The sequence below is a fragment of the Dromaius novaehollandiae genome, chromosome 2 (assembly GCF_036370855.1).
Source record: "Dromaius novaehollandiae isolate bDroNov1 chromosome 2, bDroNov1.hap1, whole genome shotgun sequence".
NCBI classification, from domain to species: Eukaryota; Metazoa; Chordata; class Aves; order Casuariiformes; family Dromaiidae; genus Dromaius; species Dromaius novaehollandiae.
In genome coordinates, this window is record NC_088099.1 from 101,333,679 (window position 1) to 101,477,857 (window position 144,179).

The 144,179-nt window shown below is 39.0% G+C and overlaps 1 protein-coding gene and 2 long non-coding RNA genes across 3 annotated transcripts; all 3 read left to right on the forward strand.

The window, feature by feature from the left end:
• Positions 1-9,413: 9,413 nt before the first annotated feature.
• On the forward strand, positions 9,414-56,181 carry LOC112992023 (orofacial cleft 1 candidate gene 1 protein homolog). The gene is made up of 9 exons (XM_064505496.1): positions 9,414-9,425; positions 15,546-15,612; positions 15,910-16,086; positions 29,575-29,661; positions 33,311-33,394; positions 39,477-39,646; positions 52,866-52,942; positions 55,888-56,008; positions 56,104-56,181. Exons 1-9 carry the CDS (start codon positions 9,414-9,416, stop codon positions 56,179-56,181), a joined length of 873 nt encoding a protein of 290 aa, XP_064361566.1.
• Positions 56,182-58,188: 2,007 nt separating this feature from the next.
• Positions 58,189-73,162, forward strand: LOC135327335 (uncharacterized). The gene is made up of 3 exons (XR_010387447.1): positions 58,189-58,388; positions 71,396-71,659; positions 72,998-73,162. It is a non-coding gene; the product is annotated as an uncharacterized LOC135327335 (long non-coding RNA).
• Positions 73,163-86,295: 13,133 nt separating this feature from the next.
• On the forward strand, positions 86,296-123,079 carry LOC135327336 (uncharacterized). The gene is made up of 3 exons (XR_010387448.1): positions 86,296-86,378; positions 90,370-90,509; positions 122,869-123,079. It is a non-coding gene; the product is annotated as an uncharacterized LOC135327336 (long non-coding RNA).
• The last annotated feature ends 21,100 nt before the right edge of the window (positions 123,080-144,179 follow it).

A 144,179-nucleotide genomic window follows, 5' to 3' on the forward strand; every position in this document is an offset into this window, starting at 1 on the left:
GCCTGTGGCTAGGAAGGGGAGCAACAAGGAGGTTAATTCTGTCTCGCTGCTGATGTGCATATGCTTCCTGTGTATTACGTGGTAGGGTAGCACTGTGCAGACTCATACCATCGCTTGCATGTGGATCAAGGCTATGATTACCTCTTCAGCAACTTCCTAGAGTCTGAGAATGAGATTGAATTTACAAGATTTCAACGTGGCCTTATGCAAATTCTTGTTGGTAGTTTTTGGTGTTAGCTGTTTTGAAGGTGAACTGGCTTTACAGAGAAGGAAGTAAACCGGAAATGACTGTGTTTAGTATTTTCAACTATCCTGAGATAAACCCACAAGAAAATGCATATTTATTTTAGTTCACAATATAAATGATGGTTGTCAATTGTCTATTCACCTAAGACACAACCCTGTGTGAGTTTTAGCACTTTACAAAGGGTTGCTTCTTCTATTTCTCTTGGCTTCTCTGGATTTCCTGAGATTTCTGATCTTCCTTAAGTTTTGGACAAGAATTCTATATTATTGACAGCACGCCCTAAAATTTTTCAAAACTAATGCTAGTCTTCTCATAGATGCCTTATTTATGTTCTGCGTAGCATCACGCACAGGCTGTGGTGGGGGGGGGGGGAGGTCTGGAATGACAAAGTTCCTCTATTCTGGGAAGTGGCCTCTCATCCCTAGTTGTAAGTTATAACTGCTCAGCTGAGTTGCAGTAACTAACAGGGTCCAATCTCTTACTCCTTGGCAGATGGGTAATAAGCCACTTGATAAGTGAGACAATATCGAAAGACCACTGGTAAGAGTTTTTAATCTGTCAATTATAATTTTTGGATATAGTTAAATAGCTAAGCCCTGTGTCAGTAACACAAATGAGGCAGAGTAATAAGAAAGTGTATGTTATCTTGTGTTATAGCAGCACCCTGTTTAAGTCTGTGTTGCTCTTAACATTTGTATGAGGAAGGTTTCTGCTTTGTAGAGTAAGAACGAACTCGGGTTGAAATTTCAGATGCGGAAGAACTCACCGTGTGAAATCTCTTAAAATCACTTCAGTGCTTTTAGTTTTTCAAAGAATGACTGGTCATCTGTTTCTGAAACTGCTCTTACCTTCACCAAAGTAAATGAGAAATAACACTTGCAAGTCAGTGAAATTATACCAATGTGAAACTGCTGAAAATAATGTTAGAATGAGAACCTTCAGTCCTTAATTTGGTATGTGGGGGGAGGGAGGAGGAAGGATGAGGAATAGAAATAATGCAAGTGTAAACATGCCCGTCTAGTTCTGTAGAAGTTCTTATACATTCTCTTCCTAATGAGCATACTCTGCAAAAACTCTTAGTTGGGAGTAAGTTTATATATTAGTCCACTATATTCAATTAAGTAAATCGTGCAAGTAAAGAGAAGTGTGTGCATAAGCGTTTTTCAGGACTGGGACCTATATAGTTGCACAGTACACTGAATACCTTTTCAGTTATTTTGTTCCACTTATTACGTAATATGTTTTTCAAAATAGAGAATAATTATATAGTCATCCAAATTAGTCACTCTGGAGATGGAATGTAAGAATATCCTTTATACTTTAAGAAGCAAAACCAAATCCTAAATAGACAATGAGCCTGTAGACTGCAGTATCTTACATGAGTAAATGATGGGCTTTGTAGAGCTCTTTTTAAAAACTCTTTTGTAATAGTGAATGATGCAGTATTAAAAGCTATTTTTAGATTGAACTATGGGTGTGTGACCCAAACTAGCGAAAGCTAAGAAAGCCAAAACACACTTATTCTCCAACAAAATGATGCTGGGGAAGCAGCATCTGGCTCAGCTTGTCTGCTTCCGAAGTGATACTAGCCCATCCTGGGAAGCTACCGCAATTCCAAAACATCCTTAAAGCCTTGAAAGACTTCCCTGATACCTAAGCCTTTTTCTTACTCTTTACAAAAAGGGAAACTTACTGCCTGTTTAGTTCGAGGCCGCCCCAGTCTGAACCTGAGCAAGCAGCTCTGGGGCAGGCTGTCCCCCCTCCCTGCTGCCTGGGCATCCAGCAGGACTGCAGCTGGTGACTGCTTTGTGGGGATCAAGGAAATGCTTTGCTCAGGGAGCAAACGGCATCCAAGTGTGTGAGAAGGGAGCGAGGCTGCCCCACTCCTCCTTGGACAGTGGAAAGGTGAGAAGAGGACATGCTATCCATGGGCATCCTTACCTGAGGCTGGTGGGTCTGTGGGCCATGCCGCTGGGCATGGTAGCATCTGCATTGTCAAGCTGCTTTACACGCTCTCTTGTCTATATCCTCAAGTCACTGTTACATACTACCTTGGTGATTTTTTTTCCTTTTTTTTTAAAGTAATGTTAGCTATTACAGTAAGGAAGAGCTAGTAGATTTTATTCTAGCTGTCACATCATCAGTCAGTATAATTTTCTACTTTGTTCTGATGATGGAGGAACAGGACCATTTTCAGATCCTTAGTTAGCAGGGCTAGCAGTAAACACTGATGTCATTACAGGGTCTAGTTTCTTCAGGCTATGTTTTCTCTGATGGAAGAGCTCACTTAAGGATCTCCTTTTTTTCCTTGCTGGAGTTCCTCGTGCCCTTGTGGTGGTGGTGCAGTCATCTGCAGGACCACTGAAGTGGTTCAAGGCAAATAATAACAAGGCAAAGTTTTGGGGGGATGGTTATTTTTAACCTAGTTGAGCTCTACAGCTATATCAGCACAGTAAGCCTGTAGTGAACAGCAGCCTGGGGGCAGGATAACGGCTTGAGAGAGGAAGGGGGCAGGGAGCAGCAACTTATTGAGCTACTTCATCACTGAGGAAAGCATTTCACAGGATTGCTTGCTACGTCTTCCACTTGATCAGATGATATGTATGCCACGTGGAGGGCATCTCATTTTTACAGCTACTGTGTTGGTTAGAAGCCAGCTTCAGGCTTATTATACGTGCAGTGTACCCTAAAATGCATGAATTTCACCGAGGTTGTGTTTGATTGTTCTTCACCTATTGAAGGTCTCATGATGACTGTTTTTCACTTGTAATAAGTGAAACATTATTACCATTTATTTCACAGGGAGATTTGGTTCAAGAGTTCAAATCCCAGAGTCAAAATTCCCATTGCTAACTTTCAGGCTGGAGCAAAGAAACTTAGAAAATAGCCAGGCTGACCAGAGGGTACTCAGTTTAAAATATGCCAGGCATAACTTGGGTGTTCCTGTTTCTATTGGTTGAAGACTAATGGAAAGAGTTGTAAACTGTTTAGATTGTGTGTTCCTAGGTTTTATCAGCTAACTGGATCTTAAAAAAACAAGCTGCAGCGTGGTTTAGTTGCTAATCAAAATATGTCTTTACACAATACCATTTCTAATTTGTAGTATGCAAACATTGCTTTTAAGTCCCTCTCTACATTGTGTGTTTTTCTCAGTCATAGATGTTACTACTTCAGTTTCCCTTCATTTGTACTCGATGCTTATGTCTTGTTAACAGACACCTGACAGAAGAATGCACTCGCTGGGTTGAATATATTGATATGTATGTATAGTCAATGTCAGCTGGAATACAGAACAAAATAAGAGGGAGTATTGTGAATGTATAAACAAATAGCCTATGTTGTTTCATGTTGACACGTATATGACACTAATCCAAAAACTCATGCCAGAGGCAAGGGAAATACATTTCGAACCACTAGGGGTATTCCTTCTGGGATAACTCATATGGTATGATTTCTGTCTCTTTGCTTTCAGTCAAACTCTACTAATCTATTAACAACAATATTGATATCTAAGGTGGTATATGTGTGGGAGTCCGTACAAGATGCATTTTCTTGTATTTTTCAGTGTATCCTTGCTTGTAATTTACTTAATTCAGAGAGAAGATCTAGATCAAAAAACCCTTTAATGTTATATTTTTATACATCTATTTAAAATTTTAGCCGATAGCAGGAAAATCAGCTTCTTCGTAGTACAGATTGTATGCGCAGTCTGCACTGAAACTTTTCTGGAAAATGATGCTCCAGTAATCACAGGTTCATTCCCTAAAGTGAAAGAGTACGTAAAATTAATTTCTGTGAATTTGGCTTTTCTTTGTAGTCATAGTAGCTAAAAACAGAGAAGGAGCAGTAGAAGTTCATGAGGAAGTCCTAAAATCTATGGCTAATGCAGACAGTAAAATAATGAACTAATTACTCCTTGAAAATAAGTTACACGCACCTTTTGAAAAAGGCCAGAACTGTTGCCACTAAAACATTTGTGGGCATGTTTCACAGATAGTAAATGTTCTCTCTGTCCAGCCTTTTATATACCTTTTCATCTGGCAGCCCCTTAGATTTTATAGTATTTTTTTCATGCACAATCAAAACCATTCATTGATTCAGCAGTCTCTAATGCATATATATATTTTAGGATTTGATGTACAGCTCAATACTTCTACTGGTGTGCTGCTTTAGTTTGGAGGCCATGTTATTTAAGAATTACAAGGTACGAAAACCTTTTGTACAGAAAATAACTTTTTTCACTGGATATGGTCTGGGATGTGAGTGAGAAGGAAGAAGCAAGAACAGTGGTGATTCTGAGGTTCCTGATACCATGAAGTTGCATCCAGTGGGGTCAGTGAAAATCTACTGCAGCTGGCAGTGTCAAGGAGAAAATGTGGAATATTGCTGAAGTCTGTAAGTGCCAGTGTGCATCTTAGGAGTATAGTGCCATTAGCAACAGAATGAGAACATGGTATCTTAATGGCAGCTGGGGAGAGTGTAGAGTGGTGGTGTTTGCAAGAATTACTATATACACCACACAGGCACCGCCCAGCCTGTCCTTGCAGAAGCTAGCAGTGGAGAAGCTGGGACATGAGGTGGGACACTGGGATGCATCCCCCACTACAGGGATGCAGAGAGCTCTGAGACACAGACCATGGAGAGGGAGGGCATGGGACCACTTGGGTGGGATCATCTTGAGCTGATGCATGGCCATGCAATGCTTGTGCAGCAGGCAGACACCGCGAGGAAAGCAGCCTTGCTATGCAACCTGAGTCAAGGTATTGTTTTCTTTGCCTTTTGTTATTTTTGATCTATCTTCAGGAGGTAAAAAGTGATGGAGAGAGAGGGTCTGGGGCTAAGAGCAGGGTAAATGCTAAGCAATGGTGTGGGAGAAGCAAGAATGCTGTAATTCTAAAAATCCCGCAACAGGAAGTAGCAGTAGCAAAACATTGATGGCTGGGTGTGCTCACAGAAAAGGCTAGAAAACAGCAGAATGCAACATGCTCTATAAACCAACCTAACTGATTAATTTGAGTTACCATTTAATTGTTTCAGTGCTCTCTGCCAGGTGAATATTATTGTCTCTATTTTGCAAGTGGAAAATTGAAGGGAAAAGAGGCTTATGTTTGACCACAACCACAGTAGTTTTCTTCCTGTTTCTTACTGTTGGCCCTTTGCTCAGTCCCCTTGATGGTGCTGCCTGCTACCATGATGCTCGGAGCTGCCTCTAAGCCATATGGTGGGCAGCTGTGCTAAAGAGGAGGGAGGCTGGGAGGTTGTGGTGACATCTGGAAAGCTTTCCGTCAGGGCTGGGGTTGAGTTTGGGCTGTGCACCGTGCTGAATGTCCAGTGATGTTGGCTAAGAATTTCATTGCCCTCATAGACTAATTCTGGAAGTCCATAAGGAAATGACAGCACATAAGCCAAGGTCTAAAACACTGTGACGAGTGACCATGTATGTGTGGCTCTTTCCATTTGGTGGGAAACGGGAATATAGGAACAAAGACACAGAAACCAAAGTTTGGTATTTTCCATTTCTATGGGAAGTGCAGTTAAGATGTAGCAGCATGGGCCAGCTTATTTCATCCATTGTCTCACACCTTTGTAGACAGAAAAATCATTGCATCTGTCTATTTTTTCAAGCACATAGAAAAGGGCTACAAGCATTACAACCTATCAAGCAAAGTGATTAAAAATGAGCTTAACTTTAAGCATGTTAATGATGTCTAATAAAAACATTTGCAGTAAACTCTTTACTTTTTTTTTCTTTTAATCAAAAGAAGAGAGAAGGGAAAGAAAGCATCTGTGATTACTTTGGAGGACCTGCTTCCAAAATTGGTGATTAAAGAAGGATAAGCACTTAGCTTAAGGCTCCAGAGGTCAACTCTGCTGAACTTAAGTGACTGATGGATTCCGTTCATCAGAAGTGCAATTTTCCCTCAAGAAACACTTTTTAAAGACCAGTACTGGCTGGCTGGTATTTACGGGAGTCCAACAGGAATTGCAAGTAGGTAGTTAGGGTTATCATTTACTCACCCGTTTCTGCCAATATTGTAGCACAGGGATCCCACAACGCTGCTGCTTAAAGTGAGATAAATTATGCACCAGGTTAAGGTGGGAGAGAAGTGAGGGCAGCTGCTGTCAGGGCAGTCTGCTGCTTTGCTGCTCCCGCTGAGCACCTGCGAGCTCTCCGCCAGCTCTGACCAGCACCCATGCCGTGGCCAGCGCTGCTTCTACCACCACCTGCACGTGCCCACATGGTCGGGAGCCCTTCAAGGGGATGCTGCTCATGTGGCTACAAATAAGACAGTTTTTCTTCTGCAGGCCAGCAGGAACAGTAAGTTTTGTGGCTCCATTTGCAAACTCGTATTGTATACCGGCTCTCCCTGCAGTGATTTCCAGTAGATCACTATAGTATAAAGCATCAGCTAGCGTGAGTAAGAGGTACCTTGGCCTGCTTTGGTAGAAAGATCTGTTGTTCTGATCCTCCCAGATTTGACTGTTGAGGAGCCAGTTGATGAAGTTTTGGCACTGTAAGACGTATTTTTGCTGCTTCTCCCTCTATTTAGTGCCTCTCTTTTTTGATTAAAAAATCAATTATATTTATTTTAAAAAAGCTCAGGTGTTTCACATATCCTGTTGTGGGAAAGAATAGCATAATTGGGGGATTAAAGAAAAAGATTTGAGTAAGTAGATGCTTTCAGCTTCATATTTTCTAAGTGTTTTTTTTTTTTGATTTGTCATTTTACTACAAATGTGCTTAAACAGAAGTAACTAAAGCCCACCCCTGCATCATGCAAAAAATTATATCAGATTGAGTAAAATACCATCAGGACTTAAAATAAGTTTTGTTTTGTTTTTTGATTGACTGAAAAATGTTTTGAAAATCGAGTTGTAATTTTTTTGTTCTTTGAGAACTGCAAGCCAAATTAATGCTAATGATTTAGCTGTTATCCAGCTAAAGAAAATAGTTTGCTGGGGTTAAGTTAGGCCTCTGTTAATATCAGTTAATGCTGTGTTGGATGTGCTGCCTGACTGGTTAAAAAAAAAAAAAAAGTAATCTTTGTATCATGTTCATTTTAAAAAAGCAGCAAAGAACTCCCCCACCCAAACAAACAGCAAATATTCCCCAGAAGACCCAAATAAAGGAAGTTCCTGAACTCTAAAAAAAGAAAAAATGTTAAGGCACTAATGATATTAATGCCCTCACTGAACTCACTATTTATATATCCTTGCCTTTGCTTGCCTAGTTTGGTCAATCGCATCCTTTGAATTAAGATGAGACTCCAAATCTTCCCATCCAGGCTTTGGATTTCCAGCACTACTGTGGCTTTGAGAGAGTCCTTATGGGTGCATTTCTGGCTCCTCTGCAAATAGCAGATATTGGCCATGGATGAAAATGTTTAATTTACAGTTTACATTTTTATCAGTTCTTCATTCCAATAATCACCCCCTTTCTGCTGGCACCTTCTTAGGATTCTATCTTTAGAAGGAGAAAAAATACTTCAAGCTTTTATTGTCTTTGGTTCGCTTAGGTTCCCTCTTTTTCTGTTCCTATTTGAACCATAATAAGTACTTCTCTAAAAGAGAAAATTATATAAATGGATCCTGATGTCATGCCATTGGACTCAAAACTAGTTATCCACTGCCTTCAGTGGAAGCGCAATCAGGTTAGAGTGACAGCTGAAAAAGTGATGGAGATACTTCCTAGGCCTTGAAACCCATCCTGGATTTTGGAACGGGGACTCCTGGGTTCTGTTTTCAGAGACATAAAATGAGTAGATACATGACCTTAGGCTACCTGTGGGACTTTGTTTTAAATGTTACAGAGTGCCATGGAGCCGAGGAATTTTGTCCTGTTTCTACAATAGCCATGAGACACTGCGCAGGGGTCGCTCGGGCAGAAGTGGCTGCAGGAATATCAGAATTCCCTGGAACGGCAATGCTCTTAGGAACAGCAATGACTTTGGCACTCAGAGGAGGGCACCCAAACTGAGGAGAGATGGCAAAGCAGACTCTCACCATCGACAAGGCCTGGGCAGAGCTCAGCCCTTCATTCATTACTGAGCAATGAAAGCGACAATGCGGCCTTTTTCTGCGTTTGTGGCATTTGTGGCCCTCTTCACTGTCCATTGTATTGATTTCAATGAAACTTAAGCACATACTTGGAATTAAGCACTTCTTTATGCCTTGCCCTCAGGAGAGAGAGTTTCCTCAAGTAGGGCCAAACATGTACTTTGTACAGGGCATCTTCTGACCCAGAAGGTCAATTAAAGCTTTTGAGGGGCCCTGAAAGGATATTTTTAATTGTTCAAAGTCTTGTTTTGTTTTCAGGCTCTGCAAAATAATCTGAATGTGTGTTTGTATAAATGCATAAAGGAAAAGCTGGCAAAGAAAAAAGCTTGCTGTTCATTGTGGTTCAGATCTTGCAACTGTGGAGTCAGACTGAGTTATGCCATTGATTTCGGCGACAGGAGGGGCAAGCTGTCTAGTCATTTTGTGTGAATATATATGTTTTTCCCACATAGGGATAAAAGTAGCTGGTATAAAATCCAGTCATTTTTGATGATATGATACATAACTTGTAAAATTATTGTATGCTTGCATGATGGTTTTAATCTCAGAGTAGAGAATAATTTCCATTCTTCTAATGGAAATCCCAGCACAGGTAAGGCCCACCTAGATGCAGGTTTAGAGAAACCCTCATGAGTCCAGAGGGCTAGGCGTTATAATCTTCAGGTTAGGTGTATTCCACAGCAAACTCCGCATCACTTCAGTAGTTACTGTCTGCTGGTAGGAATTATGCATTTCTGGGATAATTCCTTGTCCCATCCTTGTTGGTGTTATTTCACCTGAGCCTAAACTACGCTTTTGTTAGGGTTGGTTGGTTGGTTGCTTGCTTTTTTCTTCTCTTTAGCCTGATCTGATGCAAAGTTGTTTTTGTGAAGATGAAGTGAAAAAACAGCACCGTATCCTCACTATGCTCCTGGGCTAGGCAGAAGCAGGGACTGCAGCAGGCAAAGACCCTGCCTGGCAGGTCTTCTAGATGGGTGCTCTGCAAATCTGTGTGTTAAACCTAAAGGTCTTAATGAACGTATGCAGGTTGAAAACTCAGATGTGCTCCCTCTCTTTTGTTGCAGGAGGAAGTGTTTTCTGCTGCGGGTCTGAGAAAAGGCAAGCTGGCATGGAGAAAGAGGTAAGTGAAGAAAAGCTATGCTTAAAAAAGAATTAAGAGGGCTATTCCTAGCATTGCTATTTGATAATATTTTTTTGTAGTGTGATGGGAGGGAAGTTAGCAGACGCGTAGGCTCCTCTATACCATTGACAAGCTGAGGGGATAATTAACGAGAGTACCAGACAATATAATGGTAGGAGAAGGCCCACGGAAGTTAAACAAAAGTGCCTTCAGAATTTAGAGAATTCCCATGATCCATAGTAGGACCTCATTGTGCTTGTCTACTGTTTCTATTTTTGATTAGATTTATAAACAGAGCACCACATATTTTCATGTGGCTCGTAGCCTGGGGGCAGAGTGAGATTGACTGCACTGAAACTGTGAGGCTTGTGAATTTCGGGCAAAGGATAGAGTGAAATAAGTAGTGTAATTGTTTTTGTGGAGTGACCGTGGGACCTCCTCTGTTCTGAATTACACATGGTTCAACCCTTTGACCTAACCAACCTCGGCAATGCCTGGTAGATCTCCTAAAGCTCTGCTGAAAGGTCCTATCAGTGACATGTTGGAACATTATCTGTCATGTGAGATGTGTGCCAACAACCATATTAAACTACATTAATTACTAGTGAGGCCATGTTTGTGACAGTCTCAACTTCATTTAACCCATCATCGTGTTAGTTATCGTTTAAACAGGAAGTACAAATGGGGACAATTTATGAAATCAAAATGCAGCACCAGTGTTTTCTTTAATAAATTGTATGCTTTACTTTGTTTTATTTCCCTTCTGTTTTGTTCTGTGGCATTTTTGTTCTCGTCATCAGCTCTGTAGCTTGAGTTTTTGAGGAGTTTTCTGTTTTAAGAGCAAGCCAGAAAAAGACTACTTCTTAACAGCTAAACTAGTATGTTCTTTCTTTCAGTGTAATTGTAAATGATACCACAGTTGACTGAAAACACAGTGCTTATTTTCTAGCAAGAAGCAAATGCGCTTAGGTAGTTTGTGTATGGTTGAGAGATCACACGTGGGTTATTTGTCTGGTGCACACCTTTACTACTTTATATTCCAGATAATGTGTCTCTGCATGACAATGCTTGCACGTCTCTGAAATAGGTGGGAGCCACAGATTTTTTTAGTTCTCGGAGAACAGTTTTGGCATAGGCCTGATCCTGTAGGTAGCTAAAGCATACTGCGATTGTTCAAAAGGCTGCCCAGTGTGTAGAAACTCAGAATACTACTTTCTTTATACATGGCCATTTTCTGAAAGACATCTAAACTTTTATGCTGGGAAAAGGCAAATGCTGTACTGCATGCCATTGCATGGGCAAGGTACAGGATCAGTCGTGCCTGGCTATGCCCAGTGTTATATTAGACTAGACACGTAAGGTTACATGTTCTACCTACACAAGGAATTTCATTTGTTTCAACAAGGCTTTTCCCTTTAGTCTCGTTTTCTAGATAGAATGGGCTTAAAAGAAGCCGCTCTTTATTTATTTACTTTGAATTGCTGCGGAGTCAGCTAAAAATATGTTTGACCCTACCAAGTGTCATTCTCATTAGCAATGAAGAGTTTGCTCTCTGCAAAATCTAACATGGACTGCTTAAAGCAGACAGGTGCAAATTACAAGCTGTTTCTCTTTGGCTGCTGTGCCTTAAACAGAGAAAGTAATAGACTAGGAGAAGGGGAAAGGTTCCAGCTCCAGCTGCATCAAGGAAAGCCTTAACAGGGACTTACCAGCTGGTTACAAGAATTAAATGCTGTAAATACAAACTAGCACATTTGTGTGTGCGCTCGCAGAGGAATATGCTTTTAGTAAGGCTCCATCCCTTTTTGTGCGAGAGGATCAGTCTTTGAAAACTGTGCTCTGCTTTATGTTTAAAGGCTAATGCTCTCACTGAAGTGAATGAGAACAGAAGCCAACATACCTGTTCCTGTTTACCATCATTACACTCCTTAGAGCATTTCAGGCATTATTAGGTTCTTGGAGTCCTACCAGATTGACAGTATTTCCAGCTACTTCTCTTTTGGCTGTATTCAAACAAGGCCCCAAAGGAAAAAAAAAATAAACAAAACCATGGATGAATCTGCTGAGCTAGTTTGCTGATGTTAGAAACAGTTGTTCATATTAGGAACACCTAATTTAATTTCATGAAAGAGACATAACATGCCAGTATGTGTATGAATCTAAGGTATGCATTTCCTAAAAGGAACTAAAACTCTGTCATTCCAAAGTTGCTCTTCTTTTTGACTTCCAGCTTGCATGGGGACTGCTGTCTCGAAGCAGTAACTTTAACTTTAACTCTAAGGCTGCTGATGAGGTCTGTCTGTGTGATCTTCGTAAGCAGATAAGGGTAGGGAGACAGCTCAGAGCAGAGCTTGTTTACAGCAGGACAGAAGAAAACAGCTAGACATAAATGAGGGCTGACGGTTTCATGAAGCACAATTGCTTGATCACAGATTCAATATGACTGCCCTGAACTGAGCGATGATCCGTACAGTATGCAAAATTCACTTTCTTGCTGGTCTGTGCCCACCAGCCTTCCAGCAGCTTTCCCAGAGCCCCTCAGCCATGGCTTTGAGTGGAACCAGAACTGAACGCAGCATTGTTGTGCCCAATTCCTTCTGACAACAATCACATTCTTTTAAAAACTTCATAGGTTTTAGTTGTCACTGGTTATAAATGAGGGTTTTTTCCCTGGTTGCGGCTGCTGCTGCTATTGTAGAGCTTGCCGTTCTCACACAGATCGGAGATCCACGAGTTCAGTTACTCGCGTTTTTCCTTTGTTTAAATTAGTATCGGGAAGCAGTCTGTGCATTTTAATGACGGCAGCATGCACAATAGCAGCAAAAAGGCATTTAAAGGTTTAGGTCACTTTTGGAATTACATGCTGATTAGTCTGCATGGTACTCAACCACTTCTAACTCCCCTTATCTTTTCCATAATGCAGTGCATTCAAGTTAAAAGATATTTTTTTAAAAGTTAAAAGGCAAGATTTTATGTTTGTCTCTAACAGTGGTGGAGCTCTAAAATAGGACGAATTGCTATCAGCAGAAGCCTCGTCCTTTAAACTTGATTTTGAAAATACAAAATATCCCCTTTCTATATGCCAGTTGTGGGTAGATAGGCCTTAGGTATATCGTTTGGGATATAGGTTGGGCCAGCTCCACAGCAGGGCTAAACTAGCGTAGCCTTTATATCAGTTGAGACTCTAGATTCAAGTTGTGTAACTTTGCTTTCTTTAAAAATACTTTTTTAATATTTACTTTTAGCTAACGCTCTGTACTTAGAACAGCTTATCTCTGTACAGGTGTGTGTTCATGTGCGTTCCTCTAGGTACAGCCACAAAACTGGACATTGGCTGTAAATATGGCAAGTGGTCAGTGAAAGAGTTTTCTTTAATTTGCTTTTAAGAATCTAAGTTTTGTAGCTATATGTGAATTGATTAAAGAACAATTACTTCAGACATAAATTTGCATAAATACATAAATTAACTAGTAGTGACTAATGATAAAAGGAATATGAAATGCCACTGGGTAATTTCCTGCCTGTTCTCTGATGAGAAGACAAAGTATTTTAATGGCAGAGTGGTTGGGGAAAAGAACCTAAAATGAGGGAAGGGGGAAAAAAAAAAAAAAAAGAAAGGATGTAATTTACACTGCTTAAAGGTGCCCAGGTATAAAAGAGAGAAGGATGGGGAAACTGACTGGCAGTAGATATGACAGGAAAATGTCTCCTCATTTCCTCTGAAGCACAAAGTGACAAGAACATGAGTTGGTTATTCAAAGGGCACCAAAATGCTCCATTGTTCAGTTACATGGAGAAGTAACCCTGGAAGAATTTCTCTCTGCTGTAGGACATCAGGTATTGCTTTCATTCTAAAAATATAAACTCATGAAAAGCACCTTTTCAAAACCTAATTGCATTAAGGAACAAGGGCATTATTTCTTTTGAAGTTCTTTAAAGTAAATAGGAGTCATGAGCATGTTGCATCAAGTATTTAAAAATAAGACTTAGCGTTAAAGTGAGTTATGTGCCAAAGAATGTAGCCTATTGTGTCCTTGGAAAAATAATATTGGGTACTAACTATACTGAATCGTAAAAAAATAAAAAATAAAAAAAGCATCTTTATTAGATTTGGAGGGAAGATTACTTTTTTTTAAACTGTGAAATGAGCTCATACATTTTGCAGACTATGACAATTAAAAGTTGGCTATGGCAAATATAGCCTGCAATTGGTTTTGTTGGGGAAATCTGACATGCAGAAGGAATATGTGTGTGCATAGAAAGTAAAATCTTTAGGTAATGCCGGTAACTTAATTCTGTCAGAGTTACAGTTGGATCCAATTTACACCAGCTGAAAATTTGTCCCCAAATTTTCCCCTAGATCTTGTTTTCTCTAGTCGTTAGCAGAACGTTTCAAGTTTTGTGTGGCGACTATGTGGAGTATGAGAAAAATGGTTATCGTATAGCAATGTTACAAATACTGCTTGAATCTTTATAACTAATTAAATTAAAATTTTACTTTATGCAGGATTGTGGCAATACTTTAGTATTGCAAAAGTGATATAATTCTAAAGATAAAACTGAGCTAGTATATATTTTTGAAAGATTTTTCAGTTGGGGAAAAAAATCAAAAGCAGTAGGGTGAATTTCTGAACCTACTGAACTCCTGTCAAAATTATCATTAACTTCAATTGTGCTGCATGGGGCTTGTAAGAATTAATTCTGCTGCTTTAGTATTTATTTAATCTAGCTTCCACAACAACGTGTCTATCTAGTCATTTTTAAATGCATTTGCTTTTTAGTAGGATAGTAGTCTTAATTTAGAGGAAGTCAACTGTTTTCAGACTACATATATGTGCAAGTACATATACGCACACACACACATATATATAAAGACATTAATATCCATATTAATTGTCAGTAATATGGTTCAGTTATTTTTGACAGATTTATTGATTGTCTGCTGCAAGCACTGTTTTGTACTGGAAATTAACACCCACAATCAAACAGGAAAGATGGATGCTGTAAAAATTGCAGTTTTTCAATGCTTCTTGTAATTAATCCTTTTGTATTGGCAGTTTCCAGGAGCTGTGTTGCCAGGAGTGGTCTTTATCTCTGGACAATTAAGCAAGTGGCTTAAAAAAAATAATGCAGTTTTCAGAAAATGCCATGTGTCATTTTAAAATAAATGGATCTGAATTGTTTTCTTACTTTGATTTTTTTTGCTTTGATTAATACTCCCAGATATACTTTGTTTTAGATAATCTTTGCCGGCTTTGACTGCTAGTGTCCATTATAGGGGACTGTAGCCATGCACCCGTATGTGAATCTCTTGCTAGCATCCTTGAAGGTATCATACAAAAATGGTGTTTAGAAGTTGGGCCTTCCTCATGGTAATAGCATGACTGCATTTTTTCTGAGCCTTGCTCCCCTATGGGAATTAACTTGGAACTTGTCAGAGTTTACTTGCTCTAAGATTTCTTGCTATTTGTTTTCACTGTAAAGATTGTTGGCATGTCTCTAATACTAAATGAACTTTTCATCACTGTAATGAGTCCTGCTTCCTTTCTCCCCTGGACCGTGAGGTCTCTTTTGTGACATCTCATTGTAAATTATTTGGGGTTATTTTTATTTTATTGTCTCAGTTGAAAGGGTAGAGCACATTCATTTTTAGCTGCCCTGTTATGAACAAGCATGCTGGTTATGTAAGTGGACCTAGAAAATAAAGAACAAGGGATGTCAGAGAAGTCTGTCTATAAATATGCTGCATAACCAAACTTTGCTAAATGAAGCACTTGCAATTCTGCAAGTGAAATAAAGCAGTTGCTACTGAATGCATACTGTAAAGACAAGTCTTATAATGTTCTTCATTTGTTGAGGTTTCTTTGCATTAATTAAAAATGGTAAAAACCAAAGTATTTTAATGTGACCTTCATTTGGCATTTGTTTTAACTTTTCTTCTCCTATTTTATTTAATTCTTCCACTTCTGTTGTTCAATTAGTGTTTGACCCCTTTAGCAGAGATGTAAATTAAATGACATTTCAGTGCCATCCCATATTTAAAATACTGTGTTAGTTGTGGATCATAAAGGATGATCTTCGTTCTTTAGCTAATTTATTCATTTAACAATTTCCCTCCAGAAGTTCCAGCAGAAGGCTCTGAAGCAAACTAAGCAGAAGAAATCCAAGTCGGCTGAATTTCTGATGGGTGAGCCTTGCTTGATGAGTTATTGCTCATAATTTGTGTAAGGATTAATTAACTAATTACAGACAAATGGCTGTGGGCGAAATTTTGCTCTTGCTTGTCAGGGTGCAATTTGTAATTATTTTAATCATTTATTCTTTTTTTTTTTTAGAGTTAATTTTAACCTAATTCTGTTTTGGCGACATTTGAGGACGATACACATGAGTCTTTTAGCAAAGGAATTACTAGAAGGAATTTTCTGCTTGTCATTGAAATACACTTTGCTATAATGTGCTCTTCTGACCTCCCTGTTTTCTATAGTAAAAGAAGAGAGAGCAGCAACAGAAGGCATTGAAAATCCAGCTTTTAACATCAGCAGCACAGATCTTTCAGCATATCAGACTTCAGAAGAGAAAGTTATTAGACATGACAAGCTAGATAGCACCCTTGCAGCTCACCAACAAAAACCCAGGCTGCAAGCCCATGCTGAACCAAGAGGTGAGACATCAAACTTGATTAGCCTCAAACGGAGTGACAGCGGTGGCATTCGGGATCTAACCTGTGTGTGCCACAGCCCGCGCCGGGCATTGCACCTTTGTGCATCCAAACAGGCTCCCCTGGAAACCCGAGGTGGAAAATGCAAAAATAGCGCTGAAAACGGGCCATCTCTAAATACTTAGGGAGCCATTCTCGCCCTCCTGCTCAAGTGGCTTCCCTGAACAGGGGTGCAGGTTGCGTGGCGCTCCCTGCCAGTGGAAAAGAGCGCACGGAGTGGGCTGTTATTGCCAGGCTTCCTGCTAATTTGTCTGAGGCTGAATTTGGGAGGCACTGCCACCGCTCCGGGGCTGCAGATGCTGCTCCGTCATTGGCTCCCAAGCGCCGAGTGGTTTTTAAGCGGCGTTCAAACCCATGATTGATTGTTGTCCTTAAACCTCCCATATGCCCTCAATCAACCAGCATCTTGCCTCCGCTTCACGTTTCATTATTTTTGCACCCAGTTGTGCTCGGATACTTACAGGTGCTGTCTAGGGGAGCTGCCCTGGCACCCTGCACAGCCTGGCTTTTAAGCTCAGAGCCGGTGCTGTGCCCAAAAGAGACACTACCTCAGGAAGCAGCATTTAGGTTAATGCAAATGAACTGTGAGGGTCTTCACTGAGGTCAGTTTTCCTACTGTAGAGATTTGTGGGTTTTTTAACCTATTGTTTAGTTATTACACTTTGAGTTATTATTAATGGTGAATGTTACGATAAATGGTTATGTTTACTTAGTAATCAGGTGAGAAAAAGTGAGGAAAACTATTTCAAGGCATCTCATGAGAAATATGGGGAAAATCATGGGCCAAGGTTTAAAATAAAAGTAAAAACGCTTGAAGTCGCACACAAAACCTTCTCCAAATAATACCTATCAAAAATACTGCTTCACTGGACTGTGAGGTCTCACTAGCTTCAAACGGACTGTGTGTATCCATGTGTCCCGAACCAATATCGGGGGGTGTTTCGTTACGATCCCAAGGACGAGATTAAGACGCTAAAACCGGTCAAATATCGTACAACCTTTTAATTTTTTTTTTACGGAGTGGGGAGAAAAGGTGGGGAAAGGCGAAGGGGAGGAGAGAGAGAAAAAAAGAGAGAGAGAGAGAGAGAGAAAGGGATATCACCACCCGTGGATCCAGCGGCGTCCTGTTGGTCCTCTTCACCCTGGGTGTAAATTTTAGCGAAGCGGGTGCAGTAATTACAACTCGAGCAGGGCCCGACCCTAGGTTCCCGCTGAAAAGTTCGGAGCCAAATCAAGGCAAATTAAATAAATAAATTGTAATGACACGCGTGCAGTAGTTGCAGCTCAAGTTGGGTGCCTCCGAAGAGGGACCCCGAACAAAGAAATCCCTGGACAATTATACTTTCCAATCTAAGCTCTCCACCCTTCATGCAGTAGTTTGGACCAATAGTAATATTTAGGTCTGGAGTCTCCTGCTCCTTATTGGGTCCCTAGGTAGGTTGTTTACTGTTGTGGTTTCTGCTGACAGATGCGTTTTCATTCTTCGGGTCTTGCCCTTATCTCTCAAAGCCCTGACAATTTATTACTTCCCCAGCAGTGACGGTAGGTGTTATTTCCCAAGGTCCAGACAAAGGGAATATGATCTGGACCCCGAGATAGCCCAGACCCCCCAATCAGCATTGTTTCCGCAGCGAGAGGAGGCCCTGCTCCCCAGGGTCCCGGTGCCCAAGCAGGCCTCACTTCAATGCCTTGACATCCTTCCTCCCGGAGCGTGAAGCATGGGAATGCAAACTGTTGGTAACCCCCTTGTCTTTCCAGCCTGCACCAGCTCTGGGGCCCTTTCTCACTGAACTAGGGAGTGCGGCCTAAGGCTTCAGCAAATTTAGCTACTCATGCTAAGCAAGTTTTATAGAAGTTGTGCTAAGCAGCAGTAATTTACAGTCCAGGTCCCAAAGTCTTTGCCCGATCGTGGTCTGGTTCAGCACAGGCTTGGTGTGTCCTGAATGGTTGCAGGGAGACCATTTCGGGGGTCGCAGCAGCTCAGTCCTGTTTCTGCTGGGGACAGATGGCTTGTTTGGGGTTATAGTTTGCTTGCACCTTATATACCAAGAAATGTTTAAGGCAAAAGTTCACTCATCTGTCCACCACACCATGAATGTGTAGATGTGCACCAGGGCCCAAGACCTCCCAAGGCTCCAAAGTAAATGGTTTGACTTTTAAAAGTCCTAATCATCCAGCAGTTTCCATTAAACTCCCAAGCAGAGACGCTGCTCCCTAAACATCCTCGTGTGCCAGGCCAGGTGCTTAAATGCAGAAATACAGACTGGCGAGCAGAACTTCAGGCATTCACTTTTACAGCTGTGAACCCTGTTGTGTTAAGATTTCATCCTTGCGGGATCAGGGTCTCTGACTCCTAATGGCCTCTTGCAAAATTAGGTTTATCATTCCATTTAGCCTTCATGTGACTCAGTGTAGTGGTACACGGAGCCTGAATTCTGTCTTTCCTTTGTAGCCTGTCAGAACAGTGATTAAGCAGACAAAGGGATTGATTGTTTTTTAATGAAATAGTCTATCTGGCAAAAAATGAAGTTAGGCTCGCTGGAGACTATCTATGCTTTCAGTCGCCTCTTCAGAAATTCATGAATAGTTCCCTCAAGAAAACAACACATTTTTTTTTGAAAGACTGAAATGTGTTTTTAAACATTTTGATTTTTCATTCTAAGTAGCAGTTTGTTTAAAAAAATTAACTGAATATTATCTTTGTGAAAGGACTAAAGATTGTTTCCATTTCATCTGGAGTGCGATACTTTGATACACAACTAATTGTTTTGTGGTGGGAGAAGACGGCTTGCTGAGAACTGAAAATTTTGTTTCTCATCGCTGTGCCTCCCTCTTCGACTTTCTGTTCATCCAGTGACCCAAAGGATCAGTCATTCACACAGCTTTGCCTCTAAGTCAAGCAGCCTTTAAAAACAAAATAAAAAAGTGTCATGCATTTATATCAGTAGAATCATAGGAAAGTCTAGTTTGGAAGACACCTCTGGAGATCATCTGGTCCAGCCTTGCACTAAATTATTCTTAGTCTAACTCCTATGTCAGGACTTGTTTGGCAGTCATGGGGGCCAGTTCAAATTTATAAACGGCTGCTAATAAAAGAACAGCTTCAAGCCTGTCCAGAAACCTGAGAAAAATTGAACTAAACCTTATGGTACCCAATGAGCTAGTTTTCCCCACTCCCAAGTGTAGTAATACTTCATTAAAGAGAGAAGAGGAAAAGCCAGCCACATAGATAAGCACAGCAGCACATGATTGCAGTAATGTATAACTGATGCTGTTTTAGTCTTCAGTGCAGACGAGGCCCTTCTTGCTGCAACCTCTCTCTCGTGGTCTGGCACAGTTGGCCAGAGCACAGGGGATGGGTTCCTGGGTCTGTCGCACCTTCACTTCGATCTGTCCTTGCAGCTGCTCTAACCCACCTCTGCAGGTTTGCGTAGTGGCTGCTCTATCAGCTCTCAGCAAAAATACACGTGGCCTTGGAAACTACCAGCACGTGGGACACGGCCACACAGCTTCTGCTCTTCGGCCGGCGGCTCTCAGGAGCTGCCGTGCAGTTAACAAGGGACATTTTAGCGCAGAAGTTTCCTCCTTTTTTTTCTTTTTTTTTCCCTCTTTTTTCTCTGGGAGGCAAGATTTGCACCCTACACTGGAAACTATTGCTCCAGGAGCGGGGGACCACACACGCAGGCACCACTTGTTGCCCCAAACTTTGATGCACTAGTAAAATGACAGTCTTTTTTCTGCTTCTTGCCTCTTTGCCTGAAGGGAAACGCCTGTCAAGCACAACGGCATAGGCTGTGTAAAATAAACATCTTTCAGGCCCCTCCACTGCTCCCTTTCACTTTTCTCTCCTTTTCTTCCCCAGATGCCAACAGAATACTCCTCCTTTTGGGGTTCCCCCCCTCCAAAACCTTTGGGCTCTCTCCTAGCTCTCGGCCCCCAGGCTTGCTTTAGGTTACTTACTCCGTGAAGAACTGCGCTTATCAGTTCTAGCGCTGGGTGCTAAACTGTATAATTTAAAACCAGTTATAACCTTAAGCACAATTATTTAATCACAGCATTTAGCAGATTACAGGTTCAAAGTGTTATGTAAACACCAGGATGGATTTTCAGGCTATGCACTTGAAAGCAGGGCATAGAGATGGCTTTGCCTTTCTGTTATCTTTCCACCTATTGCCTGTGTCTTTAATGGCAGCAAATAATAGTTACAGGGATGCTATCATTTTCTCCACCTTGCAAGAGTGTCATGGCCTGCTGCTCTGTCAGCGATTGCTGGAGAAAAGTGCGCTCTAGCCAGACTTCCTCCTACTTTTGAGATGCCTTCACACACACCTCCATGCTAAGGATACCAGAAAGGAGTGGAAATAGGCAGTCACATGTTTGGGTCCACCTTAAACCCTGTTCCTGAAATTTGGCTATGGTTACACAGGAGAGCACTGTGTAGAATAGAGATTATTTAGGGATGAAATAGCCAGTGCTGAGATTCATGATGTTGAAAGTAGCCTGCATCTGGGGCTTAAACAACTAAATTCGCAGCTACATTGAACTATATTGACTTTTCATGCTGTCTGTTCCTTTTCCTTGGAAAAAGAGAGACTATTTAACTGATTCGTGTCTTCAGTAACAAATGAAATCTTTCCAGTATATTTTCTGTAGAGGCTTTTTCATCTTTCTGATTGGATCAGCGGGCACTTTCTTGTGACTCAAAGTGAAAGGCTCCTGCACCCTTTGCTGGTGGGGAAACTGAGGCAGAGCATGAAGCCATGTCTGCAGTTACCCTGCAGGCCTGTGATGGAAGTAGGAATAAAACCTCTGACCACTAGTGCATTGCTCTATTTGTTAGGCCATAGATCTCACGCAGTGTTATTCCGTGTTATTATGGACAGTATTCCAAATTTTATCATCATCAGTAGACCTAATGGTCTATTCCTGATGGTTTGGGAACAGATTACCAAGTAACATTTTCTGCTTTATACTCTCCATCATTGCCCTTATATGATGAAGTTCGGATACTGCTGCTAGATCTCATAGTGACCCAAGGGAACTGGCTGACTATTTACTCAGATTAATCTCCTGATTATCAGCCAGCTAATTGGTTGCAGCAAATCCTACCCTATTTTCTTTTTGTGATTCTATGCTGACTCTTTGCTGATCACTCCTGATCTCAGATCAGTTTCTTCTGTGGAGCATCAGCTCTAAGGCTAAGGGGCTCTAAGCCCTAAAAAGCTCTAAGGGCTTTTTAATCTGTTGCTAATTTACACATGTTTTTCACCCAGCTGTTACCTCTGCTTTTAGAAATGCTATCTTTCAGATAAGGCATTTCTTTTCATTACAACAGGACTATCACCTTCATTTCCATCTTATATGCTTTGTGAAATTTAGGTCCTCTCTCAATGATCTTCTTATCTTTGCCAAATTATGCAATTTATTTGTTTCTGAAAATACCCAGAGGTTAGGGTTTCTTGTGACTAAATCCAATCAACTCTTACCCCTTCCTTCCCCTCAGCAAATATTGAACTTGCTAGAAAATTTCCTGTTGGCCATCCTAAGGGGAGGTGAAATTTGCCAACAAATTTCACTGGGAAAAATGTTTGGGGCTTGATCACCCAAACCTGCTGTGACAGGGACAGGGACCTATATCCACCTGTTTCACAATTGCCGAGGGCTTAGTGCTCTCACCTGATCTAAAGGTGGGCCAGTAGCAGCTTTTCTCTTATTTTATGAGGGGTTTAAACCCACAGCTCTTTGAAGACTGCCCTGATATTCAGACTGGTTCAGTAAAGTCTTTGCCCAGGAAAGGGTTTCCAGCAAACTGTCCTTACTCAAACAGCAGATCTCCAGGAGTGTGCTGTCATTGGCAGAAAGCAGAATATGGGGCCAATTGCTCAAACTCAGGTGGATGATGCATGTCATAAACAGTGCCTTAACGAAGGCCTGCTGCGCTTGTTTTCTTACAGGCCTGCAATGCAAATGTTGATCAGCGTTAGAGATTATATACATTTTGTCCTCAGTTATTGTGAGTAGGTAATGTGCAAGCTGGTTTATACCAGCTACTTAGCGTATACCCCACTCACAGAACTATATAAATTTGGTCCACCTAATCCTGCAGAGAGTCCTGTGGGATGGTACTGTTCACATTTTTACAAGACAGGTAAATTACCAGCCCAAGCATGCAGAGGGAATATGTGTCAGAACAAATTAGGATGTGATCTTTCCGGGGTACAGACGGCACATGCAAGCCGCAGAATCCAAGGACGGGGCTATCGAAGTGTCCTTTCATTATGCAGTTCACCTTGTGCCTGGCCTCCTTAGAGGTGGTTTTGTAGAGACCTCCAGAGACTGTAATACTCTGCAGCTTTTGCATGGAAGATGAAAGAAAGGCTAATTGTGTTTCCCTGTATCCTGCATTCTTGTACAAAGGCTAGAGGCAGTCTGACCCTAAATGTTGATAATTCAAGTTAAAATTGTCTCCAGATGACAAGGAACTTTCATTTTTTACTATCATCCCCAATACACAAATCTTTTCTCAAAACTAGATTATCTCCTAAAATCAAAAGCACTAATTAATTCTACCATTTCATCTGCAACAGGCACTGTTAACATCTCATATCATGCTCCAATAAATTTGCCCACAGAGATTAACAATGTTTAAAAAAAAAAATGAGGCAGAGAAAGCTCTTTTGACTGAAAACTTAAAACTATTCTTCTAATTAGCCCGGGTACAGCATGGCATTAAAATGGCTATACTGCTTCTGGGAGCAAATTAGTGTCTCTACATGGCGTTCTGCTGCGCCACCTCCTAGCTGCAGAGCCCAGCTGATGTTCCTGCCGCAGAGCTGCATGCATCCTACAGGGAAAATCCCTCAGTAAAATAGAACGGTTCTGCTCCTCAGCAAAAGCCAAAGTAAGGATAAACCTTTTGTTAAGGAACAGTTGCTGCCAAAGGTAGTTCAACTATGGCAGGGCAAAATAGGCCCTTTTCTGCTCACTCGCAGAACTGGGCGAGAACCTAGATCTAGGAATGCACAGACAAAAAGGACTGTGTGAAGCTGCCATGTGGGATATCAAACTGGTAATCAAAATATCAGCAAATGCATCAAAATCAGTCTGTTTACAGAGAACTGGAGGCTGAAGCTTTTTCAACAGAATCTAATTTCATTCTAAAGATACATTAGATACCGCTGGAGAGATAGTAAGTGCAGATGAAAAAGAGGCAGCTGCTGGAAACTCACATTTATGCTGCATGTGAAGTAAATGGGAGCTTGCTACACTGGCTATTTGTGTTGGACAAAATGATTTGCATAAAGGATGGAACCAGAAATATGAATCAAAACTGTACCCTTTTTTTCTTAAATAGTGACAAAGTTTATATCTAATAATTCAAGTTCTATGTATGTGGTTCCATGCTTTCTGATTCCAACAGGGACTTGAAATGGAAGTGCCAAACCCAGTATGCAGGCAATGATGGATCACCGTGTATGCATAGGAATAAAAAGGGCTGTCATTGGAAGTAATTTTGCGTTGAATTACACAATGTGTAATCCAATTGAAAGCAGCAGAACGGCACAAGGTGTAATGTAGTGTGCAAAACGTGATCCACTGCATGCAATTTCAACAATAGGGATACTTTGCCACTCATCTAAGTAATGTGCTAAAATTGAGTTTGTGAAAGGTATGGGAAGAAGAATTGTGAAGAACAGATGCATTTTTATAATTGGGAAATACTCTTTCATAAGGTGACCGAATATATATTTTAAGGCTAATTTATTACTCTTAAGAATACTTTGCTGCTCAGTAGCGTTGTCTGAGCCTTAAAATTTGCACCGTTTTTTCCTGCAGGTTCTTTCAGTAGACTTATGTGGGACCAAGTAAGCTGGCTAGCCTGTTAGTACTCAGTATCCATTTTCCCCATTGACATATGTCACATTATCTAATAATGTTCCTAAATGAACTCCATCATCATCAGTAAATCTTTTCTCACGTCCTCAACCAACAGCATTTCCCCAGGAAAAGCAGCAGGTCTCATGCTGGTGTTCCTTGGCACAGTGTCCTGTGTTGCCTGCAGGAAAAAAAAAGAAAAAGAAAAAAGCAACATGGGAAAGTGCCATACCTCTGCATAAAGAGCAGCAAATTCAGTCAGTCTTCCAGCAACTGAGTGGGGAGAGAAACGGTGGCTGCTGTGGGCGTAGCGTGGCATTTTGCAAGCGCTGCAGAAGGTGCGGAGCAGGGCGCGCTGCTTGGGCTCGCGACCCTTCTCTTTGCCAATGTTCTGTCAAAGTTGACGAGTGAGTTTACTCAAGGCTTACAATGTAAACATAAGACACAGTTATGTGGTTTACTCATTACTTACGGTCTCCGCTGGCGATAAGGAAAATGGCATACGATATCTTTAAAACTTTTTAAAAATTGAGAAGTCTCCCGGTGATGATAGTATTTAACTAGCTGTGTTTTCAAGATATAATCTACTGTCCAGTCACTTGCTTAATGTTCTTCAGTTTGAGGATGCCATTAAAGCATAATTTTTCATTGAATTCTTCCTGGAACTCATTAAAATTTGAAGTTCTATGTAAAACATTGCATCCCCTGATATATTTGGTGATAATCTGGAATAATTTCATGGTTCCCAGGAATCTTATTTTAGATCTACATCTTAAATAATATAGATAATACACTATATTTAAAATACAGATAATAATGTTAGATTTAAATTTAAAATAATAATAATACATCTTATTTCAGCTTCCAGGTGAAACATAGATCAGCCTCTATAAATTTAAGTAATAGCATTTGTAATGGCTACTAGCTCTGAGGTAAGCATAACTGATATACTGGTTCAGTGGCTAAAATTAAAAATCCAAACCAAAAAATCAGTTCAGGTTAACTCATAATAATTCCCTAAATTTTTCTGGCAAAATGAGAATTGAGAATTACTGTTGCTTTGGGGATTATATCTCAATTCGTAGTGTTCTTCCAAACTAAGGTTTCATTTTTAGCCTCCTCTTAACGTTTAGATGTGAGTAAGTTTAGCAACACAAAATATTGGAATGAAAACTCGGAATGTTTTCGTGACAAAATCTCAAACTTTCTCAAATTATTTCCCAGTTTTTAATTGTTGTTTCAGCCAAGTATCCATAAATTCATTTTAAATCTAGTCAGTTTTTCAGTCTCCCTGAACTCACTGTTTATGCAATTTTGGTTGATGATTTTTATTTTTTCTTCACTTCTGAACTCTGTGAGGACTTTTTTAAAGGGGCTTGACTTCTTTCTTCTCACTCTTATATTGTAATTGTTTTGACTTTTTTTTAAATTCTTTATAATTTTTTTCCAAAACTACAGATTAGAAGTGAAGGCTCATATCCGCAAAGTAGTAACTTGTAGATATGAAACTTCATCAGTGTAGATACTGAATTGTGGAAATGGGTGAATGGGAGTGCTATTCACAAGACACACTGTATCTTGAGGAAGGATGAGTAAATTAAACAATTGGAAATGCGGGAGGTGGAATCCCTCTTTCCACTTTCTCCTGATCCCAAACTTCAGTTGCTGCTGGCCAAAATAAATAAACACCTTTCTTAGAGGGGATTCAGGTCTGACCCCAGGGTTGCTTTGGCTCAAGCAGAAGAGTTTGCATACTCTTCTCATGCAGAAACCAAGAAATCTGCAGACATGGGCCCTTACATTTAGGCTGGCCGAAGCACCATATCTCCAAAGTAAAATGAAAAGTATCCTTAGGGAAATAAGTTAAATTCTGTTGAATGGAAAGAGTGAGGATTTACCATGATGTCCACAAACAAGAAATGCTCCTGAAATCAATACTGTAAGACACCTGCATGGAAAGGTGGACTACTTTTCCATTCCCAGCTGCTTCGTTATGTTTCAAAAGCACTTTGGATCAAAACTCTGCTGCCTCAGACTGAGATCTCATCTTTTCCAAGATCCCTCTGCCTTATTCTGTCTTATGCAAAAGGCCTTTATGAATTGCCCTATAAAGAAGTACAGTAATGTCCTTCTGAGTCACTGATAGAGACGTCTGTTGCTACTTGGAACAGGAGAGCTATTGGTCAATGAGGCAAGTCTGCTCAGACCACAGTTGCATCCCGTCTTATAACGAAAGTTTGCTTATGCCAGAATTTTTGATGTTTTCCCCAAGACCCAACATCACTCTGAAAACTAGCACCAGGGAATATTATTCTAAGCTTTTAGTCACTAGTCACCTGGTGATTAATAATTCCTGACTTTTTACATCAGTCAGGAGATGCTGGACAAATCCATCAGAGTTTTGTCCACACAGGTGTTTGAGGGTTTTGTTTTTCTCTTGTGCAGCTGGGGTTTTGGTGATTCTTTCATTAAACTCAAAACCTAGATCAATGGTACTGTGTGAAGGACAATGGAATAACTGCCTCAATGTCACTGAAATTCCTTGCTGTACCTATGATATGATACTGATACAAACTATCCGATTTCTTTATGGAGTAGAAGACCTTGTCGAAAAGCAGCTTAGTTGTGCCATTTCTGTGCTACTCTCAGGACATAGATTGTATAATTGACTGCAGACATCTTAGCTTAAAAGCCATCTTAGAGTTTTATCCAGTCTCAGTAATACGTGTGTAGTCCCATGGGCTGCATCCAAGGATTATGCTAATTTTATTAGCAACTCCTCTTGCTTTAATTAAAACTGCATAAATTCCCACCTGATCACTGTTGTGCCAACACCCTTCTTTCCATTTTTATTTGAAGTCGCAGTTATTTTATGTTTTTGTGCCTGAATTCTGATGGTATTGAACTATCCATTGTGTTTTCCACATGAAATAATATGATACTGAGAGGTGAATAGGGTTTCAGATTGAATTATTGGGTTTGGTCGAACCTACAGATCAAAGCAAAGACCTGTGTGTCCAAACCGGCCTGCTCTTCACCAGAGAAAGTATTCCAAGTAACTTGGTGTCTGAAAGTACCAAGTTATGCACTGATGTTCAAAATACCTGCAAGCAAGCACTGTATTAACATTTACTTTACTGTGTTTTTACCATGAAGCAGAGCGATGTGAATTCCTTAGTGGACTGTTAATTTACATGTTCTACACTTTCAAGTATTTCCAAAAGCAAATGTGAAATGATTAGTAATCCATTCACATGCTTACAAAATGTTATTAGCAAAATGCCTTTGGCAGAATGTTATGTTGACGAAAATTGATAATTCTGTATTTTAAAACTAAAGTAACCCCCACCCCCCACTCCCCAATAAACCTCAGGGCCCGCCCAGAGCCCAGACCTGGTCACAACTGGAGCCCATGGTTCAGTCTGCAAAGTATGCTGAATTGAGGAAAAAAAAGTAAAATAAGGGACAAAACCAATGATCTAAGGTTGGCAATGATATCTACTCTTTAGAAAGACTCTCTGCAAGTCTTCTGTGGAACCCCATAGTTTAAAATGGCTTGTTCACTTTAAAAATCACCATAAGGAAATAACTCTGGTGTTACCGCTTATTGTACCTAGGTAGTCTTTAAAGTGTGTATGTTGCTATGTTGCTCTAGAGAAATCAAACCTGGTCATTCTTTATACTTCATTGTAACTTTGTGTTTCTAATTGTGTGTGGTTTTGACAGGGCCAGAGTCCTGAACAGTGTTTCATACCCACTTCTGAAAGATGCATTTGAGTGGTTTTTGTTGTGTTTTTTTTTATTTTTTAAAAAAGAGAATCAAAGAGCAAGTAGTTTAACAGCATTTATCGGTGTATCTCTTTTTTAAATAATAGTTTCCATGCCTCATAAACTCAAATCTAACATGACACTTCCTCCTAAATGCCAATTTTTTTGTCCAGAAGAGTTCTCTAAAAGTCTGCTCCTCAGAGTTTAATGCCAAACCCATAGGATAAAGAATACATGGTATTAAAATTCAGTAAAAGCTACTGTGATATTAAGACCTAGCAAAAAGTCTGTATGCTAGCCAAGTTTTGCTTCTATAGTTGCAACATGTACTTCCCAGAAATTTACATTCATAGCTAGGAAGTAATTGGATAAAGAGATGCATCATCATTTTCTTTTTTAGCACATGGGTGAATTATTCTACCAACATGTGAAGGGGTGTTCATATAACATCACAGTGCTTTGTGCTAGAGAAAAACAATTACAGTGAATAAGGTAGAATGGCTCTGTTATTGCAGTACATAAGACTTTGATTACATACTGCCAAGATTCATACCAGCCTAGCAGTTGTTGACAGATAAAGTAACAAAAATGAAACTCATTTATTTTTTCTTTATTGAGACCTCAAGGTAAAGCAAATTTTCAGTTCTTGTACTTACTACATTGAAGGAACAGAGACTGACAGTCAAAATGTGCCAGTCCAGAAATATAAATTAAACCTAGTTTCATATCAAAGTTTCATTTAGTCTCTGAAAAGGAGCTGCTGCTTGGATTATTTTTGATCCTAAAACAAATATACTGTAGACTACTGTAGCGTATCTTGGATGAGTTAACCCTCTCCTATATTTAGCTCTCTGTATTTTCCAGAATATAGATCTGTATCTATTTATGCAATTAAAAAATTCATTTTGGACTTAATTATTTTACTTTTTCTAAGTTTAATAATAATTGACTATGTTTGCAAACCCAATATATGTAATGATGAATTAAATGGAGAGTAGCACTTTTGCTGGAGGATGGACACATTTTGAGTAAAAGGCCTCCCCTCCCCCGGGGAAGACAGAATACTTCTTGCTGATGGTACTGGAAGATCCTCTAGGCAGTTAGATACTGCATTATTCCCTGATAAGTCTAACAAATGACTTTTTTATTTTTGGTAAACTTGATTAGTTTCTGAAGAGCAGATAAACCTAGCTATTGAAATGGAAAGTGCTAAAATGAGTGTTTTTCTCCCATCAAAATCTTGCATTAGTTACCTAGCCCAACTGAATATAATTGCTGTTCAGATTAATGAGGCAGTGTTCTAGTATCTCCTCTGTAATTAAACAGTTCTCTGGTTGAATACAGTATTAAAGATGCACCAGACGTTGAAACCTCAGTGGTGAAATTTAAAACTGTTGAAATTGAAAGGGTCAGCTGTGAAACACAAATTTCCCTGCAGCATGGGTAAATTCGCTTGTAAAATGTGTTTCAAGAATAATTTGGCTTAAGTTTGGGATGCTGGATTTTTTTAAATATTTCTTATCATTCCATCATCTAAATTTGAGAATTTTTCTCATTAGTTTCTGAGCACAAGTAACATAAAGTGCACTTGTTTCCAGAATTACCTTTTCTGACCTTTCACAAGATGATAATTGCAGTACTAGTAGGCTTAGAGGACTTGTTTAAAAAAATTAAGCTTATAAAGTAGCAAAAAATGCCCCTTTGCTTGTTGGTATCGATTTCAAAATTAACATTTTGGTTCATGTGCTTCCAATAATCACTGACCCTTACTTCATGTGCTTTCCACAGGAAATGAATACAGCAGAAATTACTTTGACCCATTGATGGATGAGGAAATAAACCCAAGGCAGTGTGGGATGGAGGTCAGTGAAGAAGGTGAGGCAGAATTAAGTATGTAATTTTGGTGTCAGAATATTCTTTTCCATTCATGAAAATGAGGTGACAAAGATCACATATGCAGTTCCATTTAAATATTGAGGTTTACAATTTAAATTATAAGACTTACCCACTATGAACGTGATAGGCAGTATACATAGTCTTTGATCAAGGACAGAGAGTTAAGGCACAAGTAAAAGTGTGACTGTGCTGTATTCACTTAGCTATTATAGCACTAGAATGAAGCATGCTCCAAGAAAATTGTCTACACCCTGTTCTCTTTAATTAACGTAGTCAGTCCAGAACTGAGTGCCATGCCGTATTTCTTTTGCAACTCCACTCCCAAAGTCCTCATTCAAGAGGAGGTCTATTTTTGAACTTAACTGTGTTTGCCTAGCAGAAGAAAAACCCTTGGAGTACGTAAATGTTCCCAGCACATCAGGTTGCTTTTTTGGTTTTATTTTTGCCATTTTGTCCAAAATGTTTAACTTTATTGTCTGTGGGTGATTCGTGCTCTGAATAGCAAGGAGTGGGAGGGTGTGACTCCGCAGTACTGGGAGAACAGAGGTTATGCATAGGTATGAGAGAGATTAACTGGAAGGTATTGCCTTTCCCTGTGAGCAGAAGAAATTCTCCTTTGCTCTCCTGGCTTTTAGATAAAAAGGGTGCGAATGGGCTTGCCTGAATTCGCATGCACTTAAGTAAGGACATCATCATGGTAATGAAGCGCTGAGCTATGCATTGAGTGCTTTGGCCCAGCTCCTGCTGTTAAGTGCTAACAACCTGATAGCACGCAAGACTGAGTTCCCTTGTGTTACCTTCCTAGCCCTCCACTTTTTTTTTTTTAAACCTTGAGCTTATTTGTACTGCAGTACCTATCTAGACATACGGTTGTAGTCAAATATGAAGTTTAGGTAGATGGGAAAATTTGTCTATTGTAATAGGTCTCAAAACAGGCCACTTCTGAAGTTCATGAGAAGATTTTACTTCGTGTGGCTACCATAAAGATTTGAATTTTTGAGGAAAAAGCACATGCAACTGAGAGAAAAGCAGGCTCTAACACACACCAATAACTTGACTCTCTGTGTACTGGAGAAAAAAAGACAAGATCATTTTAGGTTTACTAGGCAAATTACCTCTAGCCCCCATATATGTCCCTTGTGATTTCTTGGAAGCAGAATTCAACTTTTGCCTCAAAGTTTTAAAGTGAAAGATTTTCTTTCTGTTGGTGATGCTTTGGTTCATCTTATAATAAATAGGCTTCATGAGTCATGATCTGCCTCATATACAGAGAATGAAAAGTGAATTAGGTTTCTGCATCTGTGTGTGCACTTAAAAACATGCGGAGGTACAGTGGTGACATGGGAGATGCATGGCAGTAAAGTTTTTGTCAAGAGAAAATGTTCTCTCATATTGGGCCAGACTGTGTCCAGGAGAGCCATGGCTATATGGCTGTCCTTTGACATTTCTCCTCTGGCAGAACTGTTGCTCAGAGGCTGGTGTATGCCTGGTTTATTAATGGCCTGTTAGCAGCGGTGGCAACCTCAGGCTGGTCATGTTGGCATCTGCAGAGCGGTTATAATGCTGTATTTACCAGCACCTGTGCCAAGAGCAGTGCTAGGCTGCGAGTTGGATGGAATTGTTTCTTTTAGATTAGTGACGTGTCATGATTGTAAATATTACGGAAGTTACTGATTTTATGATCCTCTTCTTCCTTTCTTGGATTACTTTGTTGCCTTTCTCTTACTACTTGTCTGAATCTCTAGCATTTTCTGAAGCAGGGAACTCTGTTCCTTCCACTTATTTTATGTACATTTTGTCATTTTCATTTATTCACCTTTGTCCTAGAGCCTTTTGGCTTGTCTGCTGAAGGCAAGACTAAAGAAAGACATGGTGATTTTAGGTGAATTTTGCTTTGCTTTCTCTTCTACTGTACACTATGGAATCAAATAGGCAGAAAAACATTGTGGTTCTTCAGCAATGTAACAGAACTCCACTAAAATTTATCTAAAGCCTTAAAATATTTAAATATTTAAGGGGGAGCAATGTCTTTTGCCTGGGATGCTTTTTACAGATGTACAGAATTCTCCATGGTCTCTTCCTAAATTCCTTAGCATAAGCAACTCAAAATGGAAACAGTGAAGTGTAGTATGTGAGCATCATGTCAGCCGTATTTTTGCTCTTGAGCCTCTGTGGTTCTTTCTCTTGCTTATTTTGATACCACACATCTCAACAACCAGTTATCACACGTACTCACAAACAAGCTCAATGACTGATTTTCCTTTCCTTGGGGAAGTGTTAATAAGTGGAACTATGTTCATATGTAACAGACATAATGAAAAGGAAAGTCAGAACTAATGGTCATCCTCTGATTGGACACCATACAGACTTACCTCCTCTTTTCCATCTTGCGATCAGTCACTAATAAGAGACAAAAACAGAACAAGATAATTCAGTGCATGCTTTAAAGTTATACTCCTCTTAGGACTTAACCAAGTCAAGCCCAAAGAGAATAGCTGATGAAAAGCAAATCTTCAGTCACTAACTGTATTATACAATTTTAAATATTATTTAGAAGTGTTCATCATATGAGATTCTTTAATGTGTTATTCTGTGAAAATGAATATATTAGCAATTATCCTTTCTATATTTGATAAACTAAATTTGTTCTGGAAATTCATCTGAGTTGATAATACCCTGAGAACAAACAACACCCCAAAATACCCCAATATGGATTTGCTTTTTTTTTTTTTTCCCCCCCCAAGGCAATGTTTCAATGCTACATGCTAAAAGAGAGGAGTAGAGTTTTGCAGAGCCCTCCATTTTTGAATGCCGAATTTAACTGAAAATTTGTCACTTTAATTTTGTGGTAAAGAAGATTTATCCTTTGAAAAATCTTTCAAACACTTAAAAAGGGACATTCAAGGTCACTGGTAACTATACTTCAATTGACCTACCTTGTATACACTTCATCTTTTTAACTTGCCTGTCTTCACTGACAAATTTAGAGAAGCCAGGTCTGGGAGACCTGGAGAGAGGACAAATCTCTATTGGTGATCTCTTTCTTGAATATAGACTCTTGAGGTGATTTTAGGTCTCATGGAAAAGATATGTGTGTGAGTCTTGCTCTCTTTTAAAAATCTGCAGATGTTATTGGCAATATGAATGACTGACCAGTCACAGAACAAAAATCCATGGGGTACTGTAGTGGTTACTCATGCTATATAACGTGTTTTTATCATGGACAGTTAGGTGAAATTTCTAATAAAGATCCAAAATCGTATTAGAGAAAAAAATTAAATAATTTGATTTTTATTAAGGAGTCAAATAGAATTCAGCTGCCAATTTGAATATAAATAATAATTTAAACCAGATTGTTAGCAGAATTACAGAACCGTTTTTAGTCCAAGTCAGCATATAATATTGCACATCCTTCAAAAGTGTTCATTCATACATTTTTTATTTTAAACTATTTTTCATAACTGAGAAGAAAATTACACTCAGTTCTACAATGATCAATTCTCTTAAGAAACCCTTTGACCCTTAAAACTAGTTTAATTTCTGTATTTGTGTACCTTTATTTATAGTATAAAATAATATTTCCTGAAATATTACTAGGGGAAAAATAGATTTTCTACTGTTTTTTAAGATCCTGTGGAATTTGCTGAGCAAATCCTGTTTGGGGAAGTGATGAAGTTTCTGGATGAAGAAAGCAAGATGGAGAACTCCCAAGGTAAATAATAAAATAATGCAGCATAAAGAAAAAAATACCTCTATTGAGTCTGGATGCAGAGGGCGAAGGCTTGTCTATACCCTTGAACTCAAAAGCAAAAGGGACATTGGTTTTAATGTGAGCCTGCAAGGTCTTTCCCCAAATGTTTTCATTTTGATTCCTGTTTATGTGGTTTGAAGTGGAACTTAAGTGGCATGCTTTATTTGGGCTGCTTCACTGCTTGTTAAATTCCACCTAAATGAATGAAGAATGGAAAAGTCCTTGCTTACGTGCTCAAAGCTAGAAATTTAAATCCTTGTTTAAGCTCATAAATGGGCGGGCCATTTGTCATATGCATTGGTCACCTGATATGCTGCTTGAGGTTATCTGTATGAAGATTTTTGCTGTAACAGGCAAGCAAGAAAATATTTCTGTGGCTTTGTTAGAAATACCAAGCTGATGTTCCATCTGTGGTGAAAACAGCAAAGTGCAGGAGAAGAGGTTACTTCACCTCAAGCTCACAGCCTTACTTTGGCTTTACTTTATTTTACAGTCTTTATTTAATATACACTTGGTACACAAGAACATTACTGTCACAGCCGGTACGTGGTGTGCATGCCTGCCCCTTTCCTCTACTTCATTTCAGATAAAGTGACATATGAATAAGCCACAAACTCAGGGCTGTCTTTGTGTTTTTGAGTATTTCTCCACCATGCATGCACATACTTTTCAGCAGAAGTCTTTTGTGCAAATATATTTTCTGTTCTTTTGTATCTGTATGGGGTTTGTTGTTGTGTGGTAGTTACACCCAGGGACTACTCTGTCAAGAGAGACAGACCAGGCGGTTGCCTATGGCACTGGAACGCCAGGATTTGCAACATGTTTTATGATTGTTGAGCTTGTGAGCAACTTTTTCCTAGAAGAGGCAAACATTTTCATTTGCCAAGGGTTGCCAAATCCCTTCAGCTGGCGCTGGTCATATCAACAATAGCTTTGAAACCCATTTTGTCTTACTTTAAATGCAAGGTAAAGAAAGTGCAACCACCATAGCTAAATTCATGCAGAATTAAGTTTTTTGCAGTTTAAGCAAAAAACTTCAACAAATTGTTGGCAAGCCATCTCTTCTTGCATGTTAATGCGGAGCTCCGCATTACTGAAAAAGATCAAAGCAGTCCTACAGGTTGATTGTTGCTTTTAGCCTATAACAACATAGATTAAAGTAAAAACATGCTTGGCTGTGGTGAAGTCAGCATTGTTTCTATGGGAAATATTGGCAGGTGGTCTCTGTCTGTGGTATTTATGTTGTCCCCCTCTACCAACATTTGTAGCATTTCATGGTCTTCAATAGCTTTAGCCTCAAAATACTGCTGTGCCATTAAGGAAAATGTCATGCTGTTGTTTTGCAGGGGGGCCCAGGGAGGGATCCTGTACACTTTACATTAGCTTTCTGGAAGTTAGTTAGCTGCTAGAGCTTGCTCTGAAGTCTCAGGGAAGAGGAGGAGAAGCACCTCTGGACAGGAGTTCAGCCCACATCACCTAGGCACTTCTTAAATTGGTAAGACAAATTATACCCTGGAAGCAGTTCTTCTTTCCTTTGGCTGTAGAAGGATCTCAGATGACTGACTTGGACTTAACCATTGTTTTTTGCATGGTCAAAGGTAGGTGAGCTGAAGGGCACTGTGGGTATCTGCCCACCAACAAACAGAGTTTGCAGAGAAGCGGGGAGTAAAAGGGAAGTCTCCCCCATCCAGTTGTGGTTGATCTCTATCTCAGCTGGTTACCATAATGCTCTGTATGTTTACAAATAACATTAATGAATATTACTAAGATGAGCAAATACTTTAAAGAGGATTAAATCCTGTTAGCAAATAGCTAATTTGGAGAAAAATGAGATTTCAGTGATCTCTTCGAATATTTATAAATGAAACTGGTCAGATACTTTTGAACTGAAAATGATTTCTTTTTTTAACTTCTTTTATCAAACCATCACAAAGAGGCTACTTGGGGTATGGGACAGGGAGGGTCAAATCTGTCTTCTGACTGAAGGCATTTGAACTTTCGGAGCTGCCTACATTGCAGCTGCTGAGCCTGTTGAGCAGGTGGGTACTGTGCACAGACTCAGCTGAAAAGCCTAGAACATGCTGCTGGCTCACTGACTTAATTCAAGTCCAGAATTCAAGGGCAAGAAATTGTGTGAACGAGTTTCTTGTACTCCAGGTGAGCGCCACAGCCCCTGTGTATAATGAAGAGGGCAATGAGTGCGGGAACTGCAGCAGCCTACTATTGTCTTGTGTTTTGAGCAGTGCCTTGGTGCTTTTTTTCCTTAGAAGTGCCACAGTGGGCATCAGATTACAGCTGAGGATGAATGTTGCGTCCTGTCCTAGGTGAATTTGTTACTGAAGTTATTTTTGCTTTGGGTGAATGAAGACTTGAATAGATTGTTAAACAGGGGTTGATCAGAGCAAGATTTTCTTAAGGAAGTGAGGCTTGTGCAGTCTCCAACTCTGTGTGTGTATATCTGGCTTTATTTATTTCTGGCAGTCTGTGAATTCTGCCTCTAAAATTTTTAACCTGTTGTACACATCCAACCCCCTTTTTTTAACAGCGAGCAAAAAATCTCACCGGTATAACTTCCCTACCAGTTTTATGGAACTGGGCAGCTGAACAGAGCAGACAAGCATTATTAATATCTCCACCGAGGGAAAAGCTGATATGGGAGCTTGACCCTTATTAGACATCAAAAAATCCATAGAAAACTGGGATTCATTTGATTCCATTCCTTACAGAACTACTGTTTTTTTTGACCACTGAACTGAAAAATCACATAGTCATACAGTCCTAATTAATAGATCATCCCCACAAGAAAAGAAAGAACGTAGCTCAGAATTTATATCATTGCATGTTTTAAAGCATATTGTCGCTGAATAACCTGTTGGTCACTCTTGTAGTACATGTTAGATCATATTATAAACAACCTAAAAGCCAACACTGGCTGTCTGTTTCTAGAGAAAGATGTAGTCTGTACCTCTTCTACCCAGGGACAAAACCTATCAGACAATTTTAGATTGTGATCCGCACATGTCTAAAACAATGTGATGCTGCAGAAAAACATTTTCTATTATATTAACAACAACCAAACAATTAAAGCAAAATGTTTTGCAGTATTTTAGTTGTTTGCAACCGATGCATGAACCTTTAGTGACATACACTGTTAGCTACAATGTGTACACAGAGCCTTCGAGAACCAAGCAGAGAAATGGCATTTTCTGCTTATATAAGAGCTGCTTTACATATTGAGAGCTGTGCTGAAGTCTAGTCTGGTGGTGGACCTAGCCCTTAAATTCTCCTCATCCTTGTACACAAACCATTGCTATTTGACAAACACATGTGGGAGTAAAACAGGTCCATTTAAAATGTTTTTTTACTATGCTCCTGCTTGCCATGCTTGGGCTGTGTTGTGCTGGTGCATAGTGAGCCCAGGCAGCGGTGCCAGGCCCGCTCATCCACGTGCTGGTGCTCCAGGCACCCAGGGACTTGGGAAACCCTTCGCCAGTGGGAACAGCTGGGCCAAAACTCTGACCGGGAAGAATGCTTCCTTCTGGCAGGGCTTTGTTACTCACCGAATCACGGCTGTGACTCAGTGGGTATGATTGCCCAAGCGCGTCACGAGTTAAGGGAGGTCGTTGTCTCTGATGTCTCAATAGCCCGCTTGCGAACAAGCTGAATTTCTGTCCTGACCCATATATTGCCTGCTGCACTTACAACAATTAGCTAAACGAGTACTGGATAACATATTTCAATTACAGCACAACATCTGCAAATAAAACCTGTGCTAAGGAGGACAAATGATTTAAACGACATGGAAAATACAATTTACACCATTAAGCATAGCCAAGGCAATGAAAAGTTTGCACATGCTAACATGTTGCAGAAGCCAGTTTTTAATTGATTGATCAGTCTATCCATGAATTTCCTTGTAAATTCTCAGCCAATTCCTTTAGCGTTTACAAAGCAGTAGCATTTCTACCATTGTGGCTATTTTTGGACAGCAAGGAGGGTGAGGCTTTACGCTGGTCAAGCTTAACTATGAGATGACCAGTCAAGCCTCTAACCCATGGGTTGGTTCAGCCAAAGAGCAACCTATAGGTGACTGAGAGTCAAAGTTTTTTTTAAAGCCAGCACGGAGGGAATTGACTAGCTGAAAAACCCAGTTCTCCTTCTGTCTCTAACCTCATCAAATGAGCAGTTTTTCCAACTCTGCTTTCCAAGAATGTATGTATGTTTTCATCAAATACTTTCCAAATCTGAATCATAGTTTATCTGGGTATTTTCAACAGTTACTTCCCTTGAAAAGGCTTTTGAAAATGTTCTCCCTCTTCTCTTGCTCTTTTTCCACAGAACACATTCTAATGCGTCCAGTGTCTTCCACCAAAATTGAATTCATTAAGTATAATTCCTCACAAAAGTGATAAACACAAAAAGAAAAAGGATATTTTGATGAACTACTACTGCAAGGTTGCCTTTGCAGACTGAAGGCTTTTATTCCTCTTTTGATATATAACGCTTATCTATCTATAACCAGAGTATTTGAGGTAGGAATGTACTGTACTCCCAGGATGTAAACTTGCATTGCCCCTTTGAAAGCAATAAAGCAACTGATTTATACAGTTAAGCATATGGCCTGTTGTGTACAACACAGTACAGAAAGGAACAAGCAATGCAGCATCCTCTGCTGTTGGCAATGTTTTCTTTTCCAGCACTTCCTGGATTTTCTCTCTCCTAGCCAACCCCTTAATGTTACAGTAAATTTAAATGTAAATATCATTTTGTTTCTGCAGTTAATAGTTGTAGGTCAAATCACTTTTCATTAGGCTTGTAAGATGCTACATGAAGAGGTTCTGCGTACCCTAAGGTAATGGTTTGGGTTGTTTATATCTACTGTACGCTTCCCCCAACGTGATTTTGAATTTGTATCCTGTTGTAATTAAATAAAAAATTACTTCCTGTGTGTTGGTGGCACAGAGGTGATTTAAGTACTCAGGAGGCTCAACAATTAAAGTCATTAAACAATGAGTAGTGAGCAAAACTGAAGATTTTAATAGCCTTAGTTTTATCTTTCCTTTTCTGGTCTTCATTAGAGAATGAAAGACTTCAAAGGGGAGTGAGAAAAAAAAATGTTTTAACCACTTTCATGTCTTAGGATGGAAAAAGAGAAAGACAAATAACTAGATATGGCATTTTCTTGCAGAGAAAAAGGCACAGAGACCTATAAAGACATGCACTTATACATAGAAAAATGAGGCAAGCAAAATGAGGTGATGTGTGGACAACCTGGTATCTGTCATTTCTTAGTGATCCTAACATGGAGAAATGAGCAAAAGAGTTGGCTTTATTATATTTTTGACCCAAACTAATATTAGTACTGTAGCACAGTGAGAAGATATATGTTGAAGCAGCATGTTAAATTAGACTGAAAAAAGAAAACAGGTCATCTTTAAGGCAGACTTTATGAATGAGATTTAGTTTTATTTATATACAGCACGTATCCTTTAGTTCTGCATACGTCATCACAGTGAAATCAGTGGAATGAGGTGGGTGAGAGCAGAACTGGACCCAATTAATTAGGCGGGAGCTGAGCGCACACACCTGGGGGTGGAATTCAATCCTCCAGGACGAGTGGGAGGAAGATGAAGTGATTGGTGTGGCTCTGCCTAAAAAGTCCTTTGCATTCCTGTTTTTCCTAATCTTCCATAAAACTATAAGGCAAAGTAATTCTGATTAAAATTCCTTTAACATCAGTAGATTTACGTGGGAGTAAAGTGACTGTGAGTATACACAGCACCACTTGTGAACTTATTATACAACAAACTGTACATCTTAACTCTTTTTCCCATACACAGATGTTGCTGTTGAGAATGGTTTTCCTGGCAATGATGCTTGGAATTTGCTGCTTGTTTTACTGCTATTACTTATTTGTATTCGTTTTATGGCATCAGCAGTTGTCTTAAAATTTTGGTGGGCCAGACATAGTAACTGAGAGTTACTAATCAATGAATAAAATCTCATTTGCTAAAAGATAATCTGCCACTTTCATTTCAAGCAGCCTATGTCTTCAGTGAAGATTTTTCAGACTCCGTGATGCCTGTCAGCTTCAGTAAGACACGTGACCTTCACGGAGAGGTTGAAGATGAAGTGATTCCTTCATATATTGAACAGTTTGAGAGAGATGTTCAGGATGACATAATTCTGCTTGGCAGCTTTTTGCTGGAACAGGTCAGAGTTAAGAACTATAAGACAATTTTATCGCTTGCTTCATAACATGATGCTGCCTTGTTAACCTTATACACCCCAATTCTATTTCAGTGCCCAGTGATACATCTATTGAAAGGAGAAAAGATAACCCATTTCATTGGCTTGCTTTATGCCACTTGAATTTTGTGAAGCCAACAGAACTGTTATCTTTGTCTCCATTCAATGTGAATAAAAGCAAATTGCCTTCACTGCTTCTTTCCTAAGTAGTGGGGTCTCTGACTGCTCCACAGCAAGTATTGCAATTGAGTTTCAATCAAGAGCCTAAGCTTAGGACATCTCTCTGCCAAATTTAACAGAGGTGTATTCATCTTTCAATGAGGAAGTTAAGTTTGGAGCCCAGGAATGATTATGTAACAATATTTATTGCACAGAGGATATAATTATTCCCAAAGCTTCTTATGGTTTCCTTTTTGTCATTTCATAGTCTAAAAAGACAAGACTGAGTTCATGTTGACAGAGGTACAACTTTCCAGGGCTGAAATGATAGCTGTGGACACCTAACTACCATTTGTCCCTTTGAAAAATCTCATACCAAGACTAGGGGACAGGAAGAGAGATTAATTGATGAATCTATCATTTCTAATTAGCAACATGAGAACAGCATGCTGGCTCTGATGAGCTTAAAATAGGTTACCCAGTGACTGATGGTGATCTAAGCTTTTCTTTTATTTTCAAAGTAAGTGTTTAGATCTTTTTTGTTGCTGGACTAATTCTTAAATTTGCCTTGCTCACACTGGTGGGGGAAAAAATTCCCTTCCTTGCTGATTCCCCGTAAGTCCCCATGTAGCTGTATTTTCTTCCTACTGTTTTTTTTGTAGCTGTATGCACATTGGCAGTGGTCTGGGGAATGTTGCTCAGAGAACATGAAGTGGGAGGGAAACATGTGGGAAAAGGGCTCAAAATAGTACCAAGGAAGTCAGGGACTGAGGGAGTAGGGATGGTAGATGAGGAGTCTGGGAACAGCTGAACAGAGGGTACTGCTCCTTTCCAGGGGACTTTATAATGCACTGAGAATTTATACACTCACTAAGCTTGAATAGGGCCATTTGGATCCCCCACAAAACTTCATGAGTCTCTGCAGCACCTGAAGGAGCACAAGAGATTTGCCAATCCTCTCTTTAACCTCTTTCTAAATAGGGTCACTGGGAGGCTAACCATTTAGACTCTTTTTTGTAGTATTCAGCAAAGTTTATTTCCTAGACTTGAACAAGGCACCCAGCCATCCTAAACCAACACTCTGCTTTTTAACTGACAAGGGCGTATGTGAATCCCCATGAAATACAATATGTTTATTGCATTTCTTCCTTATTTTCTTTGAAAAGAAAGAAAATCCTTATTTAACATGTGGTTGACTGACCTGCTCTATCATCAGCTTTCAGAGAGGGATTCAGTACTTTATATTGCATAGAAAGGGTCCTGAATGCCTGAGTCTTCAATCTCATGCATCTTTTTAACTCCAGCTCTCCATGTCCCATTTAAGAACTACACTACACTGATGTGGTCTCAGCTGTCGCTTCTACACTCTGCAATGTGGGATATTTCAGGAGGATCACTATAAAATCTATATTGACTTCTAAGTCAGGGATATATATGTCCATCATTTCCTTGGAAGTACACATAAATGGTGCATTCAGCCACTTTCAATGGAAAATGGAAGATGTCTTTGGAAATATGGGCTGCTGACGTGTACCCCTTATGCTGGTATTCAAATATATCTAACAATAGCATGAGCACCCCCTGTTTTCTTTCATGGACCTTCTGTCTTTATTCTTTGCCCTCAGCACCCTGCAGCACTGCAATGTTGAGGCCTTTCCACAATACTTAGATGTCCAGTTTTAGACTGCTGTCACGTTCTTCAGAATCTGTCACTGCCATCTTTGGGATGCTTCCAGAGTTTGTTGTTTGAATGTATGTTCATTGGTTTGAAAAAGTCTTTAATTCTCTGTTTGGTATTTACTTCATATTCAGAAAAAATCTTCCCTTCCTTCAGCAGGTTTAGTGAGTAACAGATGTACTTTAGCCAGCATAATTTATGATTAGTTGATTTAATCTGCCATAATGACATAAAGCGAGCCTGAAACAAGCTTCTATCAATTTTGCCGTTAGAGGTAACATAATATTTTCAAACGTCTACCAAACTGAGTAATTAACCCTCAGGCTGAGTGAAGGAGTCTAATAGACATCTCTTTCACATTCCTTTGCATTGACAAAATGAAAACAAATATGGCAGCCCAAGGGTTAAAAATAGCAAGTGAGAGTTTACAGTCTGTGAGACTGGTTTTATAAGTGAGTTTCAGAAACACACTTGAGTTGCTGCTGCTTCTTTTTACGCTGCCAAAAATTCTTTCCAGTGAAGCATTTGAATTGCACTGGAGCTTTGCTGGCAACATTGGCACAAAGAGAACAACTACATATTAACTGTCTGTCTCTTATTCCATTGCTTTTCTTTGCTGCTTTGTAGCTTCACTGTGGATGGGTGGCTTTTGTTTAAACAGCAGCTGAATGCACAAGATCACCATGATTAAAGGTTTTTGAAATAGCAGATGTGCTTCAACAAATGGTTTATGCAAGGTTTTAGCTCTGGAACTTTAAGTTATGTAGTTACTTCATGATCTCTTTGTAAATGTAAAAACTGATAGTTGAGATCAGCAAGAAATACATAAGGGGAGATCTGGTAGGCTCTTGTAAAGAAAGCATTAAGCAGATGTCAATGTTCTGTTAACAAACACATTAAAGAATATTAAATTTGGAATGCAGTACTGTTTCCTGTGGCCTAGCATGCAGCCCTAGTGATTTCAAAAGCCCTAATGACATTTGCTTTTAATAAAGAAAAACAAACTGTACCGAGAGACAATCATAGCTATGGGACTGTGTTGTGGTAAAAGCTGGGCAGGTACAACCAAAGCTGAGTATGCAGAATGACACAGAAAAAACATCTGTAATCAGAGAATGAAGAGACACATGCTTATAGGCAGAACTTGATCTTACAGTGCAAGGAAATGTGCAGAGGAGAGACCTGACATAATACTGGCTTAACATACTTGATTAAAGGCAAGATGCTTTCAAAACATGAGAGACTATGCTGAGGATGAAGCAAACTCTGGTGATTGGGATGAGACTGCACTTGATGGGCTTTTGGCAGGATAATCTTGCCAATCATTAATTCAAATGCCATAGAACAATACCGGCTCTAGAATTTTCATCTGTTTCTAAATTGAGACAATAAAAGTGACTCAGGTTTATGTTGGTTTTCTTAGAAGAAATTAATAGTGTGGCAATTATAAGGATCAGCACTGCCAGAGAAGTCGAGCAAATTTCTCCTGCTTTGCCATCCTCTTCCTGCACCTTTGTTGGTATTCTTAACTAAGCATAATTTGCTCACAGCCTGCATCTCTTCCTCAGTAGGATTCAGCCACTACATATAGTCCTCTGTGTTTGATACATGACCTCAATGTGAATTACTCAAGAGTCGCTGAAAGTAAAGTGCAGGTTTTGCTCTTCAGTACCAGCAGTGGAGTTACAGTAGTAAGAAATAAGCTATTTGCTACAGGTGGAAAGTAATAAAATGTTACCTTTCCTGAAAAGATTTACTTAATTTTTCATGACTTTGGTTAAACTAAGGTTAATGCCTCTTGGCATTAGACCCAATATTCTTGCACTGTCAATATGATCATTGCTCTGACTCCGTACCATTTTGCAGAGAGATCAATTTCTACGATGATGCAGTGATCAGTTTTCCTTTGGTTAATGGCAGGTAATGTGGGTAAAATTTTGTCCTATGTGAGACGATGACAGATCTCCCTTTGCCGATTAAATCCAACTACCAGTAGGGTCAGGCCTCAATTGTACAGAACACAATCACATACATGTTCTATCCCACTGGATAATACTGGCACTTATATCCTGATGGTAACTACAGATCTCACCTGTCAACATGGTCAGCTACAGCTGTCAAAGCTGTAGCCTGCTAAGCATTGTGCAATTGTGTGTGAGCATTCTTTGTGAATGTGGCACTTGTGTGAATATGTGTGCACCTAAAAGCAATGCAGAATTGAAGATGACTTTTCCTTAGCCAAGATTTGGCTATTCCTTTCTGATGTTTGCCAAGATTTTAAATGGCTGTGACATTCCAATGAGTAATTTTTTGTTTTTCTAAGAATTGCAGGTCAAGAATATAAAAGCTGATTCTTTTACTCTAAGATCACAGAGAGGCCAAAGCCTACATCCACCAGAAGTGTTCAAGCACCCTATTTCCTGTTGAAATATATCATTAGACCAGGGTCACCAAGTTCATTATTATAGACTTGCCAGGGGTACTGATCCTGGGCTGGGGACAAAGCGCTTTGCTGAAATCCATGGTTGGGGGAGGAATCACAAGGCAGACTTCCCAAAGCCTAAGATATTGGGCTTCTGGTCTTGGACTTCTCATGTCCTACCTAGTAACAGTCCTTGGTCCACAGCTGCAGGTCAGCACCCATCTGGCAGACTCAAAGCCAGACCAAGATCCCAGCATGTAGCTAGGGGATTTCTAAGCTTTTTTGACTGGAAATGTGTCATTTCTAGATATGTATTTTCTAATCAGGCTTGATCTTGCTTCCTCAGCGGCAGCCTGGGAACCCTTAGAACTTCTAAGATTCTTCATCATTTCTTCTGGAAACTCATATATATGTGTATGCACATATTTTTTAAAGGCAGAAGAGATGGAAGTGGGAGGATGGAAAGGAATGTGAACATAAGCAAACCTATGAAAAACATGTTTTATGTGCTTGTAAAGTGCCCATCACTGTGGTGTCAGGATACCCATAACTGTGATGTAACTCCTCTTTTTAATTGTAGTTCTCTTTGGATTGCTTTGTTCAGGAGGCATGTGGATTTAAGTAAATATTTAGATGGAAGTAATGAAAATCAAGTGAAAAATATTCTTCTGTTTTTCACCAAAGAAGGACTTTGTTTAGTTTTTACTGAGTTCATTCATTCTTTAAGATCAGAAGGGCAATTAAACAACTAATGGAATTCTTGATATTCTATTGAACTGGAACGATGATTCCTGCAGCTACTGTAAATGATGATACTGCATTTGCTGCTTCTTAGGTAATCTGACTGGTCAGCTCTCTGGCTCATTATCCTAATACAAACTTAAGTAAGGAAGTCTATTTCTACGGTTCAATAAACAGAAGCAATTGGAAAGATTCATCAAAGAGAATCGGTGATTGCCAAGTACTGTTAAGTTTAAGTAACTTCATAAAATACTGACCATCTGTTAAAAGAAGCAGAACTGGTATGAGGATTGTAAAGGAAAGAAAGAGCATAGTGGTATATAGCAGCACGAACTTGCAAATATAAACACAGTGAAAACAAATGTTTAGTTGCTCACATATGCTTCAGAATTCCTTTTTTTTGCCCCTCAGAGAGGCTTTATTTTTATTTTTAATACATTTGAGGCCAAATTGTAGTTCTTGGTGTAGATAAGTATACTACTGGTTAGCTTTTATGACAGGAGACTCCTTAACAGGGTGAATAGACTAGACAGATTTGCTGAGCTACAAATAAATGAATTGCTTGAAATGTTGTAACTTTTTTACTTCTGTAGTCTCACAGTAGAGCAGAATTTGCTGTCAAGAAGAATCTGTGCTGAATGGTACTTTTGAGTGCTACTGCAGAGTATCTTAGAATAATTCAGGTTAGGCAGGACCTCTGGAGGCCCTCTAGTCTAATCTCCTGCTCAGAGCAGAGCTGACTTTGAGGTATATCAACGTTTCCATATGTAATTTAAGTTTAAGGGCTTTGGTCTTGTTCACACCCCGTGGTTAGTGTGAAACATAATCAAGTCATCTAGAGGTTGAGGGGTGTAGAAACATTGGGAAAGACAGTTTAGTTGCACTACATGCATGCTTATTTGCTAACTCATACAAAGGTGGGAAATCATCTGTTGCTTAACCTGCTGGCAATCTGTAAATGCACTAGGTTTCTCCCACTACTGTACTAGACCCTTAGACAAGATGCAGATTTCAGGACTAGACAGTTACAATAGAAGCACATACCAAAGTGCAAACACTCAATGATGTGTCATCCTAGTATGATGTTACGATCTGGTTGCTCATATCAGCATTTGGGGAGTAAATCAGACAAGGAGGGCTTACATTTCAGCTGAAAATGTGAAACAATTTCCACTTTCAGCCTTCAGTAGAAGAGATATGGTACAGGATGTGGGCTGGAAGGAGGAGATCTGTTCTGTACAGAGAAAAAGTCATTCGGCATAGCAACTTGTCATTTTTGCTGTTGTATTTAAGATATCCATATAGTAAACTGTACTTAAATTGTTGTTTGCCTCTCTAATTTTCATATAGTAATTCTAACTGAATGCTTTTAATTATGAAGTGTTCAAGTGCATGTCTGCATACTTGAAATAGAAGATGATGTGAAAGCCAATACAAATGGAAGTTACTGGATAAAGCCAAACCCTAATACAATATTAGATTACAATTCTGGAGACAAATTTGCGAGGCGATATTGTACTGTCAGTTGGGAAAAAAGAGTGGGAGCTCAGAAAGATGAGATGGACTGTAACCTCAGATCTAAACACTAGTTTTTATGGGGCTGTAACAGGCAAATTAATTATTATGACTCAGTTTTCCCTATCTGCAAAACAGACCTAAAATTAGATACCGGCTTCAGGGAAAAGTAAGAGGATTAAAGGAGTAAAGTTTCATGAGGGGCTTTGAAAAGGCTATAGAAATAATAAAAACATTCTGTGTTGAGAATAACAAACATTTTTAAATTGAGGAATAACGGGGAAAGACACACAAAAACAGTCTCTGTATCTCTTATCAGTATTTCCTTTCAGTTTCTCTTCATGCCATGATTTGCTGTCAGTATCCAGAAAGTAGAGAAGACTGTAAAGCCCTGCAGTTTTTAACATAGCTTATGAACATTTTTTTAACATGAACTAATCATTATAGATCCAAAGATCCACCTTGTTCCGTCAGTTTCCACTGGCATTTCTGGTGATACACCAGTGTGTAGTGGTGAAAATATGTCCCTTAATAAACTGTAGTCAGACTCTTCCATTATATATTATTATTTGGGCTAAAATTACCTGGAGCTTTTTGGTAGCTGGTGATTTCTGGACTCAGCTGAAGACAGCTGAACTTGTAGAGCTTTGACAGGCTAGCACATTTACGCTTAAAGTCTCTTCATCAATGGCAAATGCCATTTCAGCATTGTATATTTTCAGTGCTCTGCTATGGTTGTCAGACACTCTGATAAATGGCCTTGCATGCACTTACAATCCACTGCAGATTTTGATGAGGACATCAAAGCTTTATGACCTTGAAGCTGCATCTTCTCAACTGTGAAATAAGAAACATTTGAAGGAGTACCTAGTGGTCCTGAAGAAACTGCAGGTACTCTCTCTACTTGCAGCCTGATAGAACTGAGCAGGTAAAGTCCTCTGCTGTGAGGCTGGAGAGGCAAAATCTTTACTCTTCAGAAGCTGAGTAACTGTACTGTAGAGATCTCTCCATGCTTTTCTCAGTGTGTCTTAAGAAAGATGACTCAGACTCTTTAGTTTGTTCATACTGTTGTCTTGGACCAAAACCCTGAAAGAAGAGACCTTTGAGTCTGGAGGAGAGTTCAGGTCCTTGTTTTGCGTATGCACTTTACAGCCAGATCCAATTTCTGTAATTGTTCAAAATAGCATTTTGACTTTCATGTATATGTTTTACTATATAGTCCATCTCTATAGCAGGGTAGTGCCTTCCCATATTTAATTAGTAGCTCATTCTTCACTGCAAAAAGGTCATTAGAGATAATGCAGTGCTTCACAAATCTATGAAAATGATCAGCCTATTGCCACTTAATGTATCTGTATTACTCAGTATAATAAGACTGTAGCATGACTAAAGTAGATCTCACTTTGTGTTCTGCAGTATCGATTTTAAAAGAGAGTATTTAAAGAGTTCTTTTTTTTTTCTTAGCTGTTGCAAGTGGCTAAATTGTCCAAGCTTGTAATTTTATGCTCAAGTACAGTCAGTTGATTTGATTTTTTCTTTGGAAGGAAAATCATGGAGGGCGTAGTTGCTTTTTTTTCTTTCCCCTTCAAAAACATGTCTGAGAGTTTGTAGCACATTTTTGGCAAAGTGCATTGACAATAATACTACCATGTGTCCAGGATTTTGACACAGATTTACCCCCTGGTTGGTAGCTACTGCCAAGACAAGGTCACCCAAATTTCAACATGCAAAGAGAAGCAGGAACGGTTCAATTTTCAGAACAGGCATTAGTTAGCTACCAGACCATTTACCTTCAGTGAGGGCCAGATTCATCTCTCTTACCTCTCAAAGACTAATTTCCCTATGCTCGCTCTAGTTACCATGGAGAGAATATGCCTTTCAACATCTCACTTTATTTGAGATGTGGGGCAACCATGCTTTTAACAAATACATCTCTGAGAGATACAGATAGATTCAAGGGATAAATGGGATAAATCCAGGTTCTTGTGCACTGCTAGAGAAAGAAAACAGCAGCAATAAAGTGGCAGAAGGCCACTTCATCTTTAATGTTTTCAGACACCATTTCCAACTTTTTCCTAATGACCTTTGTCAAATTAAACCAAGGACCGTCTTTTGTGATACTGCCACAAGGGTTTTTATTTACAGCTGAAACATTTTAGATTAAATGTTTTAATGTTCTCTGCTGCTTGTTGGAGTAGGAATGAGTGCAGGGTCAGGTTTCTATGGCTGCTATGTAGCTTTACTTCTGCAAAATTTTTCAGGTTGTTTTCTGGTATCTCACAAACCAACAAGAAAGAAACTCTTGTTTACATTACCAGTAGTAAGGTCTCAAACTCGTAACGTAAACTGCTCTGACTTTACTGTGACAGTACCATAAGGGAAGGAAAAAGATGTATTAGGGAAATGAAAGAATAGATTAAAAAAGGGAGGAGAGGCAGTGGTTACTCTCTTTTTTCTTTTTCCTCTTCACTGCTTTTTTGCTTCATCTCAAATTGTTCGGGGGTTTTTTGCATGTTTTGTGCTGGGCACAAAACAGTGCACTGGGCCTTGAAAGGCAGTGGAAGGCATTCTCTGTGGAGCAGAGTGTGAAGAAAGGGAGCTGGGTGGCGTCAGACTGGAGATGTGGGCTCTGTGTCTAGTCCTGCCAATGCTTGGTTATGTGAGCTCAGGCAAGGCGCTTCTCACTGGCACCTCAGTTCTCCCACCTGTAAAATTGGGCTGGGCAGGACCCTCCTCACTCTAAAATGTTTTGGGATGAGCAGATGGAAATCCGAGGTAAAAGCTTTTCTTTGTGTGCTTGTTTATGGCTGGAAAGACACCACTTGGCATTTGTATCTATCCGCTCCATCATGTACTTATGTAGGTGATTTCTCAAGGAGTGGAACGAGCAGGAGGCAGCAGGATCCTCTCCCTAGGGGATCCCCACCAGCGGTGAGACGTTGCTGGGGACCCTGCCAGGGGGTCCTGGCTGGAGATGCCTCCGCACTGCCAGGGCTGCACCCTGACCAGATGAGGAGGGCGCATGGGAAGGTGGGCCTATAGAGCGCTCCTCACAAGACCACGTGGCGCATGCATTTTGCATGCAATTTTGTGATGACCAGGGCTCAGCTGACTGTTTCAAATCACAACAGGGTGAACACCTTAGCAGAAGGTTGTAGTACCAGTAGTAGGACTGCCCAGAAAGTGGAGGGTAGATATTTTCCCTTAGGACATTCTTAAGTGACAGAAAACAAATTCCATTTTGCTTAAAAGCTTTGCTGAATTTTGTGGACTTTCTCCTAAACAGAAAAGATATGTCTGGACAGGGTTTTGTTTAATTTTTTTCAAACTGAAAATTATTACAGGAATCAAAATCTACCATTTGTGAGGTAATTTTGTGGTGAAAATACCCAGTCAGCACTGATGAATAGTACTGAGTCAGGTTCTTGTTTTTGCCTGCAGTAGAAACAATACTTACCATTGTATGTCTGTAGGCTGAGCCCAGACTGAAAGATCTTTTCAAATACTGGTCTTGATCATGTTCTCTGAGATCAGTAGACAGGCCACTTGTATAATTAGACCTCAAGATAGCCATTTTACAGATGAAGAAACTGAGAAAGAAGCACGAAGAAGCTGGCTTGCAGCTAAAGCAAGTGCCTAGTATTGGAAGGGGAAGCGGAACAGAGCAGTGCTGTGAGTGAAAAATTCTGTCTTCAAACAGCTATCTGCTCACTCAAGGACATCCTGTACAAGCTTTGAGGGATACCCACTGGTTCCCAGATTATAGTCACTTTTTCTGAGGGAGCCCTCAATGCCTATATCGACTTGAAGCTAAACCACATTTCATGCCTTCTTGTTGGGAGCGCCCATTGTCGACAATGGGTCATTCCTACAGTCTAGACAAGGCTGGTGTTGTAATGAGAAATGAGTGCTCAGTTGTGTGCATGATGGTATATGCCATTGAGAAAAAGTACTTGGGTATATTCCAGTAAATCTCTAGGGATATTGCAGCAATGATTACTCCACATTAAAAAAAAAAAAAATTATATGGGTTGCTCTGTTTTTGAAAACTTACACATTTTTCCCCCTATTAAATTGCTTCCTGGTGATGGAAGTGTCTGGGATTTTTTTCTACTGCATCTACTTTCCTTTAGCTTGCACACCCCTGAGGTAATTAGTGTAGGTTAAAATTTACATAACTGACTTTGGGGTTTTGCAAATAGGAAAGATGGAAATTTATTCAAGGTGGTGAATAATTCATTTTAAAGCAAGTTTCCTGGTTTTTTTAATCATGTAGAAGATGTATTACAGACTCATAGAGGTTTGCTGAATAGGACCCTAAGCATTGAATTTTTGATATGTTTTATTTCTTAGTGTAGGTAAAGAAATATTAACCATGACTCATTGCACTTTTCCTTTTCAGTGAGATTTGAATAAATTTAACAAATTTATTAGGTAGATGATAGAGCTTTTTAAAAATTATCATGACACATTGTAAGAAATATTTTACTAAGATTCAGAAAAAATAGTTTTAACTCATATTCCCCTTGCCACTTCAGAGACAGAGAGGTGGAAAACACAGTGCAGTTCACATAGGGAACCCCGATTCATGTTTTCTTCTGAATATTCATTATTTAATTAAGATTAGGAAGATAAACAAGGGGATTGGATAGCTATGGGAGTCTGGTAATGTAATTTCTCTCTGTCTCTCTGTCTCTGTCTGTCTCTTTTAACTTCCCTGCTTCTGGCTCAATGTAAGCCTGCACTGGTAATGTCTGAAAGTTGTTGTAATCTTACAGCTACTTGATATTTTACATGAAATTCGTTTTTGATTTCCTCTTATTTCTTAGCTTAAGTGCTCACCTCACAAAAATTGCTATCATGGGCATCACTGAGAACTGGGTTCAAATGTCTATCAAGGACGCTCCTGGCCTGTGCTGCCTGCTGGGGCGGCCCTGTTGTGTGTGCTGCAAGCACGCCCCTGCAGCCCAGCTGGGAGAGGAGCCACCAGCCCTTTCTCATCACACATTGCTCCATACTTACAGACTTGGGAAATGGCACAGGGGCCTTCAAGAGAGAGAAAACCAGTGCTGGCATTTGTGTGGGAGAGAGAAAAATGGGTCCCAGTCCCTGCTCCAGGGTTTCTGAGGGAGCTTCAGGCAGTTGTTATTTAATGTAAGATCCAAGAGCGGTCTGGGGAGCGAAGCATGAGGGCTAAGTTAATGTAGGAGTGGTGGTGGAGGGAGCATCTTTTGTGACAGCACTGTCATGCCAAGAGCAGCAAGGTCTTGGTTTGAGCTGGTTTGGCCGTATTACTTTTGTAATAGCGTATGTGCAATGCTAGAGTGGGACCTATAGCATTTATTTTGTCCATCTGAGGCTCTCTGCTAGGACAAAAAGCAAGTCATACTATATTTTAAGGTAACCATGTGGTTCCTGCTTTAATTTTATAGTGTTTAAATTAAAAGCTAGTATCACTAACAAAAGCTTTTGTAATATGCTTTTGTAGTCCGCTTTTATACTCTAAGAATTTTCATCTTCTAAATAGGCAGGATTCTTTGCAAATAATTAATTTGATGTGTTAGTCTTCATCAGAGATTCCTAATCTCCCTTGGAACCAGACAGACATTTGCCTAAAAGTTGAGAGATTTAGAAGAAGGGAAAGACTTCAACAGCAGATTTAGAGCTGCCAACAGGAAGTTTTTCTCCACTGGCTATTACATCATTTCCCTACCAGGACATTTTTCAGTTTTGAGACTTGATGAGGGCAGAAAATGAACATCATTTTACACCATTTACAATACAGTATGGGATATACAGTAGGGAGCCTCCATGTATATTGGCAGTGGTGTATGCACATTTTATGCTAGTATCAGAGACACTAGCCGAAGATCTGGTCATGAGAAATACTCTTGAATATTCAATGAGCTCTCTTAAGAGAGATCAGGGAGAAGAATGTTGTTTTCCTAATTCTGCAACCTTCAGCAGGGTTAATATTTTCAGGTTTTGCACTGGAAGCACAGTCCAAAAAGCTGTGAACACTGGCTTCTTGGTGGAGTGACTTTTCTAGCTTGCTGTACAAGAAAAAAATAACTTCAGGCCCTCCAGCTTTGTGCTGGAAAGCTGTAGAACTGCCAGAGGAGAGGACTGCTGATGTAAGTTAGCCTCCTACATGTTGCAGCATCCCAAAATGTCCTTCTCTCTTACCAAGCATTTGAAGATGACTGTGGTGATATAAGGCCTCAAGACTTGGAGCAGATTTAAAGCAGGGCAAGTTGTGGGCTCTCCAGTGGCCTCTGACTAACTTATATGTTTTATATGTCCCAGCTTGGTGTAGGTGCAAACATGCACATATGCATACATATATACCTATATATGTGTGTGTGTGTATATATATATATATATATGTATGTGTATATATATACACACATATATATAACTATGCTAGATGTTGTAAAAATAAGGACTATGGGGTACTACTATACACAAATACACATTGTACAGATCAAGCTTTTTAACCAGGTTAGGGAAGTTTCCCTTGAAAATAAGGAAGGCTGGGTGGCTGTAATTCCTAATTGCTTCTGAAAACATTCAACCAGAAGGCCTAAGGCAAACCTTTGGAAAATTGCCTGTTTATTACTTTATTACTGTACCTTTGAAAACAAACTTTTTTTTTTTTTGGCATGTAGGACTCTAAGCAGCATAAGGAAGTCTCTTGCCACAACAGACAGAAGTTGCAAGCCAGGATTCATAAGCTCTTTCAAAGGTATGTGAGATAAGGGCTACTTTGTACTTCTATCTAATGGGCTTTCCTTCCCAAGATCTTTCAGTGCTTTACAGATATTAATGAATGGAGCTTCTCCCAAATGAAGGACCTCAGGCCTAGAAAAATTAAGCCTGTGCTTTTGAAAGAGGCCTTTGTTTTGATTCTTCCATTTTTAGATACCCAGCTTGGGCTGCCATTTTTAAGTGCTACACACAGTACATTTCAAAAGGTGACCAAATGGCTTCTCTCAGCACCCTTCATGCCTGGCCCTGAATTACTCTTAGACAGTGAAGGAAATATGAATTAGAGCAATGTTTTTGTGGTCAGGCTGTACATGACCTTCAGATAAATACGTTCATCAAATTATCTGTAAAGAAATTAATGGAGGAAACAGGTTCCCCAGCTGTGTCCATGAGAGATGTGTTCTGCTCTGACAGTTGATGAGCATGCTGGTGAGCATATAAGAGACCTAACTTCACTGAATAAAGTACTCACTTCAGTCTGATATCCAACAAAAGAAGAAAAAAGAGAAAAATGGTGAAACCCGAAAAGAGATCAAATGTGGTTATTTAAATGTTTGATGTTCAGTAATGAAAACTGTTTACCTTCATAATTGTGTATTAGCAGCTAATAAAAGCAATAGATACAGTAGTTTAAAAGTAATAAAATCAACAACAAAGTGTATTTAATTTTAAATTGAATTGCAAGCAAATGGGTGTCCTAATGAACCCCTGTGTCAATGTAGCTCTAACCAAATTAAGTGAAATAATTTCCATCAAGAGAAACTAAATAAGTACAAGGTTCCAAACAGACCATTCTTCTTGAGTAGAAAAGTTAACTTCTCAGATGTTTCAGCTCTAAGAATTAGCTAGTGACATTCAAGAAGTATCTTCTTTTCCTTCTAGTTAGGGAGGCTGGACCAAAGTTGAACTTGACTGCAGCTCAAGGATAAAACTTTACAGGTAGACGCTGCAGTCCTTGTATTGAGTCCATAGCATTGCTGAATCTTGTCCTAAGTTCTGATCAGTCCTGACCTGGGCAAAATTCCCATTTGCGTCATTGGGACTAATGCCTACACAGAACTTCTAATTGATTTAATTATTGCCTGTGCATTTACATGATTAAATTCTACTGGTATGGGAATCTAGAAAGTGGTTTAGCTATGCACCAGTGGTAATCTTACTGAAATAAATATATTTATATTTCTAAAATTAAAAAAAAGGGGGGAGATAGACAAGATCTGAGTAGAAGCTCATTTGTAGCAATATGCCAGAAACTTGGAGACAGAAGTACCTGTTGGAGAGAGAGAAATTTGGACTATTTGCTAGCTAGGTAGCATGTGTGCACATGGCTGGGGTATTAAGTGTGGTTGCACAGCCTCTGTAAATAGGTGTCTTGATAAAGGACCGTGTTAATTTTACAAGCTGTGGAGGTTATTCACATTATTATCTAGCATACAGAGGAAGAAACATGAATGAAGTAACTGTAATTGAATTTTTCAAAAGCAAATCAGAAAATACGGAAGAAACAACACTTTAAGAGCAGTCCAGGGAACTTTTGGTTTTTTTTTTTTTTTTTAAGAATACACAGCACATTTTAGTTTTTTTCTTCTGGTGATGGCTAAAATCCTAGCTGAATATAAGATCTGCCAGGATCTGCTGTTGTGCATGCCCAAGCTAATCCTGAATTGTAATTGAATCCCAGGCAGTGATTTCTTCTTGGCTCTTCAAGACTTCTCACAGCACTTTGCAGGCAACTCTCTTGACCTCCAAGGTGGCATCTGGCTGGCCCTGGGCTGCAAAGAGCCTGCTTGACCTCCAGGTCCCAGGAGCTGTCATGCAACCAGCACTAAATCTTTCCCTGTGCTCTGCTGCCTCCCCCAGCTCCACCTCCAAGTCTGGCTGGATCCTCACCAGCAGCAGTGCAGCTGGTCAAGTCTTGCCAACCTTTTAAAATGGACATAGTAGGAACAGCTAAAGGGTTTTTAACCCAGCAGAGCACATACAGAGGTTTCTATTTAGGGCCATTCCTGCTTAGATGTAGGTGCAGAGTAGAGACTAAGAAATTACTATTGGTTCTGTGACCCATGTAAGGGCAGGACAGGATTGCCAAAGCATACCTTTCATATAGTGCTAATCGTAAAAGACTTAGTTTTGTATTTGCTCCTGCTGTGCATTAGGAAGTTTTTTAGCATTAGATGCAATGCCTCTGGTGCATCCTCCCAGTAGGGCAGTGCTGGGTGTCCTCTGCAGGTTTGTTCTTACACCATTTACTAGAGTTTGGTTTTGGTACAGGAACTTCTGTTTAAAAAAAACCAAAACAGCAAGCTGATATAATTACCAGAAGTATTCTTTAAACTGTACAAAAAGTTAATGTGTGAATGCCAAGGAAGGTTTAGTGGTTCACATATAGCTGAAAAAATGTGTGTGTGCGAGTATGTGTGTATATATGTAAGTATATACACATATCAGATTTTTTCAGTGGTTTAAAGTAGCTCAACCATAGGAACCAATGATTTCCAAGAATCTGTTCCAGTTTGTCGTAGCTGTCAGTCAGTCCTGAAAGTGTCGATAGAGGCAATGGCTTCCTACTTTTTTATTGTTATTCTAGAACCTGAGTCCTGATACCTGTCCTGTAAAGACAGAGTTGCTTATACTCAGGCAGTGAAACTTTAGGTTATTTTATGTCAACCTGTGCCACAGACTGACAAATAACAGTCATGTCCCTGAGACTGTGACTGCATTTTTCCTATGCCACTTTTTGAAGCCTACCCATTTCTCTGCTTAGAACATTGTTGTTTCTCCTGGGTCCCCTACAAGGTTTATGATATATTCAAGGAAAACATCAAACTGTGATGTAGTTCCAATGGCAAGTGCTTTTCATGTCTGCATTGTAGTCCATTTCTTTTCAATTCTTCTTCCCTGTTTCCTTTGTAACTACTGCAGAGCAGAACGTCAGCCACTGAAAGCAGATGTGAGTGGCTGCAAAGAAGAAATTATAGCCAAGTTTGGTAACCTTGCAGATGTGAATAATGAATTAAATGGAGCAACAGGATGTTGTGGGAAGGTGAGGTTCTCCATGAGTACTCTTTTCCTTGACGCAATCTGCTAAATGACCAGATCAATTCCATTGCGCTACTATTTCTTTTTTTCTTTTCATAGTTTAAGAGGATACAATTTAGAGGGTTTGAAAATATCCTTTCCAGTAGCAGTAACCATATGTTTAAAGAGAATGTCTAGAGCTATTAATGATGAATCATCTGGGCATGGCTAGAGTTCTTCAAAACAGTTTGTCAGTGCTGGCCAAGCAAAGTCTTTCAGTAAGAGATGAGACAGCTATGCCACCATGCAAATGAGACAGGCTTGAAATATGATGAATCTTCTATCTCCTTTTCCTACTCGACTGCCACTCGCTTTGAGGAAGGTTGTAAATGCAAGAGAGATTGTGGTATAATTCCTCAGACTGGCGTTTCTGCCCCCCAGTCACTATTCGATTATCTTCCAAATTGCTGTGTTTCAGAGAGATAAAGATTTTTTATGGCTTGCTGACTTGAAACAACCAGAAGAGCCAGAAAAGAGATGGCTAACCGGCCATGCATAGTAATTCCATTGGTAAATGACAAAATCTTTGTTTGTATGACATTTCCAAAATTACTACAGAAGATGAATCTAAAATACAAAATGTCACATTTGGCATGCAAAACTATCACAATATATTTCAGTATAAAATTCATAGAGGCGTTTAATTTAGAATGTGTTTAATAACGAAGTCTGCCTGCATCAGTAATCCTGCCTTGAGGTTTAAAAAGATTGTCTTATTTATTCACATAATGTTAATTTTTTAAATATATGATTCAGAAACCAAAAATATTAAGGTTAAATCTTCATTGTTAATTAAGATTTTCTAATTAAGCTGAAAATAATTGTCATTCAGATTAGTTGTTAAGTATGGTTTGTCTTGAAAAACAAAAGAAGTTTCACAAATTCAACTGTTATTTTAACTGCTTAATTTAATTCGAGAAGCTTTCTATCTATATGGAAATATGCTATCTCTTCCAAAATAAATCCAAGACAGGATTAAAGAGATTATTAGCTACCGTAGGCTTAAACTGTGAGACTACTAAACCTGGTAGTCAAGGTAGCCATTTGATTCAGAAGTGTGGCATGCATTCTTGTATCACATTAAATTAAAAGAAAAAGACTCTTGCAATAGTGTTTCCTGAAAAAAATGAAAGAAATGGAATCCTTGGGGGGAAAAAAAAATCATGGCTGATTTGAAGCCCTCAATATTTAATTATTGCAGAAGCAGTTTTATCCATTTAAGTCAACACTGGAGCCAAACTGGGACTCTCTGTTAGGTGCCTGACCCTGCAGAATGTATTTGGGCAGCACTGAAGTATTTGCAGGCATATTCAAATGGATCCTAATTCTTTACTCAGGCAAGACTTCCAAGGATCATACTGCTGTGTCTGTTCCCCTCTGCCAACCTCTACATTATAAGCTGAGCATACAAGAAAAGCATGGAAAAGGCATTTCAGATACACAGCACAACATTTATTCCATACTAAACATTCTATAACTCAGACAACATCTTGTCAACAGCAAGCAGCAGATGTTTCCTTTTGTCTGGACTTGGAATAAAGGTGCCTGTAGGGAGTTGTTATTAAACTCTACACATGTTGCACTTTGATTACTATATTTAAGAGAATCTGATTATATGATAATCAGAAGGTGAAAGGATAGTCTGCATATTACACAGCGCTAATAGCCTTGGCAAGACTAATAATTAGTATAAAAACAGGGTCTGCCCAGTCTCTCATTCTGTGCCTGCAGCCTGCTCATCATATCACCTCTTGTGCCTGTGTTGCAAAGTGTGTTATATTTTCGAAGGTGGTGTTTTCCTGTGAATTCTGCTCTATTATTGCAGAATGGTTTCTGCAATGGTTTCTAGTGTCACATTTCAACAACTCCACCCTCCCCCCAAGAATGCTAAACATTTATTATTATTGTTGTTATTATGATCTGTCATCTCTATGACTTTCGACCTCCCTGATTGCAGATCCTCAGGTAACAAAAGGTAATTGCAGGTTGAACAAGAAGCATGTTTTCCACTTATTGGTGGTAGTTTTCTTAAGAAATTTGTTCTGACTAATTGTACAGTTAAAGTCAACTCAACGCAAATCAGTAACTCTGAGCCTTCTCCCTAGGTTGATGGGTCCAAGACACCACAGCCTGTAGAAATTCACATCAAATGCCTGAGGGGAGTCAAAGATAAAGTGCCCCAGGGCCACTATTCCCTCAGAGTTTCTGTTCTCAGCCGCTTAGGTGGTGGCTTACTGCAGTGGCCCAGACTGAAGGAACAGCCCTGGGCCAGAACAACGCTGCCTGTTAGGCACGATGGAAACTTCTACAACACTGAAATCTACTTTGGACAGAGTATCCAAACAGTAAGCAACACTTCTTAAATATGCTGTCTTTGCTTTGAAAGTTAAAAGACATCCACTCTTTCTCCTTCAGGCGTATATATTTAATGCATTCCATCATGTTCGTAATTTATTTAATAATTTAAGGTGCAATTTAGGAAGGTGCATTTTTTTTCCCCTAGGTTAACCCTCATCACTCACTCTAAAAGTGCCAAATATACACTACATCATGTAGTGTTGTCAGCTGATTTTAAATTTTACCTTTATTCTCTCTTATCTACGCAGCTTGTCAGCTATGTAATTTGATTTCAGTAAAGTAGCTTTAGAATGATAAATGAACGAGTGGGTGTGTATAAACACATGAATGCCCAAATCATTCTGTGAGTTTTTATCTCCATTGACCCCCCATTTGCCAAAAAAGCAGCATTTGGATTATTTTGGAAGGAGCCCAAACACTCGAGGCTCTATTCTGTCTTTTGCAACTGAGGCACACATATTTTCCTGCCTAAGCATGCTGTGCGTGGCAGGATTGTTGTGTGTCAGTTGCTCGCTGTTGTAGCTAATGCCTAGTGCTGGTTGAAGCATTGGTATGAGATAAACTCCCTGGCACATGTAGTCTTCTTTATGATTTGAAAAATGACTATGATTTCTCTAATGATGCTTTTTTGTTATGAGGTATTGGTAGAATGGGGAGGGCATTTTGTCTGTTTTCAGTTATTGCTTATTTTGCAGTATGACCTTGAGTGGTGGATTTGCTCCTCCACCTTTCCCATTGTGGTGGCTGTTGCATAGATGCAGAACAAAAAGACAGTCCTGATCCCAAAGTGTTTCCATATAAAGCAATTTGTACTTATGGTGGTGATGCTTTGAGTTATATCTGAGCAGGTCATTTCAGCTATTGGGTTTGTGATATACAAGCTGCTGCTAAATCACATTTTCTATTTCTTAATTGTTTATTATCGGTAATAGATAATGAACAGTGTTCTTGTAAAAGCAGCTGTTGATATGTAAAGAATCACACATACAAAGAGGAAAATTGTGAATGTGACTCTCATATGATGTTAAAACAAAGACATATGTCTGTCACAGAAAATCTTTGGCAGATGCAGTTCTGAGCTGGGAGGTGGTAGCTGCTGGGTGCTGAAGGAGTAAGTGTTTGGGGTGTGGGTTAAGCTTGTATGTTTTGTGTCCTGCCCCTTGTAGATCCCTATATACCTATGCTCAATCTGAAGATACATCTGTTAAAAACTTTTTTTTTTTTTTTTTAAGAAATCTCCGTTGTCTTGTGTTGGACCATGAGGTGCTAGAAGAGGGATTTCATATACTGATGTGGAAGCTTCTCTATGAGAGAAACTGTCTTACTTAAGAGATGAAATGGCTTAAAAGATAGACTCTGTCACTGCTTTGAAAGCATAGGGACTGTTAAATAACATAGCTTCTAGTCTACCACAGCACAGGCCAGCTCTAGTGTTCCTGTCACTGGAGAAGATACTGCCTTTTTAATGCTGTGGGAAAAGGCACAGATCTCTGAACACCATCAAATTCCTGCTTCTGCCCGGGTGCAGAACCTGACAGTGTGTCTCAGGCAGCCTTCTCTGTCCTCTGCGCGGGCGAAAAGAGATATTGTCCCTTTTTCCAGGCACCTCTGTCTGGGTCGGACTAACCTTTGGCAGTCCCTTGGGTTGGGTTGGGTTGGATTGGATTGAAGAGGCCACCTTTCTCACTGGAGGAGAAGACACTGATGATGAGTTGAGATTCCTTCCTAATCGAGGTGTGTATGTCCTGCTTATTGCCTTGAGGGCAAAAAAGTACTTTCTTCTTAGGCTTTAATGAAAGGAGAAAACTGGCTGGTGTGGCTGAATGGCTCTGGGATGCTCTGACTCTTGTTTTCAGCACTGTTTCTCCTTTGTCTTGCCTATTACTGGTGCTTCCACCTGGGGAGTGTCCCGCATTCAAAACTACATGGCCCTGTTCTCACCATTAAGCAAGGGCTAGTACAAATGAACATTGACCTGTCTTTTGTCCAGCTGCTCCTCAACGCATAGGAGCTCTGCATGTAGATTTGGTAAAGTGCAAAGTCCATGAACTTTTCTTTCTGGGAGTCTCTAGCGAGTTGTACAGACACCTCAATAACTGCTTAGAGGTAGTTGCTATGCTTCGTCCAAGGGACTGAGAGAAGTGTTTGGGAGTTTTAGCACTTTTCTAGAGTTTGCTATTAAGTTCTGTCTGAGTCTCACAGAAGACATTTAATTAGTGTCTTTACCACACTTCAGTTTTAATCCAGTTAATGAGGCTGCAGGTCTCATGGAAGTCCAATTAAAATGCAGGATCAGGAGAAGCTGGATAAAATGATTCCTTTATTGGTCTTCATTCCTGTATAATGGACAAGAAAAGCTTAATGCCATAATTTTAGCTCCTCCATTAGCTCATTCTAAAGACATAGATGATGTAGTCCGAACACTTCTGCCTTTCTGTTCTTCCTCCTTGGTATTGCTGCATATGCCTAAGGTATAGTGCAGAAGAAACCCTCAGGATCCGTGCTGAGAAGAGGCCGATTTCGGGCTTTAGACAATAAGCCTCTACTACAAAACTCAGCATAAGTTTTGAGGTCTTAGTGCTGAGCTTCAGATGTGTATCTGGTTTAGAACACAATTGTATATACAGCACTGCTGCCCTGGGTTATATTACAGAGGGGAAATACAAGTGCTCACACACGAAGAATAAGCTTTTGTTTTCATTGGCTGCAATAATGATAGGAATTCAATGTAAACATGGTGAAAAGGAAGATATGCATGCTTGATATTGAAGGAAAGCTTAGTTTTAACTAATATATTAGAGAAATTGTTCCAGAACACTACATCCTTCCAAAAATAATAACCCTGTCATGTTGGCAAAGTTGGTGTCAGCATGGGTTACCTGCTGCGTACAGAAAGTGCTGGTCATGTAAGTTAGATCTGCCTCGGGGCTAGTCTGACTTGCACACCCAACCTTTCAAAAATGTTTTTTGTTCATTAATCAATGTTCTTCGCTTCAGCTTGCCAGCTTCAATTCTTTCCCCTCCTTCACTGTCCTCCTTTTTAGTTTGTCAACCTACCTCCCCCCAAAACCTCTGACTACATGTTAGACAGTGGTTCCTAATAGCTCCAGTTGAATTTTATTTGGCTTTCAGTAAGGTCAGAAAGTCATGCAAATCTCTTTCTTTCCCTTGAAATTATGCTGGACAAAAGATGCGTGAATGCTTTGGATAGGACTAAAATGCAATTTCTGTTTTGAATGACTCTTTACCTTCTTAGGTATAACACTTAAAAGTGTGGTCTAAAGGGGACTTGTTTTAGACCCAGAATTTTAGGGACATTTTCATATGTTTAATTTATGTAAAGGGGTTTTAGATTTTTAATAGGTTAATGCCACTGTCAAGCTGTCTGACCTAGATGAAGCAAGAGCTATTTTGAAGCTTTACTTACAGTCTAACAGAAAATGAACTTGAACTCAACCTGAGATTCAAAAATGCAGTAGATTAACCCTGGGCTTAAGAAAACCTTGTTCTTAAAATTTCAATATGCTTTTGTACTGTGTGATTTTTGCCAGGTCTGCAATGAAAGTGAAGTGAGGAGAGGACAGGAGTCATGCTTACTGTGCTCCTAGTAGGGTAGTTGTTGCAATTAGACTGTCCTTGACAATGTCTACATAGAGGTAACTGCATCATCTTTACACAAGGCCAACGATTTTACTAGTACAATTTTCTTATTGTTGTTTCCTGATAGCTGAAGTCATAGTGTGGATAAGACCCAAGTAGCTGGGTGAATATTTTCATTCACAGTATATTTAGACCAGTGACTTATTGCCCCTTAGGATCTGTGCCCCAGCATGACTGCAGTGTAAGCAAATCCAGATTACACAACTCCAAATTACATTTTGCAGTGCAGTGATGACTTGGAGAGCACAAAAGAAAAGTTGCAGTATGAAAATGTCTAATTTTACTCAAAACCAAAAGAGTTTATTTTTATTTTTCCTCTAGTTAGCTTTTCTTAGGTTAATTTAATAAATACATTAGAATAGTTGTATGAAGCAACTATAACAGTAAGAACAAATCATGCACTTTTCAGAGCCAAAAGATTAATTGGCTTCAATGGAATAAAAATTGGCATGTAGCTAGAATGCTTCTCTTTTTGAAAAAAACTATTTGTAGCAATAATTTCAATTAGCAGGACAAAGTTCATTTCAAGTGTATGTTTCTATTGTCTCCTACTAAAAGAAGTGATTTTTTAAGGAAAATATTCCTATTTGGAGTATTTGCAACTTTTTAAATAGAATGTTAATTTCTGGAAAGGTTTCCAGAAAAATATTGCCTGGTAGGAAAATAGTTTTTGTTCAAAAGGGAAAATTCAGGTAGGAAATTTTCAGCTATCCCGAATAGTGCTATAAAGCAATGCTACTGCTTCCAAGTGACATTGAAAAAAAATTCATTAACCATCTACTCACCGGGGATGTCACTCCTGCACTGCTGAAGAGAAGTGTGTGCACAGAGTAGGAGAAACAAGTGTGCCAGTATCAGGCTCCCTAAGCTCAGTTTTCCCTCCACTCATGCGGCGCCCGCTCGGCAGTGGTCCTTGCTCTGTGCCAGCCTTCCAAAGTTGGTACTTCAGCAAAGACATATGAGCTCTAGAAGTCGGCACTGGAGTTACAGATTTTCCCTAATGTACCTAGCACATTAGATTGCACTAAATCAGTTCATATGCATATAAAACTGCAGTTGCTGACAGAACATTTCACCGATCTGTAGATTTTAAAGAGTATATCAACCCGTTAATATTTATGTATCAGTGTGGCAAGGTACTAGCAATATTATAACAGTAGTTGGGTACCATTTTGTTTTACTTGAGGGAAATTCAGTATGAATAAAACAGCAACTTTTCAAACATGACATTTAATCCACACATGTAAATCATACCAGGAGATCTATTATTCATTATTAAAAGGGCACTGTATTTTTATTACACTGAAAATGAAACACAAATGCTGTGAAAAATTTAGTGCCTTTTCCTGAAGTTTCAGGACACTTATCATGCAGTCATCTAGTAGGAACTGACACTCATTTTAAAATATAGCTACAAAATTAATAAATTTGAACTCTTTTGCTTGGAAAAAGAGGATGCTCTGTTTCACTGAATGATGTGGATTTATTTTTTATTTAAGGCTTCCTAAATAGTTAAGGTGGCAAAGTACTTCAGTAATGCTGAGATTCAGATTTAGATATATAATGAATAAAGTTCATATCTTTGTTGTTATTAGTCATTTCCAGCATTTTCTTCCCTGAAGTGCATCTTGAAAACTACATATATCAGAAACTGATTAACATGACCTTAGGTATTAATTCTTAAAATATGATGAAACCAACACTTTCAAGGACCATATTTTCCATATGTCAGCATCTGTCTAAGGACTGTGATGCTTTTAATAATTACAAAACAAGGTATCATTAGGAAAGCAGAGCACAAACTTTTTTTTCTCATTTTATTCCTGAGCTAAACTCTGGCACAGATGAAGAACATTTAGCTGTAGGATACTTTATAGGACGTAGCGTAAGAGTTTGACACACTAAGAAAAAAGATAGGAGGTAATAATGTATGGCAGTGCCAGAGGACTTTCAAAATGAGAGTCACTTAAATTTTCCCTGGATACAATTATTTGTAGTTGGGGTGATAAGGTGCTACGTGAACCTTTTGGTAAATGAAAATAGTGAGCTTAGACAGACACTTGTGTTTATTTGAAGACTTCAGTTTTGATTTTGGACTTTCTTTTTGTATGCTACTGAGTCACTGTGCTCTTGGAGCTCTTGGAAATGCAGGATGGATTGTATAGTGCATGCTGTTCTGCTTTAGGCCAACAGGTACAGCCCCAGTGCCTCAGAAACGTGGGCCTACATCATATCTAAATTCATTAGTCTAAGATTAGATGTGTGGTCTGCCTTGGAAATAGTTAGCAGGCAGATGTCAAAAGTTGGGATTGTCTAGGGACAGGCTTTTGCTTTAGACCACTCCATGGCCTATTCCCTAATGGGAAATTTTTCCTGTAAGAGAGTTTGACAGGAACCATTGGCTGCAATAGGCGACTTGTACAGAAGTCTCATATTATTTGGGGCTGATCAGCTAGGACTCAGAATGCAGCACTCCTCTGTCTGTATCCTTAGCTACAAGTAATCGCTGAATGACAGAGGATAGCAATAGCAAAATAAATAACCACCACAACAAAAATTATCATGAGTGGAAAGTGGATCAGTTCCATGACCATAGCTGACACTGGAATTGTGAAAAAAGTTTACAGTGTTTTAGTCAATACTTTCAAGCACCGGGAGCCAGTAAAACACCCTCAGAAGATACTTTATTTCCAAAATTACCCGATTTTGAAGCATTTTGAATTTTGAATAATTTTCTCTGAAAAGAGTACTTCATACCACAAAAGAAATGAGACCCTGTTTAAATATGCCATTTTAAAGCAGAGTGCACAAGGAAAAGGGGATTTTTTTCTGAGGAGCCAGTCTTCCAGTTTCTTCATTGGACGAGGTGTTAGCTGAGTTCCTGGAAAGAGACCAGAACCTGATTAGGATCTGGCCCATCCAGGGAATGCTGGAGGAGCATGAATTAAGCACTGACAGAGCTTACCCAGTGAAGGAAGTATTGTCTTCTCCCAGGCTGGACTGAAACTTCAGAAGGAAGAGAGTCCTTTGATGCAGAAGGCAGGACAGAGAACCCAGAATAGTATCAGGAAACAGACCTGAAACAGAAAAACTTCTGGAACAAAATGGCAAGGAAAATTGCCTATTTTGGGACTAAAAACATGCAAAGCCTTTGGTGTCATGATGAGCACACTGCCCAGCGAGTGACACTGCCTGCTATGTAACTCAGCACTGAATGATCCAGGTCTGCGTGAGACTTCTTGGCTCCGAGTGGTTTCTAAGCAAGTACGTGTCCTCCTGACACAAAAGAAATAAACTCTGCTATTTCATGTCAGTGGCCTGCATATCAGGGGAAGCTCTTGCTCTGATGGCTCAGGAATAAATAAAAGGCGCAGGAGTGGTGAGAGAGTGAACCTGAATTCCCGCGTTAAGTTTACAAAGACAATTACTCCTATTGCATGACGAGGTCAGAATCTACGTGGTCCAGCGGTATATCACGAGAAGCTCTCGGGGAGGTTAACGCTGACTGTACCATACATTACTACTCCCTGCTGGTCACAGAACAGAAAAGAATTAGCAGCAGATGTGCCAGGACAATTAGCAACAGATGCAGAGGCTAAAGCTCAGAGAATGCAAACATTATTTTCCTGTATTTGGAAAGATAAAAGGCCAGATCCTGGTCCTCTGGTGTAAGGTAGTCACGCCGTGTATGATGCCACCAGAGCTAACTATGCCCCAAATTCTCTGTCCTGGAGGAGACAGGGACAAGGGGGAATTGCAGCTGTTCTGACAGCAAGGGAGGTGTTTTCAACAGGGCAGTTGGCGCAGGTCTGGGAAGGCATTGGGGTGCTTTGGCGCAGTGTGAGGGGACATATCCTGCATGTAGCCATCACTGTCGTGGGATTAAGAGCGGGGAATAGATTGCCTTTTTACAGATACCACGCAGCTCATCCCTGGCCTCGGGCCCAGGCTTTGCAGCCACAGAAGATTTCTGCCTCCATGGGGTGTATGCTTCTACGTCAGATTTTCTGAGCGTTTTCCTTCATGAGCAAAGCGGTACCGGAGGGGGCCCTCGTGAACAGGACGGGGATGCACCCCTGTGCCGCAGCAAGGGAACACGTTCCCGCCAGGAGCGCTGGCCTCAGTGGGTGACTGTGAGCTCTTGCCCAGTGCTGCAGCCGCCGCTCACCCATGCTCCCACCTCATCAGGGAAGTTTGGGTACCGGCTCACAGAAAGTTGGTGGTACTGCACGAACATTTAAGAAGATCCTGAAGCTGGAGGGAGAGGAGTCCTTTGTTTGACCTATGTCAGGCCTGACAGGTCTCTAGGCCTAGTTCTCCTAGGCAGGAAATTGAAAAAAGACGTATATATGAGGAAATAAGCAACAGTGCATTGTTTGCCCAGATTTGTGTGTTGTTCTGTATGCAGATACCTGTGCACAGACAGGCAACCACCCAACGCTGCTCTGTTTTTCCAGCTGTTCCAGAACATTCTGATGATAGATAGGACTTTTGTGAGACCCTAATAACGTGGTATTTTATTTTTACCCCAGTCCAGATTTCTGTTCCCTCCTCTCTGGCCTTTTATAAATTTCAGAGTTATATAAGCACTTCCCAAGAATGCTCTTCCTTCTGCCTCTATGATAGCCTTGCATGTAAACAGCAAGGGCTTGAAATCTGGCCATGCAAGCTCCACCTTATTTTGGCAAAAGCAGCCTCAACCCAACACTATTCATTTTACATAGTGAAATATTTGTTTTTATTTGTTAATAAGATGGTGCGATAGGAACTGTCTCCGATTTAAAAGGTTTTCTACCTCTGTTTGGTGCCAGTAACATTCATTTGCCACAGTTTTCATCATCATCAGAAATGATGAGCCATAATTTATATGGTGTTTTGCAAAATTATTCTGTTGAAAATAAGTCAACATTGAATTGTCTTTGCATCTTCTAATTCAGTTTAATCTGGTTGAGTGGTAGATGTTTAGTGATCAAATTTTCGTGTTATGTGACTTAGATAATGGCATTTTTGTCCTTTTTCTTCCAAATTCAGCACACTTGAAGGAGAGAAGCAAAGGTTTATTCCTTCTCTGACAAGGTTAAAACCCACGAGAAAGACAAAAAGCCAAAATCCTCACATCAGATCTGTTTATTGAAATATTCAAATAGAATTAATTCTCTCTCTAGAGTAAACGATTTCTTTGCTGAAATTATGGTGGCATATGGAGAAGTAAGATATATTACAATAAAACTGATATAAAACAGTTGAATTCAGAAATAGTGGCAAGAGATAATTTTAGTTCACTATGATTTAATTCAATTAAATGCAACACTGTTAACTGCAGACTAGGAAGAATTACTTGTGCGTGTGCAGGCACACACAAGCATTATTTATTCTCTGCTGCATCTCCCTTTGTAGGACAAATCACACCAGTGAAAAGTGGGTGTAAGAAGCTTTTGTACCACTATAAAAGGTTATACAGCTCATAGAGCTCAATGGAAATTTTAACTGAGCAAGGGCAAATTGTAAACTGAGATGTTAGAGATTAGAACCATTAAAACCCATGAAAGTGGATTTATATATTATGCTGTCTTTCACCATCAAATAGTAGTGGTGCAAGCTTGTGGACTAAATTACCAAATGGTGCTTCAAAAGAAGTTGCCATCAGCAGAGAAGTTATAGCTGCTCACTTCATGTGAAGGTTAATTTTTCTTCAAAAACAAAATAGTCCATCAAAACAAATTGGTCAGTTTGAATTGCCTGTGCCCAGGGCTTTGTCCATCCCAGGCATTGGCCCAAGCCAGGCAGTGGTATCTGCTAGTGCCTCTTCTCCCACAGCTCCAGAAAGCACCCATTCCCATTTCTTTCTAGGGCATTGGGTCTCTTATGAGAGAGAGAGAGAGCTTTTTTTGCTGATTCTCCTCTTCCACCCATCTGAGCTGTGCTCTAGCCTGTATCTGAGAATGAGGGCCTAAATCCACAAAAGCATGTAGGCACTCACGTCCTGTGGATTTTAATAGGAGTTACATACCTAAATGCTTTTGTGTAGCTATGCCTACACGTCCTGCTGGCCAAATCTCAAACCCAAAACCCCGCTCTCAAACTCATCACCTAGGAGGAGGCTAAGGGCAGGTGGCACAATACCGGGCTTCCTTGTAGGGCCATATGACCCTGTGGCTATTGGACAACTGGGTATTATGGAGATGCACATTTACTGTCATGATGGGGGCAGTGTCAGGTGACATGGTGGGAAAGATTTAGTACAGGGCTCTTGAGGGGACGTTCCTCCTTTTTGACACTCTCCTATTCAGCCTGACTGTCCCTTTCTAATCAGCACTTCACCTGTATAAATCATGCTCCTGGTGGCTGTCATAATGGTAATGAAAGCCCACAGGCACCCGTGTGAAGGTTTGGGACACCAGGATAGAGTAATAGGAAGAGGCTTAGCCTGGGTGTTTATGTGGAAAGAATGGAAATGCATTTTGTATTTGGTAGGGATGTTTTATCTGATAGTGTATGTGGCAATGTGTGATACTGTCCTACCTTGGTCAGGCACCTGTCATTGCTGCATGAAGGCTCCCAGAATGAATCTTACAACCTTGGGCTTTGTAGCGTACAGGTGTGTGACAAAATCTCTGTTTTTGTTATTACGCGTTTGGATCATGGAATGACTTGAATGTCCAGATCCTGTAACTCTTAAGCAAAGGGATGCTTCCTGTCCCAAAGAGTCAGTCTGCAATCTAAGTGCAGGATGAGAGTTTATAGCAAGTGGAATATGGCAGTGAGCAGGAAAAAAAGAAATGAATTTTGCATAGTCAGTCTGGTTACCCTTACACCAACTTCCCGACCACTGTCTATTTTCAGGCAGCCTAGTAGAAGAGAGTGTATTGCTGAGTTATTCTAAACAAAAGAGTAAGTCTGGGAAGCAAGGGAGAAGCTAAAAGGAATGTTGTGATATGGCAGTGATTTCTGCTGCTTGTGCTTTGAGATTGTTCAATAATGCAGGTAATCGTCTTTGATCATAGCCTTGTAACCACCACCTTTAGTTTGTAGCACAGAGGTTACTATCTAGCACCCAGCTAGCCAAATGAAATGTATGGCTTGATTAAGGATCTCTTTTGTCAGTAATTTGTGCCTAATGTTTTTAGCTTTCCCACGGGCTGTTATAGAAAATGGTAAATCTGGTTTAAATGAAACCTGATACTGTTAATGGTTTAATAGCAGCTGCCACAGGGTTATGGCATTTTTCAACAGATGCTTCTGTTTCATTTTAAGCCTACACTAAGTCTTAGAATATATTTACATAATTAATATAAAGTACGCCGACATAATAATGACAATATTTATAGTTTTAAAAGATTTCCTTAAATGACTTCCTCTCTTCTGCCATTATTTAATCACAATATATAACTTGAAACAGGAAAACATATTATAAATAATAATTTATATTCACCTCTGCAAAAAGTCATAGAATGCAACACAACTATGAACATGTAGCATCTCCTAACATAGTAGTTACTGGTATGAGTAAATCTCTTAATTGCTTTAGAAAAAGACAGAGAAAAAGCTTGGCCGTACCTGAGTTGTAATTATTATCTTGTCTACTGTTCAATCAGGAGTAAAAGAAAGTGATGCTTGTATTTAAAAAATATCAATAGATAAATAGCTTTATGTGTACTTGTTTGCAGAAATATTTGAAACATAAAGATCTGTGGCTGGTTATCAGCTATAGAATATCATCTGATTGAGGAAATCCCTGCTTGGTTAAAAAGCCTCTGGCACAGCATTAACTTATGCCTTTAAAAGTGGGTGGTGAATTTGGATGGGAGTCTTCTATTTGGAGGCCTTATTCTGAATTTCAAGATGTGCTGAAGATGCATCCTAAAAGGCACTCAGATGTTTAGCCACCCAGATCAGAGGATACCCTTGAACACTGTGACCTGCCCCCTGCATAAATTCATAGGGAAGAGAGTGAAGGAGCAAAGACTTCTCTTTCTCTGCCTTTGCTAGGAAGCAAGGTAAGGCTTAGTGGAAGTCTCCACATGGCAAGTGTACCAAGATACTTGCTGTTATGAACTTTAATGACTGAAGTGGGGACAATAAAAGATGGAAGACATTCAAATAACACAGTAATGTCTGTATGAGATAAACATCCAACGTAGTTTATTTAAGAGATTAGGCACAGTCCCAGTTCTGTATAATCCAGAAGAACTTGTAGGAGCAGTAAAGCAGCAGATGTTTCAGTTTGTGAGTGGTGTAGCTGACCTATTGTTCTCCTTGTCTCCAGATGATTGCCTTTCAGAGCTTTTTAGCCAGGGCGCGATGGTAGTTACCTTCCATATTCCAGCTTTGTATGTTTTTTTGTTTTATTTGTCCTTTAGAATGAATATAAGCTGTTCAATAGGACCTGGATCAACCCCTGTGTTAATTAAAGAACATAGTTTAAGTTGTGGTGTAGGATCACTTTTCTTTTTGTTTGTCTTCACCCTGCTTCATCCCTTACTATCTTCTCCATGACCTTGTTTGAATTGCTTCACACAGCAAACCTTACAGAGGGATTTACATAAATTCATTACTTCAGGGATATTTCCTCACTCCTGATTTTCAAGTCTTTGCCATGGGAACACAATTGCTTCAGGCCCCTAAGGCACTGGTAACCCTCTTCCCCAGCTCCAAGGTGTTGAGAGTAACTCTGACTATCTTATGAAAAGTGCAAGTAGTATTTGCCAGTCTTTGATATGTTGGGAGTTTACTACCTCAAAGTCCTTTTTGACCCTACCCTGAGGTTTGCATACTTTGTAAGACGGGTTTCCCTGCTTTAATTTGAAGAAAGCTATTGTGTACCAATATCATTCCCAGAACTGGGTGGAGGAGAGTTTATGAGTCAGTAAGGAGTAAGCCTGGAAATGTTCCTCACTGGGTATAAGAGAAAAGCTCAAGTAGATGAACGCTCTTAAGCTGCTGCAAGAAGAAAACAGTGATGGATCTGAATAGGCCATCACAAGAATGTCTCAGATCCTAAAGTTTGTTCTTAAAATTTGTCTTAAAATTTTGTAGTGGCAGTATTTTTAAACTACTTGTTAATGAAGAAAATGAGCACTTTTTAGACAGCTAGGAAAAAAAAGTAGAAATCACAAAATCAGCATGAATAAAATGCACAGCATTTCTACTGCAGTGGTGGTAGAAATTGTTCAAATAGATGATTTGGGGGAAAGGGGGAAGAGTTGTTAATTTTTTTAATATGTAAAATTTTTTCAAAGGTATCAAGTTTGTAGAGTGTCATCTGATATAAGAAAGCTGTCTCCCTTTTGATGTTTTTATAACTGATAAATCTTTTCTGTTTCTCTTTTGCTAGGTTCTGCCACCCAGAAAGGCTATGAATCCAGGCATGGTACTACTCTTTGAACTCTTCCTTCTTCGTGGAACCTGGGCTTGCATTGATCGAGAAGTAGGATGGGGGGCTTTCCCCTTATGTGACAACAATTTTAACGCTTTAGAGGGAAAGTTTAAATGCCCCTTCCTCAGAGGCCGTTATAATTCCAAAGTTGACCAATTCAAAAAAATTGAAAAGTTTTTTTCCCTGGACTTGGACCACTGGTTATGCAATCTCTATTTTCAGGTTTGTATTTATAAATGCTAGGCCTCTTGGTTTAGGCACTGTTCCTTAGAACAGATTCTGCTTTCCTTCTGTCAGACTTAAAATCAATATTGTCTTTCTTAAAAGCAATTTATCAAACTACCGAGTAGCCATATAAACAAAATGAATATGACATGCATCTCCAACTCCCACCTGAAATTAATCATTTTTTATGGCCAGTTATTAGAATTATTCAAAATATTGACATATTGTTTATCATGTTGAGTCACTGGATCAAAGAGTTGGACAAAAGTTGGAATTCTTTTAATTCTGGGTTTGAGCTTGCTGCCAGTACACATGTGAATTTCCCCCACAGTTTTAGTGAATCTCAAAGGTGCTTTCACAGTTATATATGGCTACAGAATAACGTAATATTGCTTATGATATCCTTGTTTGTATGCCTGGTGCCTCCTGTTACCAAGCAAAGCTCTGTCATGGTAGAAACCATACTTTGATTAGTTTTTGGACTTAATTCAAATGTTACTTTTTTTGTATGTCTCTGGTTAAAATGTGCCTGAATTAAGAACTCCTCTTTAGTGGAAGTTCTGTTTCTGGACTTTGCAGATTTGTAACTGAGATATGTTCCCTCATTCTGAATCTTAACAAGAAGATCTCAAACTCAAACCTCTTTTATTCAGGCATGTCTGGATCAGGAAAAAAGTGTTTACCAAAAGGGAGGAATTTGGAAAGCATCTTATCTGTAATATGTCGGTTAGTTAAAAGAACGTGTAGCCATTCATTTTGAATTTCTTGCAGTGATGGTTTTTTAGACAATCTTCATTTTGGGTGATATCCTAATTTGGGATCTGCAAAGAGTAAAAGGAAGTGAAAATAACTTCAGAAGCATGAAGATGAATACGAATTTATTTCAGAAATACACTTCAGATAAACTAGGAAAGAAAACATTGGAAATGCTGTTAGTAGGACTATGGAAAAAATAACAAATGAGTGAAAATGGATGAAATGGAGGGGAAAAAACCCCAAATATTAAAAAGCTCCAAAGTTAGCCTTTTAACACAACTCATAGGACCTCATAGCTGGGATGATTTAATGATTCAGGAACATGTAGTCCTAGGTCAGTCCAGGGATCTAGTTTCCTTGATCAGTCTGAGTTTGGTATGTTTTCTGGGGTGTTTACTTTAGTCTGTAAGAATGGGGAAGACTCACAGGAGAAACTGATACGATAGAAATCCATGGTAAATGGAGTGCAGAGAAAGGAGAACACAACATCTTGCACTTCTAGAGTTCACAAATAGTGTACAAACATGTACATTGTGGATTTGTGGAACTGCTTATGCTGACATATTTTTCTCTTACTAGATAATTAAACTACCACAGGATTCAGATAAGCAAAATGAGTGTGATATGCATCTTCGTCTCCAACCTGAACTTCTCACATCTACAAGCATTGCAGAAAAGAATGGTGTTTTGGAGAAGGTTAAATTGTCTAGACCACGAGGTGATGGATTCAAACTTTCATGTTTATGTTAGGGCTCTCATTGGGGCAACCCATAGTTTTGCTCCTTGAAATGAAAGCTAGTCATTATTGTTCTTGTTAAGCTAGATTTTCCTCATTTAGATATTAGACCAATATGCATTATAGCAGGAGTACTGTGATTCTTTTCATTAAGATTTCCTAGCTCTCTCTTTCAGTTGTGAACAATTTAAACCATTGCTGAGGATGAAACTTTCCATGCTGTCCTCTGCTTAAGGCTGAATGATGCTTGGAAAGTCACAGCAATAATAGTTCAGCCACTTCTGACAACAAACTTACAGAAGAAAAAAGAAAGATTTTTTTTTTTTTGGTCTAATTATTTTTGGAAGTACTCTAGCACCTCCCTGGGCTAGAACAGGGACTTCAAATTTGGCAGGGAGATGGTTCTGGCATCAGAGGCAAGCCGTATGCTACTCCTATGAAATACCATTAAGATTCAACCCGTAGGAAAGACAAATTATCATTTGCTTGTGTGCAGCAGACCTTCACAGAAGCTTTCTTGTAAAATCTCTGAATGTTCCTTCTAGACTGAGCATCCTCCCTGGCCTCTGTGGGTCTCCTGAGGTAGCTATGCTGAAGACACAGTTGACCATATTGCGACAGCCTGTCACAAATTAGCCCTCCTCTTCCTTTGTAAATACAGGGCTGAGAAGAATGCCAGAACACTGGACTGAATTAGTTTTTCTATTTCAGCATGTGGGATATGACTGCACAGAACAATAATCATTCTCTTTTTTGGCACACTGATATTCCTATATTCTCTCTTGGTTAGTGAACTGAAGGATGCAGTCAACCCACAGGTTATACTGTCTGTGTGAATATTATGTGCAAATCTGAAATAGACATTGAATTCTAAAGTGCAGAGGTTCCTCAGGTGTTTGAGAGCCGCAGCAGTGATGCATAGTGGAAGACATGGGTGGAGGAGGAGGAGAATATTGGAAGGAAAGAAAGAAAGCAGACAAACAGTAGTCATTTAGCATGGTGAAAGGGCAGCTCAGGTTGGAAGTACAATATAGGAAGAGGCAAGCAGAAGCATTTCTGAGAAAGTGAATGATGGTTTAGGAGATAAGGAAAATGAGGTTTGCATTGCATCACTTTTAGGCTAGGCAGCAACTGCACTGTTAGCAAAAAGGTTTTATGTAACCACTCTGATACCTGATGTCTGGAGGGATAAACGTGCTGTATTGAGAAATAAGACCCTTTTAGTGACCATATACCTACTACATGTCTGCTAACAACCTTCTTGTTGTAGATGCAGCACAAAACCATGAATAACAGATCCAAAAGGTGGAGATGCAGCTGATTTTTCTCAACAGTTTATGGGCAAGCTCTTAATAAATCAGACTTATCCCTATTATTATTTTGATTTACATGTGCGTGCACGCACATGCACACACACACATATGCATGTGAAGGCTGCAACTTAATAGGTCGCACTTCTGAAACACGCAGAAAAACCTGTCATACTCTGACTGAGACCTCCAGAAGGATGTATTTCTAAGAACTGAGGAAGAGCATTAGTGTATGTCCTATTTGGTGTGCAGACCTCTGAAGCAAGCTGATAAATTGATCATGGAGGGTCTGCAATTTCCATGTCACACAGATTTACACTAGCAAAATTTCTAGAAGTAATTTTTGACATTGTTTATATTTATTTATTTTTCTTGGAGCCTTCTTTAAAGATATTATTTGCTGCTAATATCCCCCATGGGTTTGTTTTTTAATGTATCTATGCAGAGCTACAGTATGCTGTTTCTGCTGGTGATATGTTGCTAAGAGATTTAATAATGGGTAAACAAACACAACATGTGGTAATCCATTTCAAATTAAAAGTTTATTAAATGCTAGCTTGATGACTTTCTGGCTATTTACAATTAAAGGAGCGAACCTTAGGGAACTGGAGATCACGTGGTGAAAATCATGACTTCAACATTTCCAGCAGAAAAATGTGTTTATGATCTGTGGCAAGCTGTCGCACATTGATATGCTCTATAAATACTGTATTATATCTGTTAAACGACCAAAAGCAGGGGAAAAAAAAAAGCTCTGTTAAAGTGACATTAAGGTTGAGACACATACCAGAGAAAGCAAGAACAGCTTAAATGAAGACTGGTGCTCTGTAACTTACTCCACTGCAGTAGTCTACATAATGAGTGATCTTACATATCGATACCATATGTGGTGCTGCAACATATAAGCAAAATAGAGCAGGTTAGGAGATGGTGTTTTAACCTTCACTCTGAATTTGTCTTGGTTTTTGAAGGTGAAGTAGGAACCTTTTTATTATTTCCATTAACTCCAGGCTACATTATTCTTTTAAAACATAGCTCTGTGTTGTATGGGCAGTATGTAGCTCTTCGCTGTCATATAGGTTCTCACCTCCTGAGTACAATGCAGGGGAATGCACCCTAGTGCCCTTTGAAGCTCCCATTTGGTGTGTTTCTCCGTCCAAACTGTATATTCTCTCCATTCTTTTAACGTTTTATTCCATGCCAGGTCCATGGAAGAAGACAGTACTGCTTCCGTGACCACCTTGCTCTGCTTTTTTTTAATAAAAAAGCTGCGTTGTTGTTGGTCTGTTGCCCTACTAAAGGGAAGGATCAAGAATCTCTGTCAATAAATAAATGACAATTTCTCCCCAGCATTCATTAGCCATTGTTGTGTGCTGGAAGGTGGCAACAAATCTTTGAGAAGAAGCATAAGTAGGAAAATTTGATACATCTTCCAGAAACATTGCCTTGACAGACTTGGATCTAGGTAACCCAGTCTTCTAAACAGATGAAAACTTCTTCAGAAATGTGAATCTCCCTATAAAATGCTAAACTCTTCAAAAGACCACTCTTCCTCACTGTGAGATCCATGGCACAATCCCAATTAACTTGAGCTTCCACAGCAGAAAGGATTCACGTGTGTGAGAGGTTATAACAGTGATACAAATGTGCTTGAAGTAGTGCTCTTTCATCCTCACCAAAGTAGCTGGACAACACTCTTACACTTGTTCTCTTGTTCAAGCACCTTTAGAACAGACTTAGACTCATTTAGCAAGTTTTATTCTGCACTTGTTCCACTGGAAACATTCTTCCAAATGCTTGCCTATCTGTCTCTGCGCTGTTCCTCCAACTTGACATACAAAAGCTTGTTTGTGCCCATCGGATATGGTGATCAAATAAAATAGGTAAAAAAAAAAAAAAAAAAGAAGAAAAGAAAAAAGCAGGGATGACTTTATCCCCTATAGTTGGAAGAAGTATACAAAAACCCTTTTCATTCTAGAGTGACTTACTCACACCTCTTTATTATGGGTCATTTTGAAGTCCTGTTATGTTCAATACTGTACTACCATATATCAAGACCTGAAAAGGGTGCTTACAAGAGAGAAGGTGGAAGAGTGGCTGAGGAGGATTAAGATACTGAAACAGTAGTTTTTTTAGTGCAAAGTTATGTGCAGGTTTTGGCCAAGTTACAGTGAAAAATCACTGCCAGGGCCTCAACAGCCATGACCAATTGTGCATCTCTTTCAGCAGAGAATACAAGAGTGTGAAACCAAAGGAGGAATTTTGCTCACCACATTCCTGAGCCACTGCTGCCGTTGCGCGTGTCATTGCTCCTGACGTCTGGTAGCACTGCAGATTGTGAAGTTGCCTTCACTGAGGGCTTGGGGAAATCCACACCATGGTGCTGGCTGTTTAACCTGTCTGTGTTGGAGGAGAGGCATTATCAGCCTAGGTTTCTAAGGAAAGTGTATAATGACAGCTAAGCTAGCTTGGTCCCAGCAGCAGGATGATCTTGCTGTGGGAAAGCTGCAGTACAGGATGAATTAATCTGTGTTGAGTGTTGTGTTAGCACTACTATGCTGCTTCCAGTAGCAGAGATGTTTGTTGCTACTGCTTTGGTGGATAGATGTATTGCATAGAAATACTCCCACTGCCTCAGGAGTCTTTGGACCCCGTTTTGGACCGTTGCCTGATGAAGGCAGCAGGCAGATTTCCTAGGCATCTGTAACTTTTTCATTCCAGAAAGTCTGCTTGTCCCTCCTTTCGCTAGTTCACTACACTTTGAGAATGTAAAGACAAAAGCAATGGAGCTCTTTCAGAATGGCTTTTTTCACTAGCAGTACAATGAACTGTCTAATGGATAGCCTGTGTGCCACATGCATCAACCAGAAAAAAGTTAAAGCAGATGAAATTCTTTTTAGTTCCCAGACAATGAGGTTATCCTGTAAACAAATATTGTACAGAAGGACCATTTTCTTATATACAATTTATCTGCTTACTATGCAAGTTAGAGCACTTTTCTGTTTTTCTTCCATCTGTCTCCCTGCCTGGCTGTTAAAAACAGCGTTGGTTTGCACTACTTGGCTTCAACAGTTCTTGAAACTTGCTGGAGTTGTAAAGCTTTAAACAGTTGTGCAGGTCTTTAATTATAAATTAGTTTTGACAGGACTGCTAGGCAAAGACCTGGCCCATCCCATCGCGATGCTAGTTGACAACCCCTTACTGCTCCTGGAGCAAAGAAACATGTGGAAGGAATTGTTCTTTTACATTTCACAGCTTGTCATTTCCTCTGCAGTGCAACCTTTGACCTCCCTGAAAGATCCTGACACCCATAGGGGAAGTATTCCCACTGTTGTAAAGGAAGTGGAAAAGCAGTTTAATGCTGCGAAAGGAGGAGAAGCGTGTGTGTCAGAAGAAGCTGGGAGGAAAAGAGAAGAGCTTAAAATGCTTCCAGCAGGTTAGGACTTTTATTGCATTATTTAATTTACTGAAAGTTTGCAAATAGATCTGCTTGGCATGTGTGTGAATACCCTCATCTCCCTTCCCCCTCGCTCTGTGTTATCATCTCATAAGTATTTCACTAAGCAAAGGAAGCAATAGAAGAGTTTAAATCAATTGTGAAGGATCAAAAGCAGCTTATGTGAGAAGGTACAGAAGTGGTGGGCTCCTCTGTCTAAAATGTATTAGTAGGCCAAATGTGTTAGTAATTACAAGGTGTGTGTGGAGTGCACTGACAACATTAGATTATGTCTGGTGTTTCCGTGACGTTTTTACATCCTTTCATTTTATTTGGTCATTTATATCCACGGATCACAACATGGTGTTGTTAGGTTGTTGGGAAGTATTTTTTCTTCTTGCACCATGTTAATAACAATATCCTTTGTTAATTGTGCTGAACTAAATTACGTACTAGTGCCTGCCTGCATTAACATCAGGTAGTGTTTGCTTCTGAGATGTGAGATTTCTTTTGAAGGCAAAGAGCTTGTAAGTTACACAGTTGGTCTTTTATACTGGGTAAAACATAGGTGCCTAGGAACTGGGTAACGCGACCCCTCGGTCCTGTCCTAAACTCAGATACCACCGTGATGTCCAGAGGCAGATTTACCAAGGGGGAGGGAACTGATGGTGGCAAAGCTGTACCTGTGGCCACCCGCACTCCCTTCACGCTCACATCCGCACACATGCCCCGCATCAAGGCACCATTCAGCCCTCCTGGTCATGGCAGAAGTGTTCAGGGTAAATAGGTAGAGCGAGTGGCTGAATGGGCACTGGGAGCCTACCTGTCATCTACAGTTGAACCCAGCGCTCATGACCGTCCCACTCACCTCAAACAAGACAAGGGTCAGCTTTTGTTTTAGGGAAAGGATGAGTCTAGCTCCCTCTTGTAAATAGGCAGAGCTGAAAATGTAAGTGAAAGTAAATTAATCCCTGATTTTGAAAGGAAAGAGCAATTCTTCTTTTGCACCAGGAGGCTGAAATGGACCACCTTTAGGCACTGAACTGAAAAATACTGGGTAAGAGATAGCTACCTGGGGGCTCCTGTGTAAGCAGTAGCTTTCAGTCTTTTTCAGATTTGTAAATTCCCCCAAATTATCCGGTAGAATTTTACACCCTGATTTTCAGGCAGCTGAGAGGCCAGCTTTCCTTCTACAGCAATCCATGAACTATAGTTTGAAAACCATTTCATTGGAGGTGTTTGCCTCAGTTGACTACAGAAGAAAGCTAGGACTGTGAGTCTGCTAGTATGGGTGTATGAGTGGAGTACCTCATGTCAAGCAGTTACAGACAGACGTAGGAGATAGGGCAGCATTGCTTAGTAAGGATTCATAAGCACTGCGTATTGATGGTGACCATCGTAGATGCATTAGAAGTAGAATATAAAGGTGGTGACAATTTTGTTTAAATGGTGCTGGTGACAGAAGATTAACCATGTTACTGAGAAAAGTAATAAAAATTTTAAATCTTTTAAGAGTTCTCAGTGCCCCTCCTAATAAGACCAACACTGCTTTAAAATGTTTTTCTAGACATTGGTCCTTCTAGGAATGTCATCACAGCCCTAGCCTGTATTTTCTTTTTTCCAATTTTTACTTTATTGGAATCTACTTTGAAGTTCATTTAATTCATTTGTGCATTAATTTTGCAAAATAGCATAGAATACTCAAAATATTTTAAATGTGAGTAGTCTTCATTAACAGATGATGTTTAAAATAACATTTAGAGATATTTTGACATCTGTTTTTTTAACTGTTTTTCTATTTTTCTTCTGATTTTTTTTTTCCTAGCCAACATTTGGATGTTTTCACATTTAGAATGCATGTTTCAAAAAACAGTTACAAGTTATGCAGGTAGACAACTATTCCTTTCCCCCTCTTTCCCCCTACACCCCTCACAAATGTTTATCTAGCTATAAAACTACAATGTTGATTTTTTATTCAAATTAGTTATGTGGAATTTGGCAGAGTTCCAATGCCAAACAAAGGCGTTTAGGGCCCAGATTTTCAAATCAAGAGAGTCTCTTGCAAATACCCTGTAACAACATAGTTAAATAAGTGGCCTGATTTTGAAAGATACTCAATTTCTACAACTTTGATTGAAGCAAGGTCAGACCCAAAGGAAATTGTTTTGCCTCGTCTGAGGATCTGGTTCAGTATACTCTGCGAGAAGAGATAATACTCCCATCTACTAAGGATTTGAAAAACTGACCTTGTATAATAGAGAATCTACCTGAACCACCAGCAGACCTCCAAAGCATCCTCAGATTTGAATTAGGTCAAACACATTTTCACTTATCTTTACTCACAAGACAACAGAATTTTTCCTCGATGATCTTAATTTTGGATACTTGCTTGCTAAATTTATTACATGTTAATTGATTTTATAAAGCATATCAGTAAAGCACAGATTTTTTTTTAATGATGGAACACTGTCAGTAGTGTAAACATTAAACTCAATATCTACACTCAGAACTAGGGAGGGAAAAATGTTTCATTTTGAAATCCCCTGTTAATTTCAACAGAACCACGTATAAACCAGAAATTATACTGTAACTGATGTTTGATTTGGAGCTTCAACAGAGCCTTCATTTTCCTCCCCACCAATGCTCATCCTGGCAGACAGCTGCTACCCAGCCTTCCTCTCATATGGAGCCTGATTTCTTTTTTCAAAGCCCCCAGTTATGCATGTACCGCAGTAAAAACTCTGGAAACACATAAAATATTCCTCATAAATATTGTTAGTCAGGCTTTTATAAACAGCTTGTATTTGAGTTTGACACCACTTCTCTCATTCCTCCAGCCCACAGCACCATCATGTTTCTGTGGCATATCCAGGACAAACTTCTAACCCCAGTTTTTCAAACCTGCTAGTTCAGAAGGATTCTTTCACTTAGCATCCATCTTCTAAAATAAACTGAATATTGTCTGAGCATATTTAAAATCTTCAGTTTACCCCCCCCCCCCCCCACATATGCGGAAAAACACTAGGTGACTGCATTGGGAAGTGAATCATATCCTTTCGTGACATCAAAAAATCTTTTCTGTCTGAACAAAGCTTCAGAATAATACCTAAGCAACGATGACACTGAAGTTAACCTGGAGGTTGGTACACTTGCTAAGTCCAGATTTTCACTCCAGGTCAAAAAAGTGAACATAGAGACTGCTTCCTTCTACTTTTACTATTGCAGTTGGAGAGGAATAGTTTATTTTTTAAGTTTCTGAAAACTTCTTGTTTAGGTGAGAAATGTTTCTGTTGAAAGGATTATATTTATTCTCACAGCAGCTTCTGAAGCCATTTTGTGAAATTCAGTGAGCCTTCATTGTGATATTTCTCATTATACTGCAATGTGGTTCTTTTCCTTCTGACATGCTGTTTGCTTCTGTATAACTGTTGTGTGCAGATGCAAAAATAATTATCTGAAACAAAACCCCAAAAGCTAATCTTATTAGTAATTCCTCATGGGTGTCAGTTTAAAGAGAGTAAAGTGGCATTTTTAAAATGAGGATTGTTTGCCCTTCATTTTTGGTATAGGTAGAGTCCCAGGAGTAGAGTCGCAGATAGCTGAGCCTTCTCTTTCTTTCCTGATCGTTTCCTCCTCTGAGCAGGATGGTGTAAAGGCTTGGACTGATTCTTGCAGGTGGAATCAAATTCAGCTCCCACTTACAGCTGTGCAACACACATAATCCAAATTCTTCCCTTATTCCAACACTTACCATGTCATTTGATTTCCCACGGGGTGGGGTGTAATGAGGGGTAGTCCAGACAGAAGTTCCATGTTCTTCTCTATTCCCCTGCTCTAATTTAACCAAGCTGGTGATTTCTGTGTCTGCTGCCCCACTCCTGGATGGCGCCATTCTAAAATTCCTTCGTCTGGACTGAAAGAAAAGCCATAGGCATCAGAAGGGAAAGGACTTCATCCTCCTCTGCTTTGCCTCAAAGTAAGTCAAAAGTATTTCCTTCCAGACTAGTGTGAAGGAGATCATATTCATTCGTAAATTAGAATCATTTCCTGGTTGAGGGCCATCCTGTTTCTTTTTGTCCATATTTTTAAAAATCTTTAAAAACTTCTCTTTTGTAATGCTGACTGTACATGCTAACTCCTCTTCCATCACAAAAGTTGTCTTTGTTCTTTAACATTTTGTTTCTTTTATAGTAGCCAAAAATGAGCAACTCCCACCCCCAATTTTTATCAGCCTTTTTGTATGATGTGTAGAGGAAATACTATTCTTCTCCTTCGTTTAGCACTTTCTCTCTCTCCCCACTTTCTCCATGCAGTGAGACCACCCTCACTTTGGGAACCACACCAACCAGAGCTCTCAGAAAAGGATACTCATCATGTAATCCAGTTTAGAGAATCCAGCTTAGAGCTGGTTAGGATTTTTCAACACAATTGTTTAAAATTGATAAAATAACACTAAAATCAGAGATTTTAACACATACATATAAGTTTAAACAAATTGTTCATTAGGAAAAGTTTCTTAGCCCCAAGTGGAATTTCTAGCAAAATAAGAGACCAGGAACAATAAAAGCACCAACGCACGAAGGATAGCAGATAGTCTGCTAACCAATTTACTTAATATAGGGAAGTTCTGTGGATCTGCTTGGTTTGTACTGTAGACTTAAAACTTCACCTCTCATGTTTTAGATGGGAGACCTAGGCACTAAGTCACCAGGTTTTCTCAGCCTTGCCTGTTGGAGATGTTCCATTTCATATTAATAATACATTCAGTAGAAAGAACAACTGAATTTCTAACCTTCTGGTCAAATGTTCAAACAGGATAGAGGAGACTCAGATTCAAGTTCCATACTGGCATGCCAAGATATTTGCTACCGTGAATCTTTCTCTGTCCTCCTTTGTTTCCTGGAAACATCAAAATTTCACAGCATCAGCTGTTTGTGCAGCCTCAAAGAATTTTGCACCACCGAGAGTCTGTTCCCCACCCCACCCTACTCCTGGTTCACATAGGATATATATACCTTAGCAATGAGGTTTGGATCAGGTGCACTTTTGATGGAAATACCCTGGCCCCGCTTGCTGCTTTTTGGTTGACAGGGTGATTCCAGAGTATGTGAACTGGACTCCTTTAGGGTGAAACTAAATGGCAGGATGCACTTCAGAAATGCAGCTGGTGTACTTCCACCATTAATGGGCTTTCAGTCCACAGGACCGGCCTAGATCGAGTCTGAAATAAACTCCTCAACACACTTCCAGTGGGATCCTCCAGATCCCCTGTTCCACTCCATGGATCCATTCCTGTTGCACTGCACTGCTTGTTACAGGAGACATGACCCAAGAGAATAACTTCCAGATTGAATGTAGGTGAGAAAAAAGAAAACACTATACAAGGTTTATGAAACATAAATAACCCTCCGTTATTAAGTGGCATGCTACTACTCTCAGCCATTGCCTCCCGGAAAGCTGTTGCCGAGAAAGGTGATTGTGCAGCACTGGCATTTTAGCTTCAAGCCTCTTTCCATCCTGTTTTAAAAATGTATATCCCAGTCATTCTCAGGGACTTGTTAGAGGGGACTCTAATGTGTCTCTTTTGTATCTCATATCAGGTGTGACTTATATAGCTTCTAAACTGTTTTTTGAGACTTAATATCACCAGGCTACGAGACTGCTCTCAGCATTCTCAAGGTTTGGAAACTAACTTCATCTGACCAGTCTTCCTTATCTGTCTTATTCAAATGTATAGCATTAAAACTATTCTGCTGGAGTTCTTGTTAATATTTGCTCATGGATTCATGGTAATGTGGTTGAATTATGATTTTTATTGTCTTAGACAGACCCTGGTGTAATCACACTTTCCCTGTTCTTAAGGATGTAGTTGCTGACTTCCAAATAAACACCTTAACACAGAGTTTACACCAGCAGCTGTATGTTTATCATATGTATAATACCTGTCTTTGATAATTCTTACTTAGTGCTACTTTCTCCTCTTCAGATTGTTCATTTTGATCATGAATGGTATTATGTTCCCCTGACAGGGAACAAAATGTATTTTGAGTCAATTTACTAAAATAGTCCCTGCTAAGTGCTATATCTGGCCAAAGTTGACACCTTTGACATTTTATAAAATGGCAAAAATAACTGTATTTAAGGTATGATTTATGGGTACTGTATGTCAAAGGAATTTCTATGTTATTACAGTTTCTGATGCAGCCATCAACTCCTTCAGTGAACAGATTGCTGATAGGGCAACTAATTAATGCTTTATTAGTTTTTTGTGGTCAATTATAACAAGCTATAAAAAAAAATGCAATTTAATTTTGCAAAACTGTGTGATTCTTGTTTCTTTCTCTGAACTGCTTTGTTTTGTGCCTGTGGAAGAAACAATTTTTACATAGCTCAGTTTTTATAAGATGCATTTCCCCCCACTAACTAAGAGCAACTCCTATGATTAAAAAGTAGACTGGAGTATTTAGATGTCTTTCTGATTGCTGGCCTCTATTAAAAACTTCTTAAAATAATAGATAGGTTTAATTCCTCAAGCCAAAGAAATATTATATCATCTTAAGTATTTTCCATATTTATTATATTGATGAGACTTGGCTGCAGAGAAAAAAAAGGAAGCAAAATCTCTTGTATTGCAAGTTTTAAATGTACCAGGCTAAGGTTTACTTAATTAGAACCTCCAGGCAATAAAGGAGCCCTTTTTTAAATTCTGTGAATCTTAATATGCTAAATAATGCAAAGCTTCAACTCTTCAAGCATGAGACACACATCTGGCAGCTTAACATTTAAATTACAGAAAAAAAAACCCACTTCAGTAGTAATTTTCATGAAGAAAAGAATGGGAAATGTATTACAACTAAATTTAATTTCTTTTTAGATTTTTCATCCTGTCTAATTGCAAGCATTTGCCATCTTCTTTATTTATTTATTTTCATACAGATTTTTTTCTGTACATTTTATTGATCTTTAATTTGAGCAGCTTCTTACTGCTACAGCCATTGAAGAATTACATTGTGTTTTTACTTAGCAAAAATTGTTCAGAGAAATCTATGAGGAATTAAAGTAATGAGCTCACTGGTATAGGAAAAGAAGAGCCTTACAAATAAAATACAAAAAGAGCATGTCCTGATTAAATAACAAACTTGGGTCCCTTCTCCTTCCCATTTCTTAAATTTAGAATATTATCATTTTCTTTATTCTTTATACTGGGCTATTTTTTTGGCCAAGGTGATTACTGATTTGCTCATTTGTCTCTGAAAAAATTGCCAAAGTCTTCATTATTTCAGCAAAGTTATTTGGAAAACTATTTCAGTGAACCAAAATAAAAAAGTTGCACAAGAAAGAAAATCATAGTGACCATCTTTTCAAAGGTATGGTTATATTTTAGTGTGTTTGTGGGTTCATATGTGTAATCACGTGTGCAGGATATGTGCAGAAACTTAAAATATTTATACTGTATATGTGCACACGTGACATAGATACCTAGTAGCTGTACTTTATATAGTTTCATTGATTTCAGTAGATCTTTTCTTCACCCTAGATGGTGATCTACCTATAACTATCTTTGTTATGAATTCTTAGCCTATACCTACATGTATATAGACAGAGAGCAAGAGAGCAAGAAAAAGAGAGACCATAGATACTACACAAACACTCAGGCTCAAAGATGTGACATTACGTGTGTGTGTATCTTCAGCTATAATATCTAAGAGCAGATCTTATCTGTATTTCATTTTTAAATACATTTGACAGTTTTTTATTGAGGGGAAGTAAAAATAACTAGAAAAAAAAAGTGAAAATAATGATTAAGTATATTTTTGGCTTATCCTCCCCATGCTGTATATTAAGAATTGTATTGCAGACCTTTATTTCTTCTCACCACTGCTTCCTGTGATGTGGGAATACATTCTTGTTCACACTGCAGGTCACTGCTTTACAGAAGCTGGACAGGCACACTACTTGAGCAACTGTTGCATAGAAAACATGAGTGTTTGGATCCGCATGCCTCATTTGGTGACATTCTTGCACCATTGTCATGCCTATACAACAAAATGAACTTCATTCTCTTTTCTAAAGAACACATTCTGTGGTGTTTAAAATGTCCTCTGCTGTCATTCTTTTCTTCTTATGTTTGTTATTTCTGTTTTTTTCATGTGATATCTATACAATTGTCATTTCCATCACCACAGTATCTCAAGTCTTCACTGCATTTATCATCCTAACACTGTGGAAGAAAGGAAAGAACTATCAACCTATTTATAACTGGCACAAAGGGGAAAAATATGACCTGCCTGGAGTCACACAGGGTCTTGGTGGAAGGGGGGAAAAAACCAGTTCCTTCCATTGCAGAGCTTTGTCTCATGTACCAATACAAAAATGTTTTTTCTTACAGAAAATGATTTTTATCAAGAATTCTGTGGCAGTGCAGATAAGCATTGTGATTTGTTTTCACTGAAAGAAGAGTATGGTGTGCATCAAAAGGTAACGGCAATGCCCTGAACATCACAGTCTCTCTTAAAGTGCACGATGAAGTCATTGGAGCCTCTATCTGGGCCATTTTGGAAATAATTTGTGGGCTTTGTTGTTGTTGTTGTTGGATTTCTTTAAATTACCACTGTGATTTTGATTATAACTACCATAAGGTTTCAGATGGCCAATAGAATTGCTGTCTCCCATATAACTCTCTATAGAGAATTAATCTCTCTCAGCAAGAGAATATCAAAATGTTAGTAAGAAAGACTGTCCAATAATCAGACAATAGCAGCTTCATCAAGGCCGAAATAGGGTGAAATTATTTCAGAAATTTTTAAACCCAAGACAGTATCCGTAACCTTCAAACCTTCATTTCCTGTGCAAAAGCAGCCTACCATCAGGTCCTTCTAGTATTCATATTCCTGGTAGTTTGGTCAAGGACATAATCAATTTGTGAACAAATATTTTTGTCATCAACACAAGTTACCATGAAACCTGCACCATGACAGTACTTTCTGGACAAGATACACCACTGGAACTTTCCCCTTTAATATCAATCCAGAGAAAGAAGACCCAAAAGAAGAGGCTGTGTTCCTGAAGTTTTGTCCATTTCTTCTACCTGTATTGTCTGGTTTAAATTAGATCAAAGATACCATCTCTCCCTGTAATCGTTGCTCCACTTCTCTCCTTAGACCACCATGGCTGCAGTGTACTGTGACTGCAAGCATAAATATTCAAATGATCAGTTCAGAAAATTTGTCTCACCTTGTCCTAGGTTTACTTTGACACAGTTTTAATGCTTTTAATTGCCCATGAAAAAAAAAGATATACTCACAAACTTACACACTATATGTATATACCCATACCCATACTATGGCACAAATCTATGGTAGCTGGAAATTATCATAGCTACCTTGACTCTAGTGGAGTAATGCTTTTTCCTAACAAGTAATGATCTACCTGTAAATATCCATTAGCAAAACCAGATCAGGGAACTGGAAATTCCCTCCATTTCAGATGGCTAAGATTTCAAGTGACATTTCTTTAGGGAGGTAAAGACAACCCAGAGAAACCAGAGCTTTATACAAACATAACTGCAGGGGTGTGTGTGCATGCGTGTGTGCGCGTGCGCGTATATGTGTAGTCTTACATCTGTAGGAAGACCAATTTAAGGGCTGATGGAGTGGGTGTAATGGGCAAAGCAACCCAGCCCACGGGAGTGGCAGAATGAAATTCGTTTCCTACAATCCCATAATATCAGATTGCATTTGAACAACATACTGTGCTCTTATAGGAAACTCTGTTGTGGCTAGCTCTCAAAGCCTCATTAAAGTGACCCGGTTTCAGCAAGCACGTAAGCCCATGGGTAATTCACTACTGTCTAGTCCCTTTGGACTCAGTGAAATGACTCACAAGCTTACAGTTATTGACATGTTTAAATAGATTTCTGTATTGAGCCTTGTACGAGAATACTCTTGCACAAAAGAAATTTGAGCATGCGAAATCTCCTTTCAAAGTCTGTAAGAGCCCCTCTTTTTTTCAAATGGGATGATTGAACTGTAATATTCAGAGAGATCCTCATTTTAGCATGTGCAAGATTTAGACGCTTTTCTCAGTCATGTCATTTGGGCCCGCTTGTAACTCTGATAGTGAAATTGTCTTCTAAAGTAATTCCACTTAACTATTTTATATAGGAAACAATGAGGAGCTAATGTAAAAACAGACTTAAGGTGGAAAACAAAAATTCATATAGTGGACTATTCTGCCAGCTGTTCCTTTTCTTCTCATAAAAAGGTTTCTTTTTTCCCAGCAGAAGTGAACAGTGAGCACCAAACCTCACCTTTTGGGGGTTAATATAGAAGAATGCATGAGTGAAAACAAAGGTTTTCTTGCTGCATCCCTCCTGCCCCACAAACTGTCTAAACTACAGTTACCTATAGTTTCCCACTGGGTATCTTCTGAGTGACAGGAGTTAGTGTCTTGGCTTTGGTGCAGTAAGCATGCATAGAGTTGCATGTATTCAAGATGTTAAATAGCAGCTATGAAAGACACAATGTTCCTGGTTAGTGATATCTGTGAGAAGTAAAATATATTGTGTGGCTATAATCCCACCCTCATGCTGTTGAGTGAGCTTCTGGTTTCATAGTTCAAGCAAGATCTAACACAGTCTCAGAGAAATTCACTCATAATGCTTTTATAATGCCTTTGGGATTTATGTCTTACATAATGTATTTTATATGTACTTTGCACAGGGACTACCTTCATGGATACCATGTTAGTGCAAGCAAGGTACTTTGCACACACTACCTGCTAAGAAACCTTGACTTTTCTGGGGAATTAAGTCAGGCAATCATGTGGCTAGGTGAAGTGCAATGCTATCTGCTGGTGTTAATATTTAAAAACAGCTTTGAGCATGCTGCCTGCTTCTACTCTACCTTAACTCTTCTTTTTTTGCATAGAATCACCTTTTGACAATATACTCCATTGCTTGTGGCAGCTTTTCAAATGACCACTGAAAATATAATGATTGTATCATGTTTACTAATAAACATGTTTAGCATTATGTGGGTATGGATATGAACCTCTGTCTGTTATGTCCATGAGCATTAAATTAAAATTCAAAATGTAGCTGCAGTCTATGCAATCCAAGATTGAGAATACAAATCTGACTTTCAGAGCAAAATGGTTTATTGAGTAAGAATAATCATCTTTGTATTTTTCATAATTAGCAAAGTATATAGTGATGTGACTACATCAGATGCTAAAGCTACATTCCAGGGAAACTCTTTGAGGCTGTTGAGGTCTATAGAGTAAACTTGAGTATTTTGTTCATTACAGTTTTCATAAATGCCAAGGTCAGAAGGGACTGTAAATCATTTAGGTTGACTTCTAGTGTAGGCTAGAAATTTTCAACCACTTACTCAGTAAGATCAATAATGTGTTTATCTGAGCTCCTTTAGTTTCCAGAGATTCATCTAGTCTTGATCTTGAAGGCATCAGGGGATGGAGAACCAAAACTTCCCTTTGTGGTTACTTCTAAATGGTATACTCCCCCTCTCCCCATTTATGAGAAGGAAAAAGAAAAGGGAGTCCTATTTCCAGTTTGAACATAGCTGGTTTTAACTTTCTTCCCTTTATTCTGGCCAGGCTTTTTTGCTAAACTTTAACAAAGCCTTTATGGAGCTTGTTGTTATCCCTAGGAAGTTATTAATATATAGCCTCATTAAGTCAACTGTGGATCTCCATTTGGTAAGTTATGACCTCTTTGAGTCTGTTGATGAAGTGGTGTTTTGCCGGCTGATGAAGGTGCAATTAATGCAGAGCATGCAAGGAACCTTCCTATCACTCCAGAGAGAGATCACAGCAGTGGCAGATCTGGCCCAGTGCATATGAGATTATTATGCAAGAGATGAGCATACTTTAGTATTCCCTACTTCGTAGTTTGATGAGTTGTTTAAACCAGCACTAGTGCTGAAAGACACAGTACCATCCCATCTCCTGCCTCGTGCTGGCATAGGTATTTGCGCATGGTGGCCTGGATCAGAATGGGTCCAGCTGAGAGCTAACCCAGTTAGAAAAAGAAGAAAGGAAAGAGGCCAAATAGCATTAATTTCCTTCCCAGATCAATTCCCCTCATATGCTTTGCTATGTGGAGGCCTGAATTCTTGTGCTGGCAGAGCAGGGTGTGCAACACAAGCAAAAATGAGCAGGTAGAGGAAGGTGGATGACTTCTTCGGGTAGCAACATGAGCTTACACCTGCGTAAGAGGGCTGGTCAAACCACAGCCTTGCTGGAACATGAATCAGTTCCCTGAACACTACTCTTAAGCATATTGAGGCACGTTTGCCATGGTTATATCCCAGATTTGATATACAGTGAGGGGTAAAACAGAGCTAGAAGTTCAAACTATGGTAAAACTGCCAGCTTTTACTTTGCTAGCTGTGCACCATTAATGACCTTATTATTCTAATTCAGTCTTTTTTTTTTTTTTCATTTTAAGATCAACTTGAATAACCCACCTGAACAATATTATCAAGAAAAATCAGGTCCTGTGAACAATGCAAGTACAGAAAAAGGTGAAGCACCTTCAGAGAGCAATTTTTACTTGGAGGAGTTAGAGAAATACACTTTTTCTGTGTGGTAAGTAATCTGAGCATCAAACAGTTTTGCATCCCCAAAGTATGCCTTGATATACTTGTAGAGGCATCTACATTTAGATGAATGTTATTAGTGCTACAAAATCCAACACGTAAAGTCTGGTGATTATCTAAGCAATTTCAGTTTGTCCGCTTTGTGCATGCGTGTTATGAGTATGAGATCATATGCTGTTTTTCCACAGAGGTCATCTTCCTGTTTGGGTAGTGTTTATTTGTGTAAATATGAAGTATTTTGTTTTCACTTTTTGTTCACTGTGGCCCCTGGCCTTATTTACAGCATGCAAACCCTGCCTGGAATACAGAATTATTGATTTTTTCATACATTCCATCCCAATAGAATGTTACAAGTGTAAATTAATTTATCTTTGAATCATTTTTATCTTTAGAAATATTGTGAGGTAACGAAGGGGCATTGTTTCCACTTTACAGATAGTGAAATGAGGTAAAATATTTCTACCATTTATAAGCATCCGAAGACCTCAATTTTTTTTTTTTTTACTTCTTGCTATTATTTATGAGTAGCATTGATCAGAAAAAAAATTGGAACCATTTTATGTCTGCCAATGCAATTTTGACATTGTTGCATTGCTTTAAGAAGTTCTTTCAGTTTTGTCAAAGTATTTTTTTAGAAGAAATGAAACAATATTTCTATAAATACCCATTGCAGCATTTTAAGAGCAGCAAGCTCCCTTTTTTGGATGTTACTTTAAATATTATTATATCTTTTTTCTCTTACAAAATACACACATGGTATAAGACACAAAATAAAAGGATAAATTAAAATGAAATTAAGAAGACTGTGTCAAAATTAAATCTTTCCATTTGCTTAATCATTTTTGCTGGAATTTCATCCCTTAGGTAATTTCAAATTTGGACAGTTATTTATAATTAGTAGAAAAAAAAGATGACCAAATCCTTCATGAAATAAAATGACAATCCTTCACATTGTGTTTTGAATGTTTAAAAGACAGACCTAATGTATTTCTCTGGTGCTTATGATCTTCCACAAATAAGTCCCTAGAGTTTCAAATAAAACACCCAGAAACTGGGAGTCAGAACAGGGTGGATGCTTTCCCATGTAAACATTTGAAGGCAGGATTATCTAATCAGGCCATCCAAGGAGCCTTCCATGTCTCAGGTCCCGAGAATAGCCTGTCTTTTCCTGTGCTCACTAGCCTCATTCTTGTGCCTGTAAAGTTTTGGAGAAAGTTAGGTAAAGGCTTTGCGGACTCCCACTGTGTTTTCCCTAGAGTCCTGAATTCATCCCTAGAAGTGGTCAGCCCTAAATATTAAATAAGGCAGAGATCAAGTGGAAAAAAACCCACACAATTGTTTAATCAGACTGTCCTGATTTTGCTGGATTAACCATGGTTATTTTAGACTATTAAGGAATCTCCCATTCTGGCCATAATTTAAGAACAGATTTTAGAATAGCAGTGTTAATTCAACTAGCCTTGACTGCTCCCACTGTTTTATTTTATCTATCTCAATTTTCAAATTAGATTGATCAAAATATTATAAACACTTTCTATCCCAAGGTGCTTTATTTCTCTGGTAGTGAACTTCACTGTCTATCTTATGTGTCTTGCAGAGTTTTGGTGATCCAGTTAATGTTTAAAATCAGCAACTGGGCAGTGTTGATCTTTCATGTTTTCCAAAGTCATTCAGCTTGAAAGTAGTTGGGAATGGGGCCCAAATCCTGAGCACTCAAGTATTCCTATAGCACATGATGGTTTCCAGCCCCGTCTCTGCAGCAGCCTGGCCCCAGGCGCTGAAGCGTGTGGCCTCTGTGGTTGCACCAGGTACTCCAGGCAAGCCGAAGGAAATGCCATTTGTCTGAAGTTGGCACGCACCTCGCAGCTTGATTTCAGATTATGGCTCTTTCCTTTCCTCATATTCTCTTAGAAAGTTTGGTTAATTTTGGAGCCCCATACCTCTATAATAGACAGACCTGCAGACTCTGGTTTTGTGGGGTTCCCTGAAGGCCTGAGGTATGTCTGAGCACAGTAAGTCACAGGGCAAGAACTGTATGTTCCTGATAGCTACGAGACATGCTTCGTGGTAACAGTGCTGTCCTTCCTTCTGTGAAGACAGCTGAGGCTGGTATTTGATTATTTCGATATGTCTTCTCTTTACTGTCTCTGGCATCTTGTTTGAAATAAGCACCAGTGCTTGCTTTATTTATTCATTTTTTACTTGAAAGTTCCGTGAGGTTAGAACAGAGAAGAACTTAGCGTTTCTTCACTTTCTGCTTTGCTACTGGTACGATGTCATCTTCATCAAAAATAAAGAGAATAGGAAAACAAATTACTCTGTTCTTGGTCAAGTACTACATGGCATGCCGTACAGAGAGTGTGTCCTTACTCATCTTTTTTTCCTTTCCTTTTTTCTTTTTAACTAAGAGTTAATTTGATTTCTTTATATAACTGAAGGAATATCAGATACCCCATGAGTTGTCCGTTCCATTTGTTAACATATCAGTTGACGTTTCAGTTGTTACTTACTTTTGTCTGTTTTTTCTCCTTTCCTTCTCTCTTCTTTCCACCAAAGGTCATCAACCCCTCTTTGTTTCCAGACTTTCCTCTCTTCTAGGATTGCTACCCTTTAAAAAATGCAATGCAAGATAATTAGCTACTACAAAACTTTTTAATAGGACTGTAGATCTGGGGGTAGCTTAGATCTCAATAAACTTCAGAGTTTTAGATGCTTCAAGATGCAATCTGAACAATTTCCTTGATCTTTTATTGCAGCTGGTAAATCATTTATTGGGGCAGGTTATTTTACAAAATCCTCTTTAAAAACAAAATCCCGTAAAATGTATTTGTCATAAAATACCGTACGACCAACAGTCTTCAAAGTTGTACCTAGGCTGTATTAATTAAAAGCTAGTGTTGTATTGTGACAAGTTAAAAGTATCCACTCTCAGTCTGTCTCTTTCTCTCTCTCTCTCTCTGCCTCTCCCTTTCTCTCCCTGCATCTCCTTGTTTTTTTTTTCTCTCTTCTTTCCTCTCTCTCATCCTTTCTTTTCTTCTAGGGCTTGCCATAGGGGAGATTGGAGAGTATGAGCAAAATATTCCTTTGAGATCACAATTTTTTCTGTGATAATTGTGATTTTTTTCTCATTAGTATAGCATGGTTACCCTTTACCATTCATATTAATTTAACAGTGGCATCTCACATCCACAGGCTGTAGTCAAACCTCCTTATAGTCAGCAGTATACACATGTATAATAAAAGAATCATGAAGCCCACAGCATACAGCTTAGATCTTGCAACCTACCTGAGTCACTTTTTCACTGTGCTCAGATATAGCTTTGCTGAAAGCAGCAGGGTTTTGCTTAGGTTCAGTGCATGGTGGGGATGAGTCCAAGGCATAAGAGAGATAACAGGCTGATACAACAGGCAAATGCGGGCAAGCATTAAAGGGAGGTGTGCATAGTTGCTGTGATAAAGCGCAGTTGCAAACTCGTAGCTGCTAAGTGGTTACTGCGTGTTTTGCAGACCTTCCTGCAGCACCGACTCCCAGGACCTTTCCCCATACCACAGCTTCCCTGGGTCTTCTTTCTCACAGCAATCTGCATTTCTAGAACTGAAAGCATATGTGACCTGCAGCAGAACATGGGTATTTTTATTGTCTGTTATCTAAATAAGACAGGTGAAATCAGTTACCTTGAGAGAGAATATGTTTGGAGAAATTTTGACCCTTGCAGCCCAAAAGCTTCAAAAGCTGGCCTTGCACAATGAACTGAAAAAGGGAAAGCAAAAAATCTTTCTTTTTTCTCTCCAAATAGTAATTTAAAATTGTTTCACATTATTTTCTCTGAAATTCTGGCTTACAAAGAGAATCAGAAAGGTCAAAATTGAGGAAAAAATTGTTCTTGTGGCATTTATAACCCAACTACATATAGAAAGGTCTAAAAAGGTTGTATGCAAACCTGTTCTCAGAAGCTTTCTAGCCTTGTTGTTCAGTTCCTGAAACAAGCAAAATTTGAGGAAAAATGTTTGCTGTTATTATTTGTCACGATAATGCCAGTTTTCCTATAAGTGAGTAATAAATACAGATATAAGAATAATTTCAGTGGTTTGGTATTTTATCACTGCTCTTCCACTCCAGTTACACTGGAGATAGCAAAAAGATCCCAGATTTCAAACACCTGTATTTGTTGTAATGTACAAAAATAATGACAAAAGCACTTTTTGTAACTCTAGAAATCTTCAAGCTTCAGTTTAGGTATAAATAATGAGCTTCCAGCTTCAATCACCAGCCACTTATCATCAAACACAGGTATTAAGGGTTAATATTACAGACTAACATAAAAATAACGATCATCCTTTGTCTCAGAGCAATTAGCTTTTTAACAACGTGCCTGTAGCTCCTACCCAGGCTAAAAGCTGCTTTGAAATGTTTCCTCCTGAAGTCCAAATGTGTTAAGCTGACTCAGGCCGACTTCTGTAAAACTGGTTTATTGTAGAGCACTGCCATTCATGGAAAAGTACATAGTGCCCTGCACTGCAGCAGGTGAGCGGTAGGTTCCTACAACGCTGCCTCGCCGGATCAGACAGCATCTTGAAATGGGAGGCAAGCTGGTGCCTCATGGTGTGCTGATATCAGTGAGAAGTCAGTCCTACCGAGATTTGCGTGCCCACACCTCTGAAATCGGTGGGAGTAAGCCAGGCTTTGATGCTGCCTTGTAGCCCCTGGCAGCAGATGCAGCCCCAGTCCCAGAGGGGAGCAAGGGGATCGTGCAAAGAAACAGGCTCTTGGCAGCACGCGCCAGCCTGGGCAGTGCCAATGGGGCAGGTGACCCCCTTGCAACCCTGTGGCTGCACCTATAGCCTTTATGATTTTACCTGCTGATTTTTTTGGCCAAACCGATGAGAAAGCTGAGGGATAGGAAGAGTTAACTGTAAACAGTACAATATAGTAAAGTTGTTTTTTAATAAAAACAATAAACTTTCCTTTTATAACACACATGTGATTTGACATTGAAATAAATGCAGATGCTTCTTTGCTTGGTGTATTCCCTGTTGTGCTTTCTAAAACACCTTCACATATGGTTTGCCTCATTCCTGTGAAACTGCTTGTTGTTTATGTCATACAAACAGAACAGATTGAATTTACACCGAGTAAGGAGGATGATGAATTATACGTTGGAGGAAAATCCTTGTCTGTGTGTTTAAGATTTGTTCAAAATTAGTGTTGCCTGTTTAAAAAGTTTCCTTAGATTCTCCCTTGAGGTCTTCTAAAGATTGCATTAAAATAAAAAAGGATCAGGTGGCTGCCTATAAATGCAACCTTTTAGTCAAATACGTAACATTTACCTAAAAGTAAAGGTCAAATTTTACCGTTTTTTTTATAGCTGTCCTAGTGGGACCTGCTTCATGTAATATATATAAAATATTGTCTTTAAGAGTAGGCATTCAACTTTCTTTTTCAAAAGAGGAACAGTTCTACATGGCTTGCTTTAAAAAGTGCTAGTCATTTAAAAAATTACTTTAAGAAACAGTTTCTCAGTAGCTGCTGATGGTCTACCTAAAAGCTCTTTCATTGTTTCTAATTCCATTTTGAAGTGGAATGTGTTTAGTATTTTTCAAGATGGAGATTTTAAGGTAGGTCAAGTTTCCTGTTTGGAGAAATCAGAAGTCCAATTGTTTTCAGGGGATGCCTTGAAATCTTTCTTAAAAATGCATAAGCTTTGGCTATGAGAGCAGGGAGTGTCTGCAAGGTTGGTCCTGATTCTGGACTCTCAGCAGGAGTTTTGTTCTGCAGGCAAGTCACAGCAGGGTACAGGTCATGGGTTTTTTCTCGTCTTCAGATGTCAGATTGATGTTTACATTGGTGCATGTCTTCACATCTTTGCCAGTTGGCTGTTTATATCAGACTCGTACGTATTTCTGTAGAGTTTCTGCATTAGTTTCAGTTTTGTAGGTTTTTCTCAGTTGCAATAAAAATTCACTTTTTGGAGACTTCTGCTCCTATGGACAAATGAGTAAATATAGCGATAACATCTTCCCTGTTCCGTGTAATTTTCTGAAGCTGTCTGTTGCTTCTTTTCATTTAGTTTGGTATAATTCATAAATGGGAAAAGTACAGTGGACTGCATACATTCACGGAGACAAATTTCTTTGTAGCCTGATGTGTATGAAAAACTATGTCCTCATAACAATGCATTGTGGTAAACTGGTGCAATAAGGTGCATCTCCGGCTGCTACAGATGTGGAGATGAAGACAGAAGGGAACAAACTGTAGGTAGCGATCTGTTTGGAAATCAAATTTGAAATCAACAACGAGGTGCAGATACCTGGAGTCTGCTATACTGTCTCTCTGTCCAAATTCAATTTATATAATTTAATTGGCAGAATAACACAGATTTTGATATTCAAGTTGATAAGGAGTTCATAAATCCTAGAAGATGACCAGCAGATTAGACAGTCTAAGGCATGGTTGCCTTCATGTGCTAACAGTGCCAGGAAAATGACTGGGTGTCTGTATTTAGCTGCCATAAATTCTTTCTTTTATTCTTCCTGTACCAGCCTGGTTAAATGTTTTTTAGCCATGCTCATCTTCAGCAGGTTATGAACATTAGGGGCCTATTCTAGCTATGACTCACTTATTTCCATGGATTATATAATAATTGCCTAAATTGCCTTCAGTTTGGCCCCAGTATTAGGATGTCTTAAAATATGTCAAAATTTATCTAAGTTGCTGGAAAAATAGGACATAAAAATTTAAGGACTGAAAATATGTGGTAAGGAAGCATGGTGCTGTATTCAAAGAGGTGTCTTTTACAGGGCAGTTTTGCAAAGCCCTCCAGTATTTATGTATACAGTTAGTTTTGCCTGAACTTGATGTCGCTATGGTGGCAGGCAAACCTTTCATATCAGAAATACCTATGGACTTCATTACAATTATGCATGGCAGTAATTTTATTTATATATTGAGGATGATGAGAAGAGCTGGCAGACATGGGCCATCCTCCTGCAGGTTGCAGATCTGCACAACTCCACTAGCTTAGAGCAACGGAGAGTAGAAACTGGTGACGCAAATCACTCAGTTGAGAAAAGACCAGATCCTATTTGCCAAGGAGTCCTTTAAGGAAGAGAGAGAGAACCTCCCACCAACGGTGCTGGGGTGATGGTTTTTTTCACTGGCTTTGAATGTTCTTGATCAGAAAAGAGCAGTGAGCTCAGTCCTTGAGCAACCTCTGCCTGAAAAACAATTTTCATAGTGATGCTGGCGAGGGACTTGTGTGGTTGCTATGTGATTGTATGCAACAGAGCTGGAATAGCAGGCGACTGCTCCATGCCACTGGAACAAACAATTCATAGTTGCACCCTAGCCTTCTCCAGGACAGCAGGTTTATAATTTCCTGCCAAAATGCCTTTTCCCTGCTCCCCAACCCAGAGAATTGCAATTTGGTAAAAGCAAAAGAAGATCGTTCAGATTTGGCAATGGTCAGAGGAAAGTTAGGTATGATGAAAGAACATGGCTCTCAAGCAGATTTTTCACAGAAATCAGCAGTTTCCCTTCCCCTCCTTAAATACTAGGAATATAAGTTCTCCAGTTGCCAAGCAGGCTGGTCTCCCAGAGTTTTTGGAGTCTGTGGCACTAGGACAGTTGCAGTGCCTCTGAGGGAGTACTGCAGGCATTTCTCCCTCATGGGCATTTCAGATTGTTTAGCCTTGACTCCTGCACAGCACAAAAGCACAGTTCAATGAAGCTCAATCCTCCTTTGCTCTGTGCAAGCTTTGAGGAAGGTGGAAGGGTTGGCAAGCTGACTGGAAAGCATTGGGTAGAGCGAGATGAGGTTGTTTGTCGTATAATGCACATTTTGTTTTCATGAGCTAGAAAAGATGACATTACTGATGACTAGTATAGAGAAGCAAAGCTATAAGTACAGTATGCACGGTCATCTCTAATGAATAGAATGAATAAAGATAATAAGTTCATTACAGGACTAACTGTCACATCTTCAGGGCACTACAGTAAATAAGTGGGAGTTATATATGTGCATTAGTAGCAAAATGGGTACCACACTTTGTATCCTATTGAGTACAGTGTGGGAAAAAAAATATGATAGATCGCTGCTTTTTATCTGTCACTACTGTGGCACAGAAGCATAGACCATATGTATGTAAAACGACTTTGTTATTTAAGTAAATTCTCTAACTCTTTCTGTTCTAGCCTGTAGCAAAATGAATAACTAGCTGAAGATCCCTGTGGGATAGTTCTGAATCTATCGGAATAAAATACCTATGCAGAGATGTAATTATTATTAAATATACAGTGATGTGTGGAAAAGCAGTCAGGTAAGTTAGGAAGGTCTCTGCCCTTACATGCTTCCAGTATAAACTGGGATGTATTGCAAAGGATGAGAACAACAAGCTATAATGGTAGGCTGAGAAGAGGAGGAACAGGAAAGTTTGAGCATATATGGGCCTTATAATCTGTGATTCTTGTTTCTTGTCTCACAGCTGATGGCAAAAGTGATGAGTAACCCTCAGAGAGGTAACGTGAGAGAGGTGAAGTCAACGAGTGAGGATGCTGGAGCAATGCGAGAGAGATGGCCCTTATGCTTAATTTTTTTGATTACTGAGAGTCCACTTTGTCCTATAATTGCTCCCAGCACGTTTCGCATCTTCTAGGGTTGCCTGTCAGTTCTAAGTGATACTTGTTGCTGCAAACATTCAGCAAAACAAAAATTCCGGCTCCATCAGCTGGGGCTCCAGAGTCCTTGTTTTCCTGCCATGCACTGCCCATTGCCTGGGTGAACAGGGAGGAGTTTCTCTAACTCCCTAAATATGCAATGAAATCCTGCTCCTCACTGCCTTAGGATTTTGCCCTTGCTTTAGGGGGAGCACAATATGGCCCTTGCTGGCAGTATCAGCTGGGGCCGGACCGAGATCAGAAATGTGGTTACGAAAGGATGTGGGAGATGGATTTGCTTGGTCTTGATTCCAAGAAGCCAACCCAACCCGCTATGTTTGGAAGTCTGATTACTAAATTCTGAATAAACTAAAATTTGTCTGCCTTCTGATTTAACAGGAAGTCCAGGAAACTGAGAATTGCAATAGTCATGCTCAGAGGTTATGCAGGTAGGAATTACTCTCTTGAGCTTAGTTTTAAATAGACCAGGTGCTCTCTGGTGTACTTTTTCTGCAGAAGCTTCCAGTGTTGGTACCTATATCTGCTGCAGTTTATATTTTAGATCTCTGCTAAGAGATAATGATTGAAAAAATGCCAGACAGTTTCTTTTGTGGGATTTAGTCTGAAAAAACTCCTGGTTCAGCCATTCTTTCTTGCAGCAGTACCAAAGGCAGTGTCTTTCTCAAGAAAGGGCAGAGTTGCCCCGTCTGACTGTTAATCCTCCAGTCTAAACAATTGCAGGTGAAGAGAGCTGAGGAAGGATAAGAAAGTCTCAGTCCTGTTGCTCAAAAATAGAGGGCAAGCTATTTTACAGAGCTTTTAACTAACTCCTAATGTAATTTGTTCTGCATTGTTTGCCCATTAATCCCAAAATTACTGTTCCCTTTGAAGCTTGCTTTATGTAGAGGAAACAGTGCCACCCTTAGCCATCACAGGCATCTTTTTAGATGGGGTGACTGTCTGTTTTTATTTGCTTTACATTATGGTTAAGTGTAGTATAGGGGCCTTCTAGAATCTTTGTTTGGCAAGTTATAGTATTTCAAAGTTGTAATCATTTCCATTTCAAAACATCGCATCATGATGCTCAGCTTCTAAAAGACACTTGTATGTAGGTTTGTGACACAAGTATTTAATTTAGCATTAGATGTGGCAGGAATTTTGAGCAAAGAAAATACTCTTCTCTGACTATCTGTCTTTTCCTCTCTGGTTTTAACATACATACATTAGATATTGGGTTTGACCTACAAAATGGCAAAGGGCAAAGGGTGAATGATGCATATTCAGTCCAGTTCCATCAAGTGACAAAGCATTTCACTATCACTCAGAGTGCAAGTGGAGAAATAGTTCCCTGTCTCTGGATGTGTAATATATGCAAACACACAAGCCAGTTGAAAACAGACCTCAGTTTTCCTGGAGACAGCTATAAGAACCAGTATCTCCAGTGTGGTAGACTCCCCCTTCTTCCTCAGCTTCCAGGAAAAATGTGATAAATGGAGCTGCTGAAAGCTTTAACAACCATAGCTCCCAGATTTTTTTTATCAAGGTAATCAATGAATAAATAGAGAATTTTGAAATTTTAGGTCCCGAAAGAAGAACAATAGTCCATCCCACAAACCTGATAATCTTTTAGTGGCTTTAGATGGAAATATGCTTCCTTAATATTTTTAAGCATTCCCTAATAAATGGGCAATCCAGATTTTTAAGATCCTAGCAGGGCTTTCCAAACAGTGGCCCAAGGAATGATTCCAGCTGACAGCTCACTGGCTTTCAGCAGTTGCTTGTGATTGTATATACATGAAAGTTTAGCGTCAGCTGTGCTGTGGCCATGGAGATGTGACTCTGCAGAGTACTGCCATGGATCAGCAGAGTCATGGGAGATGAAAAGTCCTCCTCTGGTTCATTGGTAAAGTGGCCATTATTTTTATTTAGTTTCGCAGGTAAATTCATCTATTCTATGTTAATAATCAGTCTGAATTAATTCTGGGAGAGAGTTTTCAAAGCAACATACAGCAGTCTGGCATCCCAATGGTAGTCTCTCTCCTGTGTATTAGTAATGAAATGTATTACATTGAAAGATCTGTTTGTTAGACTATTTTGTTTCTCTAAAGCACTGGTCCATTTAACATATTGTGTTGATTATTTTACTGAAGATTTTCAGTCCTTTACTTTTTTTCATAAAAATTAACAGTGGGGGAAGAGGTTTTTTTTTCTTTTTTTTCTTTTTTTTAATGTGAACAGCTGTCCATTAGAAGCTGCATTGAAATCATTGCAAGTCGTTAACCTTAAATTCACCTTAAGTGGGAAATTTAGTGAAATCTGACTTGGACAATGTATAAAATTCGCAGTGTTTCAATCAAATGACAAGCAAAAAAATATTTTTGGCCTGACCCAAACAACATTGCAGCTATGTGGAATGTTCCTACTTGTCTTCACTGGTCTTTGGATCAGGCGCTGGAGATACAACCTGTATTTCAGGGGTTTATGATCATCTCTAACTTTGGAAACATTGCCAGGCCTCAGAATACAGGTTGCATTCCCCATGCCTCAAGAGTAGTGTTTTCTTGCTTTGAGCAATGTTACAGGAACAATAAAAAATTCTTGCTACTGGGAACACAAAGCTCTGTGGGACTTGGATGGGACCTGTCATTTATACAGCTCATCACTACTGTAGATCAAGGAATGCTACTTTCAGCAAAGAATGCATATTCATTCTTTTTTGTTAACCTTTGCTTCAGTGCATTCATGGCAAGATTGTATGGGTATGTAGCTGTGTTTTAACAGTTTTTTAATTTCAGTTGTTGCTTGAAGCACTATGCTGGAAATTAGACACTTTCAGTAGTTCAATTATTGTTGATTTATTCATCCCTCTTGTAGATACAGTGAATGTAGTTACTATAGTAAGGTTATCTAGTTCTGAATGCCAAATGCCAAGTTTCAGAGCTTAAGTCTTGGCAACTGCAAGACTTATTGGCTTGGAATTTGTCATGACAGCAGTACTGCCTTGTAGCATTTATTTCACAGATTTTCATTAAATGGGGGAAGACGAGAGAATAGTGCTACTCGTGATGTTGTGCATCAAACTGTTTACTAACATTACAGGGAAATCAGCTCAAAATAACACACGCCAGGCTTTGCTCTCCCATTTCCCACACTTTATTGGAAGAATGACAGCATTACACTAAAAATAAAGATGTAAAAATGCTAATCAGGAAAGCTGATTTTTTTAATATCACCCATTCTGAAAAAAAAACAGAAAGCTTAGAACAGCATAATGAACTAAAAATACAGTGTTATGCCTGAATATTCATTAACTTTGTTCTAATTTCTCTTCTGGGCCTGTGAGTCAGCAGAAACTTGCTGAAGTTCCACCAGCTTCAGCATCTACTTTAAGTCTTTTGCTAATGACAGCAAAAGATACAGTAATACAGAGGAGCAGATCCTCAGCTGGGGTAAATTGTTAAAGTGCTGTTTCCACTGGAGCAATGACAGTTTACCCTGGATGAAGAGTAAACTGTATGCTAACCTCCCATAATACGTTCATCACACTGTAGGCTGTCCACATGTGAAATATAATGCACCTAATAGCATTTAAATTAGCTATCATTGGAGGCATCTATCATACTATCATCTTTCCAAGTCATCTGTAAGGTGCTCTACCGTTTAGCCTCCCTCTACCTTTCAAATGATGTTGATCTACACTCAAAGATATCAGCTCTCACCTCCCCTTGCCACTACTTCTGTGTGCAGCTCTAACTGATTCCTGTCACTTGGGGACAATTCCTAACGATGTTTGTGAAGTCTCTTCTCTAATCCTATCGTCCCTCAAAAGGCAACTACAAATCTTTAGCATCCAGTCCTGGTTAGACTGATGATAACCTGATGACTACCATGACTAGTATAATGTCTAATTAACACACAGCTCCATACCTATCTTTTAACTTACATTTGTGTTTAGTTCTCTGCCACGCAGTTTTGGTGTTACAGTATGATCTATCTGAAACATGAACTGGCAAAGTTATTAGTTCATATAGTATTTTGGACACTTCTATAATAAAGAAAAAAGAATGCTGATTAATCATTTGCATTTATCATTTAACAACACCAGAACTTCCACTAAAGGTCAGCGTCTCTGCAGTGATTTCAATAGTTGTGCACATGTAAGAAGCTGGTTCTAATAGTTTAGGCAAAAATTGTAGCAGGTCAGTGAGAAGAGGTGCACTCAATGGAGTGATCCATAATCTACTCATGAATGTGCTGTGTACTATGTACTGCAGTTATTATTCTGTTTCAGTAGCTATTGTCAGCTAAGGGTGCCGTATTTATTTAGGATTAAAGTAAAAAATCACAGATCATCTTACTTAACTGGTGGCTCAAAGCTTTTCCCCTGAAAAACAAAAGCAAAAAATTCAAATGGTTAAAAAAAACCCCATAAACTCTTTTCTGTTGTCATTTTTTCTTTCTAGAGGTTGAGGGGTAGTATTCTATGTTTTATCTGGAGAGTCTACGCTGAGGTTTTCTTATATGGTATTCACCAAAATTTGAAAAATTTGGGTTTACGAAATTGATGCCTTTTACACCAACATTGCTTTGTTCTCTGAGTTGAAAAAGAAGTCAGTAATTTTTAGAAAGAACACCAAAACCAAAATATATCAAAGGTCTAATATTCTTTTGATCCCTATTTGAATTTCTCATTGTCTTTGAATCCCTGCTTCAAACCCAGTAATTTATTGATGCTTTTTTCTTAGCTAATTTGTGTATATGAAATATTTCTGGTTTCATTGTTTTCCCCTTTTCTTCATTAGTGGTGCACAGGTTTTCTCAGGCAGTTGAAAAATACATGCTGTTGCAGGATACTTTTTAATCCATGTTTGCCACTAACTGAATTATACATGGGTGGCATAGCACATACTCTGTCTTTCATCCTTATCTGTTACTTCATCATTACTTTCAATCTGCAGTGAAAAATGTGACTAACATGTTGTGTGGTATAAATAGACACTGCAGCTTGAGATCATTTATGCATGGTTTGAATTTTGATGAAATTTTATACTGCCCTCTGGGCTAAACACTTAACCTAAGTGATTGTCCCAATAATTTTGTTGAATCAAACCTTTTCAGATGGAAGTTTTACCTTTCATTATCTTCTAAATTGTTTACTATAAAGCTTTCCAGGAGTGTTAGGAAGCAAATAAAAAGGACAAAGTTGCTGTTAATCAGTGAATCTGTGAATCATTATCTTGTCATTATAAATGACTGGAAATAGGAGTATAAAATACATAAGTCAAAAGACAGCAAATTATTGCAGTCCATCCTCAGTATTTTTTTGTTTTACAGCCACAAGATTGGGGGTTGTAGCAAATTCAAAAGTATAGATGTAGATCTATCTATTCACCAGCATTTATGTATAAATGTATTTGTATTTAGTACAGATCAATGTACCGATTTATGTGGTTCTTAGTTTTCATTTTTCTTAATTGCCACAACTGTGTAATCTTGTGTTCCCATGTTTATTTACTATTAAAATTGCTTCAGCTGTATTTCTATTATTTTAAAAAATGATCTTCAGGTCTACAGTTGGGTTAATTTTTATTTCAATTAAAAACATTCTATCCATGTAGCTTTATTGTTTTTGATGTTTAAAAGTTTGGAATTTATTATTATGAGCTGAAAGCAATCATTGAACACTGACATTTTAAGTATGACAATAATGCAAGTAATCGTCATTCATTCAGTTAAGAGAAGATAGTTCTACTTCTTGTGAGAACCAATTACAATACAGCGCTCCTGTCTTTTAACTGGAAAAATGTCTCCTTCAGTTTTCAGCTGAGCATTTTTTAGACATTTTCATTGTCCATGTCCGTAGCAAGTTGCTGATGAAACAACACCCCTTACCCAATTCTTAAGCTAAATTTAGTGCACAAATTAGGGCTGTTAGGAAAAGGATTTGTTTTTTCTATGGAAAAGTTAGCTTTTTAACAAAATTGAAAGCCAGAATATCCAGGCCAGAAGAATTAAGCAGCTAAGTTCAGAAAGGCTGTCACCTGGTTGCATGCCCACTTTGCTGCAGGCAGGCCCCTTGATACTCTCCATTGTGCCCATCTTCTGGTCCTCATAGGGCGTGCTCCTCTCTATAGTAGTGTGGCCGTGGCACTGTCTCATGTTCCCATTTTTCACTAAAGCCCAGGCTCTCCAGCCAGGCTGCATCGCCTGCAGTTCAGCATGGGCTCTTGTCCACTTCGAGGGGCTGGAGTTGCACCAGGAGATGTTGAACTGCGGTATCTCCAGGTGAGGTGGCAGGTGAGAGCACTTTGCACAGCGAGCGGGGCTGTGGGAATGAAGAGCTGGTTAACTAAAGAGAGGGACTTCTGAAACAAAACAGTTTGATTTCTTTAGCACTAAAATCAGAATGTTTTATCTAGAAAAAGAATCCCATGGAAGGGCAGCTTTTCTGGCAACCTTTGTTTAGTCAGAAGTCCCAGATCCCCTTCACACAACAGTCTCAATGGTAAATTTTATGGCTAGCCCTGGTGCAGACTCTTTTAGAGGTGTTGAGCACCCACTGTGCCCATTAATTTAAATAAGCCCATAATGTGGTTTACATTTAATAAAGTTGCAGCCTCCGCATGAAGCAGGTTTACTGAGTGTTGCCTTCTTTCCTGCTGGGTCTGAATCTACTGGTGTGGATAGTGTAAGAGACTTGGACTCAGAGCACACCTTCTCCCCTTGTGATTGTTAGAAATCTCCAAGCAAAGACTGCAGAGCCTGTGTTTTCACTAAATAGAGAAGACTTTTATTTGAGGATAAGCTTGTACACAAGTAAAGTGAAAAATTGGTAGGTTTGTACTTTGAAGAGCACTTTTGAAGTTTATGTTTCTGCTAAATTATCAGAATTTAATGCTGATAATTCTGATAAATAAAAGCAATATATCGCCTCAGTACTTGCACTGCACTAGAAAGATAGGTTGTTGTTCATTTTAAAATCTCCAGGTATAGAAGTAAAAAAAAACCAAAAAACAAGTGCATATAAAAAAAAATATAAGCAAGATGAAAATAGATCAGATCCTTCACCAGTGTGAATTAGTTTGCAGGGCAGTTATGTCAGCTGAAAATTGGAGTTTGGTGTACCCTTTTTGTATGAGGAAGCATGCCCTGTTTACTGAAAGGAAGTGTGAAAAATAATGTACGGGTGATTGTGTGCTGATTTGTTCTTACTTACAGTAAGAGAGCCCAAGTAACTAACACACAGCAAAATTCCTTATCTTTGGTATTCTGAATTTAAATAGACTGGTCGTGGTTGCTTAGTCTCCTAGGCTGGCTGCTTATGTTTCCAATGTTCCAACTCTGCTTATAATAAATCTAACCAGTTTATTGTTCAAAAATCTGCACCAAGCCCTTGTCTACAATTGAATCTCAGCTTAGTTGTTACTGAGGAGTAAACTACGATTTGCAGAAAAAATATTTTTAAAGTCCAGTGTGGACAACTGTCCAGGGTTTTCATCACGTATTTTAATATTAGGTGGTTAAATAGGAGGGAAGATTGACAGTCACCTTTTAGTTCGGCTAATTGGTGTGGCTAAAACTTGATTTTGCCTTTTGGTGGCATCCCAGGGGAGATTTGCTCAGCGTGGAATTCTCCACTTCTTTTCCTTTCCTAGGGTCTTGCCAAGCATTCCTCTGTCCTCCCACACAGCCTCTGGCAGCCCTCTGGCCAAGTTGGAGCACGGTCCCTCAGCATAAGGACAGTTCCCAAATCACTTGGATAGAATGATAAAAGATGTATTTTGAATTTGCACTCCTCCTTCCTAGTATGAGTGCAATCTCAGTACTCTGTATTGTCTACCACAACGCTTAACTCTGCATTTTTCTACCGTCACTGTTACTCAGGCCGGTGCCTGTATGCTTAATGCTGATTGCCAGAATAGATGACACACTACTATTTTGCAATCTGTCTCTAGCTACCCACTGAAATGAAGAAAGCATCTGACTGCATTAAAATCATGGATATGTGGTATTACCACCCTGATAGATTTTTTTTTTTGATAAAGCTTTTTTCACTGGAAAATTAAGATTTGCAAAAAATTGAAATTGTGGGAAAGAGCTGATGATAACTCCTCTTCTGATTTAGGAAAGGATAACTGGAACAAAGTTTTGAGGAAGTTGAAATATTTCATCCTGACATTTTGAAAAGAACATTTGTTTTGAAATTACTTTTGTTTCACATGTTTTAATATACACAGAAAGGTTCATTTTCTATTGAAAAGGTCAAAATCGTTTCAAAGCAGTTCAAATGATCAAAACAGAGCCTTTCTTTTGCCAGAATATCAGTTCATTGGCATTTTTATGATTTCAACATTTTCATCCCAATCTGAGATCAGAATTGTACTTGAAAAACTCCACACAAAGGGAAAGCCACTTTTCATCCATCCTTATTTTGCAATTGAATATTTTTAAGATACCTTTGTGCATTAATTAAAGTGAGCTCCCATGCATCATGAAATAAATAATATAGGTTCTTTTTGCCTGCATTGGTAATTACCTTGAGTAACTCCCACATCTCAGTGACAAAGAATTAGATTTAGTGTGAAGGAAGAACAAATGGACAGAAGGACAGTTCCCCAAACCGCTACTGGCTTACTTAAAAAACTTGGAGAATATCCTTGCTGTCTGTGCCTCAGCATCCTTATTATATTCTCATTGTGATGTGTAGCATGGAAAAATATTATAGATACGGGCTTTTGCATTTTTTCTGCTTCACATGGATACTTTTTACATGCCTTCAGTCAGACTTGTAAGCTCCCTCTCTGCCATTTCTCTGCCCATTCTCCTACATTTTCCCTGCATTCTTGTTTCAGTTTCTACCAAAATCAATAGAGTTCATGCCAATGATGACTGGGGAATTCCCTGAATTTTAAGAATTGATTGGATGAAGTGTTCAAAAATTATCACATTATGGAAAGATAGTCTCAGAGAAATGTTACTGAGCTTTATGATCATTTCTCACCCAACTTCATAGAACCTGGCTTTTCCCAGATACAACCTTTGTCTTTTGTGTCTGGGTGGAATTTGAAGACTACCAACATTTGTTCAAGATGTCTGGACCCCTGATAGCCCATTTGGAAATTCCAGATGCATCCACTGGGCTGTGCAGTCTAGCTCTACAGCAACATAAGAATGGTGTCCTCTATGCCTGAGACATCTTAGATCTGTTGTGTGTGGACTAATAGCATGCAAATGTGCAAGAAGTCTGCTGCGTTCTAGATGTCCTGGACATACTGCATGCATGCAGCTCTCTGAACTGTACTTTTGTGGTGGAGCTAACACATCCCTGACCATCGGATTGACTGTGTGTACGGTTTATAATTCATTTATATCTACTTCTTATGGCAACACCCAGACAGATATCTGGATGCCTTAAGTAGATCAGCTGAGATTCTTGAATAGAAAGTGAAAGATATCTTAATGATTCTTTTTTAACAAAAAAAGTCTGACATACTGTTTATGATGTTTATGTTTATGTGATTTTCATTCAGCACAAAAAAGAGCTATATTTTCCAGTTCAGTTCTGTACTTGGAGATTTATTATTACTCTGATCTGTTAGAGGGCTAATTTCCAAATTACACTCCTCATGCAAAAAAACAGCCAGAAAAAAAAATCACATGGTAAGTAGGATTTCTTCAGTTTCTGGAATTGTGGCTTAAGGAGTCTGACCACATGAAGTTTTCAAATGATGTTTAATATTGGGAATTCCATGAATATTTGTGCAAGACTACAAACTGCATATTCAATGTGCCCCATGTATCTTCTTTATTTTTTCTCTTTTTTTTCCCCTGTCTTTGTGTTGGACTGAAATACCAACTGATGGAATAGCAGAGGCAATAACAAAGATCAATTCAGTAAACCTAGATGAGCCTATACATACAACAGCCCATCTTTATCAAAGGATTTGTTGTCAGGCAAAGAAAGAGCTGACTAGCAGGTGAGTTGTAGGCAGTCACTTTTTTCCAGCCTGGATTTGGGTGATAATAATGTGAAAAGAAAGGAAGCTTTAAGAGAAAAGGCTTTTTCATTGGCTGCACTGGAGAAAGTATGAAAGATGGTTGCAGGGTGGAAGAGGCAGTTTGGTCCAGAGGAGAGAGCATCACTGGCAAAGCAGGGGGAGAGAAGAGATCCTGACTTGCTTTATCAAGCTCTGACCTCAGTCAAAGTGCTCAAGAGCAGTGAGAAAATGGAGAGAAAAATTTAGGCTTTATTAAGGCTGTGTTTTCAATCACCACATGCCCCAGGAAAAGATGCATCATTAACACAGAGCAGTCACAAAACCAGAGTACTGGAATTTGGGAGGTTAAACCTGGCCTGATGTGGCTAAGGCCACTGGGCTGAGACATCTGATTTTTCTGGAGGTCTGATACCCATGCGGAGAAAGTATGCCAGGACAGGCCAAGGAAAGAAATGTTATTTCTGTCTCCTCGCCATGTTACACAAGATCACTGAGAGAAAGAAACAACATCAGGGGTAATTTGACAACTGGCACATCAAGGCTTAGAGGCCATATTAAAAGAACTATTAGACATGTGAATTAATTTTCCTTTGCCTCATTTATGAGCATCTTAGCTGTGCATCTCGTGTTTGAAGCAACAAGCAATCATTTTTCCATGTTCCTTCATGCTATGACAAGTCACAGCCCTCTTGAGACATGCTTGAGACAGGGTATAATATAGTGTGACTATTGTTCCTAATTTCATGAGTGACTCTTAACTTTCCAACTGAAGGGAAATTTAGTTCTTATTTTGGATGTGAAATGATGTCTGTGAAAAAAAAAAGCTTATACAGTTCAACATTTTTCAAAACACCAGCTTGTGCCATGCTTTTAATTTTCTTCTCTTGCAATAACTGAGTTTATGCAGTGTTTCCTGTCTCAGATTCCACTCAAAGCCCCAAAAGAAGGAAGAAAAAAAAAAAAAACCCGCAAACCCAGGGTACACTCTTTCTTTTGCCATGGGAACTCTGAAGTTGCTGATGACCTTCATTAAATGCCACAACCAACTTCTGACACACTCAGCAGTAAGTCTCATGACCCACAAACAGAAAGTCAATCTAAGTCATGGAGTGGCTGTATTTGTCTTTTGTGTCTAGAAACCCACTGCTGGAATTTGCTGAGTGCCTCTAAAAACGTAGCAGAAGGTTCACTGGCAAAAGGCATGGTCTTTGTAAGTTTTACCTTCAAACTTTGAGCCCAATAAATAAAAGGTATCTAAATAAGCAGAGAAAAAAAATCTCTTCTGTAATGATTTGAAGTCTTTAAGCTGAAAGAAACACATCAAATAAGACTTGTGAACCAATTTGCCTTCAGGTTAAAACAGAAGTGAAATAAAATAATAATAATAAAAACCCATGGTATTTTAACACAACTTTCAGGCTCCACAACTAAAATATCACCAGCAAGAAAACTGAAGTTTTAGCAAAAGTGTAAGTTCTGATGCATAGCGGATCAAGTAAGTTTTAGGCTGATCCTTGAGGAAATAAAGAATCTATTAAAGCTACATATTAAGCAAGAAAAAGAAGCTAGAAAATACTAAAAGCCTGAGAGAACACTGTTATTGGAACTGATGCAGAGATTTTCAAAGTAGTCTATATTGTGTAACCACAGAGCTCTTTTTGGTTGCATTTGAGCAGCTGAATTCTCTCAGTATCTTTGGAAACCTCACTGGGACTGCACTGTCTGACTTCTTGAGGATTTTGCATTCATATACTGCTACCAAACTCCCCCTGGCTTCATGGAAAGGTGAGCAGGCTAGTTATCTAAACAAAATTGACCCTGCGTGAATATATTTAATACATTAGGCTTTACAGTTAAGCAAAAAGTTCTAGGTAGGAAGGAAGGACAGAAGAGGATCCTGCTTCACCAGGAGCTGTGGAAGAGGAAAGGAGCAATGGACTCACTAGTGTTGTTAGCCCTTTGCTTTGAGTTTAGACAAGGGCTGGTTTTTCCAGGTGTGGAAGACATGATTACTTTGCAGCTACTGCTATTTGAAGGAGTTAGAAATCACTTAGGGTCAAAGGAACATAGAGGCTGCTGCAAGTCAGGGAAATCTTGTCTGAAGTCAGACCAGTAGTGAAAAACCGTATGGGTTTGAGATAATGGGATTTATCCTCTAGGATTCTGTGGATGCTTTTATTGTAGATAGAAAGATAGCTATTTAGTAATTTCTAAGGCTGACTGGAAAACTGGGTTTTGTTTTTGTTTTTGTTTTGGGTTTTTCCCTGCTGAAAAATCCAGCCTTTCAGCAGAATAAAACTCCCTAAAGCTTGGATACAGAATCACCTCTGTGATGCCTCTTGAAGGTTAGAGTTTGAGTCTCTTGCCTCTGTTGTCCAGGTGTTCCAGGCTCTTTGAAAAACTGCAGTTGTGTTTTTCAGGCATTTGGAGTTCTCTGATGGAAAAACTTCCAAGAAAATGGAGAATCATATCTTCATAAAAAGAGAGTCACAAACTATTTTCTATGAGTTTTTACAAAAAAATTCAACAAGCTATTATTTATCCATACACTTGTAGATACATATACACAGGGAAAAAAAGACAAGAAGTTATTTGCATGATAAGTTCAATATATGCCAACTGTCATTTTTCTGAGACAGCGAAACTAGGCTTTTGCTCTGCCCAAATGCATTAGTCTTCTGCTTGGAGGCTTTGGTGTAATGCCTCCTGAATATTGGGGTTTATTTCTTAGCCAGGCTTCCTAGGAAAGCAAGTTCTATGCAATCAGATTGCCTGCCACTCTGACTCCAATAACTTCTGAAACTTTTGGCCAATTTTAGCCAAACTTGATAGAGAACAACAACAGTCTGAGATTTTGTTCCTGCAGATTTCATGGGGCTAGAGGGCTGGGTAGAGGGGAAATACCTCAAAGCATGCCCCATCCAAGAGAAACACTGAGACAGGATCCAACACAAAATCAACTCCTCTGTTCCTGGGAATCCTTGTTAAATGAGTGAATTCACACAACCAAGTCTCCTTTAGGTGGCCAGTCTTTAGAAGTCGTGTCACAGGTAAGCAGTTTAATAATTCTTTATATTTGAACTGAAGGAACAAGTTTGTTGCAATCTTTAGAAAGTATGTCAGGCTCCTTCTTTACTCTTGAGCAAAACATTGTTTTGGTTAGAGGTAACAAGTCAAACGTATTCTATAGCCATTGAAGGTTTTTTTGTTTGTTTGTTTTTTTTTTTAAACAAAAAAGCAATTCCTCTTCTTCATGCTAATGAAATTGTAAATAATGAGGAGCCATATCAAAAGCTCTTTGAAACTGGAAAATTCTTATGGGTATTGATTACCTGTGAGGTTATGAGTCTATTTATGTTTTTAAAGGAAGTTGGCTTTTCTAAGTCCTAGCTTTCTCCACCCTCAGTTGACAAACCTTTTTGAAAGAGTGGTGATGTATTAGGCCAGCACGCTCTATAGGTAGGAGGCATGGCACCGGCAGTGTAGATGCACAAATGAATGCATTTTTTTTGCAGGGACTTGTTTATAGGCTTAGTCTCCTTTTGTACCGCAACATCCTTTGCCATCTGCTTCTCATTATTCTCTGATACTGGTGGTTCTCATGGTGACACTGTCTTGTTTTTTGGCTCTTATTGGAGGGCATTTAGTCACACCCAGGACAGCAGTGTTCAGAACGTGTCTGAGAGGAAATAGCCCCAAAGAAAAACACAGATCCAGAGCACAGTTTTATCTAGAATGCACTGAAAACACTTTGATGGCTTTATCTTATTACACTTTCAGTGTTGCAAAGCAACATTTCCACAAGGAAAAGGATGGCACGTGCTTCATTGGAGCTTGTATTTTTATGCAGTTAGAGAGCTATATATTACTGTGATGCTGTGTGGTAATTAGCAGTAAGTTTCAGGATTTCTTTGTACCAGGCAGAAAGGTTTGCTTCTCATACCAAATGTCCCCCCTTGGGAAGGAAATTTCAGATGAAGAGCATTTCACCAGATCAATAGATGACACCAACAGGAAAGGAAGCTTGCATTTGTCTTGCCATGTCTTACATGCAGCTATGGGCAGTAGAGAAAATTATGTTATCTAGAGATTATCCCTGATAAGAGGATATCTCTCAAACTCCCAGTGCAGCTAGCAATCACACATTGATTTTAGAGAAACAAGCTGTGACAATTTTTTAAATTTCTGTTTTATACTGTGGAACCAGAGGACTAAAGCCATGTCTTCACGTTGAAAGAAAATTTGCAAAATTTCCAAAGGCTGCCGGGCAGCCTTTTATAGTACTCCTCGAACACCTTAAATGCAGCTAGTATCCATTAAGTCATATAGCATAACAAGCAGAGAAGCAGAGCACTGAGCAAGAAATTACAGAGTTTTCTTTCTTTCTCTTTCTCTATCTATTATTTAAAGGCGGGAGACCTGATTCCTGTAAACAACCCCCTAAAGGTACTCCCCTACCAATAGCAGTCCACTGTAAAATAGATAAGGTTCTCATTATGTATTGTCCATGTCTTGATCATAGTTTCTATCATGGTTGACATTCTGGTCCAGTTATATCAGGTACATTCTGTGTAAGTCCCTTAGAAGACTGGGATAAAGTCCTGCTGAATGCAGGATCATTTTGCCTTGGGGAGAGAGTTAGTCAAAGTGCACATAGTTCAAGGTGGATTTCTAGTCAGATTCTGCAGGACTGGGACATTGTAAAAGAAATATTTTTGAATCAAACATAGCTCAGAAGGAATTAAATTAGTTCTTTAATGCCTGGGTTTTCTCCAGAGCCATCAACACAAATTACATTCTAAAATAAGCAGCTAAATATAATAACCAGCATTAAATTGAAAAGAAAAAGTTAATACTGTTATTATGTGATGCATTTTGTTTGAGTAAATTATATGGATAACTTTCACCATAATTTCAGTGGTGTTTATAAAGACCTTTTAAAAAATTTCAGTTCAACATTTCCTATAGCTGTGTTTTTTCATGATGTAATTGAATGTAAGGTATCTGTACAAGATCTAAGTTGCCTCATCTTGATAACTGCTTAACAATGTTTTAAATATAATCAAATCCTAGAATATTCTACATATACACATAACCTCTCCTCTCCTCTCTTCCTATCCTCTTCTCTTCCTTTTTAAGATTTAACTTATTTGGCCTAAAATAGATTCTTTTCTTTAATAAAAAAGGGTTATATTAAAGCAATAACATTATTTAAAAGGCAGTGTTATAGCACTAGTCACCTACTCAAACTTTAGACTGTTTTCTTTTATCAAAACCTTGAAGAAGAGTTCCTCCCAATTGGTTGGTTATAGCTACATTTGGACAAAGTATGTAGTGTAGACTTCTATTTGTGAGACTTCTTTTTTAATATATTGTATTTTCATTGTGGTTTCATGAAATGCCTTATCTGACCATGTTTAAATGCACAAGGATTTATTTTTAAACGCATTCTAATTGGCATTACCTGGGTCACATCATACTTCACTGTCTTCACAGATAGGATTACCAAAGATGTTTTCGTTTTTTTTGTTTTTTTTTTCTCCTTGAAGGAAGACAGAGAAAAGCAAATAGTAAGAAAGGAATAACAAATAATCAGTATTCCTGTGTCAAACTCTTCTGTGAATGTGGACTTACTGAAACACAAAATAATATTAACTAAGAAAAGGTAATTAATATAAAGACAAAAAAAAAACTTCAAATGTCAAAATCACTCTGAATATATGTCCCATTATTCCCCCAGACTCCATCTGTTTTGTTTACATAGTCCTGTCTTGTAAAATTTACTATGGAAGGATAAAGGTCATTTTTGTCAGGTAAGTACAGAACCTGCTAGGTCTGACTGATATAACACTAATGATCTTTTAGAAGCATTTTAATGTGCAAGCTACAGCCAGAGAGTGACTCTTTTATCTCTCATTTTCACACTCACCTAGTCCTATGGTGTGCGTTCAGTTTAGCAGCTGACATCCTAACTACAGTATCTTCACACATACATGATTTAACTATTTCACAGGAAATAATGAAAGCATGCAGGAATTCATTTTCTGTTTCACCTTTCAATGTCAAAAATAGATACAATTGAACAAATAAAAGGGCTTTGACTTGTGGGTTGTCTGTACTCATATAAGAGGAGGTTTCATTCCTATGCTGCTAACCAGCCCAAGCTCTTTCTGAAATGTAGTGTTCAGCATGTGTTATACGTCTCCTGCCCTGCTCTGTCCACAACAGCTACAAGTCCGTTAGTTTCCACTGAGGGTACCTGGCCATTTGACTCTAGCTATGGATGCTGACACTCTTAATGTGATGATCCTGCTAATTTAGTCCAGTATTTTTTTTTTTCGCACATGACAAGGCTGTCTCTTATTCTGAAGCTTCATTACTCTCTGCTGTCATGCTCCCCATAAACTTCATCTGCTTGGTGGAGTTTTGTGTAGTATTGGATAGTCATTTTAACTTGGCAACTTCAGGGTCTTGTTTCCTAATGGCCTGCCAGCTAAATTGGTGTGTTACAGCTGAGTGCACAGCTCACAGATGGTGTTTGAGTGTTTAGTGGCTCTCCGAAGTTAGAGATGTATTTGGTCAGGAGGAAGATTACATTTTTCCCCCAGATAGAGCAAATGTCCTTGGGGATATTTTCTGTGTCAAGGTAGAAACAGTTCCACACATCAGGTACAGGGCACTCTCTTAGCTGAATCAAGATTATTGCATGCACATGTACATATATATATATGTATATATAGATGAGCTTGAAGGTGTATTTATTACTCGTCACCTTGCAAGTTTCTTGTTTGTGGCCTAACTTTTTTTTATTGCTCATGCACGAAGTTGAACATTCATGCTGTTTACTGGTAGAACAGCTCTACAGATTGCTTTGTGTTTATGAGATCTCTACCTTCACTGACATCTCTCATCCTCCTGGATAGCCGTTATGTCTTTTTCTCATTTGTTCATTGTCTTCTTATTTACTTAAAACAGTCAGAGGGCAAGAAGTGGTGGAGGAGTCACAGGCTTTTGTTTACATCTTGACTGGCCTAGTCATGTCATGAGGATGAATAACAGATTCAGAGACTGTCCGTGGCCTTTTGTTCATTTCTAGAATGAAATGTAAAACAGAACTTCTCAAAAGTTCTGAAGGCTGCACTGGACTTGTCTTGTTTCATGTTTGTTCCCATCCAGAGTTGGAATCTGACAGACTGGAATATTTTAACAAAGTCTGTTCTTGTAAGATTTCCAGCCTATTTTGCAAAGCCAAGAGACTCATGAAAATGCAGTTGAGTGTGAAATAGGCAAAGTTTTAGTTGCCTACCTAAACTGCAGCCATGAGGTTAATCATTTGTATTTGTCATTGTTGAACACAGTTCAAAGCTGAAATGTGCAACAAAATGCTGGCCTTTCCTGGCAGCTCCATACAAGGAACCACACTGGTCTACAGAACTACTGCCACTCTACTTAAATTTTGAGATCCCTCTTCCTTCCTATCCTTCCTTTTGCAGCTTGGTAAGAAATCTTTCCTTGAGAGTCTCTCAGTTAATTCCCCCAGGAAGTTCTCAGCTGGCTCAAGGCAGACGACAGGCTCCTCTGCCAGCCTTACACCTTTGGGCTGCTGATGATAAGAAACTGCCTATTCTCTGCTGTTAAAAATTCTTTTATAGTGAGAGGTGGTGTTGGTCATTTGAGGATTAGCACAGATATATCCAGAGAAATAGGAAGCCTGTAACACTTCCTTCCCTTCCTCTTTGATGAACAGGTCTTGGATCACTGACCCTCAGTGTCCCTCTCCAAGTATGAAGAAACTCAGTGGTCCCTCCAAGGCAACAGCCAAGCCAGTAGATATCCCCCTGAACTTGGGAGGAGTGGATTGCAGGGAAAGTTCAAGCGATGAGTTTGTGCTGGCTCCTGGCTACGCACGTGGTGCAAACGCACCTGTGTTGCAGCTGATCCAGAGCCTGCTGCCTGCTGGCCCTCTCCTCATGGAGCTCGGCTGCTGTGGCACTGCTCCTTGGCTCTATAGGGAGTGCCAGTGCTTTGGCAGAGCGGGTGTTGCCGGGTGCACTCACATACTTGTATCAGGTTCTTTGCAGCAAACCAAAACAAGACTGGTCTGTGCAATTATTGGCTTCCTCTTTTTCCTGCTTTGCAAGCCTGTTTAATTCCAAAAGCCTTCCTTCTGTGTTCTTCGATTTTGAATAGTTCTGGCAGTTTCTTTTTTCCACCACAAATACCTGAAAAATAAGCCGGTCATGATTTCCAGCATTCCTTCTGTACCATGACTTTGGATTTTTCAGCAAGCTGCAGAATAAATGCCTCTACGAACATTTTCATGATAAAGTATTACCTAATAACCCTTCAGATCCCTTTTGTCACCTCTCTCATATAGCAGATAGCTCGTACTAGCAACTTACGTTGTCACTAGAAGGTGTTTTTCAATGCCTATGTCTCATTATCAGTGTAACCTTTTGTGGTAGCTTTTTTCTTGGTGCTTGCAGACTGCAGCATATGAAGCACAGGCATGTCCTAAAAAGAGATGGACAAAAACAGTGTCTTCATCCTTAGCAGATTTTCTCCCGGATTATATTCACTTTGCATGCAAAAAACATAAAGGTAACATTTTACAAGGAAAGCAGTGGATAGAACAATGGTCTATAACTCAGCAGAGCTCAATTTTTGGTTCTGACACTGGCTTATTAAGCAAAGTCAGTTGTATTATCAATACAGTTTGGGATAAAGACAATGTCTTTGTAATATAATGTGAGATTTATAAGTGAAAAATATTATACAGCAGAAATAATAATAAAATCCTAAAATGATAATAAAATTATGGTTTTTATATGTTTATGCTATGCACAATGGAAGGAACTAAATTCCATTCTGCCTGATATGTCATCAATGGTGCTATTAACTGGTTTACATTTTAAGGGCTACATATATTAATGTATTATCTTTAGCTGTACCTTCAGATACAGCTGCGCTTTTCCATTGAAAGTAGTAACATTTCATTGTAGTAACTTTGGGCAACATTTGCTGTGTCTTTGTTACTGTTGGTAAGCCATAAAGAACTTGAACCAATTTATAGATTCCACACTGAGTTTAAATACCTGCCATTTGTGGTGATGGTAGGGAGAGGACTTTTTATTTGTAAACTGATATGTTGCACAAATTCTTGGGCTGTAAGGACTGTGATCCCCTGAAAATAATTTGCATAAAGTCATTTCTGCCTGTATTTACTCTCTAAATATCTTCTCTGGCTCTATGGGCAACATGCAACATTTATTTTGCTTTATTTTACGCAATGTAAGTAATAGATATATTCAGGACTAGATCCTGACTGCCTCAGCTGATATACATCAGTGTAGCTCAGGGTTACATCAGCTGAGAATCCACCCTTACCATCCGTTGTAAGTGGCAGTCTTTCAGTGCATTATACAAATGTTCACTACAGTTTATCAGTAGCAAAGCTGTCACCCAACAGTACACAGTGTCTTCCATCAGCCATTACTTTTATGTCATCATCATCAAGTGTAGCTTAAGAGAATCTGTGCATCGTTTCTTTCCTTCTGAACAATTTCCATTGAAATAATTGACCTGCTTTTATGGTAATTTGGTCTCTGCTATTTGTTACTCCAGCATTTTGCAAAGAAAAATGCAAAACTAATGCCCTAGAACAGACACATTCAGCCAAATTATTTACCAGTAATCCAAGGAATCATGGATAAATCCATTGCTCAAGTGTCTTCTCGTTTGGAGCTTTATTCAGTTTTCACCTAAGGGCTGAGATTTATTTTTTTTGTAGGTGGAGGGGTGGTTTTGTTTTCGAAAGGTAATACTCATGCTCTCTGCCCTAGAGCAACTTTGTATAAATCTCTTCTAGAAACTGTATCTGCCAGCACTGTCACTCCACCCACAAGCTTTCACTAGTACTCCCTAAAAATATTTAAAGGGGCTGTTTCCACTTGTTTGGTACATTTCACTTCATGTTTCTGCCTCCTCCCTCTTCATTCCTCAAAACAGTCAATAAAAGATATCATTTAAGACCAGTGTTTTGAAGTGACAACCAATAAACAGCCTTACACCATGATTAATCACTATTCAGGAATAGTGTGCTGTAACTTATGAATACATTGGGCCCACTGAGTTTGTTTTAAAGAAGTCAAGAGATTCTGTTTATGGTTGGAGCCTTCACTGAGTCACTGGATATGCATTTTTTTCCCAACAATTTATGCCACTGCTGATAATGTTCATTTTAATGTATTATATAGTCACTTGGAAGTGCAAATGAGTATGGAAGTGACATTCATAGAATCTGGACTGTTTGACAAATTAAACAATAAGGAGGATTTTAATTTCTGGCTAAAAGCTGAAAACTATAGTCAAGATGTGTGATGAGAATATCATTTAAATAAAAATTGCTGTTTCAAAAATCAAAAGGAATGATGTTTGGTTTTACCTAACAGATGTATATGTCTTATTTTCTTTGGTTCCTAGAAAGTTTGTCATTCTGTAGATTTTCTGAGCTGGTGTTGCATTTTTCAGTGGTAATGTGCACCAAAGTAAAGAGATCATAGATGTCACCATGCTGGTTAAAGCCAGATCTATGTTAGTGGTAGGCTTTTAGGATCTGATAACAGTGAGCATGGTCTGAATTTGTCTATTTTCCTTTGGAAGTTTTTTCAATAGGTAGATTCCTTTAGCTGAAGGTGCCAGTCTCAGCAGGGCTGACGATGAATGGACCTTCATTCTGCTATTTTTCATCTTGGTGTCCTAAAAAAGTGCAGCTTTCTTGATAGATGACAGGTGGAGACACGAGTTCTATTCTGAATGTTTAACCTCCTGAAAATGGAAGTGAAATGGGGAGCAAAAACAGGACCAGAGCACAAGCTGAATATTTTCATTGTTGCCTAAATCTTAAAAAAGTCAGATAGCCACATTTTGTATTATGTATTCATGCTGTTTACACAAGCAGCTTCCAATACAATGAATAATATAGCGGTAGTAGTATTCATGAACTGCTGTGAAAGTACTCATTGCATAGCCAGATCCCGCCTCCATGAGGAGGAAGTTGTCTCACTTTTACAGCTGGGAGTTTTGGTCCCTAATTTTTCTTAGTGCTTCAGGATCACTGTGAATGAAAGAGGACTCAGTATTTTCAGGACTCTGTTTTGAGTGGCATGCCCTCCTTCTTGATCTATGTGTCTGGGGGGAGGCATGATTTCTGTCTCAAAACATTTTACAAATGGTATATTGAACATTTCATTCCAGTGTTGCCTTTTCAGAGGTAGCTTCATTTAGTAAGGTGAACCCAAATAATCTATTAGCAAATGACTCTTACCTGAAGTGAGATGGTGAACTTAATCCAGATTCCTGTGGAAAATACATGATTACTAGTGTTCTCAGCACAGAGGCTGGTTGGCTGTGATCCTTATAGGATATGGATTTCTGACATGGGTGCAGCCAGGTGAGACATCTATATCATTCTGCTTGTTTGATGAAGGATCAGAAGAATATTATGAGCTAAAATAGTCTTTTTATGTACTTTTTTCCCCACAAAAAACAAACTATGCAGTCCAGAAAAACTGTGTGGCTAATCCTGCCCTATTAACTCTCCTCAATGGATGAATACTTTACATGTAGATGTTAATGGAAATAATTAAAGAGGACAATAAATTTTTTTTATTTAAAAAGAAATGTAGCTTCAGAGTTGAGAACATCTGGAATGTCATGGTTATTTTAGTGTAATTCCACAGTCAATTGTATTTCTTACTTTCCAGGCCTATGAGGATATTCTTTCTTCTTTCTTTCTTTCTTTCCATCCCTCCTTGCTTCCTTCTTTCCTTCCTTCCTTCCTTCTTTCTCAAAAAATATTATCATTTCATAATATTAATGAAATATGCTGTGATGCTCCTGTAGGCCACTCTGGGTAAACAATTAACAAGGAAGAGGATTTGCTTTTTGGCCCTAAGTCTGTAAAGCAGGACTTTGTGACTGTTTAGGATATAAGCAAACTGGACTGTAATGTTTCAAAAAGTCCTGCAAAATACCTGACAGATCAACCTACAGTCACTGAAAGAATCACCTGTTTCAGCTCAACAGATGCTCCTGTATTTAGTGATTTGTACCTGCAGCTTTCTTAGTAACCCATAAACTGATTATTTGCTTACTGACAGTGGAATTAAAAGCTTCTTGCCATTTTCACAAAAGCAAACAAATTTGTAGATGACAGAAAGTTAAAACACAGATGATAAAACTGTAAGATACAGGCATATTTCCAAGTATTAATAAGATGGAGAAAAGAAGACTGTCAACAGTGGTGCAGTCCAACTCACAGTCAACAAGCCAGGCTTAAATGGCCTTTAAGACATTTCCACAAACTCCATCTCCCTTCCCATGGAGATGTGCACCTCTGGTAACTTCTCCCCTTGTTCTTCACACAGCCAGGCAGCTAAAGCATGAGAGTTCTCATGAGAAGAGGGGCTGGGCTGGTGCCATGCCTCCTCCCACACATGCATCCCGCTCAACACCGAGGGTCAGGAGTCATGAATGTGATGACAAGGCCAGTCCCCAAATCCAGACCTATGACTGGCAAATTTGGGGGTTTTATTTCTGCTACTTATTCAAATCTAGAGCAAAGACAGAATCCTTTTAAGTGTCCCCATTACTATTTGTAGTTCTGAGAGGAAGGTGGTCATGACTCCGTGAGTGCTGGAGAAAAACACATGCATCTGTGAAATATGTATATGTAGACAGGAAAATGCTTTGAAAGAGTATAAAGCACAGTGCAAGTATTGCTGTTTTTTCTTCTCCAGTCATATGCTACGCTTAAAAAAGCCAGCATGTTTTCTTCCACAAAAAGATCTTTATACTTCTGAACTTTCATAAGGCTTAATCAATACAGATAATGGTAAGAGCACAATGACATCATATTTGGTTCTGGAGTTGTGCATCTCAGATGCTTAGTCACTTAAATCAGTGGAAATAAGCATAGCAGTTAGAAGTTTCAAAAGGTCAAAGAAGCTACTGTCTTTTTAGCTTTGAATCAGCTGAGAGGTTCCAGTTTCCTGGACACCATAATGCCAAGACTGCATCTCTGCATCTGATTTCTTTTTTTTTTCTCTTTGAAGCAGCGTAGTAATTAGCTTAAAGGGCAAATCACACCACATTCAGTAGTAGAATAAAGTGTAACTTCCTTTTTATTTTTCTCTTTCACATGAAACTAGTTTAAAGAGGAGTTTGAGCCCACATTGTATGCAGAAATATTTGACTGAAGTTCTCCTACCCAAGCACCAAAAAACTGTTCATGTTTTCTATTAAAATGAACACTGGTTGGTACAAATATGAGAGTTCTTTTACCACTTTCTCAGAGGAGAATAGGTGACAAAGTGTTCCTTAGAGAGCAAATTTGTAAGAAAACTAAAATCAAAGCAAAAGATTTTAAAACCTTGTTTTAAAATATGATTTGTTGTTTTTATTTATAAAAGCAGAAGCATGATTTCTGGGAGGAAGCCACCCCTCATCAAGATTGCATTGGAAGAAAAGTGCTTCTTTTTTTTTTCATACCTAGATGTGTTGGTCAATCAAACGTGGCACTCACTCTGATCATAACATTTATCATTATGACAGAATTCTGCAGGGTTTTAGGGACTGTTATTCCTTGTATGTTCCTCCAAATGACTCTTCTTTGTTTTATTTCTATATATTTCCAGCTGCCGTTCTGCTGTAGAAGTGAGGCTGTCCAAAAGGATTATTGAACATTTCCATTTTGGGATATATGCAGTCTTCTCAGAACTGGGAACCACACATTGGTGTTCTTGGGACTTCTGGCTGGTTGTGCTGTTAGTAATTTTACTTTGGTTTGTGAGACTTTACCTGCATTATTGTAGTCAGTGGCTCTTCCTTCAGGCCATCTCAGTTCCTGTTACAAAGTAAGTCCTGTTGCCTTCTTTCTCAGTTGGAATATTTCTACCAATAGCTAAACTGAAAGGTTCCTTCACGCTATGAGGAGAACTGATGACTAAGACCTGTGCTAGGAAGCTGCATGCAAGCCCAGATAGGAGCCTCTGCAAAGATTAGGAGAACAAGAACCAACTCTGGACTGCAGAAGCTCTGCTAAGTAAAAGTGACTCTAACAAAAAGGCGAGGGTGTTACTGATGTAACTTCATCAATCCAGAACAGGGTGTGTCCATCTGTGCATCTTGTGCCATCCCTACCTCTCTCCCCTCCGAGATACCCCACAGGTTATGTATCTTTCACAAGAACTGTTTATCATTTTGAATCAAGGATTTCAAAATGCCTGAATAGTGCACAAAAATGAAGATGCATTTTATTCATAGTTGATGTTGTTAAAGTGATTTGTGAGTAAAATATTTTATAAGAATTTAAATTTGATATATCAAATTTATTGAGGACTATACTAGGTTGACACATTCTAACTATATGACATATTGACTTTAGCTCAGGAATCAGAGCTCTCTACAGAGTTCTATGAAAATCACTCCCTGTCAGTACCTGACATGGAAAAAAAGAGATGGAGAACAACTCCAGAAGGTCATATGTACCTGCTTCCCTATGTGTTGCCATTGGGTAGAAAATGGGTTATAGGCCAAATAAAATCAGTCATGGTTAGGGAAGGGAAGATTTTTCCAATAGAAGATTTTTTTTCCCCACACTTTAAAGCATCATGCACACCTGATTCAGTCAGTAGGAGTCAGTAACACACAGCTTTGTGACCTGTCTGTTATGTGCTAAACTAGAGGACACTGGGATTGCTGGGTAGAATTTGAACAGGGTATCTGGGCAGACTGTGGTCAGCAATGATTTGTTAAGAGGGTCTTCTAGATCTTAGCGCAAAGCCAGACATCTCTTGTGTCCAGTCTTGCACAAGACCAAGAGGTCTCAGCCAGCTGGCATTAAAACTTTTTAGGGGCCAAGGATCAAGAGTCTGTGAAAAGAAAGGAAACAGAACAGAAGGAAACAACATGGGGCAGAGAGGAAGTCATGTTCAAAACCACTAATCACAGCAATCTCAGGCACATGACTACATCAAGGATAACAGTCTCAAGCAGGATGTCCTGGATTAATGGCCAAATCTGTAACTGGGTGCCCTCAGTGCAAGTGACAGAGTTGAACACCCTCTAGTCCCATCAATTCCAATGGTAGCACTCACAAATGCAAATCAAAGTGAAAACCAAGCCACTTTTACTTTAGTCATTAGGTGTGGATGGATGCGGGAAAAAAATTTAAGCCACTTTGATTGTCTTCACATTTTTTGCCTTAAATTTCAGCATCTGTATGTAGCTCATAATACCATGCAGTTCCCATCTCCTGCATGGGAAGGGGCTGGGCTGTTTGCTTACTGCCTGTTGCAGGGAGTGCTCTCAGCTTGCTGCTCCTTGGTGGCAAGTGGGACATTTTCAGTCACTTTAAGGATGCTTGAAATTGTGGCTTTCATGACACATTTTCTGCTTTGTGCTGCTGTGTGCAGCTGTTTCCAAGGCTGCTGCAGTATGCAGAGAGGGGTGAGGTCTTGGGGCCTGTGCTCAGACTGGTGTTTGTGACCACCAATGCATTTCTGTAACCCAGCCTGCACCATCCCGAGGGCCTGGAGGTGCGCCCAACGAACTGAGAGTGAAAGGGGATCAAAGGAGGAGGAGAAAGGTTTGGGTTTTTTTTGAAGAGCTTCATACACTTTTTGGTGTGATCCTGTTGGGAAATAGGTGGAGACCCTATTTGGGAATGCTGGGGAGCGAAATCAGGATTTTAACCTGAGGACACAAAACTGGCTCATGCTTCTATTATCACATGAAGGCTTGTGACCAACCTAGGGATTGAACTTTACACTGAAATATGTTGTATGCATTATTTCACTTTTTTGATGGCCTGCTTGAGAACACAGACAAACTCTCTGCTGCCTTCTTACTTTGCTTATATACAGATTCCAGTTTTTCCCTCACACTGTCGAACTGTGCTACCAGAACTCCTTGCTGCAAACTGGTGAAGAATTGGCCATGGTTGTGGTGGGACCCCTAACCTTGAACGCAGGGCTGCTGCTTTTGGTTCTGGTCAGATGGGGCTGTCAGCAACTGTTTGACTCATTCCCTTCCTTCTTGTCAAAGTTTATCATGGCTATGGGACTCTGGACAGTGCTAGACCCCTTGGCAGTGTTTGTAGTGGATTCATTCCTGGGGGTAAGTCACTTAAAATAACTTGGACATGAGTCCTTGATGTAGAAGTTCGTTTTATTCAGTGAATCAGTAAAAGATATGAAATTCAACCCCTGGCAATGGAACATGAAAGTTAAAAAGAAATTAAATAATAATGTTATACATTACCTTTTTATTAACAAAATTCCCGTCTAATGAAGTCACAGTGTTTCTACATAAAATTAAGAGCACTGTACAAGCCATATATGGAGATAAGAAAGTAAATCCAGCACTGGAATGATAGCATCTGCTTTGAAAAAGATTACTGCAATTTTTGATATTAATGGAGATGGGTTAATGAATGGTCCTTATTATTAGCATTTCAGATTTTTCTAAGAACTGAAACAGAGAAACTGAAAAAATACCAAAACCAAAAGGAGAGGTTATTGTGCATTCCTCTGACATGCAATGTAGTTAATACCCTTAATTGGCACACCTAGAAAAGACTTGCAAGATGGGAAGACAAACTTCCTTACAGTGACAGCCTCATAGCATTTAAAATCATGAGAGCGAAGCCACCGACTCTGGCAGTGCCTATATACGTGCTGCATGCCTTGGCAGCAGGAGGGCTTCCATCACATATGACATAGTGTCCAGCCTCCCAGAATATGCATTTCAGATTTGGGTCTTGCTGTGCAGGTGACACAGTCCTTTCAATGGGCACTGGGTGGTGTGAGCTTTTGTGTGTGCAGGGGGTCTCCTGGACTCCTGGGACTGGCCTGCCTTGGAGCGATGTGTAAGAATAACACATTTTCCCACTGAGGATCCATAGCCTGTGCTCTGAATCAGGTTTCCTCAGGTCTGCTGATTCCTTGTCCACTAAACTTTACAGGACTTTTTAAAAGTCCTGTAAAAATGTGCTTTTTCTTTATTTTTATGCGGCTTCCCATTGCAGTGCTTTTTAAAATTAAAATTTGGCTGTTCAAGAAGTTTAATTTGAACTCTCTCAGGAGGTAATTGCCATATTTTAAGCATGTGGCAACACACTGTAGTTTCCACTTGGACTGCCTGCCTATTTTTTTCATGGTGTAAACCATGCACAGAATTGAGATTTAATTGAAATTATTTTGATGAAGGTATTTTTTCCTAAGAGAAAAAGGAATATTTCCCTAATATCCATGCTGGAAATATTTAAATATTTTGAAGGCTTTTTCCACCCTAATACTGGCACATTTAGAATAACTGAAGAAAAGTCTTTCCTGCATTTGTATTGAGAAAATTGTTCTTATTGGCTTCAGTGGAATTGTGCTTGTAAGATAGGAATAAAGTAACTAAGATTTTCATTTCAGTACTAAAAAAGCACACTTCTCTCTATACTTCATACTGAAAATCTGGCAATTTTACCCACCAAGATTACCTTTGGTAGAAACTCATTTGTTCAAATATTATACAATACACTGTGCGTATTCTTTCCAAAATGAAACCGTATCTCTTACATGTGTTTCTGGTATTACATTTGTAGATTTTTTCCCCTGACATTTTTTCAGCAGCTATTTCAGATTTACTTGCCAATCTATTTTAGATCAAGCATTTTTAAAATATTGTGTTGTGGTAATATGAGTTATTTCAGTGTTACAATATATTTTAGTATCCCAAATGGACCGAATACTTATGAAAGATGACAGATAGACCTGAAGACATAGGTTTCTTTGTTTACCAGCTAATTTTATTATTATTAAAGGAAGACTAGAGAGCAGGTGAATGTTGGGGGCGGGGGGTTCAACTTATAGTTTAAGATACTGTATCAAAAGTGTGATTCTAGGCTTGATTTGCTATCAGTTTGCAGAAGGATCATTCCAGGATTAGGAAACTTGCCTACAATTTTGGTGAATTCGGGTCAAGCTCCAACTCTGCCAGAGTTTTCCTGGGATTGATCATTTAGTCTCTCTGTGGCTTCTTTCTTCACTTGTAAAATGCAGAGAATACCAGTTCTTTATTCACATGGGTATGTTTCATCATAAAAAAAATTAGAGATTGCAAAGTGCTTACATCACCATCATCATATGGTGTGGTAAGTACCTGAGACAGATATTGATAAATAGATCTTAAACAATTTGATAATAAGACACCTTTCTTGGATCATGTCTTTGAAAAACATAGAAGGATTGATACAATCTCCTTGTTAGAAAAAATGGATAGGAAAATACACATTTTTTTTCACCTTGCCAGAAGGAACTGCTTGGATAAGAGAGAAATTTACTCTTCTTTGCCATTCAGTCTTCTGCCTCTCTGGAGGGATGTCAGAATGTGATTACTCTGCAGAGGATTTTCCTTGGCAGACAGTTTCTTCTGTAAGACAAGGAAGGAGGCACCCAGCTTTTATGCAAGCAGAGGAGATGATAGAACAGAGAGATAGAACAGAACTGCAAGATAATGTCTTTTTCTTCTGCTTTTATTTTTAAGAATACTGACAGATCTGAATTGGTGCCTAGTCTTTATATGCCATTACCAGTCTCCTGGGACCTGTAATTTCCATTACTGAAAGCTGGCAGTGTTGCAAATGGTGGAGAGAGAACAGAAGATAAACTCAAGAATCTTATTCTTAGTAGTGCTCACCACTGGACTTGTAAATGTCTTTCCTTCAGTGAGCTCCTTACTATGCATGTCACTGCAAGGGTAGTCAAAAATAGGGAGGAAGTTTTGACTGTTTCAAGGATCAGCCCAGGCAAGTTGCTCCAGAAGGTGCAGGTTTTTTGAATCCTAATGGTCACAGATTTCCTTTCTGTAAGATGAATACTAGATTTTTTGGTGGTGTGATTTCCCATGTCCTTACAAATGCATTAATATGATTTAGTATGGATGCTGCTGTCACTGTGTCACATTAAAAAAAAAAAGTGGAGAGATGGATTAATTTTAGCTCTCAGCAGAAGACCCATGACATGTAGCTGAATTCTTCTAAATTGATCCAGCAGAGGGCAATAATATGTCAAAACAGTAGCTAGTTCTTAAGAACTAGATATGGAAAAAAAAAAGAGGAAAACCATAGAATTTTGAGGAAATCTTTTCCCTGCTTTACTGGAAGTATAATGAAACAGTGAGTGCTGCAAAAACATTGGGATTCTTTATGAATTGTTGCAGAAATACACAAGTCACCTTATTCCCCCTTAAATGACTGTTTTAATCTATGAATATTAATTTTGTGCACATATTTAACATGCTAAAGATTTATGTGATCCTCAGTAGAATGAAAATAGTCATGTTTATTTTTTTAAAAAGCAGTTGAACATGAATTATTGATAGCCTACCTAAGTAGGATATATAACAACCATGTACTTCTGGAGCAGCTATTAGTGACACAACTTACAATTAAGAGGTATCTTTAATTCCACCACAGCAATGGAAGCCATATAAAGTACAGTCAGATCTGTTCAGTGGTATTGGTCTCACTGTGTCTCAATTTCTTATCAGGAGAAAAAGAAATTAAGTAAGAGGGCTGTATCTTAAAACAATGCACATGTTTGTTGCTGCTTTGGTGTTACAGGCTCTTCTTTGTGGCTTTCCAAATGGGACTGACTGCACACTAGAATGGGGTGCAAGAGGAATGTTTCATTTTCTGGCTTAAAACATTCCAGACAGACATGATAATACATGTACATAAATTAAAATACTGCTTCATAAGGGGGAACTTGTCTCTTTTGCACTGAAAAAAAGTCAGCCCCTTTGGGCAAAACTTAACACAACCCTGCTGGTGTCCCCTGTTGATCTACTTGTAGTTGCTTTCTCCATTTTTCTCACCTCATTGGGTCTCAGTGAAGCTTTGTGAATCCACTACTTTTGACTGATGCTATTTTTCGCAAGGCTAGTGAAAAAGCTCTGCTAGGTGACAGCTAGCAACACACAGAGACATTCTGATACTTCTATTTGGCATTTCAGATAACATTATTATTGCTTTCATTTTCCAATGGTAGCACCAAATCTTGACTTGATTTGAAACTGGGAATTGGTGCATAGGCTCCCTCCAAAGTGCCATGTTCAAAATGATGTATAGATGATTTTCTGTGTCTGGTAGGTACCAGTATTTTTCTTGTGACAAGTCATTTTGTGACTAGCCTTTTTGGAATTATGCACTGGCACAGGGGTTTTCTGCTCACTTGGCACTCTTAAAAACAGAAACTTAAACCGTTCAATATTTTGCCTCCCTGGTCATTGAAATAAGGCAAATCGTAGCCTTACTCTTCTTCCACCTTTTCCTGAAATATGTTAATGAAACCCAGAGTGAGTACTTTAAATGAGATATGATTTTTGTTTCCTGAGCAAATAGGGTGTATCTGTAGGGTAGATTTTAGTAGCACTAAAATAAGCAAGAAAATAGTCTATATAAAGTTTCACACCTCATGGTTAGTTTTAAAGTCTGTGTAGCAGACTCCTGATTTTCAAGCTGCGTGTCCTGCAAATTACAGTTAAATACTTCTTATAAAGAAACTTGGGTTCCTTTGTGTCTATAGATGAACATGCTCATCAAATTTGGCATTTCCCTATTTTGATTTCTTTTTCCCTCTCTGACAGCGACTTGCAAACAGTGTAGAGAAACCCATTGCTGATGCTGCAAAGCTCTACTGGGTCTTTCTAAGAGCAGAGGAATCAGGGATTCCTGGTGCACTAATCACTGTGATGCTTTACGCAATTCTATTCATCATTTCGTCGACAATATTGTATCTTTACTTTCTAAGGTATGTCTTTTTATCTTATTATCCACTTAGGAGCTTAGGCTCATGTCTGTGCTCCTCCTCCTGCAAGCTAAAATAAGGTGATATCAGAAAAGATATATCGGTATATCACTATGTCACATGTCCACAGCACAGAATTTCAGACTATCAAGGGAGGTTAACTCCTGTGTAACTTTTGATACATTTGTACTTGGTGGGCACTGTGAGTCAGAGAGGGAGCCACTCACTTCCTTAACAGGAATACAGTAGATTTCATGACCTTTCGTATTGTCTAGGATCTTCTGTTCTACTGTTTTTTAAGAATCATGTCTATTTTAAGGGTTTAAGGTCTAAGGTCTGTATATCTTTTATTTAGGTGCTTTGGAAGATCTTATCTTTGGACTTCCAAGTAGAGTTTTTGTGAGGAATAGGAAAAACTCAGAAAGCTACAAGGGGATCAAGTACACAGTCTCTCTCTGATACTGCAATAGACCACAGAGTCTTACATCTTTAGATGACACGGTTTTAGACTTGATGTGACTGAGAGTTTGACCCAGTGCATGATACGATGTACTCCAAATAATTTTCCCGTGACTTTTGCCTGTTACCAACATTAATACACTCAACTTCATCATGAAATCTAACCAGCTACCTTTCTTGACAGCTTTCTAGCAGGCACCATTAGCTATGCAGACATCAGGGACAGGCATGGGACACTGAGAGCAAATGAAACAGCTTGTCTAATATATTGGCTGAAAAAGTTTATTTGCCTTTTTCTGAGCAACTCATTTACAATGCAGTATGAATTTTTTACTGGCCCTTGAATCACTCACATTGGATGGTGGCAAGCACCCATAAAAAACAGTATGAAAGGGCAAAATCCAGGCAAATCTAAGAACAGAAATGTTCAGTATACTGCTTCCATCTGACAGAATCATCCCTAGGTCGTCTTCTTTCCACAAACTCCATTACAGCAGGCAGAAAAAGATAAATGGCAATCTAAATTTCTGCAAAGTATTTCAAAGCTCCTGCATTCCTGGAAGCTGTACACAACTCCAATGTACTGGTAGTCTAGTTAATTAGTTTTTGAGATGTTAATGCCTTCTTAATCATTGACTTAATAGTTTTGAATAGCTTCATAAGTTTTAGCTGCTGTCGTTTATTACTCAGGAAAATTAATTTAAATTAAAACATTTGTAAGGCAGGTTTTTATGAGAATATTACCAACATCTTCATTGTCTGGGGAACAGGTGCAAGATCATCAAAGGTTCCTTTCCTTCTGGATCAATTTTCCCATAATGTTTTCCAATAAAGGGGTGGGGGGAGAATGTTACTGGGGGAAAAAAAGTTGTCTTAGTACGACACATTTTAAAAATGATTCATAGCAAAATACAAAAGCAAATGGAAGATAACAAAATCTGTTACAGTGCATTAGGTCTTTGAAGCTCTTTGCTTGATAGAAAAAAAAAAAACGTTTAAAATACTGGAGTCTGTGCGGAGTAAAGTTATACTGTGAGCTTCTGAAATAGGATCAGCTTTCTGTTCAACACATGTCCACAGCCCAGCAGAGTGAGAATCTGGGCCCTGGCAAGGACTCTTGAGCATCACACTATCCCAATCCACAAATGAGAGCATTAAAACCTTTTCAACTGCCTTTAAGAAAAGCATCTCTACAATGCATAACTTTATCTTGGTTTCCCAAATATATGTATATAATGGCATTTGTTTCCAAAAGAAAATAGTATTTTAAACAAGGCAGTAGTAAAACTGACTACACCTTGGTGTGAGTAGTCCTCAGGTGCTATATCCCAAGGACAATAAATGTAAGGTCACTGGACTAAGTAAACACATATTTTCACACAGACATCCACCACATCCTTCACTCATAAGGTGAACCAATATATCTTGTCTCCTAATACACCAGTCCATAGGGAAGAATTTGACCCTTGGACAGTACAGTTGGTGACACTGGTTAGAATTACTCAGCAATTTGCTATTTAACAGAGTATTAAAAAAAACAATGAGAACGGTGGGTCCACCAAAGCAGGCAGGGAAAGTGTCTGTTTCTGCTAGAGCTAAGAAGCTTCATGGCAGCATTGACGAACAACTAGGAACCTGACCAAATCATGGTCGGGGATAAACAGCAGTAGGTATCTATTTGTGTCTTTATAAAGTAACCTACATCAGTAAGTCTGGCTCCCCTTGGGTGTCTGTAGTATATCTAGCATGAAGAGATATTCTAATTACTTTTTAGAAAAATGAAGTGGCACTGGTTGCAATTCCTTCATTTTAATTCCACCAGACATTAGAAACAGTCAGGAATTCATTGATGAAATGTTTTTCTGCAGTGTGAGAAAATGCAGACACATCCCAACTAAAAATGTCTGGAAAGGGTTTATGTCCAAATTTCCTGTTATGGAAATATTTTGGGAGAAAAGCTACAAAATCCTACATTTTTCAGTGTTAGCAGAAAATTGATTATTATGTTTTTTACAGTTGCTTTGCAAAAAAAAGTATGAGAAAGGCTCAAAATAAGACATAATAAATTGAATTGTTTTAAATCCTTCAAATTTTGATTTGTGTTTTTGAGACGTGCATTTTTTTTAATCTGACTCTGGATGAGAAACCACTTCAAAATTTTCTGTTCTTCTTTTTGATGAATAAATGAGCTTGTAAGATATCATACGGGGTCTCATAGCTCTAGGAAATAGCTCTGAGTTTTGTTTTACTCTTTATTGCATTAGCAATAGATATTATTACTATCATATTTACAGAAGCCACGTTAAAATACAGGAAGAAGTGTTTGACTAGTTTTCATGCCAAAGAAGGAAAATTAAAGCAGGTAACAGGAGCAGGCTGAGTACTTTTGGGTGAAAGCAACAAAGCTGGAAGATAGAGGCTTCGTGATTCCTAATTAATTCAAAGTTAATTATATTGTTTATAACCATGTACTTAGAATGTTCATATAGAAAATGCTTATGGCGGCAAATAGACAGTAATTTAAATTTTGCTTCATTTAAAAAGAATGTTACATTAAGTGAGCTTAAATAAATAGCAAGGTCTTGCCCTTGTTTAGCAAGATAAGTGGCAAGTCATTAAAATTACTGACCTGAAATTTCAAAGAACAACAACATGCAATATTGTTCTTTCAAGATAAGCGGAAGACCAGAAGGCAACCAGCTTGATTACTAGTTTTTTGATGAAGTACAAGATATCATAGAGTCCATGCCTGCAAAAAGATATCTATTGTCAATAGAACATCCAATGTAGGTCCAGAGATTAAGAGACAAACTTTCCCTTGAAAAGGTTATGAAATTTGGAAAACTAGTCCATGAATGGTACTGACTATGTTTAAAAAGTCTTCTCTTCTATAATGTGTTTTAAGATACCTTAGTATCCTACTGTGCCTTAGCATTGATTTGCATTTCATGGTTTGAAACTTTTTCTATTATTTCTTGATAGCCAGTTTGTTTATATTCCCGGGACTAACTGAATCTCTTAGGTTATCTTCCAGGCAGTCTCCTCTTTTGATTAAGAGAATTCCAAAATGACGATCTGGAAACTGCAGTAAATTTATGACTGCAACTTTAAAAAAGAACTTTTCAAAAAAGAAGGGTGGGAAAAAAGTACAGAGATAGCCTTTGCAGCAAAGCAGGAGATAAAAGTTCCTAATCTGATATTGAACCAAGCTGCCAAATTTCAGTAGCAGAATAGCTACTTCATCACAGAAACTCATGGATATGGAGCTTGACTCATATTCCCCTTTGAAGAGAGAGCTAAAGCTCCTCCTGAGATCAAGTTTAAAAACTGCATGTTGGTCCATCTCCCTATTTCTATTCCACGCTAAATCTCACAGTTATGGGCAAAATTGTGCTAAACAGCTTATTGAGTGTGCTTCTCTGCAATTACTATGTGTACCATAAGGTGAGATGTAGAGCTATATAAATCTGAACTTCATTCTGATTTGTTTGGACAGTCTGCTGCCCTCCACCCCCACACACAATGGTTAGCAAATATATGCCAATACAACACCCAAGAATCAGGATCGGTCACAAACACTGCTTCTAGTGCTTCTGTACAAGATAAGGCTGAGAGTCCAGAAGGTCAAAGAAGACATCTTCCCCATGCTCTTTCTTCCTCCTGCCAATCAATGAAGGACCTTTACAGCCCCACAGATATTTGGGTTTTTTGTTCTTTGTAGAGCCACCCAACAAACCCCCTGGTAGCTCATGACTACCAAGCCAGTCTCTGGGAAGGATGGGAAAGCTGAGATTGGCAACAAGCAACAAATGAATTCTAATAAAGTATTAGCTTGGAAGAAGGTATAAAAGCAAAGACCTCAATTCAGTATCCAAGATTGAGATTCCAGATTTTCTGACCTTTTTTCTGAGCTCTTTGTTTTGGAATAAAAGTAGAATGAGTAAGAGATGAAATTGAAGAGGTTCCATTTGAATTAAATAGAAATGTTTTGAAGTTTTAAAGTTCATCCAAGGCTAAAAACGTGACATTAGGCTCTTCCAAAAGCCTTGCAATATTTCTTGGTTTCACCTAAATTAAGAAATACCACACAGCAAGCCTTTCTTGTGGTAGAGAATTTTACTGCCTAGTACTTACTCAGTTTCCTACCACAGCACAGAAGTGTCACAGAAAAACAAAAGCAACAGACAAAATGAAATTTTCTAATATCAAGAGAAGTTTAGATTGTATAGACTTTAGGTTTGGTGTTAAAAGAAATGACGAGTAGTTCTTTTTCTATATGATGCGGTTTGCCCATTATTTAACCCTGGCACAGAAAGACTTCCATTCATGCCTGATTTAAGGTACTCCATGTAAGCACTGGGATGAATTACCCAGCACAAAGCTAAGGACATAAACGTCCACAGGATCACAACCTTCTTTGGAAATCAATATCTTGAAATAATTAAAACACATCTCTGGTTAAGATTATGTCATTTGGTTCAGGTGTTATAAAGTTTCCAGAGAGCTCGGGGGGCTTGCATGTTGGAGGACATGTGGGAAAGAAGCTTCTTACTCAGAGGTAGACAATATAGACATGAAGGGAAGACAAACCTTATACGTTAGAATACTGTGAAAGGGTAAGACTCCTTTATTTGCGTGAAGAGTCCTTTCAAAGAAGAACCAAGTGTGTTATTTCTATACTTAGGCTACATAGCGAAGGTTGGCTGTTGGATGTATTTCAACGTATTCATGGTGAGGAAGCTATGTTCTTCGTTCCACTGGACTTAGAGATTTCCAGTCAGGAGCTGAGCTACATTATGAAAAGGGCTGAGCAATGGAGAGGAATCAGTGGTGAAAGACGGATGGTGAGTGGCAGAGTTTCCCAGAAGAATGTGTGAGGCACTGGTCCAAATCAATGTTTTGTTTGCCTGGGTTATTACCTAAAAGGATATAGATATACAAGAAAATGATTCTTAGAGGGCTTCTTAAGTTTTTAGAATTTAAGAAGCACATTCAGGAGAATTCTTCTAGTGTGTTGTATGTCTATTGTCTGAACATCAGGGTTACAATCTGCTTAGAATCTAAAGGGTTAACAGCATCGCTGATGGCAAAAACTATCCATGCCATTTGGTGACTCCTGATTGGATCACAGAAATTTGCTACTTGTTTAAATGGCAATAGCGTGCCAGAAAAGTTCTCAGCCAGCTCAGAAAACCAGGTTGTTCCACAGACAAGTCAAATCTGGCCCCTGCAAGGGCATGGATGGGGCTGCCCTGCAGAGGGGTGTGAGCTTGGTGAATCACAACGTGGGACAGCCACACTCTTCTTCCTGGGCCCTTTCTTTCCAGAATTGCTCAGAGGGGTGGGATGAGTTGGAGGTATGCAGTGGGAGGTAGGAAAGGTCTGAAACTGGTCTGTTCTGCTTTGGTTATCAAGATAATTCCCCTTTCTTTCCCTTTAATCCATTAGCCCCTGGTCATATATATGATCTGTAAGCCATGATGAGCAGGAAACATACTTCTGCCTGTTCTTGCAAAGTGTTTGGTTTTGGGGTTCCAGCCACAAATGAGCCTTCCGGTTATATTCACAATTCAGAGAAATTGTAAAATGTGAAAATAACAGCAGCAACATGGTCTGTTATGTATGAGGGACATTTTCTCCCCTGCTCTCTAACTTTGCAAAGGCATTATTAACTTCCATAGTACTATATTATAAAACCACTTTTGGATGATTATTAAAGTGCTCATCAATTAAATTTATGCATTTATGAGTTCCTCTGTGCACAATGCTTTGTGCAGTAACTCTCCTACTTTGGTGTACAAATGAACGGATTCCAGATAGGAAGGAAATTAGTCCAGTTAAGTATGTCTGAACTGTTTATTTTGTTTTCTTTTCTAACCCACTGGAACAAGTGATTTCAGATTAGGGTCTGCAGGTTTTTCAAGTCTTTGCAGCTACCTCTGAAAGATCAGCAGTTTATATAAATATATAGCCTCAGTTGTCACTGCTATAAACATCTGGCACAGCTGTAATTATTTTCCACTTTTTTCCTTAATGACAGTTTGGACCCTGAAAGGAAAAATAAAAAGGTGAATGTGCCAACTGAATGAAAAAGCAGACACTCAGTAGGCTTAGTTTTTCCTGAAATGTAGCACACCTTGTTGCATTTCAACTGGTGAGAGGGAAAGAGTAAACCAGAGAACTGCCTACCACAGGCACCTGCCTCAGACATTCCCTCCTTTTTTATGCAGATAGCACTTATTTACTTTAAGCTAGTAAGAAAAAGAATCTCTCTCTCTCTCTCTCTCTCTGTGTGTGTGTGTGTGTGTGTGTGTTTTTCATTTAAAAACTTTGTACGGTAAGTCAAAGCAAAGACATTGGTGGTTGGTCTCTGTTTCCTTTGTTACATGTTAAGTAGAGTTAAATGAAGAATATATAGTGGACCTCATTTTAAATGCCAAGACAACCAATGCCATGTGGAAAAAGTGGCAGATAAGGAAACAGCAAACAACTGCCTTTTCTGTTTTAGGTGTTGAGTATATTTCTAACAATATTAGCAGCATATTGTTTCCTGCAGCAGTGCAGAGAGGGGTGAAAGAAAAAAAAATCCAAGAAAAGAGAGGATGGGGGTTAAGAGAAATTGAAAAGAATAGAAAGAAAAATTACTTCTTGGTACACAAATAGTTTGATCCTGATTGGAAGAAAATTGGAGCGTCTACCCCTAAAACGAGCCATGGCAATATGGTTCACAGGACAGAACAGTGAAAAACATGACCCACAGGTATAGACAGGTCTAAGTGCCCAGTTTTGCTCCTGATATGCAGTTTGGCACATATGAAATGCCATACAGAAACGTGTGGCCCTGACCCTACTTGAAGAGCCTTTAAAATGGACCCAGTCTCAGATCCAGTCACAGGGAGGCTGCAGCCAGAGTAGTGGAAGGCTGCGTCAGGTAGCACTGTGTGTTGTGGTCTTCATTTGGCAGAGTGGGCTGATGCACACTGTTACCTCTGCCCCAAGTCCCCGAGTTTATGATTCTTGTTGCCTACATCTGCGTGAGTTTTGTGCCTTTCCCTGTGAAACAGCCCTAACCCATATGTCAGGTTCTGGCAGTGTTAAACATTCCTGTTCCCTATGGGACGTACTGGTGCAGAGCATGATATAAGCAGATAGGAGTAGTGGGGAAGGAGCGTGTAGTTTTGCATCCCTGACATCATTTGGGTCTCTACCATTTACTTCAGTGGGCACAACATCTGCCTCACAATGAACAAAATTTGTGCTGGAGAATACTGTCCGAACCTCCTGAACTATCCGTACAAAACAGGAATGCTGCAGAAAAAAATGTCTTTCAGAAACCTGTTTTTTTCCCCTTCTGTTACAGTTTTTTATTTATATTACTTTGAGGGTAAAAGAGAACCATCTCACCAAGTTTCAATAGCTCTTTGGCAAATCTAACTTTGTAATAAAATTGCGTTCCATTCTGGAAATATGTTCTCCACACGGAACATCTCCTTGCAAGACCAGGAAATATGTTTTTAGGTTTTTTTATGCTTCTTGGCATTGCGGATATTGAAAATCCCTTTTTCTGCCATGAATTTGCATAAGGTATTTATCTTGTCCCTTTCTTTTTGTATGTCTAATTGTACAAAGTAATCGGTATGGAAGACGCATCGCTAGGTGTTATTGCGTGCATTATTTATGTGTTAATTTTTAAATAAGATACCAAATTAACTGTGAGTGTTTTTTATAAAGGCAAGCATGAGACTGCCATATCTTATATATCACTCCATATAAAAAATACATTTTAAATGGAGGTCATTCAAGTAAATAGTCAGTCAAACCTTCTGGAAAAAATAAGTCTACATTTTTGCAGTATTTTCTTGCTATTAACCATGTGCTTCTCATTTTTATTCGCTGGATTAAAAATTGCCCCATAAATGGGTATTTTATAATATGCTTAATTTCCTTTTATTAAATTGATAAATGCAGAAGCAGAGGACACATTTATAGTATGATGAGAATTTAAGGTTATTGCATTTTATAATTTTTATATTGTTCAGAGAAGCTATTTGTCATTTGTGGAATGACATCCATGCCATCATTTCAAAGTACTTTTAGTCATTCTTTTGATAGGAAAAAGGTCACTTTCTGTAGACCAGGAAGACATCACTCTATTAAACTAATTTGCCTACATGCAAATTTTGTCATTTTTACCTCATTAACTATTTATCATAGAGTAAAAAAATATATATATTCATGAAGGGGCAGCTAGCAGCCTGATGGAGCTGGAACTAATATTTTGCAACTCTAATGATTTTTTGCATCCTTAATTAGATAGCATAAGGTTGATATGATTAGGTCAGGATGTAGTGTTTTTCATTAAAATACATTTTAGAAGCTGTATTCATAATCTGCCCTTGCAATTAAATAATGAGCCTATGAGTTTAATATTATCGACCCAATTATTATCCTGTGGAAAAGTATACCTTTAATAAATTTGTGCCGTAGGACCTTCATTAGCAACAAAACGAATTATATTTCCAGGTATACAGATTACACGGCCACAATCACATTTATGTAGCAGTTTGGAATGCACTGTGGGGAGAGAGCTACCAAAGCCAAGGTAGAATACAGAAACACACTTGATTATTTTGGAAGAAGTAATTTACAATGAATTTAATGAGGCAAGCAGCAAAGAAGTAAAAATACCACCTACAGAGGCAGACGGAAACATTTTTAGTAAGAGTGTTCTGGGCACTTTCTGTGAGAAGGAAACCTGAACCTCAGTCCCTCAACCTGTTATAAATATGGAGGCAGATCTTTACATTTATTGAGCTTTTTACAGCGATGGGCATACGTTGAGTACATGTCAAATCCTAGAATCAGAAATATCAGGACCAAGTGAGAAAAAGGAATACATTAACTCATCATTGATAACAACAGGTTAGTGGAAGGGCAGGATTCTGGATTTTAGCCTAGCCCTTTTTCTTTTGGCAGATGTGACAAAAGTGACAATGTCTCGCTGTCCTCACCAAGAAAGCAGTTTCCCAAAGTACATGAAGTGACAGTTCAGAGCAAGGTGTCAAAGAGGGGTCTTTTGCCCAGTCAGATGAGAGGAAATAAAAAATGAGCAAAGTAATAATTAAACATGTGCTGACTAGGGATGATTTTCTGAACTGGATCCTTCATAGCTGGACTGGTTGTTAAGTATGTGGTGCCCAGTGCAACACTTTTCTCATGTCTAAAACCTCTTATCAGGGAAAATGCTATCAGCAGGGGAAGACAATCTGGCCTTCAGTGAATTTGATGGGATTTAGCCCTCAAGGTACCACCGCTGCTTGCAGTGGGACTTTTTATGATAATAATACTAATGCCAAGAAGAGTTGTACAAGCACTAAGCTGAAGCAGCACCATTCGTATACCAAGCATGGACCCAAAATGTTTGCATATAGAGAGGGTTTCTGGAAAAATTCAACCTCTACAGGCAAAAAGATAATGTGAAGCTTACACTTGAAATAAAGCCTGATGCACTGCAAAATTATTTTAATGAGACTAGGGCTAATTTTCTAATTCTAAAATGATATTATAGCAAACCATAAAAAATTACCCGGCAGTAGTTTTTTGAAAGGAAAATATATTTGTAATTATCTTGAACACACAAGATTACTTGAGGGCCTATTATCGACACAATTTTTGGTACCACTTTACACTAATTTGCATTTATTACTCTTAGGCCAACTATTAATATGTTAATAAATAAGTCATTAATACTTATTATTTAATTGCTATCTATTTATTCCTGTTCAATAATGCATTAATTACTTGTGAATAGTTAAGGGCAAAATCCTGCCCTTGCTAGTGGAATCTGCAGTGGCAGAGAACAAAATAGTACTGGACATGCCGTTGTCATGAGATTCGCTGGGCTGGCAGAGAGCGAATCACCCAGTTAACGTGAGGGTGATGAACTTTTCATCGTGTCATAGAGAAAGCTTCACGAGTCTCCAGACAGTCTGTGCTGTAGCAAAGCTGCTTGGCCAGAGGTGGAGAAAGCAATACCATAGCAAGGGAAACACCCTCACCTGAGATCTTTATAGTCTGCCACGAGGCTCCTTTCCTATGTTTTGGGCTTGCTCCAGTATTGGAATTTGAACACCACTTTGCAAAAAACAGGAAGGATGAGGTGTAAGGACAAGTCAAGGGCAAGGACTGAAGCTACGTGGCAGCCTGTGCTGCACTGAAGATTGCAGGGGACACATGGCACAGTGAGAAATGGACCTAGCTATATTGCTTTCTTTCAACTGGATACTGGAAACAGAGAAGCCATAAAAGCCATTTAACAGAAAAAGGATACCTCCCCCTCCACCACCCTTATCCAAAGTCACAGATTCAAGCACTTGTGTTCTACTTGTGTAAATAGATTGTGGTGGAGATCAAAAAAAGCTGAAGAATATATTGACAGGATAATTGGTGCTTTTCCTGTTTGAATTTTTAGTGCTTCTCTGAGTGTGATTGTTTGCCTCCTTATGGATAACGCTGACATTTAGGAAGGGACAGTGAGACCAGGGCAAATGTTGAACAAGAATGTTGGCCTGACCTTGTGGATCAAATGGATCTGACTGTCTTAAACTTCATCTCTTTGAAGTTGCAGGCTGAATTTATCCCATGGAGACATAGAAATTTTGCCAATGCTCTTTCAGGAAGCTCAATTTCCAAATACAGATGAAAAGTAGCAGGAGCATGGGCTATGACTGGTTAAAAAAAAAAAAGAAAAAAAGAAGAGGGAATGGGAAGGAAGGAGTAAGAGTAATACCATGGTTCATAATGGTGGGATCCAGAAGGAAAGGTCAGTAAAGAACAAGGTAGTCACAAGAGAAACTAAAGAAAAGCTTGTCAGAAATTTGTGCAGAAGACACAGCTATGGCAAGGAAAATGGAAAGAAATTGAAAGAGAAGTCAGGTAAGAGAAGCTGAGGGGAAAAAATAGCTGTACATTATGTTACTTTTGGTTCTCCTAAAAGAATTCTCTTCTTCATGAGTTGCTAATTTAGGTATCTTGTTGAATAGGCAAAAGTTACACCTTACACATATAAGTTCTACCTCATATACTCTGTATTTTGTTTTTAAAAACAACAAATGCTGGGATCACTCAAGCTGTGGCTGAAGAAATGGTCTTATTTTATTTTGTTGTTTCTTTTCTCCAAACTAAGTCTGGTGACCTGCTAGAATCCCAACATTTTCTGAATCTGATGTAAGGTTGCTTTTTCCTAATGCCTAACCTATATTGTAAAACTTCTTGAAGCTGCTCACTGGAGTTCTCAGTACAGTGTCTTCAGCAATTTAGATTTTACCAAGACTTTACCAAAAATCAAAAGAAGTTTGCCATAAGAGTAGCACAGGAGGTCAGAAAGCAGAAACAAAGCCAACTTTGAACATATCTAGAAAAATAAGCAGTAATATAGAATCTAATACCTTTAGCCAGTATGAATAAATCACTGTGTTGATCCAGGATAATGCAACAATTGCTTTAACCAGTACAAGTAAACTGCCCTGCTAGTCCAGAACAATTCAGCTAAGTGTGTTGAGATGAGAAGACTGGTCAATAAGAAACAATCACCTTTCTGCTGCAGAAATTATAGGAGGAAAACCTTGACCCCTTCGCAGTCAATAGCAAAACTTGCACTGACTTCATTAGGACCAGAATTTCAATCTGTCCATTTAAGCAAAGGAGAAGAGAGGAAATAGGGCCATGTCTCACTGAACTTTTATGTGATCTGTGTATATAAGGTCAGATTCTCGTCTGGGATAAATTATTGAAGTCAGAGTCTGTATTTTTTTTAAACATTAAATAGAGATTGAAAGTCATGAGATGTGCAGCGGGAAGGCTTGGGACAGTAATGGGATGTTAGAGAAAATAGAGCAAAATATAAGGTCAGAAAAGAATGTAGCATTCCATGGGCTCTTAGATTTAGAATAAAATGAATTCTGTATGAAACTACAAGGACTTGAACTGTGTAGGATCAAATTTGCCAGACGGTTCTGAAACACTTCACTTGTTCTTTTAGAATATTTAATCCACAGGGAGTGGTGGGTGAAAAGAAGAAAGGGGGGAAATGTGGATAGGTAGAAGCATCTGGAATAGCCAACTATTCTGACTGTATGCAGGCATGTCGTTAAACCTCACGATAGCTGATTAGTAATTGATCACAAAGTGTGTATGTGCGAGCTGCGGAAAACAAAGTAATGCAAGCTAGGTAAAGTGAAAGATTCTTCTGCCTGGGTGAATAGGTCTGACAAGCAGAACTACTTAAACAGATGTGCACACAAAAAGAAACCTTATAATAAGTCACAGCAGTGATAGAATGGGTATAATCAACCAGTAAACTAATGAAAACAGCATTAGAAATTGAGCCAGTAGAGTAACACTGCATAGACCTTTCTTGGAGGTATGTTATATCTCATCTTAAGGAAGAAAAAAAAATTGATTAAAAAAAGGATTAAAAAACCCAAACAGATAGGTAAGCTATTCTGAATCTGAAGCTTGCATGACAATAAGTTAATAGAATAAGAACTATAAAAAGAAAGATAAACTATGAAGAGGCAATGCTATTATGAGCTACTTACAGCATTTCTTCTTTGTTATGATATCTTGTATGGTAAGACTAAATTGAAAATGAAATGGTGTAGTCAAACTCCATGGAATTTAGAGAGTTTGTAAACATGATTTTGCTTTTAGAAAATGTGTATTTTATTTCCTGTTTTATTGAGAAGTGATTTATTTGTCTATTTAAAATATTTGATATCCCCACTACATGCACAGTGTGGTATTTTCAGAGTGAATGTTAACAAATCACATTAATCCTATAATCAATACATGAATTATATAAAGGTATTAGTGCAGATGGACCAAAATCAATTGTCTGCTGACAGTCTTCTGGTTACTATACTGGCAGAAAGGTGTTAATTTCTGTAATACTTCAATAGATATGCAAACTATTTTGTTAGAGAGCCTGGACAGTGATGGAGGAGGAGTACACTTAACTGTAATTTTTGTAGTAATTCATGGGAAGCTTCATTGACATGTGCTAATGGCACTTGATTGCCCTCAAGATGTTTTCACAACAGAACTCTGCAAGTGCCACATCAAGGCTTGCTCAGTCAGATAGTTTTTTTCTCCTTGCATCTAGATAATTTGTGACCATGGGCAAACTTTTGAGAATCCAAGATGGTTTTCAACAATCTATGGGGGGGAATCTGTCATGAGCTGGCTGGTACAGATTGGCACACTAATGAAGAGTGAGCTCTTTGGGTTTTTTGTCATTCCTGTGCAACCAATCCATTTCATTTCTCCTCAGTGGCAGGGCATGTTATACATCTCATCCCATATAATCTGACTTACATTATAATTTGATTCATACACATCCTTTCCACAGAGATTAATTAGCAGCAGGTTTGAAGTTTGCAAGTGAAAATATGATAATGAGTTTTCTTGGAATGTTAACATTTCAACACTTCAGGTTCTCTCCATCTTTGTCTTCAATGAAGCTGCAGTAAACGAGCACTATTTCTCTTTTAAATCAGACTCTCGTGAGGTTTGAAATACAGACATTTTCATCAAGCTGGATAATTTCCATAGAAAATTTACTAGCTCATGAAATACCGCAGGAGTAATTCATACAATGACTCTCTCCTCCCCTTGGTACAATGAAGCAT

Excerpts from the sequence above, each read along its gene's own strand:
- LOC112992023 (XM_064505496.1), top strand. Across the intron at positions 15,613-15,909 it reads GTCGGCTGAATTTCTGATGG|TAAAAGAAGAGAGAGCAGCA; the intron begins GTGAGCCTTGCT and ends TGTTTTCTATAG. Across the intron at positions 16,087-29,574 it reads AGCCCATGCTGAACCAAGAG|GAAATGAATACAGCAGAAAT; the intron begins GTGAGACATCAA and ends TGCTTTCCACAG.